General features: G+C 45.6%; 1 protein-coding gene and 1 pseudogene across 1 annotated transcript; one reads left to right on the forward strand and one right to left on the reverse strand.

Annotated features, from left to right (window-relative positions):
- Positions 1-5808: 5808 nt before the first annotated feature.
- Positions 5809-100244, reverse strand: SLC22A17 (solute carrier family 22 member 17). The gene is made up of 10 exons (XM_086923708.1): positions 99734-100244; positions 83655-84185; positions 73682-73785; positions 72115-72269; positions 70673-70838; positions 69208-69353; positions 64742-64847; positions 32640-32863; positions 31601-31712; positions 5809-8621 (listed from the first exon to the last, which is right to left on the reverse strand). The coding sequence occupies exons 2-10, from the start codon at positions 84108-84110 to the stop codon at positions 8333-8335; spliced, it is 1758 nt and encodes a 585-aa protein (XP_086779834.1). The 5' UTR covers positions 84111-84185; positions 99734-100244; the 3' UTR covers positions 5809-8332.
- A 31634-nt stretch (positions 100245-131878) lies between these two features.
- On the forward strand, positions 131879-131964 carry LOC147716759 (small nucleolar RNA U13; annotated as a pseudogene).
- Positions 131965-144179: the final 12215 nt, after the last annotated feature.

Raw genomic sequence — 144179 nt, forward strand, 5'->3', positions numbered from 1 at the left:
ATAGGTGTAGACCACCCCTAACAGCTTTATTTATTATCCTTTGAGTATGAGAACACTTTTCATACCTATGCACGCACCCAATAAGTTTGAAGCATTTTACACTACTTTCATTGATGGGCATGATTAAGTTAAGAAACGACAAATTGTTCAAGGGCAAGAGTTACAATACAGTGCTCTTTTTATCTCACTAGCCTCTATAATGTCCACCAAGCAACAGAACTCCTGGAAAGACAAATAAAGATCATTCGCCTTTACAATCGCAGGAGAACCGGTAGGTGCTCGGAAAGTTACTCTTAAAGCTCTGACTGAACACAGCAAGTAGTCATATAACTGAGATGTTATCTTAATTTTATTTAACAGGTAGAAAAGCCACAGCAATCTACCTCTGCACCAGAAGATGATAAGTAAGGTTTTAAAATACATGAATATTTATGACTCTTAACACTTATGAGCACACACTAAAAATAGCTATATTGTCATCCCATACAGATTAAAGATGTCCTACCTCAACCAAATTCAGCCCTGATGAAGATCTCTGTATAAATAAAGTGTCTTGGTCACACATTCACAAGGTCGAAATGCGTCGGCTTACTTAGCGGGCTTAGAGCTAGCCAGGATACCAAAAGGTGCTGCTTCATTTAGCCAGTAGAGTTGGAGTAGTCTGGCTCACACTAAAAAGCTGTCAAGTAGTCTCTGGCCCCTAACAGGACCCTATTAATAGACAGTGCAGATAACTAAGTTGAACTCGATTCCAGCATCCCAGCTAAAAGTAGGACACAGAGATCTAGGAACTCATAAAGTGTTGATATTACCCGCTAGACGAGTGTAAAATGTATCCTAGTGTATGAAGTAAATGAATCACTATATGATATGCAAGAATACTAGAATGTATTTATGTGTACTTATGTGTAACAAGTAGAAGTCTGTCTAGTGAATAATGTATTGTGTATATGTGCTTTTTATAAATGCCATGTCTATTTTGAAACATTGAAGAGATTTTGTTATGTATAAGGTGAAGGGATCCTTAAATGATATAAAAAGTTTTTGAAGAAAAAATAAGAATGCAAGCACAGCGTCAATAAAAGGGAGTTTTGTAGCAGAAACTCTATTGTGATCCATGCTGTCAGAAGTATTGTCTTTGTTGAAATATTAGATTATTGATTCCGGCCTCTGTTCTCCTTAATCAAATCATTCCCCTTAGATATCCACTGTTAAAGAAGTGTAGCACTAATAATAGAAAGGTCATCAAAGTCCCTGTAATTCACAGATCTCAAGCCACAGTATATTTCAACAGCTATGTGCCATGACAGCCAGGATGATGAGTTTTCTTTGATAATAGCAGAGCTAGGAAATGGGCTAGATTAGACTAAGAGGACACAATCTAAACAAGGACAACGCCCAGTAAGCCGAACTAGTAACACTCACTATATATTTTCTGTGTACGGACATGGTCTGAAAACGTGCTGCCAAACTTCATCATTCCGAATCCTACTCTTTCTTTCCCCGGTCCTAATCAATGGTGACCCATCTCCAAAGACATGTCCCTCAAATCCCTAAATCCCCCATTGCTTTCAACTCTTCCCATCCATCCCCTGTTGAAAATACCCTCAGAAACTATGGGCAGTTATTTTTCAAAAGGGTTAAGACCAGCAGCACTGCAGATGAACGTGGGTAAACAACTTCATCAAGGACCTCCCTCTTAATATATTGGCTTTAGATTCAATTGAAAGATTCTGGTTATACTTGAGTAAACCATTGATCATCCATATCTCTGAAGGGATCCTTCTCAGTAGCACAGGGAGGAGAAATTGTGGATATAGGAGCCGGAAAACGCTTTTCAAACACTGAGTCTACTGTTTCCTTAATAAGATGTGATAAAGCAGCAGGAAGTAATGCAGTTGTGCAGCAGGAGGAGGAGGCAAAGAGAAAGGAGGCGGTGGAGTCCCAGGACCTGGAACAGAAGGAGAGCACTCATAATTTAGTTTGTCTCTTATAGGAGCATGAATGGCTCTTAAACTTTGAATCCATCTGTTTCCCATGCAGGAGCGCTTGTGTGAAGAACTTCTATCACTCATAATATCAGTCTACCCAGCCACCATCTAGCACAATATCTAAGTCTATAAGCAGGATGAAAGAAAACCACTCATGTAGTTAGGAAAAACAATAAGCAAACACTTATCCTATCTCTGTGGTGCCATTTTTTTGTAGACTTAGCAAGATGTCTTCCTCCGCCTTCCACTTTCAGTTGGCACGCAGAATTGGATCCCGAAAAGTATTAACACACATACAGAAGAGTCATCTGCACTTCCCAAAAAGGAGCTCCTACTAAAAACCTTCATGCACCTTGACCCACAAAGTGAGTCATAAAATTGAAATGTAGCACTACTGGCGATAAATGAACTGAAAGATGCCTCCACACAGCAAATGTCTTATTCTATAAAAAACATTGTTGCCATGGAGTGACTACATAGCAGTGTCCTAAAGTGCAGATGTAGATTAGAAGACTCAGAACCCTGTACAGTAGAATTCTCTGGGAAATTATAAGAGAACATTAGTGCCTTGCCTAAGAGGCGACAGCACCCAGGAGCTTGCCTTGCGAAAAACAGAACATTTTCCAGGAGGATGACTTTCTTAGTCCTCCCAAGAGAGGAGCTTGAAAATAAGGGACTTGGGGCTTTGAGGGCCAGGTCACCTCAGTGATTAGGACAGGGTTGAGGTGAGGGTATTATGGTTTACAAACAAATCAGCTCACAAGATTATTCTCTTGGGCACACCCAGACTACAACAGTTTGACCGCTCCTATACCCAATCAGGAATTCTGTACTTCCCAGCTCTATCTCCCTGTCCACACTACATCCTCTGCTCACTACAGGCACTCATGATTCAGGGCAATCATTAAGGGGATAGGTACTTTAACTGATTCATCAGGGGGGGGGGCAGACTGGCTGTTGGACTGTTTATCTGACAGCCTTCTGGTGTGGTCATCCCTAAATTATCTGCCTACTCAACTTCCGCTGCTGAAAAATCAATTTTGTTGGCTTTAGGGCTTCTAAACAGTGCTAAAGTGTTTGTGGTCACTCCTTAAACATGGGAAAATTGGCCTCCACTTGACTGACAGTATATTTTCTTATAATTCCCTAGTAAAGTGGTACAACATGTTCCCAGGGAATTTACATTAAATGTTACTAGTGGCCCAGTAGCACTTATTGTGCCACCGACTTACGTAACACTTTAAAACATGTCTGAGGCCTGCCATTGCAGTTTGTGTGCAGTTTTAAACTGCCACTTTGACCTGTCAAAATAAAAATTTTGCCAAGCATAAACCTCCTTTTTTTTAATACATAGAAGTTACCCCTAAGGTAGGCACTAAATTACCCACAATGCAGGGTGCATTGCATTTAAAATGTTGGACATGTTCTTTTAAGTTTTATGGTAGTGAAAAAACTCCTTAATTAGTTTTTCACTAATTTGAGTCCACTCTCTTCCATAGAATAACATTGGGTTACCTTATTACATCTAATAGGTGTTAACTTTTGAAGGGGAACAGGTAGAAAAGTCATATTTAGGTCTCAAAAGAATTGTAATTTATCTTCTGATTTTAAATCACAATTCTATAAAATGCCACTTAAAGGAAGCTGGCATTTTCTTGTACTAACCATTTTGTGCCTGTGTCCTAGGTCACGTGACTGCGAATAATTGGTGGTTGGCCTTTGTGTATTCCTTCAAGACAAGGAGACTAGATGTCAGGAGGATGGGAGGGGCAGAGATGTTCCCTGCCCCAATTACATTAAAAAGGAACTGCCTCAATCCCACTCACAAAAAACATCACACCAGTCCTTTGTCACCCTAGACTTCTGGGCAGAGTAGGAAGAAAACTCCAGAACCAGAAGTGAGGGGTGGGTTTAGGGGAGTCTAGAAGTTTCTCCCACTTCAAAGGCTGGCACAAGGTATAAATACTGGAACCTCAGACAAATTCTTCATTTCACTTCCAGATCTGCGGAGGACCCCAGAAGGACTACTTTGTACTTCAGAAGACTGTCCTGCTGCTTGAGGTCTGCTTTATACCTCAGAGGACTACCCTGCTGCTTGAGGTCTGACGTGCTTTCTTGAGGCCTGCCTTGCTGCTTAATCCCAGGACTAGCAGAGTGACTTCAAGGGCTAGCTGGCTGCCTTCCTGCTCTGAGCTACAAGGACACAACAAGCTCCAACAACCTTGCACCTGCACCTTGTCTGAAGTGAGTCTTCTCCTCCACGTGGTGCCCACCCAGGCCTGGGTCCTTGGAAGTTGTGCTAAAGGTGCTCAAATGGCCCAAAAACTAAACTCAGGACTTTGAAAACTCTTCTACTAAAAAGCAACCTGAGAACCATCAGGAGACCGGGACCTACTTGCTCGTCGATCAGCCCAAGGAGCATCACCGGTCAGCCTGACTTCTGCGCAGCTCCAACTATGTTCTTTCCGCAGCAGCAAATTCTGTTTAGCTGCTCCTCTTCAAAATTAAATCTGGCTTCATGGAAACCTCATCAGCTACAGCCTGTAGATTTTTGACTTTCAAAAAAGTGCAAAAGTCTGAATGTAGAAATCTTCACTGCGCCTTTGTCCAGCAACTCCTCGATGACGACACCTAATCCTCAGACACCGCCGACTGCCTCGCACCACTGAACTTTACCTTCACAGACATTTTTCTTCAACAATTCTAAGTTTGAAGGTAAGCTGAGATCGGGCCCAATCTACTTCTTGTATCGAGATCGGGCCCAATCTACTTCTTGTATCTCGGATCTGACCATCGTTTATTAAAATTGTTCTAAAGTGGTGAGGGATTTTTCTTGTGTAGTGTTTTCACTTTATTACTGGCTGTGTGCTCTACAAATACCTTACACAGTGCCTCCAAGTTAACCCTGACTGTTTATGTGCCAAGGTACCAGAGTTAACCACAGGTAAATGTAGTGACGTTTGTGGTTCACCCTGACAAGGATTGTGTTTGTTGCTTGGGAAATGGTTTTCACCCCACTTCAATCAAAAACCCCATTTCTAACAGGGACGAAGCACTATTTATCTACAGATCAGACAACACTAGAGGAAGGACCATTTTGAGCCTTCTGTGAATTTGAAATAGGTCTCAAATGTGTGAGTGGCTCTCGGGGGGAAAAAACACAGATGGATTATAAAGATACAGCACTGCCTTTGATGGTAATACCACATAGATTAGAAATTGACTGTATAAGGGTTGAAACTTGCTTTTGATGGATAACCAAAGGTGAAGACTACAGAGGAGTTGAAATATGGCAGGTGTGTAGGATGATGGGTAAGACTGTAATGGCTAGAAACGGTATGGACTGCAGTTCCCTTGGTTAAATCATTGTTGGAGAAACATGCAAAAGAAAAGCAAGTTGTCTGCGGGAACCACAGGAGTTAGAATAGGAGTATGGGGATCGCATGATCAGTCAATGTATCAATTTGAAGAGGCTGGTGTATAGGGTCCTAATGAGAACAGAGCGGGTTAAGAATAGAATGGTGGGCATGGCCTTTGGTGAAATAATAGAGGGGGTAAGAATTACAGGAATCTAGAACAGGGGCAAGATCATAGGGAGGGAGTGGAATGTGACTTGTGAAATCAGAGAGGGGTTAGAAGTGCAGAACAACTTTCAGTCACCGGTTAAAAACACAGGGATATGCAAGACTCCGTAAAACCACAAACTGTTGAAATGATAAGGATTAAAAAATGAGTGTATAGCAAGGTGCTGCAAGAGACCTCAGAGAAGGTTAAATTGCAAAGGACTTTCGAAAAATGAATTTAAAAAATACAAAGATTTCTTGTTCCCAGTTTTTGTTTACACTTTATTTGGTGTTCAATCAGCACTTCAGTGTAAACAGAAGCTCTTCCAGCATACCCCAGGCATGCAGCTCATACCAGCATTCTGGCCTTTACTGACTCAAGCGTTCGTAAATTGTCAAAGGCTTCTAGATGATGGTGAAAGATGCAGATGGGCTCCATATTATTTCCAGGCACTGTGGATAAAGTGTAACATGGATCCTTGATCCCGCGTCTCTGAAGGCGATTGAACAGACAAGTCTTGACGTAGCTATCCACGGTCCTTAACCGTCATTAACAATTAATGTTGCACATGAACTGTTGCTCACCTCCACAGGAGTCCAGGATACTCACACTCACTATTTAATTGCTAACACATCTTTCTTATATGGTGTGTTATAAGGGTGGGAGTACCAATGTGATTATCCTAACGTGGGTCCGGTAGCCCATATCTGATCAGAAAGCTTTACTTGGCTTTTACTGGGGTCTGCACATCAGATGGCAGTTTCAGCAACAAAGAATGAGACGGAAAGGGTTTTGGGGAACGTTCATGGTACTTCTCCGCTTCTGCACGAATGCCCTGCTCATCTCGAACCCTTAACGACTCTCTTCTCCCTGGTAAGACAGTGATATAACAAACTGCCTCTCCAATCCCACACACTGGCTCTAAGTGGGAGAGGAAAAAGTGCTGGAGTCCAACCAAATAAGTGATCCAGTCATCCAAGAAAGGTTCAGTGGACCTAGAGTGCAAGGCTCTTTCCGCATTACTTAACAAGGTATGAGTGGAGTTCTTGGTTAGACCATTATTGGGATTTCAGGACCCGAAAACGGAATTGGTGATGGATGCCAAGATATTTTCTCTTTAGTACTTTCCTTTCTTTGCAAGCACTTGGAGCAGAGTCACACGTGTCTACATGCAACCTGACCTAGTTTGTAGACAGCCTGCTAATATTTCATTGTTTACATGTACCTTCATCAGGACCAGTGTATTCACACATGGAACCGGTACTGCACCCTCATTATCTGTATCTGAAGATGCCTGCGCTGTTCGACTGGCCCTAACTGACAGCTCATGATACTGTTACTGGCCCTTCACTCATTCCCTTTTGCAAAAGATGCCAATGTTGTCCACTGTTGCTGATGTTTAGCCGGGATGCCAACATTCTTATTTTAGCAGTTGGTCATCTATGAAAATGCATAATTTGAGGTCGGCACTATTAGAAGTGTGGGGACATTTAACATGCGAGAGGCCCAGAATGTCTGTGTTAAAGCAGGTCTCAATGAGCCTGATACCGGATTCATTGCTGTGTGATGAGACTAGAAGGACACTAAGGCAAAGTTATTTTGGCACAATAGGATGCTTCGATGTGATGTACATGTGGGCTGAATCTCACTCACCATTAACACTACACTTGGGATGTATGAGTGACTTGCTGAACCCAGACCTCAAACCCAAGCAGAGATCAAAAAGCAGACTTGCCAGTGCCCCAAAGTGACATCCTCAATATGTACCTTTTACCAAACTTGTTAAGACTAAGGGTAGAGGAGTTAGTTCAACAAATGTCACCAGCTTTCTTAAAGGTCAGGGAAACCCAAATGGGTTTCACAGGCCTGGTGTTGTGAACAGGAGACTTAAGGCATATTATCCTGGAGTAACAATTATTATTGTAATTCAACATTTCTGTAGTAGACAATGTTTCTTGTAGTGAGTTCCAGGACACACCCATCTAATGTAGACTAACACTAAAATGCAGAGCCCATGAACATGGATCGGGGCATTTGATCTCCTTGAAAGATAGGGATGCAGATGCATCAACTGGCCTAAATGCACACAGACATATAATCCACTCAATTTCCTAAGGACTAGACATTGTATTAGTCTGTGTAAATATTTCTCTCTGTAGTGTGTATTGTGTCTACAGCCTTCTGTGCCGCAACCCTAACTGTGTGATTCCCTAAGCGGAGACCTGAAGCGTTAAGTAATAACCCATCCCTGAGATATCCCTAAAGACTGCTTTGTAAGTAATGCAAGGTAAGTTTTTGCTCACAACATTTCTCAGCCTATGCTCCAACTCTGGCGTCTAGCAAGCGATTGCTTGATCATCAGATGTTCCCAGTAGAAGAGTAACACCACCCCTTGCGTAGATGGGTGCCATTTGCAACCAAACCTCAGATTTCAGGATTAGGTCAATCTCATCGCTTGGTAGTCGAGTGGCTCCATCTTCCAGCCTAGCAAAGTTGATTGCTACCTATTAAAGTGTCTCACATGGTAGAGTGTCATGAGCCACAATTTCCCAGATGTTGTGTGGGATACATCTTACCATCACTGCGATTCACATATTTGCATGGTTGCCAATTCCCTTTCAGTGACCTTAACATGGTGAATATGGGTCCATCTCACCGTACTTGATAATTGAGAGCCATCCATCACCATAAACACATGCATACATGTGTGCCCCACACAAAGGGACTGCTTCCTCTGAATTTGCATGGTAGTTGAGTACTCCACCCATCACCAAAATTCACATAGCTGGGTTTGGTGTTGACAGCAGTGGCACATTGTCTTGCATGCGGCGGTTATGGCCTCTAAGCAGGGAAGGTCGGCGGTAACCCTCGCCGTCCAGCAAAGTCTCAGGTAAGGGCTTGCGCTTGCTCTCTGGAAGCAGCATGATACTGAGGATACAGAGGATGGCTAGCGAGGCCAAGATGACATGTTGTAGGAAGTAGCCATGCTGATTGTGCAGGTCCAGAAGTGGGGAGCTCAGCTTCCCCAGCCAGGCAAGGGCAAGCGTAAGGCCCAGGCAGCGCCCCCTAGGAGATGAAAGAATGTTGACAACATCAGCGAGGGCAGAAGTCAGATAAGGTATAAATTGAAGCATGCAAGAATAAAGATGCATCTGAATCATGGTGCCCAGGAAACGGGATATTAAGAATGGACAATAGTAGAGATAGGGAACATCAAAAACAGCCCAGCAATCAGGGGAAAAAAAACCCAGAAAAAACCCAGAGTTCACTGGACTAACAACATGAAGGACATAAATCGACTGAAGTACAAAATCAGACTGTGGTTAAATACGGTAATCAGAGGCCTTGAAGTATGAAACAACCATCAAGTAGATGAAAGAACTCTAAGGATTTAGCAAGCACAGGAATGAAAACAGGGTGTACAAGAATCAGGCAGTTAAGGAATATGGGACCACAGGAAGCGTAGTAACCAGGAGATGGGCCCGGATCATACAAAATGAAGGGCTTAATTTTGAACACAAAATTACAACATGCAGGGATTAGAGACAAGATTCAGTGTGGCCAGACATCATGATGAGCATTACTATCCCTATTTTAATCCACTTTTGGTCACCATTCTACACACATAACATAACCCACACCTCATCATACGGCACAGAAAAGATCTCCGGCAAAGAATCCCCCTAGTGGGTGCCTGTCGGGCATTGCAGCGCCAGCCCAACGAGGAGAATGCCCAATGATGAAGCATGACACCTCTCGGGTGTGTGGGGGCACATGCACCTATTGGAGCCTATTCCTTTAACCCAGAACACTACAATTCCACCCCACCCCCCCTTTTTCTACAGGAACTGCACACCCTGTCTATGATTAGATTATTGTTACAGGAGCAAGTGTGCTGGACCTTCTCAAGCTCCTGTTTCCTCTTTTTTAGGTTATATATATGTGCGCACACACACACACACACACGTGTGTGTGTGTGTGTATATATATATATATATATATATATATATATATATACATATATACACACACATATGGGTATATATACCCATATGAGTTTGTGTTTACAGAAATACATATTTATTTATTGTATTAAATATTAGCAGAATGTTTGATTTACATTATATTAAAATCATTTTTTTTTTTATCTGTTTTATTGGTACACGTGGTAAACAATTACATTTCTCGTGTGCATAATTCAAAGGGGAAACAACAATTGGAGTAGATCGTACATCATCAATGCGAACGTTGGCGACGGTGGAAAGTCAATAAATGCACTCACTGTTAAAAAGTACCATCCGTTATCTTGGGGTGGTCCCTGCATTCACCAAATCATTCGCTTCATTGTTTCTGTACAGTGTAATGCGCTTTGCCTGCCTTACTATGGTGCCAGACCTCACCCGTCGGGGCGGGTAGCCTACTGGCCAGCCGCGCCCCCGGTATTCGCGACCCACTGGTTAGTGATGTAGCAGGTTGACCCTCAGTAGTGTGAATAACCAGCAGGGGCCAGTTCCAGGCAACCTGCATATGTGCTGTGGTCGGCTAGGAGATTCAGTAGTACGCCTCCGTGAGGCAGAAAGTTGCGGCAGTGGCTTTCATGTGTGCTGCACTCCTGTGTTACTTCGCCGTGTGTCGAAAGTGAAAGGCGTGGGTGGGAAAGGCAGGTCCAGCGTGGACAACTGGGGGGTGTCCTGTGCCGTAAACGCCACCAATTCAAACTGGGGAAAACAGTAGAGTAGGTGAGGGTGCGTAGAATCCGATCTCGGAGTGGGGGGGTGGGGGGGGGGGGGGGGGTGCTGCTGTGTTGGTTCTGCCTAGGCAGTTTCAGGTGTGGTAGTCTCGCGGGGTGCTGGCCTTGAGTGTGTTCGGGGAGGGGGTACTAGTGGTGCGTGGTAGCTCTAGGTCTCGGGTGGGGGCGCCTCGGCGGGGTCGACTGTGTATGTGGGCTCCGCTGACCAGTGGGGGGGGGGGGGGCGGGACGGGCTGAGGAACTGGGGGGGGGGGGATGGAGAGGGAAAAGAGGGGGGGGGGGGAGGCCATGGGGGCGAGCGGTGGATCGCTGGGATGGTATTTCGTGTCCATACATGTGTGGCTTCCGGTACTCCCCTTTCTCACTACTCAGTCTGTGGTTCGGACCTGTCCCCCCCTATCCACTGGGGAGGAGCCTTCTCCTCACAATATCCCTTTCTCGTGGCAGGCCCTGGTGAATGCTCTCAGGAAGCCCTCCCATGTCTGGGCTATCGGTATGGCCCTCCGCCCCGCCGTCTCCTCCCTGCGTAGTACCGTGCCCTCTGCGGTCGCCCAATAGATGAGGGAGGCGCTCCAATGTTTCGTCAGGGGCGGTTCCGCGGCTTTCCAGTGGCGGGTTATGAGTCTCTTGGCGGTTATCAGCCCCAGATCCCAGAACCTCATGTGTGCTTTGTTATGCTTGGTCCTGGTTAGGAGGCCCAGCACACAGGTGTCCCAGTCGTGACGTATGCCCAGTGCAGTCCCTTTTGTCAACAGCGTATTGACATCATGCCAGTACGTCCGGAGCTTGGGACATGCCCACAGCATATGCAGGAGATCCGCATCTAGGAGCGCGCATCGCGGGCATTTGGAGGTATTCAAACCAAAGTAGCGGTTAATCTTGTCCGGGGATAGGTATGCCCTATGCATGATATAGAACTGTATGATTTTGAATCTCGAATTGCGGGGAACGTGCTGCGGCCCCTCTAGGATCCTCTCCCACTCCTTATCCGACCAGTCCCTCCCCCTGTCCGCGGTCCACCTGTCCCTGAGCGACTGAAGGGAGGCCGTTGTATGGGACCTCAGCGCCTGCGTTAGCCAGTGCACAACGTGCGACCCTGCCCCCATTACGTGCAGGTATTGCACTAAGAGGTGGGTCTCAGGTTCCACGGACACATCGCCCCAGTGTTCCGTTAGGACCCGCATCATTGAGGCATGCGTCAGGAATTGTCCCGCCGGCAGTCCTGGATTCTCCACTAGCCCCTCGAATCGTATCATGGCCCCGTCGTCGTACAGGTCCGCCAGTGTCTCAAGCCCCACCGGCGCCCAGTCTCGTAGGTGTGCTGCGGTCACCACTCCCCCAGGCCTTGGCAGTCCTTCTAGCGGCAGGGCTGGTGCGTAGGGGGCAGTTTCCTTGGTCAATCGCAGTGCACGCCTGTAGCATCTCAGTGCCACTGCTAGGTGTAGCTGTGTCTCGCGTGTCGCGCCTCTGAGGGGGTGGAACAGTGCGAGAGCTTCCGCATGGGTCAGGGCCGGGACTGTCGAGGCCGTGTCATTTAGGTTCCTACCCGCTAGCCAGGCCACCACCCATTGGAGCTGCGCGGCAAGGTAGTAGTGCTCTTGATTCGGGACCGCGAGTCCCCCCGAGGTCGTCGGGGCATACAATTTCTTCAGGGCCACCCTTGGTCTCCCAGCGTTCCAGATCAGCGTTCGTGTTAGGGTCTCCAAGTCTCTAAAGACACGAGCTGGGACATACACCGGTATGTTCGAAAAATAGTACAGGAGTCTAGGTAGGACTATCATTTTGGTTAGGGTGATTCTGGCTGGGACATTGAGCGGGAGTGTGCCCCAGAATTGGATCTTGGCCCGCAGGGAGTTTATGGCTCGAATCAGGTTGCCATCTAGTATATCTGCTGCATTCCTATATATGTGGATGCCCAGATACTTGAAAGTGCCGGCATGCCATGTCAGTGTTGTGTCCCCTAGCTGCACTGCGCATTCCTGCATATCCGGGTGAAAGGGGAAGACCCCAGATTTACCCCAGTTGACCCTCAGTCCCGAGTGTGTTGTGAATTCGCGGAGGGCGTCAGTAAGCCCCGGTGGTATCCGTGTTAGGTCCCTGACGTAGAGGAGTAGGTCGTCAGCATACAGGGAAACCGCGTGTACCCCATCTATCAACGGGATGCCCCACTCGGCGCCCTGTATCCTCAGTATCTCCGCCAGCGGTTCCATGGCCAACGAGAAGAGTAGAGGTGATAACGGGCAGCCTTGCCGTGTGCCCCGCCTCACCTGTATGGCCTCCGATAGCAGGCCCCCTATCCGGACCCGAACAGTTGGCGTTTGGTATAGGAGTCCCACCATGTCCAGATATGCGTCTCCCAGGCCAAACTTTTGCATAACCGCCCTAAGAAACGGCCACTCCACCGAGTCAAATAACATTATATTAAAATCATATATTAAAATATTTAACATTTACTACTTTAAACTCTATATTAGAAAACTCCCATATTTTTGTATTCTTTTGAATGAGATTAGTGTCAACGATATCCCCCAATATTTTTGTACTTACCATTATAAGTATAGGATCACGATATTGTGGTAAACAATATTTGTGACACCCTATTTTTGTCAAAGTTATTGTATACCAGTATATTGTGCAAGTGATCCAATAAAACGCTGCCCCTCCATTTGCAGCTAAACAACACTTATGCAACCAGGCACTCCAAAAGTGGGATGTTAGGCTTTTGCTTTACTTCCTAGGTAATCTGCTTGAGCCTTTAAATGGATGGATAGTGTATAGCAGCAGTCCTCAAAATCTTACCCTCTCTGGGCTCTTTATTTTCTCATAGAACATCCAGCTATCATGCTATTGCTCTTATCTATTTGGCCCTTCAATACTTTCAGTTGACGTTTCATCCGCAATCTACTGTGCGGCCTTCAACAGATCTTTCACCATCATTAGGATGCCTCCCTCAGTCTGGGGCATTCCACCAGCATCTCCTCCACTGACGTTTCATCTTGTGAGTCTCTTGAGCTGAGTGGGGTTATCATAGTGTGAAAAGACAAGACATTCACCAGTGCACTGTTTGCTTTCCTGGGAAGGCATTGTTGCAAAAAATAGGGGATTGCTCAGCACAAGTGTATTTCCCACAAGGAATACAGCCATGCTATTGCATCATCCTGGCTTCTGGAAATAACCTCTTTATGTGTCTGAGAGCTCTATTGTTTGTTAAAATCCTGGAAGCTCTCTTTGGTGCTAATGTTGTGAGGGCTGCTGAGACTCTCCTGCGTATTCAGTTATGCTTAAGAACCAGAGTACCCTAATGGGTGTATTGAACATTCCTCTGGGCAAGAGCTGCCGTTAGGAGAACAGAATCTTGGGAAAACAGCATCCCAATGGGTGCCATAATCTTGATTTAAATTACAGCCCATAAGTGGCAGATGATTTTGGTTATGTTCCAAGAGTCGAAGAAGCCCTTGATGTTGGAACCCTAGCCTTTCCATCAAGGACCAGTCCTTTTTCAAGCCTGCCATGTTGCTCATCCTTTGGAACATAGTAACAAAAAGAGAGACTCACCAGAGGCCTCATGGATAGAAGGTAACACAAATCCCATCAAGCCCCACCGTAGAAATAATTTCAAGTAAGGCTGCCACATTTTTAATGGAGGTACACTATTGGTGCAGTACGCAAATATCGGTCGGATGATGTAATACATTGTTGTGGTGTTGAATATTTATAAACTTTGGTCGAACGTCAACCACTAATTATCTTTCTCATGTTCATCATTGCTCAGCTTCTTCAACCCAAAAGAGCGAGCTTTTAAAGGCACTCCTTTCAGCCAAGGTTTCTACACCCACCAACAAATATAATTAACAATGACAAAAGCAACATTTTGCAAGAAAGTGTCATCAATTAAGAACTGATGGCATCCCTCGAGGCACACTGATGTGTGGTGAAATCCTCCTCTATTAATAAAAAAGATTTACACAGGTAGTTTTTCACATGAAGTAATCAAGTTTTATTTTCCTCATGATCATTAGTTCATTTTTGTCTGTATTTTCAGCATTGTCAATAAAGTTTTATTGATGCGCATTATTTAATCCAGCTCCAATGCATTTCGGGCAACCGCCCTTCATCAGAGAGCATCTACAAAAAACGACATACAGTGGAAAATATATCATATCACATCTATGCTGCCAAATGTCATAATACAACTATGGTGTAGACACATTGGGTAGAACTGTGATTGTGCTTAAAGATGAAGGTTGTGAACGTCGCGCTGGAACGTGCAGTTACCGAATGAGAAAGTGAATTGAGGTTGCTGTCTCATGCTTTTACAAATATCGGGTGAGTGTGAGTAAAAATGACCAGAGTCGTGCATCTCGGTTAGCGGTTCTCAAATAAAGACTTACACTGTGGTTTAAAGTATGTTAAGACGGAGTGCTGCTAATGACAAACTCGGGTGAAAATAAATAAAGTGAAATGGAACATAACGGAAAAAATGACGGCGCTTTACATGCTGCAGTGCCTAATAGGAACGCTTATGCTTACTTACAGAGTTTGTCAATGCGATGTGGCATACGTTCTGCTGTTTAGAGTGGTGTGATACACACTCGCTGTAGTTCGAACGGGTACTGGCGCGAAAGAACGGGCTCAATTAGTGAAGCTGTAAAAGCCTACCAGTCATGTGATCGTGAAAACGTGAGAGTAAAAAGGGGATTGACGGGGTGCTGGAAACTTCGGTTGTAATGTGATAATGACATATGGCGTATGTATGAGATGTCTATTATCTAATAAACGGAGAAACTAAACACATAAATCAGTAACATTTTATTGTTGTCTCTTCCCTCAATTTTGTTAATCACTTCTAACACCATGAACTTGAGTTGAGAGATGTTATGGTTCATTTCCATAAAATGACTAGCCACTGATGATTTCAAATTCTTTGTCCTGATGTTGGACTTGTGTTCATTTAAACAAATCTTAAGTTTTCGCTCGGTCTTCCCTATATATACCTCACCGCATGGGCATTTTAACAGGTATATTAAATTGTTGGTGTCACAGGTGGCCGTGACGTTCAAGGCTATCTCATATCCTTTCATAGGGTGCGTCACCTTGTTGCCTGTGATTGTTATTGCAGTTATTGCAATTAGTGCATGGTCTGGTGCCTCGTGAGGGTAAGTTAATGGCTTTGGGTTGTTTTAAAATTTCTCCCAGGTTTCTTCCTCTCGTGTATGCAAAGAGAGGTCTTGGCTTGAACATATCTTTAAAGTCTGACTCTAGCTGCAACATTGGCCAATCTTTCAGTATGATGTTTTTGAACATAGAGCTCACATTTGAATATTTCGATACTATGACCATTCTGTCACTTTGTGGTTGCACCCTGGATTGTTTTAGAAGATCCAAACGGTTTAGATCTTTCACCTGTTTTTTGGCTGTGTCTAGTATCTGTTCTGGGTATCCTCTTTCTCGAAATCTGTTGGTCATTTCTTCTATTCTGATATTGGCCACGTTGGGATCAGAAGTGATTCGTTTGACCCTTAGTAGCTGAGATTTGGGTAAGTGTTTTTTCAAAGATGCCTGGTGAAAACGTGTATAGTGTAAAACATCATTCCGGTCAGTAGCTTTGCGGAATATGTCTGTTGTGATATGGTTGTCTTTTAAAGTGATGAGAACATCAAGAAATGTTATGGTTTGAGAATCTATTGTCCATGTAAACTGAATTCGTTGGTTAGCTGAATTCAAGGTGCGTAAAGCTTGCTCAAGGTTATTTCTTGTATCTTTCCAAAGAATAAATAAATCATCAATAAAACGAACATACATCTTGGTATGTTTGTTCCAGATGGGGTTGGACCAGATATTGGTACTCTCAATTTCACCCATGTATATGTTCGCGTAGACTGGAGCTGCGCAATTTCCTATGCTAGTGCCTACTAATTGCAAAAACCAGTCTTCATTATGTTTGAAATAACTCTTATATAGAGTAAACATAACGAGTTCCATCAGAAATACTTTCATGGTTTCTTCCATATCTAGTTTAAGGATAGCCTGTTCCATGGCCTCAATTCCCTCCAGGTGTGGAATTGAGGTGTATAAGGAGCTGACGTCAGCTGTGCATAGCCATAACTGTTCATTGGGTTCGATTTTGATGTTTTGTAGTTTGCACAAAAAGTCTGTGGTGCCTCGAATGTAGCTGGCTAAAGAATCACTTCTGATCCCAACGTGGCCAATATCAGAATAGAAGAAATGACCAACAGATTTCGAGAAAGAGGATACCCAGAACAGATACTAGACACAGCCAAAAACCAGGTGAAAGATCTAAGCCGTTTAAAACCATTAACTTACCCTCACGAGGCACCAGACCCTGCACTAATTGCAATAACTGCAATAACAATCACAGGCAACAAGGTGACGCACCCTATGAAAGGATATGATATAGCCTTGAACGTCACGGCCACCTGTGACACCAACAATTTAATATACCTGTTAAAATGCCCATGCGGAAGGTATATATAGGGAAGACCGAGCGAAAACTTAAGATTCGTTTAAATGAACACAAGTCCAACATCAGGACAAAGAATTTGAAATAATCAGTGGCCAGTCATTTTATGGAAATGAACCATAACATCTCTCAACTCAAGTTCATGGTGTCAGAAGTGATTAACAAAATTGAGGGACGAGACAACAATAAAATGTTACTCCAACGAGAAAATTACTGGATTCACAGACTTTATTCCATCAAGCCATACGGGCTCAATGAACGTATTGAATTTTCATGTTACCTATATGATACCTATGTATTGACAATCAAGCCCACCACGATGGGCCCACTTGTCCTGGACCATCCCCTGACCGTGTATTTACTTAATTTGTTCTACCTTATGGTTTTACATTTATTATCTAGTGGCCACTTGATTTATGTGTTTAGTTTCTCAGTTTATTAGATAATAGACATCTCATACACACGCCATATGTCATTATCACATTACAACCGAAGTTTCCAGCACCCCGTCAGTCCCCTTTTTACTCTCACGTTTTCACCATCACATGACCTGTAGACTTTTTCAGCTTCACTAATTGAGCCCGTTTTTTCGCGCCAGTACCCGTTCGAACTACAGCGAGTGTGTATCACACTACTCTAAACAGCAGAACGTATGCCACATCGCATTGACAAACTCTGTAAGTAAGCATAAGCGTTCCTATTAGGCACTGCAGCATGTAAAGCGCCGCCATTTTTTCCGTTATGTTCCATTTCACTTTATTTATTTTCACCCGAGTTTGTCATTAGCAGCACTCCGTCTTAACATACTTTAAACAACCGTGTAAGTCTTTATTTGAGCACCGCTAACCGAGATGCTAGACTCTGGTCATTTTTACTCACACTCACCCGATATTTGCAAAAGCATGAGACAGCAACCTCAATTCACTTTCTCATTCGGTAACTGCACGTTCCGGCGCGATGTTCACAACCTTCATCTTTAAGCACAATCACAGTTCTACCCAATGTGTCTACACCATAGTTGTATTATGACATTTGGCAGCATAGATGTGATATGATATATTTTCCACTGTATGTCGTTTTTTGTAGATGCTCCCTGATGAAGGGCAGTTGCCCGAAATGCATTGGAGCTGGATTAAATAATGCTCATCAATAAAACTTTATTGACAATGATGAAAATACAGACAAAAATAAACTAATGATCAAGAGGAAAATAAAACATGATTACTTCATGTGAAAAAATACATGTGTAAATCTTTTTTATTAATAGAGGATTTCACCACACATCAGTGTGCCTCGAGGGATGCCATCAGTTCTTAATTGATGACACTTTCTTACATTTAACTGTACTCGTCTTTGGGTGGAAGACGGTACCTCAGGAGCACCTATTCAATCCTAATACCTTCACCAAAAAAACGTAACCAAATTTAAGGCTGTGCACCGGTCGACCAAATCTAAAAGCAACATTTTGACACATAAAACAATGAAGCACAGGTTGATTTCAGAAATCCTAATGCCTCCATTTAGTTTGGGATTACTGACAACATCAGGATTGCCTTATTGCAGAGGCTCCCCCTGTTGACACTCGTTTTGAACGACTTGTAAGTAGCCAAACACTAGCAGTAGGAGCATTGGTTAGCCCTTCAACGAGAGAATCATGCTCCAGAAATAGTTAATTTATCTCAATGAATTGAGTGAGTAACAGTATGAAACCACAAGATTGCAGATGTCTTTTAATGACTACACATATGACATCAAATTCTGCATCAAAAATGCATTCTATCGAGTTTTTGGAGGTCACTGGACAAGTATATCAGGGCCAATAAAACGATATATAGGTGAAACTGGTTTCCTTTATTAGGTGTGATAAAAGGCTTGTATCAAGTACAATTGCTTGCATTTTTTACGTGCTTCCTTAAACAGGAGATATTGAATTCATTTATACCACTTGGTGCTTCAAGAATTTGATATTTTAGTTGGATAATGAAGACAGCCGATAAAAGCATGCACTTTTGTTTCAAGATAAAATGGAAACCAGAGGTCTCGGTGCCAGACCTCCTTTTTCCCCAAATGATGTCTAAAAAGAGATTCTATAGACAACAGAAGCACAAATTACAGGAATTATCTTCTTCGAATTTCCTGCAAGTCTATGTCATCCTGCAAATTTCATGACTTGTGTGTAAAATGAGGGAACTTGGTAGATTTCTCAATACTGTAAGAATGCCTCCAGCACCATATTGAAAGATTCCCTACATACCTTTCTCACAGATGGATGGCAGAAGCAAAGGACTTCCCCAACCAAGCAGGTCCTTTGCAAAGGTCTAATGTATTCCATTATTCTTTTAGAGAGAAGTTGAAACTCTACAGCAGGGCAAGGCAGGCAACACCGCCACAAGGCCGAAATCTGTAGATTCGGAGGTTGCTTTGCATCCAGAATTAATTGGCTGCTGTTTCCTATTGTTTGTTTGCATATAGCGAACCGTGGTCCCAGCTCTTGTCACCTCAAGACTGGACTACGGGAATATTCTGTAACTAGGAGTCAACAAGGACGTGTTACGTAAATTACAGTTGGTGCAGAATGCGGCGGCTAGGTTACTCTGCAAGGTTCCTAAAACAGTTTCCATCTAAGGCTCTCTTCGAGATCTTCATTGGCTCAGGGTTGAGAATCGTATTAAATTGAAATCCCGAGCTATATGTTTAAAATCAAATTTAGTAAGGCACCCGATACTTGAATGCCTTAGTTCACCCCAATCTTCCTTCACGTACTTTACGTTCTGCCACTCAGGCTAAATTTACGGTCCCTAGGACCAGACTGTCACAAATGGGCGGGCGGTCGGTCCTTCTCCTGTCTAGGTCCCTCTTTGTGGAACTCCCTCCCTATGTCACTTCGGATCGAAACTATATATGAGAATTTTCACAAGTGTTTAAAAACCTGGTTGTTAAATATGTAGAATACTTTGTTTTTCTTCTTCTGTTACTGATAGGCGGTGTCCGGAAACCCATGGGTAGCTGTGCGCCTTATAAGATTAAAATAACATAAGATAGCATTTTTTTCTAAATGCCAAAGACTTTCAACTGGAGCAAGCCAGGGTATAGTGCCTGAGGAGGCCTCGCTTAGGCTGGATACAATCCACTGTCAGAACTGAGTTTTGTCAAACCCTTGGATTCTGGTGCCAAAAACTTAGAGCATACCAAACTTGCAACTTGTAGCAGCTGAAGTCTTTCCATCACTGGCATCGCCTTGCTGCTGTCGCCAGCTCTCTTTCTCTTCATTTGCAATCTATGGAGCTCAAAATCCTGCAGAAGCACAACGCTGGCTCGGTCCCAGTCCTAATCTTAAGTCCAAACTTCTCAGGTTACTTTGCATCTTTCTGGAAGTCACTGAACAGAGTACAGCCTCCACAGAAGCACATTTAGTAAAATTCTATCAACAGGTTACTTCAGTAGGCGAAGAGCACCAACTTATCTCAGGAAGGGTCCTTTCCCTTTTGCAATCTCACCACAAAATCGAAACTCAAAGAGACATAGTTTAGGGACACTTCTGAGAATTAAAAACTAAGCAAATTTAACTGGAGGAAAAGTGACCACACAATCAAAGTTCTGAAAGAACTCTGTTGACACCGTATGGAAGTCTTTAGCAGTCTCCTGATAAGGTAGTAATTCTCTGTCTTCTTTAAAGTAAAAGGGAGGACGTTCCAAACAGCCGACATCAACACCAAAACCGTTCTTAGACAAACCCAGTTTGGGCAGTTCATATAGAACAAATCCCACTAGACGTTCGACTGTATTGCTAGCTTCCTCAATGTAATTTCACCAGAGTAATGTCCCATACCTAGAATATTATGGGAAGCGCAGGAAGGTACTCCCTATAGTAACTGTGACAACCTTCTTCCCCTTCGATCAGATGACCCATCCTCTAAACTAAACGCATGCTGAATATAACATGCTTCCACTCATAGACCGAAGCATAAACGTTAGAGTGGAAATGTTTGGAACAGAGAATTGGCTGGGTGGCAGTACCCCCTCAAAGCATGCCTTAAACCTATTCTAGTCTTGTGCAATGACTTGGCATCTCATGCATATGAACAATGGGCTAAAGGACTAATAGTAACAGTTACTTACGGGGGGCGTGGCTAGCGCCCGAGGATGATGGCGGCTCTCCCGTGACTCGCCTGGGGAAGCGAGGCAGTCTGAGGGATTTCTTGCGCCACCTGGACCATAAATCGCCCTCAAAATGAAGGACTAAACACCGGAATATCAGTGCTACATGATGATGGGACTTTCAACTCGGTTCCGACATGAATGGCATGTTTACTATTCACTGAGCCTTCAGCTTCTGTTCCGGCAATCACCACAGCTCTTTTCGCGCGCTGAGTGAGGTAACCAGCTTTCACATTGCAGCGTGTCTTTGCCTTCGTGTCTGCTTTCATTCACTGGCTACGTGGAAGGTGTGGTGCCGAAGGTTGTCATCTTGATTACTGAAGTGAGTTATGGCCATCTTTTAAAACTTAGCGCTCCGTTTCTCCTCTTCATTAAGCCCCTGCAATGAGAGAACCGGTTTTCACAGTGCACGTCTTCATTTTAATGGCTGCATTCTTTCACCGTCATCGTGAAGATATACTGCTGTAGGCCGTCATTTGAAGAATAATTAAGGAAATGAGCTATGGCCATGTTATCTTACTTAGCACTCCCTTTCTGCTCTTCATCACACTGTGAACAAGCTAAATAGGAGCAGTTAATTTAAGTATGTCAGCAAGGGTTTTAACTTTTACAAAATGTTGAGGTTTCTTCATAGCATGCAATGATGCTTTCAGGTCAGGAAACTACCAGAGTAAAGGGCAGCAACTAAGAACTAAAGGCTTAAAGGGCATTTTGGGGGGGCGTGGCTTGCGCCCGGCGTGGATGGCAGCTCGTCCGTAGCTCTCCGGAGACAGCGGGAGCGGAAACGGACTGACGAGGCCCTTTTACCCCATAACCCGAGCCCAATTTGGAGGACTGCACATCGGAACCTGCAGGGAACACACTCCCAGCCTTTTGGGCTGAAGGTACTTTGCCGTTTTCGAGTTTTTACTCAAACGCGGCTCCGAACTTCATCCGGCCGCCATTTTGTGAATCTCGGAACGGCTTCCTACGCGGTTTCCTTCATACCAGCTCAAATGGTCTCCTCCTTCCTCAGTTTGTTTTGCTTCTCAGATTGCTTCAATATTTCATTGGCTATACTGTTGAACTTTCCTCTGAAGCACTTTTTGAGGTACACTGCTTGATCTCTGATGGTGTTTACAGTGTCTTCAACTCCCGGCCGCCATTTTGATTTGCGGCTTTTCAGCCTCCTCACAGTCAACACCTTTCCCTTAATTTCTTCACGCATATGCTGCGTTTATTCTTCATAATGCCTGGAAGTGGATTTACTGTTTCTCTGGTTGCTGCATTTGGGAGAGACTGTTCACTGGCTTGATGATATTCTTTTAACGCTGCATTAATAATCCCTCACAGGACTGTTTTCCATGTTTCCACTCAGGAGCCTTTCACCTCGCTGACGGGAATAGTTTTTTCTGGTCATTGATGCTCTTTATGCTTCTGTCTTCACATCGTCTGTGCCTCTTTCACCTAAGGGTGACTCATTAAGTTGACCCACACTTGCACAGTCTCCTGACGAGATTTCAAGCATCTGTTTTTGCCCTATGTCTATCAGCGCTGCTAACTTCATTGCCATGCTGATTGTTGCCTGCTTTGGACTTACTCCCTATAAAGAGCCTAATTTCATTGTTGACCTGGTACCTTTTCTCTCCACATTTTTTCCTTACGGCTGATACCTTATATACGGCACTGGCTTCTTATTATTATTCTTTATAGTGCCTTACATATGGGTAAACTGATCAAGGAGGTTCCCCATACTAAAGCCACTTCTCGTAAGTTCTTGATCCACACTAGCTCACGGTATCAGTGTTTAACCATGGAAGATTCAAATACCTCTTCACCTCAATCTGCCTCACCAAAGAAGACCTCTCCACCGGCAAGTACTTCGACTACTCTTAGCAGTAAAGCTTCCTCCAAGAGATTAAAGAAGGACCCACCTTCTCCTCCTGCGTCAGCCTCTTCAGTCACTATGGACTTGCTCCTTGAGGAAATTAGGGCCCTGTGCCCCTTTGTTGAGGAAACTACTGCCACTCTCCAGGGAACCACTTCTACTCTTCAAGAAATCTCTAACAAATGGTTAACTGTGGAAATTTGTGTCACAACGTTGGAACAAAATGTTGATTCCTTAAATTCCTCTGCTTCCAAGGTGGATTCCCTTTGTTCCCAAGTCTCCAGTCTACACAAACAAATTGAAAATTTGGAAAATAGGAATCGTCGTAACAGCCTTCCCATTTACGGCTTGGTGGAAAATTCAGAGGGATCGGATCCAATCTCTTTCTTGAAGTCCTTCTTGCCCAAACTTTTGAAACTTCCAGAAAGTCCTCCACTAAACATCCAGAGAGCGCAACGACTGGGCTCTTTGCCACATCATGCTTCTGCTCCTTCACTGAGTAAGCCCAGAGGAATAATTCTTTACTTTCTTGAATATACTGACCTATTAAGAGTTTTGGCCGCAGCCAGGGCTTTGAAGAAAATTATCTGGTCTGGAAATGCTCTGTTTTTTGTTCAAGACTATGCTAAATCAACAGCGGATGGTCGTAAAGAGTTTTTGGCGTTGAGACCTCAGTTACGTTCTATTGGTGCAGATATGGTCTCTATCACCCATGTCTCTTTAGGGTTACTGTCAACAGTAAGACTACTTCATACGAAGACCCACTGAAACTTAAGAGTTTTCTTTACTCCTTCAGTGCTGAATCCATGAATACTGCATCTTCATCTACTGCTCAATAATGTATTTTGGTTTTTGTTGCATTTTTGCCATCTGCGTACGTTTTGCTTTGTTTAGAATGTGCTTATCACTTCCTTCACTCTTCATTGTGATTTTCACAGTTTGATATTCTTGGTTATACCTTCCTCTCCTGTTTTATATTTCTGGATTTCCTCTCTCTGAGATCTTCCTTCTCTCTCTGCAATCCAGCTATATTTTTTCAAGCTACCTGTTTTCTTTTATATGATTAACATGTTTCTTCTTTTTCACAGGTTGTCTACCCAATCCTCCTCCGTCTCCTAATTTTCATTAGTGGCTCGTTGGTGCTGTTTCCCTCCCCGCTTCTCCTCCGTGAGTTCGGATAGCGTCATTCCCTCGTATGGCCTCCCACCCTCCCTCCCTCCCTCCGTTTGATCTACAGTCTATGTAAGTTTTTGCTTTCTTCTTTATCTTTCCTCTTAATGTTCTATTATGTTCTCTTCTATGGACCTTACTCTCTTCATTTTTCTTTTCTTGTTTTTCCTTCCTTTTTCTCCTTACTCTTTCTCTTTTTCCTCTATTTTTTCCTCTACCTCTTCGTTTTATTGCTTCATATTCTTTTACTTTATCTATAGTTTGGTTTTACAGATGTTATGTTGTATTGTATGTTTTATGTATTATCATAATACCTTTATCTTGTTACATTCAGAGTTACTTTGTGGAATGTTAAAGGATTAAATAATCCTATTAAAAGACAGCGAGTGTTATTCCACTTGTCTAGACTAAAAACAGATATTGCTATGTTGCAAGAGACTCATCTTTCTGATGTTGAAGCTTCTAAACTGACGAGACTATGGGTTGGTAATGTTTTCTTCTCCCCAGCTCTAGGGAAAAAGAATGGGGTGGTCATCCTAGTTCACAAAAAGTTCACAGTTTCTGTTATTCATCAAGAATCAGACTCGGGTGGTCGTTGGGTGCTTATTAAATTACTAATTGACAATGTACCTTTGGTTATTTTTAATGTTTATGCCCCGGTAACAGTTGACAATGCTTTTTGGCCACTTATTTCTGACAAGTTAGTTTCCCTTGATGATGATTATATCATTTTTGGTGGTGATTGTAATCAAATCCATGATCCCATTCTTGATAGAAGATCCCCTGTTAAGTTTGTTCATTCTAAAATGCATACTCAATTTACCTCCGCCACCCGTCGTAAACCCTTAGTTGATATATGGAGACTTTGTCACCCCGACCTCCAAGAATGTAGCTATTTCTCCCCTCCCCACAAGACACAATCCCGCATTGATTATCTTTTTTTTTTTTTTTTTTTTTTGGTGAACCTTTATTTGTAGCACATGTGATTACAGGTATGGGCCTACAACCATCACGGCCGGCCGCTAGACAAACCCAAAACTTTGCAAGCAATATGCATAGTTGTAACAGTTCGGAGCCCAGGATAATAAAATAACAGTACATAATCAGTAAGCGGACACAACAGCTTGAATCAGGATTTAAAAGGTTCATTTTCAAATAAAGAACTAAGAAGAAGTGCCGCACAGTCGCACCCAGTCCCACGATAGTGTGCGAATCAGGATATCTGGTACAGTAGCAATGCAAGGGGGGCATCGGGGGATAAAATATACACAGCAGGAGAAGTGGAAGGACAACCCCGCTGTGTAACAAGTCTAAACCCCGCCCCTCAACTCCAAACACACCGCAAGGAACAAGGGCGACGACGACACTAAAAGAGAAGAAAGACTAAAGGGCCATAGAAACAAATACTAATCTAACACCCATCCCGCAACCCCCCACCCTGCACACCCGCAGAAGGCCATGGCCTACCCCCCAGCCGCGTGCCTGTCGCCCTAATAGAACCCGAAATATAGAAGATAGGGAAAAGGAAGATAGGAAGAGAAAATAAGCGGAGGAGGGCCCTCATCGCGCCGCCCGGCCCCGCCCTTCACCCCTACACTTCGGAAATCCCAGAGAGGAAACAATACCATAGGGAAGAATAATAAATCCCGAGCACAAGAACAATGAAATATCGATCAAAGATACCCACTGCACCGTCTGTCAGTAATAAAGCAAATAAATTGTAAGCCACCTCATCCCTGACCCTGTCTGGCAGTAGTACCGCCGAAAGTCCTCTCGTTAATCAATATAAAGCACAGTCTTGAAGGTCCAAACAGTATGGTTGAGCCCGGACGGGGCGAAGCCATAAAAGAGCATAGTAATTCAAATCTGTCCAAATGTAGATAGCAAAGATCAGGCAACAACAACGCCGGTCCCATGAACCTCCCAAAGCTGGCAAATAATAACATCATCCAGGAGAGGAGAGTCAAACAGTCTGGCCACCACCGTGACACAACCCGGCCAGTCCAAGGAGGAAAACAGCGCTCCACCCCCAGCCGGACACGTGTTCCAAGGATACATCCATACAAGCAATCAAGACGGTCCGCGCGGGTATGGGGGCCCGGTCTTCAAGCGTCCCAGGGTGCCCCCGAGGATCCGTAACCTTCTCCGTGGACACAGCAGCAGGTTCATCGGCCGACCCCTGGAATAGGGCCGTGGCCGCCATAAATGACGAAACAGCAATGGCGTTCATCCTTGCACCCAGGTCTCGAACATGGCAATCAATAGTCTCGTGCAAAACTGTTAGGGCAGCCAACACGTCCCAGGGTGTGAACTGGGCCGTGCGCTGCGAGCATCTCGGCCCCAGCGTTGCAACAGCCGCCCAACCCGGACGCGAGCCATCTTAATCCAGTCGGCCCCGTCCCTCTTCACCATATTCAGGGACCGGGCCTTACTGTGAGGGCACCGCGGGATGTGTCCCCAGGGCAAACGAACTGTGGGGCAGGGTCCAGAAAGGAGTACCACCAAAAGGCTAGAGTCCCGCCGGGCCCCGGGAGTCGCCCGCCTATGTCGGGGGCAATCCTTGGCTATGCCCGGGCAACAAAATTTGGGGAGGGGGCAGGAGTCAAGCGCCCCCTCCGATCCAGCATCACCACACTGCCCCACAAGGGTCTCCGACAAGCGGATCGGGTCTTCACTGCTGGCAGCGGTCTTTCATGTCATCGGCACCCACCGGCAGGCTCCCCGACGCCATCAACGGCCGTTGGTGCTGCAGCCGTGGCCGGAGGCCCCGCCTAATCAAAGCCCCGGACTCACCATCACGTGGGCCGCAGAGCAGTCGGGGATATTTCCAAAGATCGGCGGCATGCCGGAGCTCCGGAAGCAAACGGTAGGTGCTCGTTTTCTTTCCTTTATCAAAGTAAGCCTCCGTGGGTCAGGATATTCGACAGGATAGATGTGTGGGGCGAAAGGGCTCGCGGAGCCGAGCGACTATGCGGCCATTACGGATGCCTGCTTGGCTCCTCCCCCCGATTATCTTTTTCTTAGTAAGTCCTTAGCTCAATGCACCCTTGCTTTAGAAATAGGCTCTATCCTTATTTCTGACCATGCCCCAGTCTTTGTTGATTTTGATCTAATCCCTCCCCCCCCCCCCCCCCCCCCCCCCCTCTGGCAGATGGCGTTTTAATAATTCCCTCCTTGCAGATGCTAAATTCGCTGGCCAATTCAGCTCATTTGTTGAAGACTTTTTTGCTGTAAACTCCACCCCGGATTCTTCTCCGACCATGATATAGGACTCTTTTAAAGCAACCGCTAGAGGTTTTATCATTAATTACGTCTCCCAGAAAAAGAAGAGATTTGAGAAACAATCTTCCCAACTTTTGGCCCAAATTAAACAGTTAGAACATGCCTATTTTCATTCCTTCTCAGACACCTCTTTAAAAGATCTCATCACTGCTAAGGTCGCTTTCAACAAATTGTCTACTGACGCTGCTGCTTCTTATCTTTTAAAAAGCAGTGCTCGTTATTATGGAGGCCAAAATAAAATGGGCAAACTCTTAGCTAATTATTTGAAAACTCGTCGAGATAGAACTCGGATTTCCTCCATAATTGATTCCCTTGGTACTTCTCATTTTAAAGACGACAACATTTTTTCAGGAATTTGTCACTTTCTACAAGGGTCTCTACACTCCCGAATCTTCTCCGCTTCCCTCCTAATATATCCTCCTACTTTCAATCCATTACTTCTCCTCTTTCTTCCCATGTTGATTTTGCTTCACTTGAAGCGGATATAACCCTTAAAGAAATATCCCATGCAGTTTCAGTTTTAAGACGCGGTAAAGCCCCCGGTCCTGATGGCTTTTCTATTGAGTTCTATGATCATTTTTCGAAACTTCTTCTTCCACGCATGCTCGTTTTATTTAATTCGTTCATTGCAAATGGCTCTTCTCAAGCTACTTTCCAAGATGCTATGATTTGCCTCATCCCCAAAGATAACAAAGACCCTTCTTTTTGTAAGAATTACCGCCCCATTTCCCTTGTTAATACGGATTATAAGATATTTGCCAAATTACTTGCCTTGCGTATTGATCCCATTTTACCCGAACTTATAGGTCCTGAGCAATAGGGTTTTGTTAAAGGACGTTTGTCCTCTGACAATTCCAGAGTTTTCTTTAATGTTCTTAGTAAGGCTTCTTTCCTAACCTACCCACTTGCGGCCATCACATTAGATGCCGAAAAGGCATTTGACAGGATCAGTTGGGACTTTGTTTCATGCCCTCACTTGGATTGGCTTTCCCCCTAAATTAATCTCCCTCATCTCCTTTTTGTATTCCGGCCCTAGAGCTTCTATCTTTGCTAATGGGAATATTTCTGATTATTTCTCCCTTTCCAGGGGTGTCCGGCAAGGTTGCCCCTTATCTCCCTTATTGTTTATTGTAGCATTGGAACCTTTTCTCACCAAACTACGACTGGATGCCCAAATCACTGGCTTTAACCCCGGCCCTAATCAAGTTAAAATATCTGTTTATGAAGATGACATCCTTTTCTATTGCTCTAATCCGGAGTCCACTCTTCCTGCCTTTTTACTCCAAGTTGACGCCTTCTCACAGGTTTCGGGATATCGTCTCAATCGTGACAAATGTGAAGTTTTACCCCTTAATGTCTTATGTCAGCGTCATTACTTTGACCATGCTGGTTTCTCTTGGCAGTCGACTAAGGTAAAATATTTAGGATTGTGGTTTTCCCCTTCTATACCAGACACTTTGAAGGCTAATTTTGAATACATTACAAAGAAATTAACTGACTTTATTACTAGATGGCACCCCCTCTTTCTTTCATGGTGAGGTCGCTTGGACTCCATCAAAATGATGTTAGCTCCTATCGTCCTATACCCACTATCCATGATTCCTGTTCGCATACCCTGTTATTATTTTAAACGGTTAGACTCACTCTTGGTGAAATTTCTTTGGAGAAATAAGCCTCCACGTATCGCCTGGTCTTCCCTTAAAAAAGATAAACAGTCCGGAGGTCTTAAAATTTCCAGACTTTAAATCATACCATTATTCTTTTATCCTCAAACAAGCTTCTCGTTGGCTTTCCATAGAAACTCCCACTTATACTCCTGTTTGGCTGTCTCTGGAGAAATTTCTAATTTCACTGTTTGATTTTTCGGAGACCCTTGCCTTTTCGGCCAACGTTTCTTTCTTGAAATCTCCTGTCATTGCTCATACCCGTCACCTCTTAATCCCTCTTTTACCTTCTTCTTACCCATCCCTTACTTCTTTGTCCCACCAATCCATTTGGCATAATAAACTACTCCGCATTAAGAACCGTTCTTTTTATTGGAAATCTTTGAAATCCAAAGGTCTATCTTGGATTTCCCAACTTCTATTTCATAATGTTCCTCTTTCTTTTACAGATCTTCAAACTCAATTTCTTCTCCCTGCTTCCTTTAGAAAACAATACGACCTGTTACTACCTGCTCTTCTTCAATACCTTCAATCTCTTCCTTCTTCCTCTGAGATACCCCCCTCTTACTCTATTATTAGACCGCTTTTGGACACCTCTCCGTCCGCTTCTCACATTTACAAATGTCTTATAACTTCGCCTGAACGACTCAAATCGAAGACTGAATTGGCCTGGGAACGGGATTTGTCAATATCCTGGCCTGTCTCTCTATTGGACAAGCTGTGGTTAAAAATACACAAAACGTCCAGAGCTGCTAATACTACCCAAACTCTTTACTTTTTATATCACCGTTTACTATTAACGCCACAGAAACTGGCTACATTTTCCCAGGATCTTTCGCCTAAGTGTTGGTCCTGTCCTTGCCAACCTGCAGATTTACTATGTTGTTCCACTGCCCCAACATTGCTTCCTTTTGGCAATTGGTTTGGTCCCGCTTGCACAATATTTTTGGCTTCACACTCCCTTTCCAACGTCCTTTTGGGTTCTTTGTCTCCTGATTTATCACTCTCCCCGTCTCACTATAAGTTGCTTGACTTATTTTTGGCCATAGCCTTTCATCTGATTACTTTCAATTGGAAAGATTCCGCCAAAGTCAGTTATTCAGCTTGGTGGAATGCTATTTGTTTTCACCATAGACTTGATACCAACTATGTTACCCCCGTTTCCTTAGCTGTTAAACAAGACCTATTATGGATTCCTCTTACTACCTACCTCTCCAAGACCTCTCCCTCTCCTCAAAATGCTATTGTTACCCACCAAAATCCATCTGATGATGTTCATAAGCCGCCATGATTTTGCTTATTTATCTTTTTCCTTCGATTTACAAAGTTTTACGCTTATTTATTATTCGCTGTCAATTGTATACTTTTTTATTTACGTTCAATATCTGCATACAATGTTATATTTTATGAATTGCTATGTAAATATGTAGCTAGCACACCTGAATAGTCCTATTCAACGTGTCTTTGTGAGTTTAAATCTAGTATTTGGAGCTTCCCAGTATGAGTGGTTGTGCCCACAACCCTTAATGATACTGCGCTGTAGAGGCCTAGTGCACACTAGGTCTGCCCGGGAGCTCACTGTGTGTCCCTAGGGTTTCACATTTTTAGCTAGTTAATCAATAGTACAAAAATTATTCAACATGAAATAGTGCACAAAGTTTTTGTAGGTATAACTTGCTTTAGTAATATTCAATTCATATATATGCACTCAAAACAAACAATATCATAAACAAAAATGCCGTTAGACAGTTATCATGGAATGAACCAAGTGAACCTTTAGCATAATGTTGCTAAAACAAATGATACTTGTGAAACAAAAATTTTAACATATCCCAATGCATTTCGGGTCAATAGTGACCCTTCTTCAGGGGAATACAGTAATAAGTAACTCATCCAGTTATGATTCTGTATGAACACAAGATGGGGGGTCGCGTAACTACACGCAGATTAACACCATAAAGTCAACATCAGGTAGATGTCTTCCTTACACGTTAGATTTATTTTTTGTTTCTGGTTATGGTTTAGCGGTACTTACATGTACTATCACTCCTTTTTTTCGGGTTTCTCTTCACGCTAGATTAACTTTTGCTTCTGGTCATGGTTTAAACGGTACTTACATGTACTATCACTCCTTCTTTTCGGGTTTCTCTGCACATTTGGTGAAGTTTGCAGAAACTTCTACGCCATTACGCTTGGCCATCACCCAGGTATCGTTTCTTGCTCTCACTAGTCAACACAAGGCTTGGACTCACACCTATGGACTATCATATTTTATGAATTGCCATACCTCACCTCCCTTTTGTTTTGTTCTTTTCCCCCCCTTTTGTTTTCCTTTTCCATGACTTAGATATAGGTGTTTATTGATTCCGTCTTATTATACCTTCTCAAATTTTATTTTTGTATCTCAAATACCTTTCATTGATTGAGTGTATTACATTCTGTATGTTATGCTATGTTTTGGTTTCAATAAACTTGAACTTAAAAAAAAAAGTTACTTACATGTAGAGTAAATTGCACTTTTGTGGTGGTACAGCTCCTGGTCTGTTCTGCATATGCACACTCTTTATCATCCTCCTTTTTCAAGATCTCTTTCCTTTTCCTAGGAATTAAAACACCAGTTCCCCATTGCCACCCAGATCACCAGCAATTGACCTTCCGGCCAAACACACTCACCTGACAACAGTTGGGGTGATTTCCGCGGCAAACAAAATGCTCAGCGAGGCGGCAGCATAGGAGGCGAAAAGACCCAAAATTGAGAATGTCATGATGACGGCTTCATTCAGATCTGCAGCAGACAGGAAAGGGAGAATGGTGTTGGAAGAGGAGGGAACTCAGAGGAGATGTGGCAGGATAAGAAAGGGAGAAAATAGCAGAATAGAGATGATAGCAGACAAGGAGGAGGAAATATAGAAGTGAATAACGAAACAGAAGAAGGTGGAAGAGAAGAGGTGCCGAGAGATGTGAGGTGACAGCAAAGAATAGGAAGATAAGGGCAACATACAAAACAAAAACAAAAACAGGAGAGGATTTGTCGAGAAAGGATATTAGTTACAAAGAGGCAGAGGAAGGGACAGTGGAGGAAAGAAATGCGGGAGGAGAGAGAGACACAGAAAGAGGAGCGAGAGATAGCAGCAGGAGGTGAAAAAAATGGGGGCAAAATTAGGTTAGGAGAGGTAACAGCATGAGGTGGGAGAGAAAATAAGCAGATTAGCAACGAAACAGGAGAAAAAGATAAAAGAAGTAGAAAGGACAGAAGAGGGAACATAAGGTACGGGAGAGGGAGGAGGAAAAAACACGAGATTAGTTTAACAGACAAGATGCAAGAAACAGAGAAGATAAGAGGAGTGGAAAAGCAAAGGAATAAAGCAGGAGAAGGACAAGTGTACTCATGCCAGGAAAGAAACAGACGAGGGTGAAAGAACAGGGAGGAGATGGGAGTATATCAATATTTGTAAAAGAAAGTGTGAATCTACGGTTCTTTGCGTGTTGCCCACATACTCAAACATTCCAAATGTACTCGAGTAGACACCAGACAGCCAAGGAGACACAAACAAATACACAGGTCACACTGTCATGGACTAAGAAACATGCATTTAGGTACCACTCACAAACAAAAGCACCCTGGTAATACTGCCGTGGACACACAAGCTGAGGTAAAATGTCCTGCTGGCAAATGCCCATTGGGGTGTGTGTGCACTCCACCATTTCTTACACTCGATGAGCCCCAGAAGGGTGAGAGAAGCGATGCCAGTGAGGGTCATGGACAGCAGCAACATTGCTCGGCGCCCAAAGCGGTCAACCGTTGCCCACAGGAAGATGCAGGCGAGGAGCCCAGCACCCGCAGACAGCAAGTAGGAGAGGTAGAGTCCAGATCGTGCTCCCTGGATGTCTTTCCGGAAAGTCCCATAGCAGTGATGAATCCCATGGGCAATACACCTGTGTGAAGAGATAGAGGGCCCTGCTGGTTAGTAACTAGACAATGCCTGGCCCTTTAAACACTGATTTTCCAGGTTACTATTGAAGCTCTTGTCCTATATAGTGGGCACTCCTCTTCGTGCCCCCTATTTTGCTTCCTACCCTCTCCCCTACTTTAGCAGTTCTATGTCTGCTGACCAAGTGAAAATCAGTTCAAATGACACTATTTTAATGGGTTTTTCAAAAACCAAAAACTGGAACGCCTCACCCAACTCCAATTAATCGATATCCGTTTATCATGAGAGAAAAAAAGAGTGTTACATGGGAAAAAGATTCTAGACTCTAGCTCTTGTACTCTCTCCTTCACAACAGTTCAGAGATTTCCAGCAACCCACATCCAGGACCAGACATTTTCTCTAAAGGACCTAGTTCATTAAAAATATCCGACTCCTAAGATACGCCTCCAATCTGACCACCACGTTCTGTGTGCTGTTTCTGCACGTTGCAAAGCATTGCATATGCTCTGGCAGGATGGCTGAGTTCAGTATTGTGAAGAAAGAATATTAAAAGGCGACTAAAAGTACCATAATCAACAGGACGCTCGTTGTTCTACACCCTGTTGTCTTGCTATACCATTTTCCAGAATGGGTGAACATTTTACTCAACACCACACTAGTCAGAGGATTGAGAGACAGGGTGTAGGGGCATATGTACAGCATTTCAAATACGCTATTCAGAGGTTTCTGGATGGAACCTATAGTGCCAAAGGCAGTTATGAGCATGTGCAGTAGTCCTGCATTGTTTTTTGTGAACTAGCCCCAAAATATATAAAACTGGAACATTGAAGGGGTATTCATATACAGGAATACAGTTGAAAAACGGTGTCTTTGCGCACTTTTACTAATAGGGTGCTCGATATTTCGAGACCAGTTCACAAAGGCATTTATGAGTATGTGAAGTAGTACTTCAGTACTATTAAATGCATTTGTTAACTGGCCCTAGTATCTTTGCTGGATGGAGTGCTCCACAAGTAATGCTTGCAAAAGAGCATTCAAAGGGACGATGGAGAGTAGTTAGAAAAGTGTTAAATAGTTTGGCCTAGCACTAGAATCCTCTGGAATTTATGTTGGTTGATTCGAACATCAGATTGCAGATGGAAACCTGACAAAGGTCATTCTGAAAGCTCTCTTGACATGGAGCTTGTACTAGCTCGTTGTGCAGTTTAGAGAATAGTTGTATACCTCGAAGGCAAGAATAGCCATTACATCCGCGAGAGCCTTTCGTAACAATGAAGGTGCAGAGTTTAGGCATTAAGTTTCACATCTTCCCTAGTGGTGATGAGTTCCAATGGCAACTTTTAGGGACCTGCCGTGCTTTCCAATGTTCTGCTTAAGGAAGTAGCAATTTGCACTCCCTTCGTGGGATGTGTCCCCCTGGGGCACCACCAGTATCCTATTTTCATAGGCTCTTGAGTTTATAGTAAAGGTAAACACACTTCGTCAATATCAGTAAGTGTATTTTATTCTTCATACATTAGATCTTCATTTTAGGTTGGTTTTGCCATTCTTAGTATGCAGACTGTTTTTCCATCCAATGCATTTCGGGTTGTCAATCACCCTTCATCAGGGATTAGTCCTAGGACAAACGTAAAGAACATGAGGGACTGTATTACACCTGTATCGAGGTATAACATGCTAGGCAAGCGGGCTGTTGGTGATGTTAATAACTTCGTATCTGTGCAAGTGGTCGAGATTACCATGATTTATATCAATCTCATGCAGATTATTATCAGATACGACGATCGGACTGTTCATGCCGTTTTAAATAAAGTTTTGTGCATTTAAAAATAAGGCAAGGTGTCTTATAAAGTGATGGTGTCGGTTAATGAACCCAAGCTAGTTCAGGCTGTTATTATTATTACAAGCTTGAGTGGTTTATGTGTTCACCAAACTTCAACAGTCTGATGGACTGCTGGATTTAACCTAAAGTTACATAGTGGAATGCAGTCCCAAAGAGGAAATGGTTCAGGTCTTAAACATTTATTTTAAGAATGTATAAAGTGTGCTTATAACCCAAGAAAAGGGTGTCCTCACGTTGATAGAAGGAACAATACTAAGTAAGGCCAACTCTAAGGGGTTCTGATATATTAGTTTATTTTTTTTTGCAATTTCTGGAATTAAGGCACCTTTCGGATCAAATTAAAAAAGGAATGGTGTACCAAGCCTTTTCAGTCACCACAGCATGTGGTAAAGCATCTGAACCATGGCACAGAGTAAAAAAAGAAACGAGCTTGAACATAAAGTCCCAGATGGGATATATGTCGAAAAGAGAGACAACATATAGTAGTCAGAAAGATCACTATAAACACCCCTATGACATAAGCTAAGAGCTTTGAAAAGGCGCTATTTGTATTAAGTCAACCAATGTAGTTGAGAAAGGACCAAAGAAATATGTGAACGCTTGTTTAGGCCACGCATAAACCGTGTTGCTGTGTTCTGACCCAGCTGAAGTCGCTTCGTGAGGTAATATGGAAGCTTAACAAAGAAAGAATCCAAGAGTAGTCGTATACCAGTCTTTCTTGCATAAAGAAGTATCTGGAATAAAATCCTCAAGCTTGATAACTCAAAGAAGAGGATTTGCATTTTTTTACATTTTGTCCAGGATTTCTGAAATCCCAGTCGGCATGTGACTGAAACAAAGGCTTATTTCACAGTCCTATATGATCGTGTATGGGGAAAAGGGTCCTTTGACTGTGAAAACAGAACACCCCCACCCCCCTCTATTCTCTATCATGCTCATGGGTTCAAGCTTCTGGATCCTTGGAGTACCTAACTGTATCCACAAAAGAAACCAGTCTGAATTTTTAAATGTAAATGTCTTATTGAATCTTGACAAACATATAACCCTCTTTCGCTCTCACCTATCCTGTTAACTCTTCTAAACTACACAACAACAAAGGGTCAATAATCAGCCCGATCTTTAAGGGAGGTGATAGTTCTGATCCAGCAAAGTACAGGCTAATTTCACTCATTGACATTGAAGCCAAATATTAGGTCTCATTAATCCTGGAGGACCTGGTAGAATGGTCCAATACAAACAGGCTGAACCCATTCAACCAAACACGATTTCGGAAGGGGTTTGGTACGACAACAAACATTTTAGCCCTGGCCATAGTAGCGGATAAGTGCAAACGCTTGCAAAGAAAATTACAACTATCTTTTATAGATTTTAAAGCAGCGTTTGATTGTTTAAACCGTGGCTTGTTGTGGAGTTAATTAAAGAAACTGGGCCTCCCTGAAACAATACTACGAGCCAGAATACAACTGTATACGTGCATGTGGGTCCATGTGAACATAGCAAATAGCACAAGACGGTCAAGGAAAATACAAACGGAGATAGGATTAAAGCAAGGCTGTGTATTAGCCCCCCACGTATTCAATCTATTCATGGACGATCTCTCACCCCAATTGGATCAGGTTGATTCACATCGCCATGTCTGGATCCACTGCCCATAACGCATCTCTCATATGCAGACAACATAGTCTTGCTCAGTTTCCGTAGAGTGAGTCTTCAAAGAGGACTCAACGAATTATAATGTTTGCTAAGGCTAATGCTCTGGAAATGAATGTCACAAAAACTATGTTAATTACGAATCGACCGGAACATCAGCATCCAATCAAGCTGGGAGAAACAAGCTTAGGAGAAGTCAGTACATACATAGACAATCGATTACATTTTCAATTTCACAAACAATATCTTGAAAAAAAAGGAAATGACGGTATTTAAGCTTTCTATGCCCTTGCAAGAAAAAATACAAGGCCCATCTTTTAACCCACTAGTAGCAGTGATGGCCGCTAAAGCATTGCCAACAGTAATTTACGCAAGCATAGCTTTAAAGGGCAAAGATGCAAAACGTCTAGACTCTATAAAAAATGAAAATGTATTAAAAAGTTTTTAGTCTACCTCGGAATGCATCCCCAGTGCAGGTACGATTGGACTTTAGTCTCATTCAACAGGAGATTGGGAGAAAATACGCTGCAATTAAACCTTGGTACACAATTTGGTTGAATCAATCCAATGCCCAGGCAGAAGAACCAAGTCCAAATGACGGTAAATTTTTGAAAACTGCATTGAAGGAAATCAACACAACAGAACTCTGGGCGCAGAACACCCCCTTTCAAGCCTTTTGCAGAGTGATAAACAAAGCAACCAAACTTCATTCATTATTAGAAGATAAAAGCATACTAGCTAAGCGGTCCCATGCCTGGATGGTCCTCCAATCTTAAACATCAATATGCCCGACAGAATACCGAAGCTCCACATATTCATCTTATCTGAAACGAAAGCTTATGGCTATCAGATTCGGGGCGTTACCAAGTTTGGCCGACCAACCAACATGGAGGTATGATGCCCCCAAAACATGTAGCTTATGTGGTGCAGTAAGGCAAGATTTTTTTCATCTCATCTGTGTTTGCCCCTTCTTAAAATGTATCTGAGTTTCGCTACTAAAAAAAGCTTTTAACGACAGGGGCATTCAAACTTGCAGATCTGCCATTTTTAAAGGTCTGTGCACAACAGATCCTCAACTGACCTGTAAGATTATGACATTTTTGACACTTTACGAAAAGATAACACGGACCAAGTATATACATACCACCAGTCCAGTCCAGTCTAATGATCCATTGACTGTGTCTAAACCCTAAGCCGCTGCAGAAATGCACCTTAGATTAACACTGATGTGATACCAATTTTGTTGATAATTTTATGACACAGCAACTTGCTTCATTTTGTCTTTTTTATATGATATGAAAACTGTCTTTTAAAAAAAATAACTTTTAAATGCCTTTTAAACATTTTAAATGACTGTAAATCGACAGACCTATCCTTTTACGACATGGTTATGGTTTGTATTAACTTAAACAATAAAGTATTGATTGATTGATTGATATACAACCATAAAATGACCTATGCCACTGCTGGAAACGTTTAAATTGAACCCCCGTTCAAATGGTAGTCAATACAGACCTCAGCTGGCTTCAGAGAAGTGATCAAATTTATGGACATGTTCGCAGTTCGTACCTCGAAATACTGATAACCACTGCAGGACTGAAAAAATAAGCTCGCAGTTCAAGGTAGAGACCATTGCAGCATTCTGGACCCAAGAGAATACATAAAGCCGCAACAGGGGAAATGGGAATAGAAGGGGATAGGAACGATGAAAAGAGGCGCTAGACACTGCACTGACCTTCCCTTTGAGGGAGACATGATAATCCAGGATAACCCCTCCAAACAATTTCATTGGAGGGGCTGGGTTAAGGAGATCCAATGCAACGGGACCACAAGGCATTGTCTCAAAGCACAGGAGAATTTCTGATAACCAGCTGCTCAGTCCTGTCATCTATATGTTTCAGGAAATGGCTTGATCCCTGCATTACTGAACACATTCCAAAAAATCCTTCAGTCTCAAAGTCAACAGGTTCTTTTTAACCCTTTCGCTGCTGATGACGAGCTCAGCTCGTCATCACCCACGGGTGTCGTGTGCTGATGACGAGCTGAGCTAGTCATGAACAATGGGAAATAAGCAGGACCAGCACAGGGCAAAAATCCCCGCAGCAGCCATGTGGTTAATCAAGACAAATAATCAGATGTGTGTCACCTCATAAGAGTATGCCATGCAATCAAATGATCTGATCCACTTCAAAAAGGGACGCCCGTTGGTATAAAACAATATGTGAGACGAGAAGGAGCTCTACAGCCCCTACATTGTAAGAGATGGCATCTCCGAGGGCCTTGCCAAGAAGGATTTATGCATTATAAGCAGTAACCCTATGTCGTATTTCCAGGAGTCTCTGGGTCATAACTTTATGATGCATGGTGTTGAAAGCAGAGGAGAGGGCAACCGAGAGGACTTCTGCCAGGGTCACAGCACTGTCTCTCAGGAAGCACAAGATTACATCAATGACCATGGCCAGGACAATCTCCATCCCCTGATCTGGTTGAAAACCCAACTGATGACGGGGATCAAGAATGTTCGAAATCTCCAAAAATAGGACAATGCTTTGCCACTAGGTTTTCTTTTAGCTTACATTAGGCAGGCGGAAAAGAGATGGGTCAGAGGGTATTTACATTGCTTGTGTCCAGTTTTATGTTTTTCAACACTGGGCGTATCCCGGTAACCAAAGAGGAACAAAGTAGGTCTGTGGCAGTGCTTGAGAGGTCATTGGCTACGGGGCTGGGATCATAGGGACAGCCTGATCCAGAGATCGGAAAGTGGGTCTTTACTTTTTCCTCTGGAATTTCTTTGCATGTTTTCCAGTAAGAGGTAATCACTTTGCTACAAAGAGATTAAAGAGTATTCAAACAAGGGTTCTAATTGATTTTACTACCCTTATATTACATGGAAGCCAGCAATCCTTGTATCAAGGACCACATTTCTAGTCACTTGTAATAATGAAATGAAGTATCTGCTGAAACGTAACAATGTAGTTTAGTCGAGTTGTGATTTTACAATGCCTCCCACCAGAACCAGAAGCCGACGTGACAGGCAAGGCATGGAGCATCATTGTTTGACCAACGCAACAAAATTAAAAACTTACTTTTCATTCTTATGAACTGTTTTCCTAAAACAATCTGTGATGAGCCGAAAGAAGATATCTATGGCAACATGTTTATTTTTTCACCCTTCAGATCATTACAGCAAAAGTAGAATCTCTCTACATTTTCCCACACATTATGACCCTCAGCAGTTTAATCTGGCTTATATTAAACGGATTATAAAATGTTTTTGCAATAAATTACAAACAACTTTTTGATGTGTTCTGTTTCGCACTAGAGTCCACTTTTATTCTTCAAGTCTGTAATCATCCTATTGCTTTCATATGAAAGGGCAAGTCACCAACCATTTAAGTGGTTTGCAGAAAGGGTGATGATGTGAACATGTATTATAAGGAATTAGAGACCCCCTGCCATACATTTTAGGCATACTTGAAGTCACCTTCGAGTTTCATCACCTTATAAAAGGAACTCATTCTATGCCTCATTCCTATATATGATCACATAACTCCTCTGTGACTTTCAATATCCTTGTAATGTACGGCAGGGGTACTTTGACCCATATATAATCTACTTTCACCTTGCATTTACAATGTATAGCAATTTTGTCACAAATGGATATCTGAGCCCACTCATGTGTGTGTTGGTCTCCGTTTTGCAACCATTACTCAAACTGTTAGTGGTCTACTGCACCCAGAGTTGGAATGCCATAGAAAACAGGACCAGGCATCAAAATTAAAGTGGTTCACAACTAGCGAAATACATAGCTAAAAGAAAGTGGTCCAAATTTGCAAATATGGCAGTTTTGAACTTGTAAAGACTAGCTGTATAGGCCTTTTGCGAGCTATGTGAGAATGCATTCATTTGTTCTTGCTATAGGCAATGTGTGTGGCAAAATCAGATATCAACAGTAAAAACCGCCACAGGTATAGCGATGAACAAGCATGACAGTAGTAGGGTAAGGAACAAATTCAGAGTAGATACAAGTGAGCGGGGACATTCTAAGCCTCAGCAACTCTAGCAGAGCAATAACTGGCTTCAGCAGGGGGAAATAACTTATAGCTGTCTAATCAATAAACCAATATCAGAAAATCTAGAAACAAGTCTTTCTTGGGTTTAGCTTCATTCAGTTCACCCCATCCCCCACTATTCCCTCTAGTCTATCTCGTTCAAAGGCTACATCCTTCCGTCATTGCACCCCTCCCCAGTTGACATAAAGCAGAGTTTTACCATGTGGAATTCGTTTGAAAGCTCGTGTTAACTTAAGAAAGTAATTTAGCTAAATTCCTTGATTAAACTATTAGATTACTGCTGCTAAATGAAGTCAAAGTAGCTCAGTAGCATGTGATTCTAGTTTTATCCCTTGTTCTTTTCCCCAGTATTTAGCAACTCCAAGTTTGGCTGTCGATCATATCTGTTCTTATGTTTCCTAATCTTTGAGTGACGAATGTTGTATAGTATTCCAAATAAACAAAACAAAACTCTTCAAAATGTAGAACATTTCCAGAAAGCATTGAGCACTGTCCCCTCTTCTCCCAGCCCAACCTATGTTTATCCAATTTCACACCACTTTGTTCAATCAATATGACTGGAGTGGGATGCTACCGGTGTCATCATTTAAACATGAATGAATTCCCAAAAACATATTGGGTTGTACAGTTTTGTCTCTCTACGACGTTCCCACAATACTCTTTTGGTATCACCTTTGCATGTTCTTTTGCCCAAGCAATTTGATAAATCTAGTTACTGGACTTTGTCACTTGAGTAACAAACTTGCATATATCTGAGCCCAGTCATGTGTGTGTTGGTCTCCGTTTTGCAGCCATTACTCAAACGGTTAGTGGTCTAATGCACCCAAAGTTGGAGTGCAATAGAAAACAGGACCAGGCATCAAAATTAAAGTGGTTCACAACCAGCGAATCACATAGCTAAAAGAAAGTGGTCCAAATTTGCAAAATGGCAGTTTTGAACTTGTAAAGATTAGCAGTATAGGCCTTTTGAAAGCTATGTGAGAATGCATTCATTTGTTCTTGCTATAGGCAATGTTTGTGGCAAAATCATATATCAACAGTAAAAACCGATCCATTAGACCATAAAACAAGCACACAATCCTAAACATAACGGCTCACACACTGACCAATGTGACCAACCCCTCGGGCATTGCCTGATTACCCTGTAGGCCAGTCCAACTTTGAATGTCCCCTTCTAAAGTGCAAGATGGGTAACACAGAGATGTAATTAATTGTATCCAAGTATTTCAGTTTCCTGAGAAACAAATACGTTTTTTATTTGGCCAAAGCATTTAATGAACCCGCTATATTATATATAACACAAATTTCCACACACATTTTTCTTTCCATAGGCTAGGTCCCTCCTACGTTCGATAAGGCGTAAATTCAGGATTTTTATATAACATGGTGGAAAGGAAAGTGTTGAACCAATTGATCAAGAAAGCACCATTACTTTTCAAATTTCCTCCTGCACCATTCAGCCAGGAAAGGGAGCTGCGATGAATGGCACTCCTAAATCACCCCAGTTCTGATGCGAGAGCATCCCTTTATGGGGAGCACTCATGTTTGCCCTTGCTAAATAGAATTGTTAACTGTTTTTTGGAAGTTCATTAAAAAGCTGCTTGGATGCGTCAATCTTATGTATTGTCCGGAAACAATCTAGTTTCGGATGCACAGTAGTTTTAACCACTGCGATCCTTCCAAACCAACAGCAGGGCCTGGAATGCCGTGACTGTACAAAATCACCGTTCACCAGAGCAACACTAGAGATCTGGGATAGGCTGGCCACGACGAAAGGGCTCACATCCTTTCCCTCGCCTGTCACCCCCCTCTGGGGAACAGAGTTCCCACCAGGGTTGAACAGAGAGACATACCAAAACTAACTGGATGGAGGATCCAAATCCCTTTGGGATATTATCGAGGAGGAAAACAACAAATACTTTGAACACCCCAAGGAGTAGTTTGGGTACCCCGAAGCAAAGGTTTTGTTACTGCAGCAGCCGTAAAGCATCCAACAATGAGACCATTAACACAGTTTGAGAAGTACGTCCTGTCATGCCTTAGTGACTGCCATGCGGTATCCAGAATATACTGTAAGGTCCACATGCAATACTGTTTAGATACATTCCTATCCCTTTCAGAAGTATGGGAAGAAATACTTTATAGAGAGATTGCTTTCCACGTAGATGGGAGGGAGACAACACTGAAAATACTATATAGTTGGCATTACACTTCAGTGCGGCTGGTGGTTCATATTAATATAGATAGAAAACTCAACTGATGGAGGGGAGGTGTGGTCGTTGACACAAATTCTCTGGTCCTGCACGAAAATTCACATTCTACATCGGGATGTTGACATCTATACATCAGATTCCAGGGGCAGACTTGGCCCAATGTCCAAAGGTCACACTATTGGGCCGCCCAGATGATGCTACCCATTAGCGGGCAAGAAAGAACATCTCTCACAACTCTTGTTGGCAATCAAACAGTTGATTTTGGCTCTTTGGGGACAAGAGTGGTGCCCACGAAGGTCATAGAGGGCTGCAAAGCCGTAGACACTTCTGGGGAGGGAAAACCTCTCCATAGGGGCCAGAGGAGAAACTCAAAACGCTACCAAACAATCGGGTTCCCTACTGCAGTTGTTTCAAACAGACTATAAGGAGCTCTGCTGCCCAAACTTAAGAGTTTTTGAACTCAAACTTGATGACGACTATAAAGAAGCCAAATCAAATGGGATGGGGTTCTGACCCAAGGGGACAAACCAGGGAGAGAGACTACTGTGAATGCATTGTAAAGAGAAATTATGGACGAAATGGATCAACAACAGAGGAGAGGGGGAATTTGTGTTTAGTGTTCAAGGAGATTTTGGTGATTAAAGGTGGTAATTCAGTTCTGTTGTTGATGTTCTGAGAACATGTGTCAAAATGGCAATACAAATGTCATTAACGCTACCTCCGAATCCCCCCCCCCCCAAAAAGGGCTATCCAGAAAGAGGGGAAGTAGAGGCTGAGAGGAAGAAACAGGAGACACAATAGCATCATCCAACCTACTTCCTAAGGCTTCAATTGTGCAGATCCTAATATAAATACGGAAAAGCAAACTGTGGGTTAAGGAGTACGATGTCCAACATCGCCCCGAGAAGCTCTTGTACTGTCTGAAAAGTCCAGCACAGGATACAATTGTATGGAAATATGTGTTTGGCCTTCGTTGACAAGCCCGAGTTGGGCAGAGAATCAGATCGGGGTTTACGTAGTTTATGGCTAGAAATTCCGTCTTTATGGCCAGGAGCCATTTCCTCCATTCCTGAGTGGTTTGACGCAGGTATAGACAAATCAGCGCTGAGAATCTTGTTCCTGCAGGTCTTTCTGGGCAGCCAGCCACGTATTTAGCTTGTGCTATGAGGAGTTGCTCAACTTAATTAAAACAGTTTGTGCGCATGAGGAACCAATGCCACTGCCGTGTGTTGGAAGACAGAAAGCATTACAGATTTTCACTGTATCGGTACAATATCTCTGATCATGAGAAGTGCAGTATGCACTTATTGTCTTAGTCTGATTGACTGCTCAATAGAATCACAAAAATCCTATGCTTGGTGGCTCTAGGTGTGTTCACCAGATGTTCAAACTGCTCGGCGTAAAGCGTGAAGGATACCACACAATTCTTAACTGGGGCAAGGTTATGGAAATTCTGTCACATGTTCTTGAGTCAGTGCCTTCAGGTTCATATCTCTTATCCATACTAATGACCTTCTTTTCAGTTGGTTTTTGCATTGTGCTCTGCCAAGTTATCTTCAGCAATCAAAACCTTTCGGTCTATACCCCAAATAATTGGTCATAGGTCATTCAAAAGAACAAATGCAGAGATGTCTTCCGTCAAATCCATTGTGCTTCTAGTCTTTTGAGATGTTTCATAAACAAGTGTGTCACCATGAGAACTCAATTTAGTTGCAAGCTCCTCTACCCATTTTTCTCTGTTTTGGAGACATGCTAGTGTAATACTGCAATCAGTTCTCTCTGCTGCTCAAGTTCAAGAAACTCACAGAGCCCTTGAGTTGTGCCGAGAGCTCATTCCTGAAGAGATCTGCTGTATGACAAACACAGCCAAGCAGCCCCTTCCCCGATACCCTTGCAGCTCTACCAGCAAACATTGCTGCCTTACCACCAGAGTAGAAGGGGTGAATCCTCTACGGTCCAAGTGCACCATGGAGCTCTCCTCGCTCTTTGGTCTGAAAGAGAGCTTCACAAAGAGCATCCACAGATTGGTGCGTCCAGGCTCCGCCGGGAGTACTTCTCTGGGCTGCTGCATTTCTGCAATCTCTTAAGTGTTCTGCAGGAGGGACTAGTGGTCACCCCTGCATCTTAGGGCCTCAAGACTGCTGTATTGTTTGAAACGCCCCAGGATTCTGCCACAAGTGTCTCCAGTTTCTAGATCTCACTCATGCCCTACGTTGCCAGTGCCAGGCCTGAAATGGGTCTGGGAGTGGCAAAATGCACTTCTCATGTCCACAGGGACAGGTCTCCCCAAGCTCCCCTTACTTGAGCATAAATTGGTCGGTGGCAATATGCAGTGCATCTGCAATACCATTGTGTAATCAGTGTGCAGGAAGTCCTTCGATACATTATGTGCTAGCCCTGTATTTGAAGGATATGCTGCGCTAGTACTTCCAGGGTTACAGCAAAAAAGAAGTAGGGAAATGGCATAGTACTCGTTCGCCTGGTCTTCTGAAGGGTTTTGAAACTATCTTGGTCACCCTTGTCCTAGTCAAGGGAGCATATCTTCTCACAATCTGCCTTTCTAAAGTCCTCCTCAGCTATCAAGTTGTCCTTCATAAATCTCCAGTTCATATGGTCACCAGGACCACCTTCTTCCTACATTCTCCACAAAGTGCTCATCAGGACACACCCAAATTTGCAGCAGCAGGTATAAATGTGAAGAAAGAACTGCAAATAGTTTGCCATCTAAGTTGGGCAATGTGATTGGTATATAGAAGTTACATTGTTTAGGTTCTTGTATTGAAATGGCAGCCTCTGACATGGAGGTGTCATCTTCCAGGGTCAAATTAAACCAGGTGTGTTAGTGTCTGTCTTAGGGATGCCACACATAATTTTAGAACACACAATTGATCAGCTATATCGTGGCTGTCCCCCACTCATGAAGAAAGCGGGTGGCCCCGTTGTTGGCGTTTTCTCGATGTCAGGTGGCACCGTGTGTGGATGAAGGGCCTGGCTCCCAAGTTAAAAGCAAGCTCAGTGGTGTTGTATATTATAACAAGAGAGCTGGAAATTATGTATTACTGCAAGGGCAAACGGCAAGACTTAAAGACATGTGGGGCCCGTTTTGTGAATACATGGCCCAGAAACTGAAGATAAATGACGATCTGACTCCTTCAGAGATGGACTCTTATGAATCCATAGAGCGGGAGCCAACAAATTGATCTGCTGTTCTTTGCAGTGCAGGTTATAGGACCTATCAGGAAAAGTACACTGTGCAACGTGAGTGCAAATTTATAATAATGGAGTTATAGGATACATGTATATAGTTTGTGTACTCACATCACTTGTGTGAGAAATCCTTGAGGTATGGGACAACCTCATAGTTTGTTAAATTAAAGTATTTTGTTAAATTTTGAAAACCTAAATAAAATGATTTTAAAATGAAGAAATTATAGAACATGTGAGAAACAGTCAGCATATAGTTTGGGTTTTTAATAGCCCTAACTAAATCCTCTCTAGAACTGGTGATGTTAAATCCAGTGCTTGGTCACTTCTCAATTTAGGGATGTTAGACCCATTTAAGTGCTCCATCTGGGTATCTTGGTCCAAATTTCCACCTGCGTTTAAGGTTTGGTAAAATCTTCTGAATAATGCATCATTTCTAGGGTCCCTTTGCACCTTTTTTCCATCTCATGATATCAGTTCCTTAACTTTAGATTTGATGACTTTGATCTTTGTTGGATAGCTAAAATTATTTCCACTTTGTTTCCACACACAGAACTGTGTTGAGAGAAAGTTCCAGTTTTTCTATTGTTAGCACTTGTGTTTTTCTCAAATTACGTGGGAATAAGATGATTTTCTAGGGGGAACAACCGGAGATCCAGTTTCTCTTTCAATTGGATTCCTATCCTACTGAGATGCACCTAAAATACGATGAATTTGCCTCGGTGAACTGCTGTTAACACTTCATGTTTCCTATTTTTGTATCATCACTACTACATTCTTTATAACAGTGAGATGCTGGTTCCTATCTACTCTTTTACTACAAAGTACTTTAAGAGTCCCTAATACCACCCATTCTTAAGAGTATGTGCAAATACTTTAAAGGTCAAATCAACATCTTTCTTGTATCTCAAAACTCCAGAGGTCAACACAGCCTACGAAGTTTTACAATTAATTCTGGCCTCTAGCCATAGCTCTGTGAAGAGTGCAGTCTCTGAATCTCTCTCCATCACCACCAATGATCTAGTTCAACTCAGGGAAGAGTGATTTAAACTATTGTATTTCAACAAAGTTTATACCCTTCACTGGCAACCTAGATGATGGTCTTTGTTAATATGTTTGAAACTATATTTTAGTATTAAAAAACAGTATTTCTCGTGTTTGTGTGCATGAACCATAACTTTTTTTATCCTGAAAAGCCAATATCTAGTACTAATGTAATGCCCTTCGTTTGGTATGATTGCAAGTGCGAAATTGTCTAGTGTACACCGTCAATTTGATTCTTTCTGATTTCACTAATAACAATGGAGTATCCGGTAATAATCATCAGTCTCTCTTCATATTAGTTAGTAAATGTAGTCCCCACAATACTTTGCTAGGGGTACTGCCCACCCCGTACATTCAAGCTCACAATTTTAAACCTAATCACCAAGTTGGAGCTCAAAGCCCATTTAGACGTTTCTTTGATGTCATTTAGTGCAAATCGCTTTCCTCTTTTATGTTCTACCCTCCAATGAGACAGTAGCAGGTCCCTCACACCCGTTTTCCCATCCTACTGACACCTTCAATAACGAAAATTAAATTCCTCATTCCTAACATGAAAAATAATGATAGCCCCTTACTCCTACAACACACTCTCTCAACGCTAAGAGTGCACTTGCAAGAAATGAATGTAGAAATACACTCTTCAATGCGCCCTGGGTGCTTGGAACTTGTATCTTGTCCCATTTATTTAGGCAGAGTCCCCCGCCCAAACTTTCCCCATCCCATGATCCAGCACTGAGCTCATTAGTCACTGAACAGGTCAAAATAAAAGCTCAGCTGCCTTCTGAATCTTGGCTCCCCGTCTCGGCTCAAAGGCTGCAGGGTATCTTTTCTTGGTTGTGCATGGTCTACAGACGTTGGTCCTTTCCTGTGTTTCCAAGATTGTGCCTTTTTGCCTGATGGACATCTGGTCTTGATGGTCACCAAATTCTATTTCTCTTGTGTTTAAAATTGTTTTTAGTTTTCGCAGTCCATCAACCGGAGAGTTACTGTTCCTCCCCGTCTCCTAAAAGATAAACGTAAGTGGCTATCTACAAAGACAGGGAATCCATATTTTCTTTAATTAGTCATTAAGAGGTTTACAGTTTTGGGAGAGTTATGGATGATCCGGGTAGAGCCAAATCCTCCCTTTCCGCTTCAAAGAAATGGGCTCTAGTCAGAATGTTGGACAGAGCCTCAGTGTGCGTCATTCCTGATGCGGAGTTTTTTTTCAGCAGAGGAACAGAAGCATGGACTTCCTCCTTGAAGCCTCTACATATTAACAATACTTCTGAGCCCCAGGCCATGGGACACCAGCGGTTTTATAGCTGCCGTATGCCTTCCACCTGAGATGTGCGTCTGTCTAAATCTCTGCCATTTGAGATACAACTTGTGTGCCCAGTGACTTGAATGATTCTGTCAACAGCCTCCAGCAGTGCCACTGTGAGTTTCAATGGGCTGTAGGTGGCATTGGATCGGTTTTTGTTGATGCGATTTACGATTCCTTGGATCAGACCCTACATTAAGCTGGTGGGATCTTTCCCTCTTATTTAAGGTTCTGTTTCTGATTTGTACTTTTCCTCTACAAACCATACTTTGAAACTTGGAAATCAGAGCCTGAAGATTGTGAATTCTGGCTGGATTGGGATAGGCTAGAGCTTTTTGTGCATCTAGAGTGGCTCCCAAGAACGTTTGCGTATTTGAGGGTTGGAAAAGGGATTTAGACAGATTTACTGTGATACGAGGTTGTGAAGTAAGTGTACTGTTCTTTGAGTGTGCTTTAGACACTTTGTGCGAGTGCTGGCTTTCATAAGCCAGTCTTCTAAGTATTGGAAGACATGAATATGATGTCTTCGCAGATGTGCAGCGACGTCTGCCAGGCATTTGGTGCATACTCTGGGAGGCACTTTGAACTGGTAATGTTTTCCCTCTACCATGAACCTGAGGAATTTGCGGTGAGCGGGATGTATTGGAATATGGCAATATACATCCTTTAAGTCTAAAGTAGACAGAAAGTCAACTTGCTGAAGAAGTGGGAGCACTTGTTGGAGTGTTACCATATGAAAGTGATTCTATTTAATGGAGAGATTTAGATATCTGAGGTCTAATATAGGCCTGAGAGATCCGTCCTTTTTGGGTATGAGAAAGTATAGGGAGTATACCCAGAGCCCTTGATATTGTAATGGGACGGGCTTGATGGCATTTTTTTGCAGTAGAGAGTGAACCTCTTGTTTGACGAGCTCCAAATGCTTTGTTGACATTTTGTGGAGGAATGTTTGGGGGGAATTGTCACTAAACTCCAGGCAATAACCAGATTGGATAATTTCTAGGACCCATCTGTCTGAAGTGATTGTATTCCAGATGGGAAGAAATTGAGACCATTCCCAGACGGGTGTGGAATGATTGTTGGGAAGCGGAGGCAAGTCACTGTTTGTTTGCTGCAAGGGAAGTACGGGGTGTGTTACCTTCACCCCTTCCCTTGCCATTATTGCCTTGATATCCTCTTCTAAAGTAACCTCTGGAAGAGGGTGACTGATTGTCACCTTTGTAGGAAAAAGAGGTGTCTGTGGAAATACTTTTTAGAGGCCCCTCTGTAAAAAGAGCGGCAAAAGGAACCCTGACCAGCTGGGGTCTGCAAATCCCCCATGGATTTTGCGACCTCCGTGTTTTTTTAAAATCTTTTCTAATATAAGTATCCACCACAGGACCAAAGAGGTGTTGCTTATTAACGGGTAAGTTTAAAATGGAAGTTTGGACTTCGGGTTTAAACCCAGAAATACATAGAAAGACATGTTGTCTTAAAAGGACACTGGTATTCATAGCGCGAGCTGCTGTGCCAGCTGCGCCTTCAGCACATCTAATGGAAGCTGCAAGGGAACTTCATCAGCCCGCTTGCCCTCACCTCCTCAGACTACATCTTCCTAGGGGACCTCAACTTCCACCTGGAAAACAACAATGACAACACCACCACCACCCTACTGGACAACCTCGCCAACCTCTGACTCAAGCAACTGGTGAACACCCCCACCCACTACGCCGGCCAAACACTTGACCCAGTCTTCTCCTCCAGCAACCACATCTCCTTCAGCCACACAACCAGACTGCACTGGACAGACCACAACTGCGTCCACTTCAGCTTCAGGAAAACCATAACCAACCACCACCCGCATCAGGCCCCCCGAAGATGCTGGGGCAAGATCACCACCGACCAGCTCACCACCTCCCTGAGCCAGAACTCCCCAACATCACAACGGACTCCAACGAAGGAGCCTGCAACCTCACACAGTGGCTCACCAACTGCACCAATGCCCTTGCACCAATGAAGAATGCCCCCAGCAGACCAGGCAGCAACAAAGCCTTGTGGTTCACCAACGACCTCAAAATCTCCAAGAAATCCTGCCGTACCCTCGAGAAAACCTGGTGCAACAACCAATCAGCAGAAAACATGACAGCCCTCAAGAACGCCACCCGCAAACACCACCAGCTGATCCGCAGCACCAAAAAGACGGCATTCAAGGAACGGCTGGATAACAACACCCACAACAGCAAGGAACTCTTCCGCATTGTTAAAGAACTCTCCAACCCAAGAGCCAGCAACAACGACATCACGTCCTCGCAAGACCTCTGCGACTCACTCGCCTCATTCTTCCACCGCAAGATCGCCGACATACACAACAGCTTCGGCGCCCACACCACGCTCCCATCCACCGAACCAACACCCCCTACCACCACCCTCCGCACCTGGACCCCCGTCAGTACTGAAGACACCCCCCACGTGATGAACACCATCCACTCTGGCTCCCCAGACGACCCCTGTCCACACCACATCTACAACAAAGCCGACTCCATCATCGCACCCCAACTCCGGAACATCATTAACTCCTTCGCATCCGCCACCTTCCCAGAAAGCTGGAAACATGCGGAGATCAGCGCCCTCTTGAAGAAGCCCACCGCGGACCCCACGGACCTCAAAACTTCCGCCCCATCTCGCTCTTCCCATTCCCCGCCAAAGTCATCGAGAAGATCGTCAACAAACAACTAACCGCCTTCCTTGAGACAAACGACTCCCTTGACCCATCACAGTCATGTTTCCAAGCAAACCACAGCACCGAGACCGCCCTCATCGCAGCTACCGACGACATCAGGTCCATGCTCGACAACGGGGAATCAGCTGCCCTCATCCTCCTCGACCTCTCGGCCGCCTTCGACACTGTTTGCCACCGCACCCTAACTACACGCCTCCACCACGCCGGCATCCAGGGAAAAGCCCTGGAATGGATCACCTACTTCCTCGCCGACAGATCCCAGCGAGTCCGCCTTCCTCCCTTCCACTCAGCAGCCACCAAGATCATCTGCGGCGTTCCTCAAGGTTCCTCGCTCAGCCCCACCCTCTTCAACGTCTACATGAGCCCCCTCGCACGCCAAGACAACCTCAACATCATCTCCTATGCTGACGACACCCAGCTGATTCTCTCCCTCACCAACGACCCCGCCACCGCCAGAGCCAGCCTCCAGGAAGGAATGAAAGACGTAGCGGAATGGATGAAGCTCAGCCGTCTGAAGCTGAACTCAGACATGACGGAAGTCCTCATCTTCGGACCATACCCCTCCGCCTGGGACGACTCCTGGTGGCCCCCTGCTCTGGGCAAAGCCCCCCAAACCCACGGACCACGCACGCAACCTGAGCTTCATCCTGGACTCCTCCCTCACTATGACCAAGCAAGTTAACGCCGTCTCATCATCCAGCTTCAACACCCTGCGCATGCTCCGAAAAATCTTCCGGTGGATCCCCACTGAAACCAGAAAAACGGTCACCCAGGCCCTCGTCACCAGCCGACTGGACTACGGGAACGCCCTCTACGCAGGAACCACAGCCAAACTACAGAAAAGACTCCAGGGCATACAGAACGGCTCTGCACGACTCATCCTAGACGTCCCCTGCCACAGCCACATCTCCGCCCATCTAAGAGACCTGCACACGCTCCCCGTCAGCACGAGGATCACGTTCAGGCTCCTCACCCACGCACACAAAGCCCTCCACGACATGGGCCCCAAATACCTCAACAACCGCTTCACGATCTACACACCCACCTGTCAGCTCCGATCCGCCAGCCTCGCCCTCGCCACTGTCCCACGGATTCGCAGAACCACCACCGGGGGAAGATACTTCTCCTACCTAGCGGCCAAGACATGGAACTCCCTCCCCACCCACCTACGGCTAACCCAGGACCATCTCTCCTTCAGGAAGCAACTCAAGACCCGGCTCTTCGAGCAGTAGCAGCACCCCCCTCCCAGTGCCTTGAGACCCTAGCGGATGAGCAGCGTGCTCTACGAATTCATTGATTGATTGATTGATTGATTGAAGTGTTGGAAATTAGTTTCTGTTCCTGAATCAAATCATGAAATGAAATGAAATGAAAAGTAGATTTATAGAGCGCGATTGCTGCCCGGGGGCGTCCAAGTGCTAGGAACCAACAGAGGTGGCCTGGCAGAAATGCTAGCGGAGAATTACTGAGGGAGGTTGAATAGGAATGTCTTTAACTGTTTGCAGAATGAAGAAAGGTTGGGGTTGGCTCTAAGATGTAGGGGGAGTGTATTCCAGGTCTTGGAGGCATTGTAGGTCAACGTCCTGCCGCCCGACCTAGTCTTTATTATTCTTGGAGCAGTAGCCATGAAGGCCTTGCTCGAGCGAAGACTTCTGCTGGGTTGATAGTGGATGACTAGGTCACGGGTGATCATAGGACCTGTGTCCCAAAAGGCCTGGTGGGCAATGCACATGGCCTTGAAGAGGATTCTCTGATGCACTGGCAGCCATTGTAGGCTGATCAGACCAGCTTTGGCTGATTGTCTGCGTGGAAGCTGTAGCAGTGTGCGAGCTGCACAGTTCTGCACTGTCTGAAGTCTACGCAAGGTGTATTCTGGAGCACCGAGGTAGAGGACGTTGTTAAAGTCTAGGCGGGACTGTATCAAAACCTGAATGGCTACTTGCTTGGCCTCCATGGGTAGAAGGGGGATAATTTTCTTTAGCATCCTTGGAAGGCCAAAGCAGGTAGCCGAGAGTTTTGTGGCCTGGATGTTAAATGAAAGGGATCTGTCCAGCCACACCCTGAGGCTCTTGATGTTATCCTTGGGTGCTGGAGGGGTGCCTAGACAGGGGAGCCACAGAGAGTTGAAGAAACTGGGGTTAGAGGGGCCCAGGAGCATCAGCTCCGTTTTGTCCCCATTTACTTTGAGGGATGATGAGGACATCCAGCTCTTTACCTCCTCTAAACACTTTCTAAGCTCGCCTGACATTGGCATGTCGGCCTCCTGCGCCAATGAGACCACCAGCTGGGTGTCGTCCGCGTAAGAAATGATCTTAACCCCAAATGGACGGACAACCTCAGCCAGTGGCCTCATATAGATGTTGAAAAGCGCAGGGCTTAAAGAGGAGCCTTGTGGGACCCCACACCTCAATGGTCTGCTAGTGGACACTGACTCGCCATAGAATACTTGAAAGGATCTGTCCTTCAGGAAGGACTTGAACCAAAGCCAGGCTTTATCCTTGATTCCGACACTAGACAGACAGTTCAGCAGGATGTCGTGGCTGACCGTGTCGAATGCCGCGCTAAGGTCGAGAAGGATCACTGCCACTGATCCTCCTTGATCGAGGATTTTTCTGGATTCCTCCGTGACTATAAGGAGGGCGGTCTCAGATCCGTGTTTGGGTCTAAAACCCGTCTGGGTGGGGTCTAACAGTTGGTTGTTTTCCAAGAAATTCACCAGTTGGATGTTGATGTATCTTTCCAGGATTTTACTCAGCCAGGGGAGCAGGGAGATAGGCCGGTAATTGCTAAAATCTGAGGGATCCAGATTGGGTTTCTTTAACAGGGCTCGGACCATGGCCCGTTTCCAGACAGGAGGGACAGTGCCGGAGGTGATGGATACGTTCAGGAGGTCCATTATGGTTGGCAATGTGATCTGGGATGCTGACATTATGATATCTGGCGGGCCGGATCGTCAGGGGATCCAGATTTTACTTTCCGAGCCACGGACTCTAGGGATACAAGATCTAGAAGGGGGAAGTAGTCCAGTATGGGTGGAGGCTCTAGTGGGGGGTGTACCATACTTGTTTTGGCCCAAGCTAAAGGGGCGGTAGCTAGGGGGGGAAAGGATGAGTAGATTTTATTGACTTTTTGGTGGAAAAATTCTGCTACGTCATTACAGTGGACTGTTGATTTTGTCTTGTGCAGGCTAGATGGAGGTTTGGTAAGTTTTTTCACGATTTGGAAAATTTTGGGCAGCTTTGACTTCTGCTTTGTAGTCATTGATTGAGTCTCGGTATCGAATTTTTTTCTACGGAGAATAATCTAGACACCATTTCCTTTCTGTTTTTCTGCATTGGCGTTTCTTTTCCCTGAGAGCCTCTGAGTACCAGGGGGCGGTTTTATGGGAGCGTTTCAGCGTGATTTTATTTTTAGGGAGGGTGGCTTTAAGGGTTTGTATAATCCAATCTTCATAAGCCTGATTGGCTAGACAAGGATCCTCATTGTAGAGGGGTTGGTTGCTGGCGAGCTTAATGGTCCATTCATCGACTGGGAGGCGTGACCAGGCTCTGGCGTGTCTTATTGTGGGTCTAGTGGGTGGAGGCTTAAGTGTGGTCCAGGTGAAGGGTACCAGTAAATGATCCGTCCACGGGAGGGGAATTGGTAGTCCTGCTACAAGGTCGACACAGTTGCTGAACACGGGGTCCAGCAGATGGCCCTTGACGTGAGTTGGGGTCCTGACATGTTGGATTAGTTGCAAGGCAGCTGGGTCATCTACGAGCGTAGTGACTGTATGATCCAGTGCAGAATCGAAATGAAGGTTGAGATCACCTAACAGAGTGAAGTTAGATGTAGTGCTAACGCGTTCAGCCACAATCGAAGAAAGATGTGCCTTTGATTTATTTTCATCTGGCAAGAATTGGAGCAATTGTTCTAATTCCTCATAATGAGCCCTGTCATACCTCGCTAAGAGCGCCTGTGTGTTGGCAATACGCCAGGGATTGGCTGCCTATGCAGCTACTCTTGCCTGAGGCATCTAATAGTTTGGACTCCTTGTCAGGAGGAGGGGTATCTCCTGATGTTTGAGAGTTTGCTCTTTTGCGTGCGTTAGAAACCACTAGGGAGTCTAAATGGGAAGTTAGCCTTTGATGTAGACAGGCTGTAGGTGCAGGTTTATATTTTTTGTCTACCCGTGGTGTTAGTACTTTGCATGCACCGGCTCTTTAAATATATTGTCTACGTGCTTAAGCATGCCCTGAAGCATGGGTAGCGTGGGAGTTGAACTTTGAGAAGAACTTCGGGTCGCAAAGAGAAAATACTCCTCCATAGTTTCTTTGTGAAGTTGAACCCTGTGATACTGAGCAGCCCTATTAATTAATTCTATAAACCCTACAGTGTCGTGAGGAGGAGATGGCTTTGTAGGGTATAGATCTGGGTCGTTGTCAGTGTTAGGATCTGTATTATAATCATCCCATGCATCGGGATCATGGTCATCTGGTGCATCGTCATCCCCATCCCCATCCCCTTGGTGGTCAAGTGACTGTGATGAATCTGTAGGAGTAATGAGCAAGTTAGGTTCAAGTGGGGAAGGGGGGGGGGGGAGGGGGAGAAGGAGGAGAAGGATTAGTGGCCACATCTTTCTTTTTAAGGGGAATGTGGTAAGCTTCCTCCATATCTGGTTTCCATTTAGCTGGCACTTTTACATGAATATGACCAGTCTTAGGATTAATGAAAAGTTCTTTCTGTTTCGGGTCCGTGTGGTAAGGCTGAACATCGAAAAAAGGCTCCTTGGATGGGGGAGGAGTCGTTTTGTCTTTCGGCGCCAATATTTTTGGAGCGGAATGTTTCAATGTCGAAGTGCTTGGATCCGAAGATTTTTTCGGTTGAGTGCCAGAATGGGAATGAGTCGGTCCCGGGCCGGAAGGCTATGGTTGGTGTTTCGGTGCCGAGCCCGAAAGCGAAGTGTTGGAAACATGTTCTCGGTGCCAACCTTGGCCCAAAGGCACAGAGGGGCCCGGAGCCTTTTTCTTGGGCATGGTTTGGGGCAGTGGAGTATTAGTACTCACAGTACGTTGACCATGCAGAACGTCTTCTTCCATGTCCGATTCGGCATCTGACAAGGAAATGTGTTCCTCTGCTTCTTCGGCTCCTTGGGCGTCAAAGATTTATTTGGAATCTTCTCCAAAAAGATCCGGAGTTGAGCCGCATTGTTGTCACATTTCGTGACGTCGAGCCAGACGATCACAAGGCGTCTTCTTTGATCAAAAAGATAGGCACGTGTCGTAGTCCGGGGAGAGTCACAAGTTGCACACCTCGTGCAAATTGGTGCGTAGATATTTAGCGCGACACCTGGGACAGAATTTAAATGGAGTCCGTTCCATTGATTGTTAGCTGGCACGACTCGGGTAGGCCCACCGGCCGACCACAAATTTTCCGATTGAATATTTTTTTAACTATATGATACGCGGAGAATGGGAAACGCGATAGAGAAACAATACCATGGAGGGTAGTGGATTGCGCACCGAGGGGAACTCGAGAAACTGTGTCAAACCGGAGCGCAGCAATTCACGCTCGAACCTGATGGCAGAAAAAAACAATCTAACAATGGAGTCGATGCCCATGCGCACGGTCACCGAAAGGAGGAGTCACCTACCTCGTGACTGGAAAAGACTTCTTAGAAGAAAAACAAAGTGAAAACATCTGGACCCAACACTAGATGGCAGACTTATGCAAAGCATGTGATCTACAGTTCCATGCCTTGAACATAAGTTTGCCCTCATTTACCAAATCGTGTGCTCTTATTTTATGCTCATCTGGGAGCTATTGGATAAAATGTTCCATTTCATCCCAGTGTACCATATGATACCTGGCTAAAAGTTCCGGCGTATTTGCAATGCGCCACTAATTGGCAGCTTGAGCAGCTATTCGCTTGCCCGAAGCGTCTATTAACTTGAACTCTTTATCTGGTGGCGGAGCGTCCCCTGATGTTTGGAAATTAGCTTGCTTATGAGCATTAGACACTACGGGTGTATCTAACGGCCCCAACAGCGGTGGGATGCCTGGCTTTACCTTGGGGGTACCCAAGAGTGGACATTTCACAGGGAAAAGCCAGGAAGGGTTCCACAGCAGTACAGCGCTAGGAAACCCTGGTTGGGGTATAAGTGCGCTTTACAAGTACACATTTATTTCATTTCATTTCAATGGCAACTGGCCCTTGATAAATACTGGATCTGTTGCAGAGGCCTTATACTTTTTGTCAACTCTAGGAGTCAAGATGAGTGCACGCACGGGGTCTTTAAAAACTTTGTTGGAGTGTCTCATCATGCCCTTGAGTATAGAAAGTGCTTTTGATGACCTATGTGTGCATCCAAAAGTCTCGAACAAAAAATCCTCTTCTACTGATTCTTTGTGCAGTGCCACTCCATGATATTGTGCTGCTCTGGCAAGGAGTTCTTGATAGGACACATTGTCATATGGAGGAGATGGCTTGGCAAGGTAAAAGTCTGGGTCATTATCTGCTGGAGGATCAATTGTGTAATCCGTCCATGGATCTACTGGTAAATATGTACCCCCAATCATCAATATCATTACCATCATCATGGTGATATTGTGGAGAATCCTGAGGCGTGATTTGCAAAGGATTTGAAGACGGAGAGGGGGTGTGGAGGGAATGGTGGTGGTGGATGAAAATGACTGGTAGCAACATACTTCTTTTTTAAAGGAATCTTATAATGAGGAAGCTTGTGTTTGAGGTAGTTTTGTATGAATACGACCTGTTTCAGGGTTAATATACAGTCTCTTTTGTTTGGGATCTTTTTTCGGTGGAACAATGTCTAGATCCGGATCTGAAGGGGCCTCTTTCCGTTTGATCGCCGGCATGGGCTGGCCATCCGGTACAGAAGATTTTGGCTAAGAAGGCTATTTCATGTTTCAGCTCTGAGCCATATTTGTGCTTGGAACTGGAGGGCTTTGGTTCCGACAAGAATATTTGCTGACTCAGTACCGAGCCCGAAGGCTTATCTGGGTGTTTCGGAGCCTGGCCTTGAGGCGGGCGTCGGATAAGTCTCCTCAGTGCTGACCTTGGCCAGAAGGCAGAGGTGGTTTTTGTGGGCGAGTTGGTGGGGCAAGGGGTCCTCTGTACTCACGTCACCTTGTCCCTGCAGAAGTTCTTCTGTGTCAAGGTCTATCTTGTACTCCATGTCGGAGTCCTACATGGAGAAGGCCTCTTCCTCCCCTGCCACTGATGTACCAACATCTTCTTGACCAGACTCTTTACCGAAAGTGTCTGGTGTGTCTACGATGCGATAATGCTGCATCTATCAACGTCGACCCTGACTATAACGAAGATTTTTCTTCAATCGAAATGATCTGCAGGCATCTTAGTCTTCTTTGTGCTCTGGAGACAAGTGCAAGTTACACACTGTGTGACTAAGTGCGCGGATACTTCGTGTGGCACTGAGGGCAGAACGGTGTCCGTTCTATCGACGGAGAACTGACCCAACCCAGCCAGCCCCGAAGGCAGCCCACGAGTATATTCCGTTGACTGCGACAATACGCATAGAAGTGGGAATTGTGTATGAAAAAAGACCTCAAGAGTAGAGAGGATTGCGCGTCGAGGTGAACCGAAGAACGATTTCAAACCGGAGCACAGCAATACACGTCCGTACCCGATGGCAGAAAAAAACAATCTAACAATGGAGCCGATGACCATGTGCACAATCACCGAAAGGAGGAGTCACCTTACCTTGTGAGTAGGAAAAACTTCTTCCAAGAAAAACATCTTGCAAACATCCCGACCCAACACTCGATGGCAGGAGTATGCAAAGCATGTGTATCTACAGCACACATGCCTCGAACATGAAGTCTTTTTTCATAAAAGATAAAAACACTGGCTAGGCATTGATATATTTTTTGAGACATGCAAACTGAAACTAATTTTCTAGCTCAGTTCTGAAATTCATCAGAGGTGTACTCCATGCCCCATGGCAGAGGCTCAACAATTATTCATATTTGGCCCAATTTAGGAATTGTTTTATACATATTTGGCCAGTATAGCCCCTCTGACATCATTGCATCTCTTTCAAGGGTTTAAGCTTAAGGCCGTACACGCCATGTTTTATACATACATAGATTGTTGAGCCTTTTTTGGGGCTTCCCTCACGATGTCTGAAGTTCAAACCTTTGACCTGGAGGAATACCAAGAATACTAGGAATATAACCAGATAACTATTTTGACAAGGATTGGGTTGAGGCACTGGACAACTCAGTCCATCAATCAGTAGGCAAAGCTTTGGCTAAAGCCTTTCACCCTATCACCGGCCAACTAAAACGCTTTGTGGCTCTATAAGATCAGGAGAAGAGTACGTCATTTTGCAGAAATCCTAAGGTATCTACTAGAAGACAGGTGGCTGGTGCCTCTCTTATGGGTACTAAGTGGGCGCATACGGATGCTACAGAGAAACTGTCCCAAGCCTACTTGAATGACCACGGTCGAAAGACCTTCCAGGAACTAATTCTCCAGATAAAAGTATGGACTCCTATTCTGAGTCATCCCAATTAAACTCCTCACATGAACTAGTAGTTTCCAGTAAAGGGGAGGAGAATGTGGTTTGCACATAGAAGGGTCACCTCCTAGCAACCTAACATCTGTACTTACATTTGACTCGGATGACATTGTTCATCGCAATCGTTGGAATGAATGCCAACTTCAGAAGTGGCAGAATATGTATAGACATGACTGTGTAAAGGAAATGAGAAGAAAGTGTGCAAATGCCTTACAGCGGAATGTCCTAGGTCTGCCTTGGTAAGAGAAGCCGGAGGTGGACAGGGGTGACGTCCCAGGTTGTTACCCTACAGGGGTCTCTGGATGCCAAATGGATTTTATTAGCGGTGCAAGGTCGGGAGGATTGGCCTGGTTATCAAAAGATTTGGCTGATGATGGCAGCCAGAATGGCAAAACGTAATGTCTCAAGAAGATGGGGTACAAATCTTCCCCCAAGGGTAGAAGAATGGAAGGTGGACCTAGACTGGTTACAGACGGTGGAAGAGGTGATCTATGGGAGATGGGGCTGTCCCAGAAAGTGTGGAAAGGTTTGGGGAGCCTGGAAAGAGTTTCAGGGCACTGATGTGGTGACAGACTGAGGGGAAAAAAATATAAGCTGTGCGATTTCTTTGATTATGTGTATTGTCCATCCTTGTATTTCACAAGGCCGTAAAAGCACCAGAGGGGTTTTAAGTTCAGGGGCATGTTACCCGCATTGTGATCCTAATCAGTGCACTACTACACTTTATTGACTACTATTTCGCTTTGACCTACATTGCATGACGAACATTTGTTTAATAAAAAGATTAGACGTCAGGATCGCAGACTAAAATACTGGAATTGCCTTAACAAGCTAAGAACTCTGGCTCCATTTACAACTGGACACAATCGCAGAATGGACCCAGCATGCTATATAACAGTTGAGTAACGCCTACTGAGGTATTTCAACTAAGGCACTTTATTTTCAAGAGAACTGACCCAAAATTTGTAGAAATAGATGTGGCTGAGGCAGGTCCAGTAGCGGAGGGTCTACTCTTTGGTGATAATTTGTAAGAGATCTGGAGGAAGTTTGTTAAGACAATCACACGGCATTGGATAAGGCTCAACTTTTATTGAAAAAAGTGTTTCCGACTGCCTTTTTTGTGTGGGCCAAGCAGTATCGGGTCAGCTCGCCAAGCCACTACTCGTTTCAAGGTCCCAGAGGGTATATCAATACCCCTGACGTAGATCCTGGTCAGATAGTTCTAGTGTGGAATCTTCTTCCCAAAGAGGTAAACACTAGGACGGACCAGGCGAATACAGAGGCATTTATAGAGGTGCTGAAGTCGGCGGCACAAGAGCCAGACATACTGGTACAAATTATACTTTTATGTCATGTAATTTTAAGGGGCTGACCACGTTTGTTCATTCACAATTGGCAAGTTTAACACAAGATGTAGGGTATTGGAAACAGTACTGGGCTGCAATTTATTTTATAGTGTCCTGGTTCAGGAGAGCAGCCCCTGTCCTCTGACTTCCCTATCCAGAGCAGTGTTTAATTGACACAGAAATTCAGGTTCTTTAGGACAAAAGGCAATATGCCAGAAAGAGCCTCACTCCAGAGGATTTAGCAGCAATATCGAATCGGTACTAAAGAAAGGAGGAGGTTCGAGACTGGTCCTGAACCTTCGGGACCTCAATCAGTGGATTATGTGCAAGATGGAGAGAACCCACCTTTTACTAGCTTTTCTCCAATGTTGGCACTGAATGGTTAAGCTGGGCCTCAAGCACGCATATCCAGGGGCGTAACACAGGCCCCCGCAGCCCACACGGTGCGGGGGGGCCCCCAAGCTTCAGGCGCCCCTCTCAGCACCGCACTTCTAGCACGGCTCGCACAAATTCACTTTGGTGAACCCAGTGAAGGGCCAAGCATGTATCTATTTGTCTGCCTTTATGTCGGGCAGGATTTGAAATATGGAAGATGCCTGGAATTTGCAGAACTACAGAATTTATGTTTTTGCTACTGAACTTTTTTCTGCAAGCCACCTCGACTTCCCCCAACCAACCAGTCCTCTGAGCTGTGAACCCGGTAGGCTCTGCAGTTTGGCCTAACATTTCAAAGCTGTTTGACCTTTGTATGTCAGGTCAGTAATGCAAGAAAACAAGTGTCATGCGATAAACATTACATGTGGAAGAATAGAAGGTGTAATTTTTTATTTTTTACACTGTACTAGCTCTGCGAGGACATTCGTTTGTGACTGGCTATAGTGTTTGTGTGGAATTGTGAATTTTTTCATGCATTGTTGGTTTATGATCTGCGATATGTGTTAGCATGTCATTAGTGTTCTATATTGTTTTTTCGGTTCTAGGAGTTTAGCGGGTGCCTGCACATTTTAGCATATTGTAGTTGCAATATATCAGTAATTTTTCGGTTGTAGTCCGTTTGGGATCAGTCATGTGTTTCAGTGGTTCATTGTACCTTGTTGCCAGCTATGCGATTTAGCACTTCCTTGTTCTCTGTAAGCAATTGTTCAGTTCCAGCAGGTTAATTATATGCAGGTTTATTCATCATCTAATCGTGATATGTTGGCAGTTCAGCTCTAGTCAGTTTGTGGTTAACTTTGTGTTAGCTTTAATGGAACACTGTCTCTATTCCTTATTGTAGTATAAGGGCTTATGTGTGAATTGACCAGGGCATTTGGAAGACAGCGCAGTGGGCTAATGCATTCATTGTTGAGACCTGTGTATTATATTGTAGCCAGACAGCCACAGCGATGGACGTCGACGACTCCTAGAGCTAGTGAGTTAGGAAATAATTGAGAGAATATGGAATAAAAGTCAGAACTGCCGACTTTGGAGTTGGGGAGCCAGGTTCGAGTCTTGGCATCGGCTCAAAATCATGGGCAAATCACTTAATCTCCCCGTACCTACCAACAATGGACGTCTCCTTGTGTAATGTAACTGGTGCTCGGATAAAGCGCTCCAATACATTGGAGTCGAGTTCGCGTTATATAAAACTGCAAAAAATAAAAAGATTAACACCTACTCTCCACACCTATTGATGAGGCAAATCTAGCGACGCTATGGGTCTACATGCAAGAAAAGACAACGGGGTCCCACGCCGCAGCCGGTACTAAAGCACTGCCATAACTGGGGTGTAGAGTGCCCACATCACTTCTGGGTCCATTGCCTCTGTACCACGGCTGTGAGTGGGATGAAAAAACGGAAGTGGGGATATCAGAGGGGTGTGGCCAATGAAATTAAGAGTGTGACATAAAAACATGTAAACTAAAAAAAATTGTTTAGCATAGTGTGCCTCCCCACTGGTATTTTGCTGCTTCTGTCATTACATCACAATTGTATCATATAACAAGTAACAGTTCACCCACAAGCCAGCACTATCAGCTTTATCAATGGTTGTTAGTGCATAAGATAAATAAGCAACAACTATGGCTTTGTTGCATACAATATGAAAATGCCTCAGTTCTGAAATGACGAGATTGTTAAAGAAGTTTAACTAGTCACTTTGAAGTTACATCAAAGGCAGTGAAGGGTGGGGTTGCTGCAGAGTTCAGATTTTTTTTCTCACCAGAAGGTGAGGGTAAAAATGGTGAGTTCGATAGGGACCCATCACAGCACCTGCTTTTTAGAACTGCCAGTGCTGAGCACTGGCAGGACCCGGCCCACTTAAAGCCCTGCACAGGACCTACTGAAGCCACGCCCCTGGGCATATCTCAAGTTAACCAATTACTAGGTTTATGAGCTAAATAAATTAAGTACGTAATGTCATAAGAAACAGTAGTATTTTTATACCCAGAAGGAAATTCAATTTGGAGCTTCAAACTAGTTTTTAATGTCATTATATTTTTACTGGTGTCTAACAGTATTGTGTGTTTCAGTTGATATTTAAGTTAAACCGGTAGAAATTCCTGCTTTACTTTCACTGATATGTCACACAGTGTTTATAAACCGACGTGCTGCATTGGACCTAGCGAAAGCCGCGTGCAGTCTGTGAACAGCGATTTGTAGATCGGTCACAAGCGAGAGCTGCACACTGATTCTAGGGCACCACACAGAGGACACATATTGTACTGTTGGGATGTGTTTGTGGACGTTTCTAGGGGCCGAGGGGTGTAACACAGGCCTCCGCAGTCCTGCGGTGTGGGGGAGAGGGGGCCATTATCCAGGGGCCCCCCTCAGCACTGCACTTCGGCTGGAGAGCTCCAGATTGAGTCCGGAGGGGGGCCCCTCCACATACCCTGCAGGGGGGCCCCTCAAGTTTCGTTACGCCACTGCGCATATCTAACCATCCCAATACTTGCCCCACACAGGAGGTTTCTCCAATTTCAGTGAAAAGGACTTTGGGTGCGAGTTCCAAGATATCCCATTTGGGTTGCCATCAGCCCCATGGTGCTTCATGAAGCTTATGAAACCAGTGCTGGAAGCACTGCCTTCAGAAGGCTTTCGCCAGATTGTTTACTTGGACACTATTATCATTATGGCCCAGGATCGGAGTATGGTGAGGATGCATCTTACCCGGTCAACCCACTTACTTCAGGAGTTGGGATTTGTGATAAGCTTTGAAAAGGTTATGTTGGTTCAATCACAATCCACAGAATTCTTATGGTTTCAGGTGGACTCACTCCAGTCAAGAAGGATTAGAGGTCAGCATTGTTCAAATGGACTGTGTCCTTTAAACTGCTGGCCAGGATTGTGGGTGTATTCGCCTTAGGGTCCCCTGCATTACAGGGCTTTACATGCTAAATAAATAAACCAGTTTGGAAGGAGGGACAGTTTTAGATAAACAATGCATGAACGGGGGAGGTGGTTAACTAATCAATTAAAAGCAATCACTGTCATGGGTTTCCCCTTCACCTTTCTGAACTTCCCAGTACCTAGGAGTGTGTTCACGTCTTTTTCTCTTTTTTAGTTAATACAATTCTCTCAAAATCGTTTGTAAAATGTATTCTGTTGACAAGCTTAAACATTTGCCTATTGCCGAGTGATATTCATCTGTGAAATCCTCTAAGAAATATGCGCAAGTAGCAATGATTGTGCAGAGTTCTTGCAAAATTATAGCATATTTGCATTCTAACAGCTCAGAGTGGGTGCAAATCAATAGAACTTCCTGAGCTTACAGTTAGGTTGCCTGTCAACACGTCACCTGCTACAAAAACATTGAGTTCATCGCCCTTTATCGAAGATTCCCCTCATCCTTAACAGCTTTCTCAGGGAGGCCTCCACTCCTCCTTCTAAATGAGACCTTACTTTACCCCTTCTCATTAAAGTGGGACCCCTACTGAACACCCTCTCACCAGATTCAGTGCTCTTACGTGGTAAATCCCAATATGACCAGGTTCTTCCAGATGTTTCCGCAGTTCAGTAGCATGGTGATGGATGGCTGACTGTTGACGTGGGGCTGCAGGGAATTCTCCATCTCTGTAAAGAGAAACATCAAATCAGTTTCAAGCACATTATCTGCGCAAGTACTGTTGGGCTGTTACCGGTATGAAGCTGCTAGGGATTTACTGTTTTACCACAGATTTTATAATTTTTGTTAACCTTGATTATAGTTCGAGAACTGTGTTTACACCCCATACTTCTCAGCCAATAGTGCCATTCAGAGGTGCATTTCCGGATTTGCCTTGAATTTAGCAAAATGTATTCATTCTTGCATGCATTAATTCCACTCCACCGGATTATAAATCATTACGTTTTTTCACATCCGGATTTACCAGGTGTAGAAGAACCTGACCTGATTTTTCTGACCAGATCGCATGGCATTTTGGCTGCAGCAGCAGCAGTCAAGTCTCATGCGGTCTTATTTTTTCAGTGAAGACTGGTTATGTGCGTGCTCATCACGGTGTGGTGACTGGTTTCTATGTACATGAAATTTGTAATTAAGATGACAGTCTCAGACAAATATGGCACGTATATTTCAATTGCATAATTGTATTGATTGAGTTTTAAATATGTTTGGTGGTTTCATATATATGTTTTTAACTTTTGTATAATCAAAGTAAGTATTAGACAACGTTTTTTCTTATTGACAAAAAGTAGCCTAAAGTAAAAGGACAAAGGTCGGGTGGGAGTTTTTTGCAGTGTCAGTATTGGTTTGTTTCCCCCTTGCTCCCAGACCTAAAACTACTCACAGGGGGATGCCTCTCTTTGTACAATATTCAATGTAGCCAGAAGCTGATGAAGTAGTGTTACAAGCTTAAAGTTTTGCTAGTTTGCTAACAGGAGGGTAACAATGTTTGGGTTCTCATGCTCTGGAGGATAAGTAGAGTGGCACTTACAATGAAGGGTATTGCATGTTAAAAAGCAGAAACTCAGGGCGCTATATAGTAGACCCGTTCGCAACAGATATGTCGGTCCAATGCGCCAGACGACGGCCTTATGGCACCGAGCTACCAGGAGCTTGGGCTGGTCCAATAGGCTCACTAGGGCCACTCCCCTGTGGTCCTCTCAGGCCCTGGGCTCCCTGTGTTTCCACTTGGGCTTTGACAAATGGGACACCATTGGCATATCCACCTTGGGAGATCTAATACACAAGGGGAAGCTCCTATCCTTTTCTGGCCTCCAAAAGAAACACGCACTTGCACAAGGGGAGGCCTTTCGATATCTCCAAATTAAACATGCCATACTCACGACTGTGCCGGACCTCCCCTCCCTTCCCGAGGCCTAGCCCCTTGAGGACAGACTACTCTCCGAACCCTTTCTAACAAAGGCCATCTCCTGCACATATCGCAAGCTCTGTAATAATCTGCCAGACTCCTTTCAGGCCTTAAGATACAGGTGGGAGTGGGACCTGACACGGAGGATGAAGATTGGCAAACGGTGCTCATGTCCCCACAGGAATCGGCAAGTAGTCACTGCTTCCGTCTGATACAACTCAAAATCCTACACAGGACTTATATGTCCGGTCCCCTGTTGGCTAAACTTGGTAGGTGCCCGGACGACTTAAGCCTGCGGGGTTGTGGCTTGACTGGTACTTTCTATCACACCCTGTGGGGATGCCCCATAATCCAAATCCTTTGGACCACAGCAACCAAGAAAATGGCGGAGGCACTGGGGAAACAGATCCCATTGACACCTAAGAGAGGGCTCCTCAATATCTGGGGGGCAACGGATCTGACAGAGATAGAACATCAATGGCTGGCCCTCAGCTGTCTCCTCATAAAACGTTTGATAGCTATGAAATGGGGTTCTCCTGACCGTCCAGTGGTGGTAGAATGGACTGCAGAAATGGATAGGGCTATGGTAGCTGAAAAAAACGTTTACAAACTCAGAGGGTGCCCCAAGAAATGGGATAAGAAGTGGGGAAAGTGGAATGCATATAGGGGTGAACTCTGTAGCTCTCCCACTACGGACATGGCAATGGACAGGTCGATGATTGTACGTTGAGACCCGAATTGATATGAATTGACTTTTATTTTATTGTATATTGTGTCCCTTTTTATTATCGTCAATTTTTTGTATGGCTGAGTGTATTTTGATTTTCATTTTTGATCCACATGTCGCAGCCCTCAGTGGGTAACATTCCGAACGCCCTTATGACTGTAATTATTGTCACAATTTTATGTTTTTGTTCTTTCTATTGCTTCAAGTGCTCTGATTCTGTTGTCTTTCTAATAAAATTTTAATTTAAAAAAAGAATATAAATAAATAAATAAATTCCTCATATGGCTGATGGCAATTAAAGATGAAAACCTCAAGTTGCTCTTGAGCTTCATGTCCCTAAAGGTACTGGACTCTACTGTGGAGCGTAAATGAGGATTGTCACATGAAAATGCACTAATCTGTGTGTCAGAGCGCCTACAACTGGGGACTAGGTTCAAGCCGTTCTGTTTTGAGAGGGGCGTCTGTTGGAAAGGGAATTTCCCTACTTGGTTCCTGAGAACATGCTATCATTTTCTAACTCACTTTCTCGCTGAAATCTCTTATTGTTTTATGATTTTTCATAGTGAGTACAACAATCATGTGAGCTCACTGCAGGGCCTTCAGATAACATGAACGGAGACACCAGAGGAGTGCTTTGAAGTAAAGGTAGGCACCCAAAGTCTACCCTCTTCCGGAGAGTGATACTGTCCTCTGTTTCCACGGTTTGTGGTACTGGTGGAGGTAGCCCTATGTTAATGACCGGACAAGACATTTTACTGGTCTCCTTTATAAAACGTTCTACCACTCGTCATACGTTGGACTTTCACTTACATAGGGTTGGGATTTGTGTGCATGTGAAAAGGCTGTGTGACCGCTGCCGCAAAGCGGTCCTAATCCAATAGTGCAGTTGTGGAAATGCTGAATGAAAATGCCGATTTGAACCCCTGATCCTGGTCACTAGTACTGTCCTTGCTGAAGGTGTTGCAGTGTCTTGAGTCTATGATCCCAGACACCCAAAAAGCCATCAATCTCCAACCGCAAAACGCAGTTTCAGAAATATAGTGAATCGTGCAGGGAAACTGGTAATTTTCAGCTGCAGTCCTCTACTGAAGCCCCCTCAGGTTTTTGACTCACTGGAGTGTGTCCCTGACATCTGCTCGGAGTGCTGCCTTCCTCACTTCACAGCCCCCCTTACCCCCAATTAGTAACAACTTGTTTGCCAGGCTTTGTGTAGGAACACTGTTGCATATTTGGGTGGTCTGCTGTGCCAACATTACACACTGGCGAGGTTATGTAGCATGTTCTGTGCGGCCGCATCAAACACTTATCACTTTGAACTGCAGAAAGGAATTTGCAGCAAGTTAACACAACTTACAAACTACCTTTCAAGTGCATCAGTCTGACTGGCGGTGGCATATGTATGTTTTTTTCGGTGCATCACTGAGATTGTGCAGTTTGTCATAAACAGCCAGGATCTTGCTTGCAAGCCCACTTTAAATAGTCCCAACTGAATTCAACTGCGACCATTGCGTCACACAGTTAGCACACTAAATGGGGACAGCACTCACTATCCTTTAAAGGGCATTGGTTATAGGCCTTCACAGTAATGTAGCACTTATGGAGTATAGTAGTTCTTGGAATCCTAAATCAGGTCAGAAAAGAGTCAGACAGCTCTGATTTTCCTTGTTCATTGCTCTTTTTTTTATAGTACGGAGTTCTATGTGTACAACTTCAGTTTTCTCTTTATAAAGTTACCACTGATGGGATACTCAGTTATTAAAGGTAGTTATGTTTTTCTGATTTAGGAGTATCTAACCCTCACCACCTCCTTGTGTAAGCCTTAGGGAGTTTGTTCAGAAGTACTTAACCAGTTGTCATAGTCAGAACCAAATAACTCAACAGCCCTGGTGCCAGGTCTCACACAAAGCTGCTTTGTTGCATTTGCGACTGAGAATACTTCAGTGGAACATTTCATTTTCAAGACTACGGTATAGAGAGATGGGTGTTAAGTAAGTCAATCATATCATCACCTTCAAAAACACCTAAAAGATCCTGGACACAGCGCTGTAAAGCTAGGTGTCAGAAAACTGAGATCAGACCACTGGAGTTGGACATTTTAAAACTAAACCTGAGACACACACGGTAGAAACAGGTCAAAAAAGAAGCATGGACACCAGAGCACTGAGGCAAAGTCATTGGGAATTGAACAGATCCCAGTCAAGTAAGTTGGATCTCTCTGAACCTTGCCCAGATCATTGGGCTGCAACACCTCAGACCCGACCAAGCCCAAGATAGAGAGATAAAGTGATATAGATAAGAGTATTAACCTTTGGTTTCCGGCTTTTCCATGACACCAGTAGGAGAATCTCCACTCTATCGCTATTTGGGGAAGGGCGAGGGAAACATTCATCCTTACCCAAGAACACATCCTCTGCGTCTGCCCTCACACCCTCAAATCCCCGTCCATTTCGCTCCACCAGCACTTTCAGGACGGCCTTGGCTTTAGGGATCTTCTGGGTAGCCAGCAGCCAACGGGGAGACTCCAAGAAGAGATGAGGGAATCTATGAAAAAGGTGGAGAAGAAAGAAAAGATGTGTGACAGATTGGAAAGAGAGAAAAGAAGAGAGAAGATAGTCATGTTAAAAGATAATGTGCACCTAGGGGAGAACCCATCCAGGAATGGATAGAACAGAGGGGTTCACTTAGGAATGTGCAAACAGAGAGGCTACGCCTTATCCATTCTATTTTGAGACAGAAGAACAGGCACATTTATAAGTGAATGAGAGGGCCTCTTTGAGTCACGGGGTAATTGGGGCTACCTCATTTGGGCAGCAGGGAGAGGGGCTCATCCAGACATGGCAAGAGGCCAAACAATCTTCCAGTGATGGACAAGAAGAGATCTCACCTAATATAGCCTTGTAGCCTGCCTTAGCGGGCTATACCGGCTATTAAAGGCCCGCTGCAGCATTAAAGGGCCGAGCCGAAGGCAAGAGACTTTAACAAGGCAGTGGGACTTTAATAGCGGGTATAGCCCTGCTACGAAGGGCTATAAGGCTATTAGAACATTCTGCCACTAGAGGGCAGAATGTTCCAAGAAATGAAAGAAAGCCATTCAGGGAGCGTGAGGGGATTGAAATCCCCTCAGGCTCCCTGAAGCCTTTGTTCACAGCCAGAGCTGTGAACAAAAACATTGGGATGTTGGAGCTCCGGGCTTATACCAGCCATTATAAGCCCGGAGCACTCAATTGTTTTCAATGGAGCTCCCAACATTCCAATGTTCTAATAATGGTTGAGGGAGAGGGATTTACATAGTAAATGGAGGAGGAAAGCAAACACTCCAGACATTACAAATGACTTAATCCAAGGTAGGACAGAGAGGCTCAGCAAATCACAGGTGAAATGACCAAGAGAGGCTTAGTCAGTCATGAATGTTTCATACCCTCACCAGCTTACTCAGTGATTGGCAATGACTAAAAAGATGGTGATTCCAGTCCTGAGCGATGTGGCTCTTCTTGTTTTCGTAGGAGGGTAGAGGGGCTTGAAGGAGAGAGTAGCTCATGTAGTCACTGGAAGAGCAGGAGGTTCGGTCAGCGATAGTCGAGAGAGGAAGACACATGAAGTCATCATAAGGAAGACTGGTTCCTGCAGTAATAGATTTAGACAGGGAATTATCCAGTCCTAGACCTGAAGTGTGTCCTAATCCAGATATGGAGTGTTGGAGGGTGTGATCAGTGTTGGGCTGATGACATTAGCTCATCCAGAAATGTTGGGAAGACAGTTAATTAGCCACTGAGGGGGCAATACGTGCTCACCCAGTCACAGGAGGGACTCATAGTGCCATGGTTGGTTCATCCAGAAATTGAAATGTAAGATAGTCTTACCCATACAGTAAAAAGACTGCCAGCGGTGCAGTGATCGCAGCCTGCAACACCCTCCAGTCCTTGCAACCTACAGCCAGTCCAAGCAACAGGAACTGCCCAGCAATCATGACCAAAGCAGCCCCCACGGTGACAGTGAGGCGTTGGCTTGGGCGGCAGAGTTCCAGCCCTAAGAACAGAGAGAAAACAATGGGTCTGAAGGAGTTGTAGAAAACAAAGGGCATAACTAGGGAGGCTTAAGGGAAGCAAAACAAACTCACACAAGAAACTTCTCTGAGGGGCGTTACTAACCAAGAAATAGGTGCCAAGAAGTGCATCCTGGCTGCAATTAGGACTCTTATCACAGCGTCTTAATTACAGCCAGGAAGTAAACCTTACAATGGCCATAAACTGGTGGGGAGGTTCTACTCAAGCCTGCTTTAAAGCACCAGGAAAAGGCCCTCCAACTGGGTGTTAAATTACACTTTTTAGCCTCTTGTTGAGACATTACGGCAAAAAAAACTCTTCAAGATGTGATGTTTATATTAGGCATTTATTTCCAGAAACTACCCATTGCATAGCGTATGGACTGGCAGGGTCTAACCAGAGTGCTAGTATCAGATAGAAACTTGAAGGTATTTAAGGGAAGATCTTGCATATATATACACAAGTGGCTTTAAAAGTCTGAAACAATCCTTTATGAAATCCATTAACTGTGAGAAAATAACTGACATGTTCCAGAAACCATGAAATGCTCTTTGTAAGAAAACATTGGTGCATGAAATGCTGTCTTTAAAGGTCATTAACAGCCAAGCAATTCTACCTATGAAAGATATTAATAGACAGAAACAACCTCTGATTGGACCTGGCAGCAAGGAAATAACCTTGCTATGGGAAAGGGATGAACACAATGAGTTTACCTATTTTTGGGGGGTCTTTTTGGCATTTCTCTTAAGCTCAGAGCAGGAAGCATTTCCTGCAGAATACATTCTATATGATAAAAGGATAATGTCCTTATGAAGGTTTGGCTGAAATGTAGGCAACAAACCTTATTAAATAGTTTTACTACATCTGGAAAGTGGAGGGAAAACAGGTAGTGAAGGATAATTATAATTCAAATGAGGAAGTGTGGGTTTGATGGCAGTTCCAGGCCCCCGAAAAAGGGTACGTGCAGAGAGTGGCTTCAGAGTGGGAATTAGGAGCATCAAAGACAGGGAATAGGTAGGTTGGAACATAAGGAACTGGCAAGAAGGACCATTTGTGTGAGTCAGGGTCAGCCAAGTAATAACTTGATTTGTCTGTGAAGGATAATATGGAGCAATAACTTCCCTCCGGTGTTATTATTGAGGAGAAACTCCATCTGGATCGAGGTCAAATCGGAGTATGCTTTTCCCCCAGATAGCACTGTCCATAACTGGAGTGCTCTCAGTCTACAAACAGTAAGGTACCTATTGGCTCCAACTTACGGATGACGTAGAGCGAGAGGTAGATTCCAGCCAGCATGGTGCCAAGGAAGAACCTCGTCAGGATGAACATGGCAGGCGAGGTAGCAAGTGCACACAGCGTCCCGCACAGCACCGCCAGCACAAGCGAAAGGAAGAAGGTTTGACGCCTCCCAAACCTAGATAGTGCAAAAGGAGTGGGAAGTGGAGGGAGAAAGGAAGAAATCTAATGAAAACAGAGGATAAGGGAGAGGAATGTCCAACATTCTCATATCCGAACACAGCAGCACTCAAGACATGGTCCCTTCTACAAACATGACCATACTGGAACAATTTCTGCCTAGCACCTCAGATATCAGGGCCAAGATGGTTTGATGGATATCATCCACAGAAAGAGCCAGTGGTTACCTCTACCACAAAACACAGGAGCAGCCCAAACAAGAGCAAGGAAAGGAGTAACACTAGAACCAAAACAGATGAATTTGCAATATAAAACAACTATTGTTACTGATATTTGAATATCTGCGTCCTGGATTCAAGAGACCTTTTACTATTGTCAGAGAAGATTTTGAGAGTCAAAAGCAGAAACTACCCAAGAAAGTTGACTGAAGAACTAAACTATGGTTAAAACATATTCCAGAACACTTTTTCTACAGTAATCAAACATAGAAGTGCTGTGTATTATAGCGATGCCACTGTTAAGAGTATCATGCTTATGAAAAACGAGGTAAAAGGAAAGAGGCAAAGGGGGGACCACTAACTTAATTCCCTGCTTCCAAGGTCAAGAGGAACAGCGTCCTCCAGGTCTGCTGAGGCAACATTTGGAAAATGGTGTCGTAGGTAACTAAAAGATTTGATCACTTTCTGATCACTAACGACTGGAGCCTTTTGGGAAACTACTGCTATCTTATTGAGCGTGTGCTGTTTTGGCTAGGGCCTGTGAAGGGTCAAAATGTTCTATCTGCTGGTAGTACCCAGGGAAATTAAGTGATCAGTTGCTTAAAGTAACCTTAGTCAGGCATGTGGTTGGAACAAGGAGGATAAAACAGTAAGGCAAGATATTTACACAACTGCAAATGTCTGTTTAAGCTGCTTGATTGCAACCTTCTAGCAATCCAGACAAGGTGCATCCCTTAGCATTTCTAGTACTAGGATACCCTTTACATAATGACGGGATTGACACAGCCAATACCCACGATGTGAGAAGATCCCAAAAGAAAGTGGAGTGTCATTTTTGCGTTCTGATGGATATCTAGAAGATTTTGATTCAAGCTTCGCATTATGTCTATGTAAATGATTTATAGAGCGCAACTGTTACTCCGAGGAGTGTCCTGGCGCTGTAGCATAGGAGCCGTCAGCAGGCAAAGAGAAGAGAGTGCATCTAGGTGCAAGAAAAGAGCCAGGTCAGAGGCAATCTCCATTTTTACCACTTTATAGACCACATTCCTGTTCATGAGTGAAGCAAGCACCAATCGAAGTGTTCTTTTTCTAGAGCAATGAGCAGCATAAATATTATACCTATACAGCAGGCACTCTCTCTCTCATTGTTACACAGTCTTTCTTATCCAACAGCGGCCTCCCCCTCTCTTACCGGTCAGCAGAGAATCCCAAGATGAGGAATCCGGCCAGAAACCCAATGATAAAGCACACCTCCTCTAAAGGCGCCTTCCAGTACTGGCTGCATACCAGATTCCACTGTTGCAAAAACACATAAGGGTGTTAATATGAGTTAGTGTTACATGTCAACATTTCACCAGCTCTATAGTAGCAGCCAGAGCAATTGTAAGGTACAGTCAAAATAATACAACACAATAAGCGGTTGTGGTCAGTTATTGGAGGAGAGGATAGTCTGTTTGCAATGTGTCAGTCACAATAATTTAAAGTCTGTAAGCCTCACCTACCCTGGGGTGGCATGCCTCTTCATCAGGCCCCTCCTTATACCAACTTAAGTGTGGTGTTGGTGAATTCTACAACCTTTAAGGGAGGGGAACTCATGAGGTGTTCAAAGCTTTGTAAAAGTTAAAACCATCATAAGGAGAAACACAATTTTTTGTTCATTCTGTGTGGTCATCATTAAGGAGTAGTAGTATGCATCCTATGGCAAAAAGTAAAGGTGGACTCACAAGATTTGAATTACTGAGTCCTCTGCATTGTTACGAGTTCAGAAAGACGTCCTAACTGCTGGATGGTCTGTTGCCAAATAGAACAACGGAAGCCCAAGAGGGTCTTTTATGGTCTCTAAACTGATGGCGGAGGACCTACCTTCTATTTTTTATACCGCTGGGCCACAGGGCTGTCCGAGAACCAGAGGAAATACTTGCCTCAAGCCCGATCAGGCTATAAGGAAGAGTATGCAGCCTGTGCAGTAGCAGTGGCGTCATTCAAGTCCCAATGTAAACGGGGTTGAAGGATATCTAGTCCCATTGCATGCCTGATGCCGTAATGTTCATAGAAGCCTTGGTGAAGGAAGGTTTTAATCGTAGTCTGTAGACCTTGCTATATCTCCTAATAGAGCAGTGAGTGGGTTTATCTGTTAGAGACATCTAGCTGCAGATTCCTTAACTTAGAATATCCCCAGGCGTCAGACTGGATCCAGAAAAAATGTTGCAGCAGCAACTCTGCGCGCTGGGGGACAGAGCCACACGACCCCACCCTGATGTCGTCCACGTACCTGACGTCAGCGAGGTCATATAAGTCTCTCCCGGCGCGCTGACGTCTGTTTTCCTTCTTTTCCGTGTGCAACGCGGATCCGGAGTGAGTGGTTCCTCTGGCCTGTTTTCAGGCCTCCTTTTTGACGCTTCGCGTAGAGAACAGTGTGTGATGCCTTCTGGCTTTAAAACTTGCAATTCCTGTTCGCAGCAGATGTCCGCGACAGACCCGCATCTTATTTGTATGTGGTGTCTGGGCGAGCACCATGACTCCACAGACTGCGAAGCCTGCCAACGTCTGAAACTGAAGTCTCGGCGGGAGCGCCGTATGAAGCTTCAATCGACACGGTTGTCCCGGTCGGAGTCATCTCGTCACCTGGCCTCTTCGTCCACAGCAGGTCCCTCTACTGTCCAGTTCAGCCATCGATCGCCCTCTGGGGTTCGGGCCTTAGTTCACCACCTGGTAAGTCGAGGCGCTTGTCGCCAAGGTCTTCGACCTCTCCTTCATCTGCTGTCAGGGGCACTGGTTCCCGGAACGTTACGGACGTGCGCTCCCGACAGTTGCCCTCCCTTTATCCGCCCTTTCCAGGTGAGGGGGCAACTTGGGCCCAGATGGAGGCATATGCTAAGGCTTTGAAGGCCTCTCTGGGGTCCTCTCCCGTTCCTGGGGCATCCTCGGGGCCTCCGCTTCTTGTGGGGTCCCCGACGGACTCGCCGGTGGGTTCACCCCCGGCGCCTATTGAGCATTTGCTCCAAGGGAACATCGGAGATGTGGTATCGTTAGGGTGCGGTGCGGCCGGGTCCCCCTCTTAGGTCCACGTGGAGTCGTCAGGGTGCGGCCCAACCCGATCCCCCTATACGACACAAGGCAGCTCTGCCGTGCCGCATAGCCCCGCTGGGCTCCCTGTGGCACCGCAGGTGGTTGCCGGTGCTCATAGCCCTGGCTTGGGCACACCCGGGCTTCCGGGCAGGGGGCCGCCTGTCCAGAGCCGGGGTCGGTGCCGTTCCAGCGCTGGAGGCTCGCCTCCTCAGCTCCGCCTCCGCTCCTTTCTCCTGAATCGGAGCCTGTCTTGGATGAGGTGGAGTCAGTGCCGGAATGGCGCCGTAAGCTGGCCTCGCCGGCACCGGCGCCTTCTCCTTCTTCCGAAGGGGAACTTGTCCTGGTTTCGTTCCAGACGCAACGCCAGATGCAGCTGAGTCGACGTCTGACGAGGCACGATGGGCGCCAACACCTGTTGTTTTGGTGCCGTGTCGACGCAGAGTCTGGACTCTTCTATGGTGAGAGTTCAACGCCGCCCTCACTTCCGGCGTCGCCGGAGGTACTGTTACCAGTGCCCCCCTTGGAATTTATGGAGCCTCCTCAGGAACTCCCAGAGCCGGGATGCTCGTCCCCTGCCCAGGAGCCCCGGCAGGATCCTCATTTTTCAATGGGGCTCCCTTACGTGGGGCATTGGTCACACCCTCAATGTTTGAGGATGGTCAGCTTACAACCCTCCCCCACTGATGAGCTGTTGGCCCCTCCGAGGAGGGCTACCGAGGCTGGTGCAGCCTTTTTAAGACTAGTCTCATTGCCCTCGCGCATTTTAAATATGCAACCCCCTTCTGCCCCTCTGTCCACTTGCTTGAGGTCCTTCACCGTGGGTCCGGCAACGTGGAGCCGCTTCTGTTCTTTGAGGCTTCCCTTTATGATGCCCTCTTGGGTGCCTCGTGCGGCCTGCTTCAGGTGACCCGGTGGCTCGTTCACTTTTGCACCGCCACGGCCCAGCTCCACGCGACCCTGTGTGCCTCTTTGTACATCCTGATGTGCAGGGGTTTCTGTTGCAGACTGATTTCCCCTCCCTGCCACCTCTAACGCTTCCTCCCTCTCGGGAGTCAAGTTGGCTTGAGTCATGGGGTAGGAACATCTTTGCATCCACTAGTGCAGCCCTGCGGTCTTAAAATACAGTGTGTGTTTTGGCTCGGGTTACCTCTGCCCTGTGGGACTCTGCGGAGTCTTTGCTTCCTACCACATCTGAAGGCGCTCGCGTTGATCTCCTTCACCTCCTCGGGGATGGCCGCGATGTTGCCGAATTCACAATACGTTCAGCCCCATATGCAGCGGATTATTTAGTCCGAGCTATGGCGGGTTCTGTTGCCTTAAGGCGCCACGCTTGGTTGAGAGATAGCGTCTTCCCTCAAAATATCAGGGAACAACTGGTTGACTTACCCTTTGATCGGGTTTTGTTATTTGATGTTCACGCCGAGTCGGCGGTTCAACGGCTCCTTGTGGGCTTTCGTCCTCCCACTTAGGTCCTCCTGGACCTGTTTTCCCTGGTGGTACTTTTTCATTTCGCATCCCTTCAATGAGCTCTACGTTTAGCATGGGCTGTGAGCCTTTACGTCTTCTTTTCTACAAGGGAAATTACCCTTTTATTGACATCCCCTGGATGCGTTTTGCTGTCTGCTAACTGTTGACCTGCTGTGGCAGTGTTCTACGGGTTACTAGGTCTGGTCCTCTGACTGTGGTATTGAGTCAGTGGCTAAGCTCGGTAATGTCGTGGGGCTCGGGACTCATCTTTCCCGGGTTCAGTTTGTTACTGCGCTCTTTGGCTTGGCTTTATTGCCCTAAGAGGTGTTCCCCAATATTTGGGATGTGCATACTCCATGTGGGGTACTTGTATGCTATTATATAGCTTTGCTTGCCTCAAAAGGGCCTGGGGAACCTGTATGCTCCAATGCGCTGTTTTTCCATGATCCCCTCTTCTGATTGGCTCATGCCTGCCCTTACTGTGCTGGGTATGATCTAGTATAGACATGTTCCATGCTTCTGGCTAGTTCGGTCTATACAGATTTCGATGTTATGCATGTATGTATACATGCCAGCTGCCATGGCTTTCCATTTCTCGGGTCGCCACCTCTTTGCGAAGTTGCGAGGTCTGGACCTATGTCCCCATGTGTGTTGTGGGGGGGGAGGCATTTCTGAGTCGTTGCAACTTACCTATAAGGTTCCTCCTTGCTTCTACTTCCTGGGGTGGTTTCCCAGTTTTGCGACTGCTCTTTGTCTTAGTGCTCGGATACTGTACTTATCTTACCTTCCTCTAGTTGGAGGGTTTGGTCTTGGATTCTGAGACTCTTCCCACATTTCTATGTGGTGCTTTTTATACCTCTACTGCCCTTTCTTTCAGATGTGCCTCTTTACTAGGTATCATCCTACTGTTATATCAGCTATGCCTGAGGGCAGCTCTTCTGATGGCAGTTGTCCTTGGTCTACTCCCTACATGTCTGTATTCGTTCGTTCATTCTTCTGTTGGCATTCATGTTTCCCGGTCGGGCAGTCTTATGCTTTCTTTAGCTATGCCACTTTAAGTTCTCTGTGACCGGTTGCCTGCTGCATGTGTCGTTAGTGGCCTGCTTCAGGGGTTTTACATTGCTGTTGTTCACCCTTGTTTCCCCCTTTGGGACTGTGTGTGCACTTGGCGTGTTTCTTGTACCTGCCTGTTGTACTCAAAGTATTACTCAAGTTTCTACCTCTTACCCATTGGTTCTTGGCAGAAGCTCTTCGTTCTTTCCATAGGCTGTTCTAGTAGGTTCTGGTTTCATCTCTCATGTTCTCTCGTCCTTTGGCCGGGGTCCATATAGTGCATCATTAAGCTGAGAGTGGTCCCTTTTTCCTCTCTCTCTCTCTTCCTTTGTTCTGGTATGGGTAGTGTCGTTTCTGCTGGTCATCCTTATACGGGTATGGTGTGGTGTCATTCTGGCATTTTTGGGATGTCTTGAATCCTGTTATCTCTGCTCTTCCGAGCTGCTTGGGGTGCTGTCTGGCTGTTCCGCCACAGCTTTACCCATTGTCCGTCACTAGGTTTCTGGCTCAGATGCTTGAAGCGTTCTATTGTCCTGTCGCAGACCCACCTCCCTCCTGGGGTATGTCTGTGGGATCTATTCTAAGTTAAGGAATCTGCAGCTGGATGTCTATCAGATGTACGAGTTACTTACCTTCGGTAACGATGTATTTGGTAGAGACGTTGTCTAGCCGCATATCCCTAACGCCCAACCAGCCTCCTCGTTCTGCGAGGACCTTGCCGAGTGGTGTTCTCCACTGGCCTCTTTCAGGTGACATTGGTATTTCTCTTAGGGGAGTTCACATAGTTGCATCCCTTTCAGAATTTCCATGTACAGTTAATTTCCTCTAGGGGCTTCTTCATGTAATATGGTGCCTATTGATTCACCTTTGCTACAAGGTTCATTTTCCTCTCCTATTACCTTCCCCTTCTTCCGCCTTCTCTGTTGACTCAGGGTCCTGGGTTCCTCTTTAGTCGTCCTCTTTGGGGATCGGTTGTGAAGTTTCACACCTCCATTACTGTAGGGGAAGTGCCAGTCTTTCCTACTTTTCTGCAGTAGACTGTTGTTCTTTCTGTGCTCTGTTCTTGCTGGACGGCATAGTTCTACATGATAATGACAGTCTATTTCTGTCGAGATATTCTTCCTTGTTACACTTTGGGAGGAGCTTTGCTTCGCTTGCGGGGTTCTTTCTCATGGCTTTCACTTCTATGTAGACAGTCTAGTTCTGTCTTCTATAATGGTGCCTTGCACCATCCATTTTTCTTTATTTAATGATTTTTCATCCATTGCACACTGTTCTCATACTTTCACTGTTTTTGTTGGTGGCTTCACGTTGTGCCGCGGAAACGTTTTTCCGAAGAAAACTGAAGTCAGCGCGCTGGGAGGGACTTATATGACCTAGCTGACATCACGTACGTGGACGACGTCAGGGCAGGGTCGTGTGGCTCCATCCCCTGGCACGCAGAGGTGCTGCTGCAAAATAAATTTTGGATCCAGTCTGACGCCTGGGGATATTCTAAGTTAAGGAATGTGCAGCTAGACAACGTCTCTACCAGATACATTGTTACCGAAGGTAAGTAACTCATACTGTAGCATGTTTCGCAAAATAGGTATGATCATGTTATCAGCAGAACGTGGACGTATAACCAGAAGCCTGCCAACGACAGTCAAGGATGAAAAGATAAAAAAAGAGGATATTTTAATTGATTTAAATAGGGATGTTAATGAAATGTCCTTGTTGAGGCCTATGTGCATTAGGAGCCTGAACACCCAACTCTGTTCTTTCAAGAACAGGGAATGACTGGAATCATCTGCATGACATGGAGGTCTGGGTTTTTCGATGGCCATCCAGCTAATGTCATTTACATTATGACCCAACTGTAAGAAATGTATTTCTATTTTGATTGTGGAACGTCTACATCCGATATTGCTCCTGTGTTTTGTTATCCGGGTCTTGATCTTTCTAGCAGTCTTCCCTACGCATTGTAAACCACAGAGGCAGGTGAACAGATCAACACCCTCACTGTTGCAGTTAGTGAACCTATGCAGTTCCCAAAATGGGTGTAACCCAACTCATGATTAGTTTGTTGCTCTGTAAAGGTTCAAACTCCACAGTTGCCACGGTTACTTTGGAGTTAAAAGAAGCCTGCCTTGATATGATGTGTATTAAAAAGTCTTTCAAGTTGTGACTATGTTTGGACACAAAAAGTGGTCTATCTAGGGTCATCCGTACTGTATTGAGAATGTGCCTGTTTTTATGGATGGCTTTCTTGAGATCATTAGATAAACCGAAAAAAATATTAATACAGACTAGTCGCTCTGAGGCAAGTTTATTGTGGGTCTCATGAAGTGCAATTCTATCGTCGTTGCAGACTCTTTTTATAACTCAGTCAACTAGTTATTGGGTATTTGATCTCAGCAGTAGTTGTTCTCTCAATAGATAAGCATGAGCCTCAAAGGTATGCAGGTTGGAAAACATTCTTCTGAGTCGGAGGAACGGTCTTACCAGAAAGTTGTCTGAGGGCTCTAGGATGGTAACTCTTAAAGAGTAGGAACATATATGTCCAAGTTCTGTAGGTAACATGATCACACCTATTCCTCTGCAACACATGCAGCCCCACACCCTCTCAATATGCTGTAATAGGATACATTAAAGGGTCTACACAATAGGATTAAAAAACGTCCCTCACAAAGCTTATTTAAACATTATGGCATGTGACATGATATATGTGAATGACGTCACCGCTACTGTATGGGCGGCACACGCTTCTTTCTAAATTAGTGACCACGCATGTGGCAACTCTCTCTTCTGCGTCTCATTAAGCACCGTGGCCTGGTGGCATGAAAAATACAAGATAGACCCTCCACCTCCTTGACTCCAGAGATCATGACTGTCGCTATCGGGCCTTCGTTGTCTTTTTGCACTTCTAACATTGCCAAGCACTCTGTAATTCAAATTTTGTGAGTCCAACATTACTTTCTGCCATATTACCAGTCATTATTGAATGAACAAAATGTTGATGTTTAATAGTACGCTCTGATTATGATGGTTTTGACTTTTTGTACATGGATCTTCCCTTGCCCCTTCCTGGGTGCCCAACTTAGATTCATCATTGCCCTGTCTGCCAAGCACAGTTGAGGCGCAATCCCAACTGGAAGTGGTGATCCACTCACCAGCCTGCTTTGGAGGTGGGAGGGGGTGTTGATGAGGGAGAGCTACAGAGAATATTGTGTGCACTTGTCACGTTAATCTGTGGTACACATGTGACTGCGGTATCCACAACTGAAGAATCGTACATGTTATCATCTAACACAGGCTTATTTTGTGTCATCTAAACTGCTGGTTTTCTAGCTTCAAATTAATACAGGTTCAGAAACACAGTGAAATCCAGAGTTTAATTAGCCTTCGCTGGTTGTACAATTTTCCTTTTACTAATCTTCTTTTGATTATTCATATTAGTAGAGAGGTTTTTGGTCCTGGTGAATGCATCCACACCTCTGGTATAATTTAGGCAGAAACATGTTGATTTTATGAATTGGGACGAATTATACCATGTTTTTGCCAATACTCACTGGGATAGGGTGACCAGACGCCCTGGATTTACCCGGACAGTCCAGATTTATTGTGGACTGTCCTGGCGTCACGACAGTTTTAATTAAAACTGGCATAACCCAGTTTTTGGGAGGGGGGGGTGGGTAGTTTGCACATTTGATGTAAACTGATTTCCTTTCGTTTTAAAGACTATCCAACTGTGCTGTAGTGTCAATGAAGCAGCACTGCAGGATGTAAAGAGGGGCATATCAGAATCTAAAAAACGTCAGTTGTCCCCTTAGGTTCATCACAATATATAGGAAGGAAGAAGAGGAGTGATGAAAGCACTGTTTGCACTATTTTAGTTTGGATTGTGGAACGTGGGCAAAACGTAATGCTATCTCACCTTAAAAAAGAAACCCGGTATGTTTTATTTTTGGTTCCATATTGTAGAAATGACAGATATCTATATTTATGGATCCTTGTACATCTCTCCATGTTATATGTTGTAGGCACGTCTGTACTTTTATGAAGTGTTGGTTTAATCATTTGCTTTTTGCACCTTTAGCTCTGTGGGTACCTTTTATAGGTGAAGCCAAGGCTACAAGTCCCAGAATGCCAACAGGCTCAATGATCTACTCATAAGGCAACTTGAGACCTTTGGAATGTCTTTCTTTAGCTAGGTGAAGCTTAACAAAATGGTTTATGGGGTGTGCCAGTGTTAGCATTTCATGCCAATGAGTGAAGTCATTATAGTCAGCATGACCTGGTGTCCTGGATTTGCTGAGGCAGTCTGAATTCTCATAAAATGTCTCTGCAAGTTTCAGCGCATGTCCTGGTTTTCGAAGAGGATAGATTGTACAAAGGGAAGAAAGTTTTCATGTATTTTGGTGCAGAAATATTAGCCCTTATCAGAAAGCAATTTAGTTAGCACAGATAAAACTGAGTAAAAGATGTTTTTAATTCCCTGTAGTACCTATTGTCTGCCTATCCTATTTTTGCCTGTTCTGTTAATTAAGACTTTCGGTACCCATAAGTCGTTGTAAAAGTATAGTCCAACTTCTATATTTGTGGACTTTACCGGTTTTCGGTTTACAAAATCTGGTCACACTACACTGGAAACAAGTATAAGACGTTACCAGGTCCACCAACATGTATTTTTAACATTTTTTGACCCTCTACACACATCTTTTTTTTTTCAATTCGCCTTATTGAGGACTTCCTCCATACCTTTAAACACCCCATATGTTCTGTTCCTTGGCGACTGTAGCCTATAACAACATCATACTTGGAGTTGGTGTAAAAAGGGACCCTTTGATGAAGCCTACCACCGCAGGGTGGGTGAGTACTGTAGTCTTTTAAATTAATGTGACTGACACATTACAGATAGACTGTCCTTTTCTCCATTAACTGGCCAGCAGCGCTCATTGTGTTGTACTGATTAAATTAGGTGTTCATATTCTGCGATCTTTGAGCCCTTCTTATTCCCCTGATGTGTTTTTCCAAGTCAAAATAAGACAAACAAGTATATAGTTATTTACCCATTCAATATAACACTGGACAATCTTGTATAATTTCTAATCCCAAAGTCAACCTTAAAACTGAGTGTTAGATTTTCAGAATTCTTAGGTCACATAAAGCATCCTACTGTCATGCATACGAACAGGCCCCCCAAAAAATATCTACATCCCCATGTGGAACCACAACAAGAATAGTCCAATCTTAACATCCCCTAACTAAACAGCACTTAGGTTTAAATCTACATCACCTATTCAAACTGCAACATCCCTAAACCCAGCTTCATCCAATTAAACCGTACCAAGCCTAGTTCGATTCTAGCATTCTCAGCATAATATATGATTATCCAGTAAATTGCAACCTCCTGTAAACCAATCCCAACTGTCATCTGAGCAGCCCCAGCATCCCCAGTCAAACTGAAGACATCTTCAATCAATGTCCCTTCTCAACTCCCAAAGCCAGACATTCCAACACACCCTGCAAAACCACCTTCTCCCTCCTATCTAGTCCCAACACTCAGCTACAATAGCTCCAGTTTAATTGGTCACCTGGGTCACCATGTTGTTTGCCAGTGCCGGTTGGTTGCTGTACTCCCAGCCTCTATCACAAGGCCCCTCTTGCCTCTGAGAACTGCTATTGTAGAAATAGCGGCTGCATTGGCTGTGTACCAAGACGCCCTCATCATCGAGACTGAATGGAATGGTGGCGTTGAGCAGCTCTTCGCCCGTGGCATTGCGCAGCGGCAAAGGAAGGCTACTCAGGTCCACAAGACACTGGTGATCAGGAGTCAAAGTGATAAAGATATCAGAGAAGATTCCAAATGCCACTAGAAGGTTTGGCAGCCAGCTGAGGATCAGCTGAAGGCGTTGGTGCTGCCCAAAGCCGTCCAATCTCGCCATGCTAACCTCAAAGGATGGTGGCTCAAGAGCAGGCTCCAATGTGCTATGTCCCGAGTAATCCCTTGGCAGAGAGGGAGCTTCGGGCTCTGTCACCGGTCCATCCATCTCTAGAATGTTTGGTTCCACGGAGTCCCCACAAAGTCGGAAGCTGGGAGCAAGTGAGGGATGCGGAGTGGCTCCCTGCAAGAAACAAGCACAAAACCTGGGATAAGCATAAAAAGTCACACTGGAAGACAGACAGTGCGGAAGAAAGGAAGGGAAGCAATAAGCAGAGTGAAAAGCCATGTGCTTTGTAGGGCCTGCTGAATTAATAGTAATTGTTTAATAGCTGTTTGAGGGAAAGTGATACAAGATACTCAAACTGACAACTGTGCATTAGGGGCACCTAGACGTTTTTACTTGTCAGAGAGAGAGCTAGCAGGAGACACGGAGGAATAGAGACAGGAAGAACATGAGAGAAGAGGCTGTGGGTGTGTGTGAATGTATAAGGCCTTTTCGGGTACCTAGCAGGGTGTAACACTAGACAGTGCTGACCTCTCGTATTTTACACATTGCTTAGCCATAATTAAGTGTGAGCTAAAATGACCTGAGAATCTAAGCTGTCAAGACATCTCACCAAAACAATTCCATTCCCCGTGTACATAAAGCAATTAAAAAATGTACTAGTGGCATCATTACCTAATTCTGGCAGACACAGATTTGGTTCCCAAATAAAATAGCGCAGAAAAAAACTCATGGAACTTTTTACAGAAGAGCTGAAGGAAGTAGCGGAGAACAGATTATTGGAAATCCGCTGAAAGCTCTGACAGATCTCCTCAAGACTATTCTTGTCCCAATTCTACTACAAGTAGAAATACTAACAACTAGAAACCTACTCTAAAAACCAAAATATGCTGCCAATAAGCAGAGAACACACAATATTAATGAAATTAATAGATCTGGAACAGAGTGGCTTTAACTTTAGATGGATGGCTACACTTGTATAATACTCTACTGGAATAAACCATCTCTGGAGTAGAATGTATCTAGTCTACATCATCCTGTGGAAGGGGAAGGCTTCCAGACAAAAAGAAATGTATTTAGGTCGACTCTGAATTTTATGCAAATAGATTATTATTTATCAGCTATTTTGAAATATTGATCATTTCACAAATCAAAATAAAGATCATGTAGATGGAGCCCGGATGAAAATGGTAACCTCCTTAGGCTGATGAGTACAAAATGAGGCCTGGAGAAGAAAAATAAAAAAAAGTTGGAAAACTAACCATGGAATTTTTAGGGGGACATTTTAGGATTACAACACTAAGAAACATGTGGTGGTCAGGTCAAAAAGGGATTTAGGTACAAATGGGAGGACTTAAGTTGTGTCCTCGCTTGTACATGAAGCATAACAAGATATTCCAGGTCCTTGAAATTTGTTTAATCTCTTGGGCCTGAAAATTGTGAGTTCTGCGGCAGAAACAGTTGTTGCTCGGATAGTCGTAAATCAATGGAGCTAATATGGTCGAGCTTGGATTTCATTGAAGATGAACCGAGACCCATACAGCAACTTTCTTATGATGAGAGTGATTAAAGCCCTGTTATAACAGAAATCATTGACGCACAAGAGCTGGCACACATGAGCTAACAAGGTATTGAAGCTGAAGTTATTGGTTGTTGAACAGTTGTTAAAAATGTTAAAGTTAATTGTGAAAACGAGTTACCTCCATATGTAAAAGTCAAACTGACCTGAACTCTTGCCACGCCACGGACCTTTGCCGCTGAATCCTGCTAAGCCGCTGCTGCTCGCCGGACCCGCTGCGCGGGTCCCGCTTCGCGGTCTTAGCAGTTGTGAGGAATCTCGCCTGGGGCTTGTGGGACACCGGCAGGGCTGCGAGGGTAGAGCGGGTGGACTCTAAGTTCCAGGAGTCCCCGCGCGCCCGTGTCAGCTGGGCTCCTCTCCCTGCCGGCCGCGCCCCCATCACAGCTGCATAAAATCATCTTCAGCCCCCACACCAGCGGGAAACTGACCTGAACTCTTGCCACGCCACGGACCTTTGCCGCTGAATCCTGCTAAGCCGCTGCTGCTCGCCGGACCCGCTGCGCGGGTCCCGCTTCGCGGTCTTAGCAGTTGTGAGGAATCTCGCCTGGGGCTTGTGGGACACCGGCAGGGCTGCGAGGGTAGAGCGGGTGGACTCTACGTTCCAGGAGTCCCCGCGCGCCCGTGTCAGCTGGGCTCCTCTCCCTGCCGGCCGCGCCCCCATCACAGCTGCATAAAATCATCTTCAGCCCCCACACCAGCGGGAAACTGACCTGAACTCTTGCCACGCCACGGACCTTTGCCGCTGAATCCTGCTAAGCCGCTGCTGCTCGCCGGACCCGCTGCGCGGGTCCCGCTTCGCGGTCTTAGCAGTTGTGAGGAATCTCGCCTGGGGCTTGTGGGACACCGGCAGGGCTGCGAGGGTAGAGCGGGTGGACTCTACGTTCCAGGAGTCCCCGCGCGCCCGTGTCAGCTGGGCTCCTCTCCCTGCCGGCCGCGCCCCCATCACAGCTGCATAAAATCATCTTCAGCCCCCACACCAGCGGGAAACTGACCTGAACTCTTGCCACGCCACGGACCTTTGCCGCTGAATCCTGCTAAGCCGCTGCTGCTCGCCGGACCCGCTGCGCGGGTCCCGCTTCGCGGTCTTAGCAGTTGTGAGGAATCTCGCCTGGGGCTTGTGGGACACCGGCAGGGCTGCGAGGGTAGAGCGGGTGGACTCTAAGTTCCAGGAGTCCCCGCGCGCCCGTGTCAGCTGGGCTCCTCTCCCTGCCGGCCGCGCCCCCATCACAGCTGCATAAAATCATCTTCAGCCCCCACACCAGCGGGAAACTGACCTGAACTCTTGCCACGCCACGGACCTTTGCCGCTGAATCCTGCTAAGCCGCTGCTGCTCGCCGGACCCGCTGCGCGGGTCCCGCTTCGCGGTCTTAGCAGTTGTGAGGAATCTCGCCTGGGGCTTGTGGGACACCGGCAGGGCTGCGAGGGTAGAGCGGGTGGACTCTAAGTTCCAGGAGTCCCCGCGCGCCCGTGTCAGCTGGGCTCCTCTCCCTCCCGGCCACGCCCCCTAGAACACCTTGTACATCTTTAAAAAGAGCAGTCACTCCCGCAGCGCGGGAGCGCGCGGGAGGGCGCCGGGAGAAGCCCGGGACAAGGGCGGGACCGTCTGTGGCCGTCCGGGGCCGGAAGAGGCCGGGCTGGGCCTGACCTCCTTCTTTGCAGTCCGGAGGACATTGTTCATTACACAATGGATATGGCAACAGAAGAAGAAACAACGGGTAAAAAATCCAGATTACGTAATGGATCCCTGGAGAATTATTTTCCCAAGAGGAACGAGGGAGAAAAGGATTCCATCCTAGCGGAGCGTAGGGCAGAGCGGCGTCGCTCTGTTGAGAATATGAAACACAGACCCCTCACTGATAGCCTACTTGAACTAAACCGGGAAGGTGATTTGAATGGCCTAAGTGAGGATAATGTAAGTCAAGATGGAGTCCCCCTATTGTTTCGTGACTTTGTAGCCACTCCTTGTTTGCCCTCGGATAATATTATAATTGTTTCACCCACCCCTAGTGGTAGTCGTGTGGCTGACAAATCTAAATCTAGGAAGCAGAAAGTTAATATTGTTCCTGTAGCCCAGACCCACCGCCCGCCCCCTAGTAAAAAAAGGAGGAAACAAAGGGTGGTATCAGGTAAAACGAAAACATCGCACGCTGATTTTGGTAAAGGGGTAAAAACTCCGATTACAACTGAGACTCCTTTAGTAGCAGAGCAGGATCACACACCACAGGTAGTTGCTCCACTGGTTCATTGTCCATCTTTAGCAACCACACAAGATGAGGCTCCTGATAACAACATTAGAGGCACCCCACCTATTACTTCACCACCACTTCCCCCCTCAGTGTCAGGGAACCTGGAATTTTTGTTGAGATCTCTCCTTCTTCCCATTAATGAGTCTATTAAAAAGGTGGAAATTAGATTAACCATATTGGAAGCCGCCATAACTAGTATGTCTACCCATACCAAAAATAAAGGAAGTGTGGCGGTACATCCCACACCCCCTCCTACCACACCACAAAGGAAATCTAGAATTCCTCCTACCCCTGCTCTGACTAAGCAAACCCGCCAGCCTCATGGTGGAGCTGTGCCCCCAACTCATAACACACCGCCACCTAAACAACCTAAAGCACCAGCCACTGAGTTGGGAGCGGGCCCCTCCAATCCATCCCCAAAGGCCTCGACGAGTAATAATCAGAGTGCACACGGGGATGATGGAAAAAGCAGAATACCTCATAAAAGGGTCCCACAAGTAGAGATTCCCCCAGAAGCTGTGCCCTACGTGGTGATTCTAACGGGGGTCCCGCAGCTAACTGAAAATAAGAAGGAGGGATTTGCCGACCTCAAAAACAAAATTATCCATTGGTTGCGGTTGCATAGGCCGATAGCACCTAACATAGATGGGGACATAGTTCATGTCAGACGGATCAATTGGCTGGGGAGTAGAACTAAAGATATCGAGGGGGACCTAGTGGTGGTCAATTTTAGAGACCCTCGGGCAGTTGATTACATCCTAAATTGGCCACCTGGGAATGGGGAAACCTGTGTTATCCCACGGGCATTAACATACTTTTATCCCAGGTCAAAAGTTACCAACTCTAAATATTCAAATAGACCACAATCTTATAGGCCGCCCTTTATACCACCCTACATTAATAATCAACTTCAGTATGCACATCAGCTGACTAGGGTGCCTGATCTACACTCCGCCTGGTCCATGGTCCCCCACAGACATATGCTGAACCAGGGTCCCAGTATGAACCACCTGAGACCCTTTACCCCGTTGGATACCTACAATCGGTTTTCCCAGCTGTCAGGGCTGGAAGAATGCGATTGAAGTTGGGGGCAAGGGGGGGGGGGAAATGAAAATGATAATGAACTTCCCGGGGATGTGGATTCTCGCCCACCTGGGGGTAGCATTGGTATTGAAGAAGTTAGTCTATCTATAGACCACATGGCGACCACCATTGACATAACTGAGGATTCTAGGTCAGTTGGGCCCGAGATGAGTATGGTTGGTTGCTTTGCAACCCCCACTTCTCTGGCCCAGGAGGGGGGGTGCCCTTTGTCTAGGGTGGTTAATGAGAGGTTGCCCAAGGTGGGTTACACTTTTATGCCTAGAGGAAGGCGGGTAATAAACCTCCTTTCTTGGAATATTGCTGGGCTAAAGCGGAAGTTAGAAATCCCGGAGTGGCACACACTAATTGAGCAGTTCGATGTCTGCCTGTTCCAGGAGACATGGAGTTTTGTTCCGCTACATAAATCGGGGTATACTACCCACTGTGTGCCCGCAGTAAGCAAGGGAAAGGGCAGACCATCGGGCGGTCTCGTAGTTTGGATAAAAATAGATCTGAACTGGGTGGTCACAAGCCATATTGTGGAGGGTAACGATATACTCCACCTCTCGGCAAAAGGAGGGGAGGATGTCGTCAGGCTCGACCTTTTTAATGTTTATGCAAGAGGGACACAGGGTGACTCTCCCTCTTTGACCCTAACATCCCTGGATTCGGCCTTAGCCAATTGCCCCTGTTCAGCTAAAATTCTTGTGGGGGGTGACTTTAATTGTACATTTGAACCCCTTCTCGGAGACGACCCCTTAGGAATCGAAGAGGAGGATTCAAAATGGTCTATTCCAACTCTTTCCCTGTCCCCTGTTAGGAAGTGGTCACCTAGGGCCTTACAAATTACTGCACTGACAAGGGACCATAAATTAAGAGCCCTCAATGGTAGGACTATATCTGACCAGTCAGGGGCATTGACCTTTAATAGACTTTCGGGTCCGTCCCGAATCGATTACATCCTAATGGATGTTGGATTCTGGCCGGACCTGATTGATATGGAGGTCGTCCCAAGCCAGGATAGTGACCACAATCCCCTGTGTTGCAAATTTAATTGGGGTGTTCTGAATGACAGGCGAGCGATTGTCACCTTAAAAACAACTAAAGAAGTTATCCCATTTAATAATAACCGTAGACTGAAATGGGATAAGGCTAAGCTTAATGAGGGCGATATAGGAAGCATCAAAGCAATGGTTGAGGGTTTGTCTTCCACCTTAGAAATCTGGGTTGATGAAAACCGGACCGTCAACCACCAACACCCCTCCCTTGACTCTGCCTATAAAACCACAATTGATCAAGTTGGCCAATTTTTTATCTCGAAGGGGAAAAGTAATAGGGCTCCTGCTATACCCTCTACTCTTAACAAAGCATGGTATAATGATCATTGTAAGAGCAAAAGGAAAATCTTGACAAAAGCTCTGCTTTCAGGGGACCCTACACTGGTTAGAGCGGCCAGGAAGGATTACCAGAAAGCATTATCATTGGCCAAACGGGAGTGGGAGGAACAGCACTGGCAGGATCTTTCCAATGCTGTGAGTAGTAGGAACCCAAACCTTTTTTGGGAACTGGTCAATAGAACAAGGCAGCGAAAATCGCAACCATTGGCTGATCATATAACTTGCCAGCAATGGTTTACACATTTCTCATCCCTATATGGAGACTCGGAAGAATTAACTAGTCCTGGGGTGAATAGCCTGGGTGAAGGGGATCCCGTAGATGATAATGTTCTTTTATTTTCAACGGGAGAAGTAGTGTTGGCGATTAGACATCTTACCCCTAAAAAAGCCGCTGGGCAGGATGGGATCCCTGGGGATCTGTTGATGGCGGAGCCGGAGGCCTGGGCTAAACTAATTGCGATTATAATGAATCTGATTTCGAGGGGGCACCAGGTTCCAGACTCCTGGAAAGGGGCTGAGGTAGTTACTGTGTACAAGAAGGGGGCTAGAGATGACCCTGCGAACTACAGACCCATCAGTCTGATAGACATAATCCAGAAAGTGGTCGGCAGGGTCATCATTTCAAGAGTAGGCGACTGGATAGAGGAGGCTAGTATCCTCTCCCACTTACAAGCGGGGTTCAGAAGGAAGGTAGGTACGATGGACCAGGTCTTTCGTCTCTTTGCCATTTATTGGAAGGCGGTTACTATCATGAAGGGCAGTTTGTATATGGCCTTCATTGATCTTAAAACTGCATTCGACCTGGTCCCTCGTACAAAACTTTGGGGTATTCTAGGAGAGATGGGTATTCCCAGAGGTCTTCTGAGCCTAATCGTAAAGCTGCACGAGGGGAACTATGCGAGGGTTAGATGGGGATCCCAGGGGCAACTTACAGACAGGATCCCAGTGCGAAGAGGAGTACGCCAGGGCTGTGTCATGGCTCCGACCCTCTTCTCCCTATTCGTAAACGGAGTGGTTGACCATCTAAAGGGGGAGGAGTCGGATGCCCCATCCCTGGCGGGGGAGAGAATCCCCACACTTCTCTTCGCTGATGACACCCTATTAATTTCCAAATCCCCGGTGGGCTTGCAAAAACTCTTGAATCGGTTTAGCTCCTTCTGCACTACCCGAGGCTTAACAATCAATACATCGAAAACCAAATTGATGGCTTTTGCACCCTCAAAAAGATTTAAAAATAATTTTGTGCTTAACAACGCCCCCCTTGAGCTGGTCGAGTCTTTTGACTATCTTGGTGTCCGGATCAACAGCCGCATGACCTGGAAGGATCATCTGTCTAAAATGTTATTAAACCATCAAAGAGTATCCGGGGTGACGCTGAAGGAGATCCGTGAATCAACTAGCAAACCGGTCTCCCCAGCTATGACCATCTATGAGGGTCAGATCCTTCCTGCAGCACTTTATGGCTCCGAACTGTGGGGGTTTGAAGGGGTTCCTGACTTGATGAGAGCGGAAAACAATTTTTTTAGGAAAGTAGTAGCTCTTCCCACTTCCACCCCAATGATCCCTCTAAGACTAGATCTGGGCAGAAAAACAGTAAAGGACTTGGTGAGGCTACGCCCGTTGTTATTCTGGTCCCGACTAAGAAGAACTGAGGAGCTCGTAAAGTATGCAGAAGGGCTGGATGAACTACTACTACTGGACACATGTAAAAAAATAGGATGGCTAAATAATCTGAAAGAATTGGCTACCAGCTTGGGTCTAAGAGAGGCATGGGAGTTCCAGTCACCACCACCGAAAGATGTTATAAAAAAACTATACTGGGACTGGGTACAGAGTAACGCTACGAGGTCTACGAATTTGGGCTCACTTACTGACCAATTTTTGTCAATTAAGTGTGTGCGTAAATTGGAACCCTTTCTAGACTTAATAACCAAACCATTGGATCGAGCGCTGTACCTAAAATTGCGATATGGGACGCTCCCGGTGCATGACTTTACGGTGAGATGGTTGAATACAGATGCCCGCTCGCGTGCATGCCCGGGCTGTGCGGCCCCTAAGGAATCGGTGGCTCACTTATTTTTTGCCTGCCCAGCTTATAAAGGGGCGCGGAAATACTGGTTGAAACCTGTCTGTAGGGAATTAGGGCTGAGGTGCCATAGCCAGGCACTACGTGTCCTCTCTACAGATTCTTCATCTGCCAGTATGATCTGTGGGGTGGCTAAGTTCTTGGGAAGTGCGTGGATGACACGTTCCCGTTTACTGAAGCTACAATTTGGAGGACCCACTAGCTGAGGATGATTTTACTGCCAGTAAATTGATGAATGAGGTGTCCATGCTTCTACTGTATTTTATAATCTTTTATTGGTATTTTATAATTTTTATTGGTATTGAAATGTTTATGTATCTGTATTCTTTTATGGTGAAAAATTGCCGAATAAAGATATTCAAACATAAAAATAAAAAAAGTCAAAAGATGTACAGCGGGCATTGTTTCTTGTTGGTAGCAGAGCGAGAATAAATCAATAACAGTCCTTATCTAGCCAAAATGCTAATATCAAGACTTTTATACATAGCCATACGTCATCTTGACACTTGGTGGCCCACTATCACAGAGTATAACATTCCTGCACTTTCCACAGTTTGTCAATTATTATATAGAATTGAATAAAGGTGTTAACAATTATGACACATTGAAAGCACATTTAGCATATGAGCTCTCTGCTGACGGAATAAGTGCGCACAGTCTGTCTCGTGTCATTTTCTGAAATGTGTAACATTACTGTATCTGACATTAACTGTCTATATAATGATCTGCTGAAAGTTACCCACAGGATATATAGGCTTAGATTTATATCTGGGGAGGCAGGCTGTGGATCCACTATGGGTACAGAGCAAATTACTCCATCCCCCTGGCGGAGAGGCTGCCCACCGGGGGTCATTCATAAAGACATGAGCAGGAATCCAGCATTTACAGTTTGGTACAGGGCGGTGTCGAAAGCACGCAGCTCTGTAGCAAACAGTATTCTTTTTTTCTTTTCAAAAGTGGGATTTTCTTTTCGAAAAGAAAAACCAGTACCGCTTCCCTTGCCATATGAAGCTTCTCCCATGGTGGGGGAGCATTATAATGTTATTACTGTTTCTTACTGCCAGTTAAAAAAAAAAAACTGTAAAAGATGGACACATGTCCGCTCATCTTAATTGGGCGAGCAAATATGTTGCCAGAGTTGTCTCTGCTGCGGCCAAACTAAAGTTAAATTTGAAGGGCAGACAGACCACTATATTGGCAGGGAGGGAACTCTGTCGCAATTTTGACAGACTACCCCTCTGCCAATGTATAAATCTGACCTATAGTTCCTTTAACAGTTGTATTGCTCCAGTCTCCTGCTAATTTGCCTGGGTTAAACCTTTATTTACAGAACACAAATAGCTCTAAAACCAACAGGAACGAACAAAACTCAAAAATAAATAACAAAAAAAGTTGGAAGGTCCTTCAAAGCTGAACAAAGTGCAAGCAGCAGACAATAATAGATTTTTTTTTAAAAAAGCAAGGTGCTAAGTTTCCTTCAAAACTGACCGACCTTGTCACTAATCGTGATTTAAGCAATAATTCAACAGAAGGTCCAGGGTAATCTTTTTTGTATTTTTTCCCCAGAAAAAAAATGCAAAATGGTTCCTTGTGACAGAAGTTAATATGCAACTCAATGCAAACAAGCAATGATAGTTCAGAAGAAAGATTGAAGCCTTAGCTTTGAGGGGCTGCAATACTGGCTTTGAAGAAGGTGGGCCAGGATACGAAGAAGCCTTAAGTTGTGGGTTTTTTTTTCCATTGAGTTAGCCGCAAGGTTCAAAGAGCTAATGTAAATAAATAAAATGTGTATTGGCTGGTTAATCAAATAACCTTTACAATAACCACAAGCAATACACCGTTGGATTTAAAAAAAAAGCCTCCACACTAAATAGTTCCCCGTAGGAATATTTAAAAAACTAAAAAACAGCAAATAAAAGGGCCACTTAGCAAGCATTATAAAAATGAGTTTATTACATAATAAACGCAAGATCTGATAATCAGTAAAACAAAAGTCCTGATGAGTACTGTCCCTCTTACACCACGTTTTAAAAACAGTCAGACAGAGCCACTGGAGGACAGTTATAGACTACATTACCAGCATTTGATCCAACTGCGTGATCATGATATTGCAAAACTTGGTGAGCTTCCCAACTATTTTTTTATTTGAACATTTTTTATAAGGACTCAAACAACTTTTTGCCATCATAGAGCGCTGTAAAGATAGGGAGTCATTAAAATGTTGCAAAAGTGGGTACCACAATAGGAAGAAAACGAGAACGAAAAAACATAAATTGTATCATTAGTCTACCACCGGCAAAGTCTCTGAGCGATGGTAGAGTGTTAAGTGTGAAGCCTGAACAGTTCTTTCCTTGACCAATACAAAATCAGAAATCACAGGAGTGACTCTAAACTCGGAACATACAGTGAGGTCAAAAAGGACAGAGAAACCAAAAGCCACAATAGGGGCCAAACTCACAGGAAATTCACAGAAACTAAAACCTCTAGAGGTAGAAGGATCACAGACTTTAAAAAAAATCTACTCGCCCACTAGCTTTGGCGAGTCTGATTCTATCAGGTCGAGCTATTTTTAAGACCTACTGGTCCATTGAGTAAATCTAATCTGCAAAGGAACATGTGTTCTGAACATTCAGGAAGTGAATGAGCAATAAAGATGCCTTTAAATCTTGTTTTGATCTTGACACATCTGCTGTCTGTGTAAGGACAGAAGTCAAATGTCAGTTTGTCTTTTTACTAATTGATGGTTATTTTATCCTGGAAAATGGCATTTACTTTTCTTACTCATAGAGAACTTTGTAAAGAGAGCTGCCCCACAATCATTGTGAAACATAAGGCTGTAGGATGTCAGTTTTCTTTCTAACAAAACATGTAAATAGCTTGTTAATGAATAATATATCAGGAACTAAAAAAACAAATAGAAGTGTGATGCAAACAAAGATTTAAACAGGAGCAAAACAAATCGGAACACTTTACTTGGTGATGTGCAAATGACAGCTATATATAGAAACTCGATTTCCAAACTTTATTTTATGTAGTTTTAGCAATAAAACCACAAGTCAGTGGGAAATGAAATGTTGTGGCCATTTCAATGGAAAATGTGCTGATAGCAAACAGCATTGTTCTACCACTTCATTCTTTAGTTCTATATTTATTTTAAAACATGATTTGAGAAACATTCCTGCCCCCGTCCTGATGACAAAGCTGTCAATGAACTAAGAGGCAAGTCAGGGGCAATGTGTGTCCAACATGTGGCTAGATTTGTATTATATATGTAGAGAAAAGGTATCTAGAGAAAAGGTTTTATCTATTAACTCAAAGTTTTTTATACAGCAGAAATGATGAACTCACATATTTGAAGGTGCTCTCATATGTGTTAACGAAAAAATAGGCGGCTCAGTGAATTAAAATACTTGCCCAGGATCACATAATCAGAAACCAGTTCAACCTGCAGGTCTGGTAATATTTTTATGATTGTTCGAGACCTGGATTAGGACCCATTTACAAAGCACAGTCTTAGAAAATAGAACTAGATGAACAGAGGGATGTTACGGAACCCAGAGGCAGAGGGTATGTAAACTGGAGGCTACAACAAAGCCCAGGAAACGGAACGTACAGACACCAAAGGCGCAGAGACCCAACACCGGACAACATGACTGCCCTCAAGCTCGCCACCCGAAAACACCACCAACTCATCCGCGCCACCAAGAAAACTGCATTCAAGGAACGACTGGACAACAACGCACACAACAGCAAAGAACTCTTCAACATCGTCAAAGAGCTCTCCAACCCCAACGCCGGAAACAACAACATCACCCCTTCGCAAGACCTATGCAACTCCTCGCCTCCTACTTCCACAACAAGATCGCGGACATACACAACAGCTTCAGCACTCAACCAACGAACACCGCGACCGAACCACCGCCCCCCACAACCACCCTCCGCGCCTGGACTCCGATCAGCACTGAAGACACCGTCCGCACGATGAACTCCATCCACTCCGGATCTCCGACCGACCCCTGCCCTCACCACGTCTTCAACAAGGCCGATGCTGTCATCGCACCCCACCTGCGGGACATCATCAACACATCCTTCGACACTGCTTCCTTCCCGGAGAGCTGGAAGCACGCCGAACTCAGCGCTCTACTCAAGAAGCCATTGGCTGACCCCACCGACCTCAAAAACTACCGCCCCATCTCGCTGCTCCCGTTTCCTGCAAAAGTCATCGAGAAGACCGTCAACAAGCAGCTGGCCGCCTACCTCAAGACGAACGGATCCCTCGACCCCTCACAGTCTGGCTTCCGGGCCAACCACAGCACCGAGACCGCCCTGATCGCAGTCACCGATGACATCCGAGCGCTGCTCGACAACGGAGAAACAGCGGCCCTCATCCTCCTCGACCTCTCCGCGGCCTTCGACACTGTCTGCCATCGTACCCTAGTACAACGCCTCAGCAACGTCAGAGTCCAGGAGAAGGCACTGGAGTGGATCATCTCCTTCCTCGCCGGAAGGACACAGAGAGTCCGCCTCCCTCTGTTCAGATCTGAAGCCACCGAAGTCATCTGCGGCTTCCCTCAAGGCTCCTCGCTCAGTCCAACCCTCTTCAACATCTACATGAGCCCCCTCGCAGACATCGCACGCCAGCACAACCTCAACATCATCTCCTACGCCGACGACACCCAGCTGATCATCTTCCTTACCAACGACCCCGCCACCGCCAGAGCCAACCTTCACGAAGGGATGAAAGAGGTAGCCGAATGGATGAAGAACAGCCGCCTGAAACTGAACTCAGATGAGACGGAAGTCCTCATCCTGAGATCCTCACCCGCCGCTTGGGACGACTCCTGGTGGCCCACCGCCCTAGGCAGCGCACCCAAACCAACAGACCACGCACGCAACCTGGGCTTCATCCTGGACTCCTCCCTCTCCATGACCAGACAAGTCAACGCCGTCTCCTCGTCGTGCTTCAACATCCTGCGCATGCTACGTAAGATCTTCCGGTGGATCCCCACCGAGACCAGGAAGACGGTCACCCAGGCCCTCGTCACCAGCCGTCTGGACTACGGCAACACCCTCTACGCCGGAACCACCGCCAAACTCCAGATGAGACTCCAGCGGATCCAGAACGCCTCAGCACGACTCATCCTGGACATCCCCCGCCGCAGCCACATCTCCGGACACCTGAGAGACCTGCACTGGCTCCCGGTCAACAAGAGAATCACCTTCCGTCTCCTCACCCACGCACACAAAGCCCTACACAGCCAAGGCCCAGGATACCTCAACAGCCGCCTCAACTTCTACGCTCCCAAACGCCAGCTTCGATCGACCAGCCACGCCCTCGCCGCCGTCCCCCGCATCCGTAGAGCCACCACAGGGGGACGGTCCTTCTCCTACCTCGCCGCCAAGACATGGAACTCCCTCCCCACCCACCTCCGCCTGACCCAGGACCACCTCGCCTTCAGGAAGCAACTCAAGACCTGGCTGCTCGAGCAGTAGCAGATCCCCCTCCCCCAGCGCCTTGAGACCCACTGGGTAAGTAGTGCGCTATATAAATGCGATGATTGATTGATTGATTGATTGAACGTTCATACAACCTATAGAGGACAAATGATTTACAAGGAAATGACTGGAGCAGCTAGTGCAGCACCTATCACTATTATGTAACCACTTATTTGTACAGGAGGTTCAAGAGAAAGAAGGGTGCACAAGTATGGGGGATCAGCTACCACAAACCACCTGCTGGGACATTACTCTTAATACAAAAAGAAAGACCTGTTGGTACCAACGATACATTTTTTTGGAAACCTATATTTCATTAGGTTATCTAAAGAGCATAATTCAATTACTTTTCAAACAAACAAAAACAAATAATTAAGACACATAACCTGGATGAAATTACCTCAGTCACTTTCCTTTTTTCACAAGTCACCCTGTATGAACACTCATGTCACAACTTTGCACATACTGGAGTAACCAATCAATGAATTGTACACAGATTGTTCCATGAACTTTGAACTTAATACATGCTGGGTGCAGTACCGTTCATGCAGGTTATGTGTCTTATTTATTTGAAAAGATATTGAATTATGCTCTTTGGGTACCTTAAAGAAATAAAGATCCCTCCAAAACATTCTGGCTGGTACCGACTGGGCTTTCTTTTTGTATCAATGGCTACCCAGGCCATGAGGTTCACTGGGTTACCCCATTAGTCTGTAAAGGGCAATTACCCTAGTCAATAAGAAGTAGTGTTACTCAGCACTCCAAAGAAATATCCTGAGAATAGTACAGCTCCACAGTTAGCAAAGATAAAATGTCCATGCTTCCATAAAATTAATGCAATACTCAAATCCCATTATTATTCACTACTTTATTATTGATCTTCTTATAAAAACATTTTTGATTGTAGCCATAGCCAACGCGTTTCATCCCCCATGGGACTTCTTCAGGGCTTAATCAAATACCATTTGCAAATACAAGTTTTCACATGTGGCCCTCCGATAGTATATGGAAATTGGCCTTTACGGTCCGGTAAATCATTTCTGTTTGGCGTCCTATGCAGCATGCGTATAGCGTGTAAAAGCCTATAGGGATGGGGTCCAGAGAAGCCAAACCCCACTTTGGCAACATGAAGCCTGAATGCACAGGTAGGGGGCACAGAAACTCTACCCCACTAGTAAAGTGTTTGGAACAACTTGACTCAAAAAAGGGGTTGCCACAGAACTCACTGAAATGGAAAACAAAGGAAAGTACTCTGGGTGTGGGCACAGCAATCAGAATCCACAAGGAAGGTGCCACAGAACCCACAAAAACGATAGACCCCCCAGTCTACAAGCGAGAAGGCCATAACTCGGCTAGGTGGTACAAAACCTAGAACTAACTTGAGGTGCACAGAAATGATGCCCAGTGTACTGCAAAGAACAATGAAGCACTGTCGTTGCTTCAAGAAACCTTTATTATAATTTTGAAAAGTTGGGACGTCAGCGAGGGGGTGAGGAGCAGGAACTATTTCGAACTCACTGGGTTTTAGACACATAAACTAGAACCCAAAAGAAAGACAGAAACCAAAGCTGAGATGACGTGACAGAAACCAAAACATAAGCACGAGCCTGGTACAGGACACCTCCCTGCCAGGTGATCTGCCTTGTCATCATAAGTTATTACTAATGCATACATAACAAGCAGAGCAGGTCACCTTCTTGGGAGGGAGTCCTCATTTCTCGGGCCAGTGACCCCGCCACGGCGCCACCACAAAGTGCTCAGTCCCGACTACAGACATCTGCGCGCTGACAACGGGGTGCGCGCGCCTAGCGACTGCTCTCCCAAAGGCACTCACTCACCTGGCCGACCTCTCAGCCTCCGGGTGCGAGGCCCGGTGCCCCCATCCAAGCGCCGGCACTGGGTGGGGGACGGGGGCTCGCGGCTGAGGTGACGGGACGGGACTGCGCCCTCTTACTGCCTGCTGAGGGGCGACCGGCAGCACCAGCCCGACAGGTGACAGTGCGGCACGACAAGGCCTGCAGCACGGCAACGGCAGGGAGGGAGGGGGAGGTGGGGAGGGTAAAGACAGGCCAGAGGGAGGAGAGACGCGAGGAGGAGGAGCTAGGGCGGAGAAAGGGGTAGGAGCGGGAAGACAGACAGTGGAGAGACAGGAAGGCCGCGGAGAGACGAGACAATACATAACAAGCAGGCGGTGAAGGAAGGCAGAAGTAAATAAGGATGTGCGGGAGAAGAAAATGCGGGGAGATGTATGAGAGGAGACGCTATGGGAGTCCAGAAGGAGCAATGGGTGAATTAGGCGGGTAAACGAGAGAGTGAGAGGTTTGAGTGGGAAGGGCAAAGAACAAGAGAAGTGAACTGGGGGCGGGCCATAAAAGGAGGAGCCTGGGATGAAGGCGGGGATACATTGCATCTACTTGATCCAACCACCACAGAGCCCAAGGCAAAAGGCCCAGTGTGTGCCTCAACCCTAGGGGACGAACAAAGGGAATGTCTCCGGAAGGTGCCAACACGCAGAGGGCCTCCAGGGCCTCGGGCCAATGAGGGCGGGGGTGGAGGGGTACCCCATGATCAGGAGCCGGCATATGCCTCCTGAGAGGCTGTCATGGTGGGGTGCACTTGAAGTTTAAGAGGAGTCTGAGGAAATAAAACTGATAGGGACAAGAGGAGTAAGACATGAAGAGTCAGAAGAAGTCTTGGAGATGGCAAAACATTTTTTGGTGGGGGGAGTGTTGTCACAAGGGTACAGTGAAATTAAGGGGGGGGGGGAAGGGGGTGAAATGAAACAGTATAAAACGAAACTGCTGGTGTTGTTCAAGGCTATAATAAGTATGGTTACACAGCGGTACTGGAACATTTATTAAAGTGTGGGTGCAGCCATCAATGTTACATCACTGAACTCATAGGGATTCTGAAAAAATCCAAGCGTCACACAAAGAGTAAGTGTAGCAAATGAACCACGCCGATGCAGTGGGAGTGTGGTATGGGTGCAGTATGTAGCCAATCGTGCATTGCTAATACAGCATTCTAGGGTAGCACACATTGACAAGAATCTTTTTCACGACACACTCACCAAAAGAGCCCCGCCCAATCAATCATCCAGTAATCTCAGCGAGGAAAATCTAACAGTTTGGCTATTAGCAGCTAGTAATAAACATGCACCCCTGAGGAAACTAAATCTGGGCTGGCGCACGAAGCACAGAGATGGTTCTCCACTGACCTAAAAGCTCAAAAACTAGACCTTCGCCAATCTGTAAGGAAGTGGAGACATGGTTACTCGCCTGAGGAGAAACGGATTTACTTTGATGCTTTGAGAGATTACAAAAAAGCTATTTTGACCTACAAAGCTGTTTAGTTCTCTTAAAAAATTCTGACTTCTAATAACAGATCTAAGGAAATCTTCTCTATCGTTAACGAACTGTCCAACCCCGACAGAGTCACAAGAAAACCTAGGTCCTCTCAAACACTATGCAACTGCTTTAATACCTTTTTTATTGATAAAATCACCACAATCAAAGCTAGCATTCCCATAGGCTCCACCCCTGAGGTATTTCCTATAACGCCGGAAAACCTTTGCTCTCTCAATCAATTCCCGGCAATAAGTAAACAGGGCTTCCTGGACTTATTGTCCAAGATAAAATCTGGATAACCTGTGGACTGCTGTCCGCCTCATATTTTAAAGGAAGCTTTTACCGCTCTCCCTGGGTCAGCCCTCTCCCTCTTGAATGAGTCACTATCTCATGGTTGTGTCCCCGGGGCCATTGAAGAGGCAATTGTTGTCCCCCTCTTGAAGAAACCAGGGGCAACCCCCAGATTCTGATGAACTATCGTCCGATCTCCTTGCTCCCATACTTGGCCAAGGTATTGGAAGCTCATGTGCTAAATGCCTCTCTACTTTCATCGAACAATCAGAATATCTTGACCCCCCATCAAGCAGGATTCCGCCATGCACACTCAACAGAGGCTGTGATATTGACGGTATTAGACTCTCTCCGGGAGAAAGCCAACAGAGGCTCCCCACAGGCTCTGGTACTGCTAAATCTCTCTGCGGCCTTTTACACGGCTGATCATGGCATCCTGGTCGACAGTGTTAGGGATGCAAGTATCCGAAGATCTGCACTAAGCTGGATCAGTTCGTTCCTGGAAGACTGCTCCCATTCGGTCTGCATAGCGCAGTTCACTGCACCTTAGATAAGGACCACATGTGGAGTCCTGCAGGGCTCTTCACTATCCTCTCATTTGTTTAATCTCTACCTCCTCCCTCTGATCCGATCCCTAAAAGAGAGAAAGGTGTGCACCTTCAACTATGCCGATGACCTCCAACTAATGTTCACCATTAGCAACTCTTCTGAATCAGTTCTCGAATTTCAGTCCACTATGCTGTACATCCGCCACTGGATTGGACAGCAACCATTTAAAACTCAGACAGACAGACCTGGTCCTAACGGGAGCAGCCATAATCCCTGGAGTTCACATTTTTGGCCAACAGAACTGGGGTCCTCCCCCACCCAGTCCCCCTCTGCTAAGAGCCTTGATGTAGCAATTAATAGTGAGCTCTCAATGAAGACTCAAATTGGTTCAGTAATCTCAACCTGCTTCTTCCAGTTAAGGAAGATAAGAAAAATCAGCAGATTTGTCATTCAGGAAGCACTGATACCGGTTGTTCTAGCCACGGTAATTTCTCATATAGACAATGCCAACGCTCTATACTTTGGCATCCCAATTTATTTAACCAAACAAGTACAACTGGTGCAGATCCAGGCGACTAGACTGATTTTTCAGCAACCTAGGTGGCAACATGTCACCCCTCTCATGAGGAAGTTGCACTGGCTCCCCATCCTACAGCAAGGTTGATGTACCGAAAAAACTAAATAATCTATGGAGCTATACTTACCAATAGCCCCCCAATACCAATTACTAATAATCAGTCAGTTGGCAGTGAAGAAAGTTCAATCGTTTATTATACAATACACTCCGAAGTGGAGCCTCTCCCCACCTCACACCTCGAGGCTCGCAGAGAAGACTGCCGGCACATAATCAAGAGCTAACATATATACTGTTACATTCTGAAACCATTACCCAAGAAAGGAAAAATACAAGTTGGTACAGGTGGTTCATAGGAAAGACCATATATGGCACACAAAGCAGATTCAGAATAGCTCTGTTCATTATAGCAAGGTCAAAGAAGTTGACTCCCTTCTGCCTAACACTCAGGAGGGCTCGCATGGCGCCTCCAGGAATGTGCTTATCAGGCTCACACCCACTTGCAACCTTGAAGGTTCTAACGCAGAGAAAAAGCTACTGATCCTCAGCTGACTTTCTATAACTCAAAGACGGGGATTTTGCTTACTGGACGGAAAGTCACGTGTTCCTGGCCTAGAGTTGAGCTAAAGCCACAAAATGGCGTTGACTCGTTTCTACTGATTAACTGACATGGACTACAAGCGGATAAGTGTATTTTACCATACAAAGCTAAATACTCGATATACTTATCATACAATTAGGCTAATTATATAGATACTTCATGCTAACAAAAATATATATTAATACGGGTCCATAATGAGGGGGAAATTCGAACATTCATCCTTCAAGGTAGGCTGCCTTATATTTAAATCCTTGAACAGCAAGAGTCCCGAATTCATCAATAGCCTCATTCAAAGGCACATACCCTCGGGCAACCTGCGCTCTGCTCATATGCACCTTCTGACAATACCCTCCTTCAAACTGAAGCGTCAGGGCGGCTGTAGGTTAGCATATTGGCACCCAGATTCTGGAACTAGCTTCCCTCTGGAATCAGATCATGCACCGATCTTCATGAGCTTCAGAAAACTCCTCAAGACTTGGCTGTTTAGACAAGCATACGAGTAATTCAGCAGGGCTCCAACACCTCCTAGAGCCGCACCATGAAACCAATCGGTGTACGTGCGCTTTATAAGAATTTTTTAGCATAACATAGTGCGAAAATGATAATGTGTGGACAATCGTTTTCAGCAAATATTTATCATTTGCACAGCACCAAGTAAAGTGTCATGATTTGACTTGATCCTGTTTAAATCTTTGTTGCCATCGCAATTCAGAATAACAAAAAATTTGCTTCATCTGCCCTTTTCTAACTGCTAATATATTTTGAAATAGTTCTACCCTGAAAACAGCCTTTACAATGAAGGCTGAGCAACGAGATGCCTTTACAACGAAGGCAGAACAATGACAAAGTCTTTACCACAAATGTTTTTACAACAATTTTTTCACAATAAGTTTGCCATTACAATGAATGCTTTAACAATTAATTTCATTGTAAATGCATTAAAGGTAAAGTCCTACTCGTAGTAAAAAAAATTATATTTAAATGTAAGTATTTTGGTAAGTATTAAAGGGAAGTATTATGTGTAATATATATATCTATATGTATATATATATATATATATATATATATTGCCGCTCTCCACACACCAGTGCGCGGCACTCCCAGGCGGGTGCTGACAAGCGAGAGTGCACTCGCTAATCAATTGCCGCTCCCAACACCAAAGTAGACAGTTATCCACAGGAATAAAGCACTCGCGGGGGCCGTTTGAATCAGTTTATTGAGACAAACACAGCAACCAGCAAACAGGCGCGTTTCAGTCGTAACCTTCTTCTATGTTTACCGAAACGTCACACACCTGCACCTGCTTCGCCCCCAGCTATGCGAACTTGTTCGTTGGCTGGTGGGAGGAGCAGGTGGCCTGGGGGGCGATCAATGCCTCCTGGTCTGAGAGAGTGATAAGCTGGCATCGCTTTATCGATGACTTATTCATCATTTGGAATGGCACCCCTGAATCAGCCAGGGAATACATCAGGGTATTGAATCTGAATGAGGTAAACCTTGAATTCTCAGGTGAAGTGAGTGAGACATCTGTTAATTATCTTGATGTCAACATCTACATTGAATCTGGAGAATTGAAAAGCAGGTTATCCCGCAAGGCAACGGCTGGCAATTCTGTATTGGTAGCGACCAGCAGTCATCCCATCAATCTTGTACGAAGCATCCCCTATGGGGAGCTCTTTAGAATCAAGCGAAATTGTACTGATGATGAGGAATTTCAACGTGCGGCCAAACAGAGGATGGAACGCTTTAAGGTCAGGGGATACAGCTCCGACATCCTTGCCAATGCTTATGAAAGAGCCAATGCCATAAAGCGCGAGAACCTGTTTAAAAAGAAAGACAGGACAACCAATAAGAGCTCCAATAACAGATTTCGATTCATTACCACCTATTCCAGAAATGCCTCCTTTCTTAAGAAAACTTTGAGGAAAAGTTGGCATATCCTACAGACACATGAGTGTTTGGCTGTCGACCTTCCTTCCAACCCCCTGATAACGTTCAGAAAAGCAAGGTCCATAAAAAATGAGTTGGTCCAGAGTCATTTGACAGACATCCCTAAATCCCCTTTTGGCACGTGTTGGACAGGCCTCGTGGAAGGCCCGCTCCCTCCCTGCATGACGAGGCCCGGACCCCTGCTCTCCCTGTATCCAAGACAAGAACCATTCCGGCAACCCACCGGGGCAACCCACGACCCATCCTCAACGGAACTCCAGCTCCCGAACACCCCAGTATCGGCTGGCCCGGGCCCCCGTCAGCACCACTGCCCCGGCCCAGCCGCCATCTTTGGACACTACATAACAAGGCCGCGCGGCCTCGGCTCGACCCCAACCCTGGGCCTGGCCAGGCCCCAACATCGAGGCACCACCATCCACCCAGGAGGTGAAGAGACCACTTGGCAGGTCAATGGGAGAAGGAGTGTTAATGGCTCCCCTCCGCCAGGTGTCGATCGCCCCGGCCTCCCCGGGCGCTGGCTCCACCCCCCTGCTGGGTGTCTGGACTCCCTCATCCCGGACCTCCCGACCTCCAAGTGCGAGGGTCCGGACATCAAAGGAGACCAGACCTATAACTGGGGCAGCTCCAGAGCAGGAAGGCAGTTGTATCTTGGAGTCGAGAGACGCCGTGAGGAACTCATCCTTGAAGGCCTGCTGGTGCTGCCGCGGCCCTTTCTTGTGAACCATCTCCGAAGCCTGCTGGCGCTGCCGCGGCCCTCTTCAACGTGAACCATCGTCTTGGCCTGATGGCGCTGCCGCGGCCTTTCTCGTCGTGCACCATCTTCGTAGCCTGCTGGCGCTGCCGCGGCCCTCCTCATTGTGAACCATCGTCCTAGCCTGCTGGCGCTGCCGCGGCTCTCATAGTTGTGAACCATCGTCCTAGCCTGCTGGCGCTGCCGCGGCTCTCATCGCTGTGAACCATCGTCCTAGCCTGCTGGCGCTGCCGCGGCCCTCCTCGCTGTGAACCATCGTCCTAGCCTGCTGGCGCTGCCGCGGCTCATCTTTGCGGACCCCCAAGCTCGAGGATTGTGAGCTTCCCTCTTGCCGCACCTGTACCGGACCGGTACTAAGACTGTCCCGCTACCCCTCTTCCCTACAGAGACTAGAATTGGCAGGATCCTCGTATCCTGGTTTCACTGTATCGTTACCACTTTGCCTCAAGATCCGTATATAAAGTGTGTTGAACTCATCCTTGTGTGGTGTCCATCTGTGGGGGGGAAGTTACTTGTCTGTACGATCGCCGGAGACGGCCCTCACCGGAGGCCTCTCCCCCTGTACTCGGCCGACCCTCCGGGTCCCCGTCTAACATTGGTGGCCAGCGGCGCGATCCGAGCCAACGCATAATCGTACAGAGAGTAACTCACCCCACGACACACAACCACCATGACAACAAAAGAGAGCGGAACAACAGAAAAATTCCAGATGGAAAAACTAGAAGAATACAGCCACAGTGAACTAAAACAATTCTGCATAGAACTGGGCATTGCTACCACAGGACTGAGCACGAAAGAGGACTTCAAACACGCCCTGGAAGCTTGGGCAGAAACGGGTATGGCCGTACCCCAAAACCAAAGCCTCGAGACAACCGAAACAAGCACCGCGCCGACAGAAGAAAGAAGACCTGGTCTCTCGCCAGAGGAGGCCCGAGAACGAGAAAAGAGCAGGCTCCACGAATTGGAACTAGCTCGCCTTCGATTAGATGGAGAACTCAAATTGGCGGAACAAAAAATAACTTTGGAACACTTACGGCTCCGAGAGGAGCGAGAAGAAAAACAAAGGCAGAGAGAGTTAGAAGAGAAAAAGCTAGCCTACGAGCATGAGCGCAACTTGAAGGAACTAGAGATTCGGAGGCAGAACAAAGATCTTGGGGTCCCAGGGCACCCGAGCCCCCCTGTCACTACGGACCCCAAGGTCCACATCCTCAAGGATGTCGTCAGAGAATATTACCGGAACGATGATATCCAGCAATGGTTCAAAGCCTACGAGGTAGCCGTGACCTCCCACCTGATTCCCCGGAGCGACTGGGGAGCTGGGTTATGGGGGAGGTTTGTCAACGAAGGGCGAGATGCCCTGCTGCAACTCCCGGACCATCAGATGACGTCCTACGACCACATGAAAGCCGCCCTCCTCACTCGATACGGACTCACGCCCGAGATGTACCGCCAGAGGTTCCGCGACTGCAAACGGATCCCGGGTACGACTTGGGTGGAGTATGTGAACTTCTTTAGCCGAGCCTTCGAGGGGTGGATCAAGGGCAGCAAGGTGACCACTTACGAGCAGCTCTTTGACCTTATTGTATCTGAGCACCTTTCTAATAACTGCTTCGTCGAGCTCAGGCAGCACCTCCTTGACAGCAAGCTGACTGAACCTCGGCAACTCGCCGCCGAGGCTGACCGATGGGAAAGCACCCGAGTTTCCAGAAACGGGCCCAGCGAACAGAACAGAGCCGCCCAAGGGTTCCATCGCCCCCGAGGGGGAGGAGGAGGCCAGGGTCGGGGCAGAGACACCGTCCCAGTGACTCCCACCAGCAACACCCCGCCCCCGGCCGGCAGGGGGAACCCCCCGATGCGACCAGGTTTCCGCGCCAACGTTACCTGCCACGATGCCAGCGACCCGGCCACTACGCCAATGATCCCAACTGCCCGAAGAACCAGAGCCCTATGCCCCGCCAGGTCGCTGCCGCCGCCCTAGGAGAAGAGCAAACCCAAGAAGACACTGAAGAATACGAGCCAGACCAGCCCGAATGGGAACCAGCCGCCATGTCCCTGGTCTGCCTAGGGGAAAGAGACTTGATTCCGCGGGCACCCCTTCCCGCCAACACGCAGAAGTACAGCCAGTGGGTCAACATTAATGGGCACCGGGCTGAGGCCCTCCGCGACACCGGGGCCAGTGTGACCGCAGTCCGCTGCCATCTGGTGACCCCGGACCAGATCTTGCCAAATATCCTTTGCCCCGTACGGTCGGCCGACAACTCAGAAAGCCTATGTCGGATGGCCTGCATCCCCTTCGAGTGGGGAGGAGTATCCGGAATGCTGAAAGTAACTGTCCGCGATGATGCCCCCGTGGACTGCCTCCTGGGGAACAACCTCGAAAGTTCCCCCTGGTCCGCCGTCGATAGAAGAGAGCACCTGGGGATGCTGGGCCTCCCTGAATGGGTCTGCGTAACGACCGGGTCCATGGCCGCCCGCGCCATCCCCAGTCCCGAAGAACCCGAATGGCCCGAGCCTCCTCCCCCGATCGTCCAAGAGGGAGCCACCCTGGAAACCAGTTCGCCGGAACCCAGCGAGGAAGGACCCGATCGGCTCCAGGGCCTTCCCGAACTGGCCCAGTGGCGTCAAGAGGGTGGCCCCACCCAGGAACAATTCTGACAGGAGCAGAGAACCTGTCCTTCCCTCGAGGGACTCCGGCAGCAAGCCCTCGCCCAGAGCGCAGGAGACGCCTCGGGGGCCCACTGGATTTATTGGGACAATGACCTGCTCTACAGTGAGCAAAAGATTGCTGAGCTGGGGGCCAGCCGGGTGCTGGTGGTCCCCCTCCGCTTCAGAGACTTCCTCTTGAACCTAGCACACGATGTGCCCCTTGCCGGACACCTGGGGCAAGACAAAACGTACAGCCGCCTGGTGACCCACTTCTACTGGCCCAAAATGCGGAATGATGTATCCAACCACTGCCGGGCCTGCTCAACCTGCCAGGCCAGCGGGAAGAGCGGCCGAAAGATCAAAGCACCCTTGCAGCCTTTCCCCATCGTCACCACCCCGTTTGAACGGGTGGGAATAGACATTGTGGGGCCCCTGGACCCCGGAACAGCAGAAGGGCGCCGGTTCATCCTAGTCCTGGTGGACCACGCCACCCGCTATCCCGAGGCCATCCCTCTTCGGACCGTGACGGCGCCCGTGGTAGGCCGAGCCTTGATGGGGATCTTCTCTCGGGTGGGCTTCCCCCGGGAAGTTGTCAGCGACAGGGGCACAAACTTTATCTCTAAATACATGAAGTCTCTCTGGCAACAGTGCGGGTTCACCTACAAATTCACGACCCCATATCACCCGCAAGGAAATGGACTGGTCGAGCGGTTTAACCGCACCCTCAAGGGGATGATCATGGGCCTAGAAGAACCCCTACGTCGCCAATGGGATGTGCTGCTCCCGTGCCTCTTGTTCGCCTACCGAGAAGTCCCCCAGAAATCCCTGGGCTTCAGCCCATTCGAACTCCTGTATGGACACCCCGTCCGGGGTCCCCTCAGCCTGGTCAAAGAAGGATGGGAGGTGGCCCCCCAGAAGACTCCTCCGGATGTATACAAGTACCTCCTGACCCTCCGCAACCAGACCCGGCGATTCAGGGAACTCGCCAAGGCCAACCTTGAAGCCAGTCAGGAGGACATGAAGAAATGGTATGATAAGCATGCCTCCTCCATCGAGTTCGAGCCGGGACAACAAGTCTGGGTGAAGTCCCCGGTTGTACCCTGCGCCCTACAGGACAAATGGACAGGGCCCTTCAAGGTGGTAGAGCGCAAGGGTCCCGTCACCTACCTGATCGACATGGAGTCCCCCCGGAACCCCCTACGGGTCCTCCACGCCAACAGACTCAAACCCCACTTCGTACGCTCAGAACTCAGCCTCCTGATGGCTACCGATAGTGGGACGGAAGAAGACTCCGAGCCCCTTCCTGACCTACTGAGGACACTCGAGCAGGACGGCTCGGTGGAAGGGGTCAGACTCTCCGATGCCTTATCCCCAGAGCAACGGCAAGACTGTCGAGATCTCCTGCTACCTGTTTTCTCTCATCCCCGAAGTCACCCCCTGGTGCCTTCACGACGTGGACACCGGGGATAGCCCCCCTATTCGACACAGGGCGTATCGAGTGCCAGATCGAGTGCGCGCCTGCATCCAGAACGAAGTCTCCAAAATGCTGGCCCTAGGGGTGATCGAGCCGTCTGACAGCCCCTGGGCCAGCCCAGTCATACTGGTCCCCAAGGCTGCCATCCCGGGCGTGGCCCCGAGCTCCGGTTCTGTGTGGACTATCGAGGCCTGAACGCCGTTACCAGAACCGACGCTCACCCCATCTCCCGGGCGGATGAGCTGATTGACCGCATGGGGGCCGCCCGCTACCTGAGCATCTTCGATCTAACAGCGGGCTACTGGCAGATCGGCCTTACCCCCGGGGCCCAAGAGCGATCCGCCTTCTCTACCCCGCATGGCCACTACCACTTCAAGGTGATGCCATTCGGCATGAAAACGCCCCAGCTACCTTCCAGAGACTAGTGAACCAAGTACTGGCGGGCCTCGAAGAATTCAGCGCCGCCTATGTAGACGACATTGCTGTATACAGTCGCCACTGGGCAGACCACCTCCACCACCTCCGGGAGGTCCTGCACGCCCTCCGGCAGGCCGGGCTCACCATCAAAGCCAGCAAATGCCAGATTGGCCAAGGGTCCGTGACCTACCTGGGACACCAAGTGGGGAGCGGTCTGGTGGCCCCCCTCCAGCTCAAGATCGCTGCCATCCAGGCCTGGCAACCACCTGTCACCCAAACCGAGGTCCGAGCCTTCCTGGGGCTCACCGGGTACTACCGGCGGTTTGTAAAGGACTATGGCAGCATTGTGAGGCCCCTCACAGATCTCACATCCAAGAAAAACCCCAAAACCGTCAACTGGACTCCGGACTGTCAAGCGGCCTTTGAGAAACTGAAGGCCGCCATGTGCACCGCCCCCGTGCTCCAGGCCCCCGACTACAGCCGGGAGTTCATAGTGCAGACGGACGCCTCAGATCACGGCATTGGGGCCGTCCTCTCTCAACTCAACACTGAGGGCGTCGATCAGCCAGTGGCCTTCATCAGCCGACGCCTGCTGGCCCGAGAACAGCGCTGGAGCACCATCGAGCGCGAGGCCTTCGCCGTGGTGTGGGCCCTCAAGAAGCTCCGGCCCTATCTCTTCGGTACCCACTTCCAGGTGCAGACAGATCACCGACCCCTGCAATGGCTGATGCAGATGCAGGGAGAGAACCCAAAACTGTTGCGCTGGTCCATCTCCCTGCAGGGGATGGACTTCACTGTGGAGCATCGTCCAGGCCAGGAAGACCGCCAACGCAGACGGCCTGTCACGCTTCTTCCGCCTCGGCGAGGAGAGTACCCAAGAGGATGGGTGACTCTCCCTGCCTTCAGCTGGGGGGACGCATGTTGGACAGGCCTCGTGGAACGCCCCGAACACCCCAGTATCGGCTGGCCCGGGCCCCCGTAAGCACCACTGCCCCGGCCCAGCCGCCATCTTTGGACACTACATAACAAGGCCGCGTGGCCTCGGCTCGACCCCAACCCTGGGCCTGGCCAGGCCCCGACATCGAGGCACCACCATCCACCCAGGAGGTGAAGAGACCACTTGGCAGGTCAATGGGAGAAGGAGTGTCAATGGCTCCCCTCCACCAGGTGTCGATCGCCCCCGGCCTCCCCGGGCGCTGGCTCCACCCCCCTGCTGGGTGTCTGGACTCCCTCATCCCGGACCTCCCGACCTCCAAGTGCGAGGGTCCAGACATCAAAGGAGACCAGACCTATAACTGGGGCAGCTCCAGAGCAGGAAGGCAGTTGTATCTTGGAGTCGAGAGACACCGTGAGGAACTCATCCTTGAAGGCCTGCTGGCGCTGCCGCGGCCCTTTCTTGTGAACCATCTCCGAAGCCTGCTGGCGCTGCCGCGGCCCTCTTCAACGTGAACCATCGTCTTGGCCTGCTGGCGCTGCCGCTGCCTTTCTCGTCGTGCACCATCTTCGTAGCCTGCTGGCGCTGCCGCGGCCCTCCTCGTTGTGAACCATCGTCCTAGCCTGCTGGCGCTGCCGCGGCTCCCATCGTTGTGAACCATCGTCCTAGCCTGCTGGCGCTGCCGCGGCTCATCTTTGCGGACCCCCAAGCTCGAGGATTGTGAGCTTCCCTCTTGCCCCACCTGTACCGGACCGGTACTAAGACTGTCCCGCTACCCCTCTTCCCTACAGAGACTAGAATTGGCAGGATCCTCGTATCCTGGTTCCACTGTATCGTTACCACTTTGCCTCAAGATTCGTATATAAAGTGTGTTGAACTCATCCTTGTGTGGTGTCCATCTGTGGGGGGGAAGTTACTTGTCTGTACGATCGCCGGAGACGGCCCTCACCGGAGGCCTCTCCCCCTGTACTCGGCCGACCCTCCGGGTCTCCGTCTAACAGCGCGATGCAAGGCTTCTTCCCATGCGGGAAATGTAAGGCCTGCAAATCAAGTAAGAGGGTCTGACTTATGACATCCCAGGGGTGGGTCTCCGGAGAAAAATCAACAGGTTCCTCACGTGCACCACACACTACAGTGTCTATTGTCTCTACTGCCCCTGCAGTCTTCGATATGTAGGGAGTACTGTTCACCCCATGAAAATAAGGATATTGGAACACATGAGAGCCATCGCTAAATTTGATGAGACATACCCTGTTGCACGTCATTTTGACGAAGTACATCATCGCAACAGGGATCTTCTGTGTTATTTTGGCCTGGATCATGATCCCAACAATCCTAGAGGGGGGGACAGACTCACAAGGCTCGGTAGACTAGAGTCAAGGTACATTATTGACTTGCAGACAAAGGTGTCGGGGGGATTAAATATGCATGAAGAACTTGCAGTCCATTTAGGTGAATAATGTCTGTCTGCATAGAATGCCCTGGATTTCGAGATTCCCTTTGCTCATCTGCTGTGCCCTTTCCACTAGTTTTAATGCCACTCTAAACTGCATATGAACTGAACTATGAGTACTATAATATTGGATTTACAGTACCCTATTTGATTATTTCCTTCCCTAGGAATATGAACAATGTATTATGAATATGGACTATTGAATAATGAATTATGTCAATTGATTATATACATCATGTATAACGTGAACTGCTTCTATGAATGTTGTTTCATTGCCAGGTTCGTGCATTTGGAATTTTGGAACATTTGGTTCTTGTGGTTATACCCTTCTGTGGGCTCAATCAGTTGTTTTACGTGTTGTGATTGATACCGTTTGACTTGTGTTGCTTTTTATTTATTTAGCACACGAGTATTACCCACATCTATTTACTTTCATTTAGTATTGTGATGGATCAGGCATGTTAAGATGGCGCTCATGCTTTGCATTCTATTTGAGTCTTTAATTGTCCTTTGTTTATTTCCATGCACACTGGTTATAATGATGTTCTGTGTGACGTTTCGGTAAACATAGAAGAAGGTTACGACCGAAACACGTCTGTTTGCTGGTTGCTGTGTTTGTTTCAATAAACTGATTCAAACGGCCCCCGCAAGTGCTTTATTCCTGTGGATAACTGTCTACTTTGGAGTTGGGAGCGGCAATATATATATATATATATATATATATATATATATATATATATATATATATATATATATATATATATATATATATATCAAACTCAAATCCACACTCCAATTCCTTGTGTCACAAGGTAAGTATGAAAAGCACGAACTCCAAATTTGCATCAAATACGTTTATTTGATGGACTTCAAGGCAACAAAGTAATAACTCAATGTGTTTCGGGAAACACCCTTGGTCACGAGTCACCAAGGGTGTTTCCCGAAACGCGTCGAGTTATTACTTTGTTGCCTTGAAGTCCGTCAAATAAACTTATTTGATGCAAATTTGGAGTTCGTGCTTTTCATACTTACCTTGTGACACAAGGAATTGGAGTGTGGATTTGAGTTTGATTAAAGGATTCGCCATCCAGCACGATCCGCTGTCGATCAGTGGAGGAGTCATGGCGCTGTTTGGCGTTTGCTGAACTCTGCAATTTTTATATATATATAATAATATGGTGGCAAGTGTATTTTTAAGGGATTAGGGTGAGGTATGGGTTTTTGGGTGGCAAGGGTATTTTTAGGGTTTATGATTGGTGTGGTTTTTGGGTGACAAGGGTAATTTTAGGGTTTAGGGTGGGTATGGGTTTTTGGTTGGTAAGGGTATTTTAAAGTTTTGGGTGGGTATGGGTTTTTGGGTGGCAAGGGTCATTTTAGGATTTAGGGTGGGTATGGGTTTTTGGGACTGCAAGGGTATTATTAGGGTGGGTTTGGGCTTTTGTTTTGCAAGGGTAATTTTATGGTTTAGGGTGGGTATGGGTTTTTGGGTGGCAAGGGTATTTTTAAAGTTTTGGGTGGGAATGGGTGTTTGGGTGGCAATGGTAATTTTAGGGCTGGTTTGGGTTTTTGGGTGGCAAGTGTATTTTTAGGGTTAACGGTGGGTATGGGTTTTTGGGTGGCAAGGGTAATTTAAGGGTGGATGTGGTTTTTTGGGTGGCAAGGGTAATTTTAGGGTCTAGGGTAGGTATGGGTTTTTGGGATTGCTAGGCTATTTTTATGGTTTAGGGTGGGTATGGATTTTTGGGCGGAAAGGGAATTTTTAGTGTTCAGGGTTGGTGTGGGTTTTTGGGTGGCAAGGGTATTTTTAGGGTTTATGATTGGTGTGGTTTTTGGGTGACAAGGGTAATTTTAGGGTTTAGGGTGGGTATGGGTTTTTGGTTGGTAAGGGTATTTTTAGGGTTTATGATTGGTGTGGTTTTTGGGTGACAAGGGTAATTTTAGGGTTTAGGGTGGGTATGGGTTTTTGGTTGGTAAGGGTATTTTAAAGTTTTGGGTGGGTATGGGTTTTTGGGTGGCAAGGGTCATTTTAGGATTTAGGGTGGGTATGGGTTTTTGGGACTGCAAGGGTATTATTAGGGTGGGTTTGGGCTTTTGTTTTGCAAGGGTAATTTTATGGTTTAGGGTGGGTATGGGTTTTTGGGTGGCAAGGGTATTTTTAAAGTTTTGGGTGGGAATGGGTGTTTGGGTGGCAATGGTAATTTTAGGGCTGGTTTGGGTTTTTGGGTGGCAAGTGTATTTTTAGGGTTAACGGTGGGTATGGGTTTTTGGGTGGCAAGGGTAATTTAAGGGTGGATGTGGTTTTTTGGGTGGCAAGGGTAATTTTAGGGTCTAGGGTAGGTATGGGTTTTTGGGATTGCTAGGCTATTTTTATGGTTTAGGGTGGGTATGGATTTTTGGGCGGAAAGGGAATTTTTAGTGTTCAGGGTTGGTGTGGGTTTTTGGGTGGCAAGGGTAAGTTTAGGGTTTTGGGTGGGTATGGGTTTTTGAGTGGCAAGGCTAATTTTAGGGTCGGTATGGGTTTTTGGGTGGCAAGTGTATTTTTAGGGTTAAGCGTGGGTATGGGTTTTTGGTTGGCAAGGGTAATTTTAGGATGGAGTGATCAAACAGATACACACAGGGTATGGGGCAATAACCGACTGCACTAATCCCCTAAATTGGGTGTTTGTAGTTAAATCGGGTGCCAAGGACCTGAGACACAATACCCCTCCGTCTCCTATGGAACACTCCACAAAACAACAACTTAACAAATAGTGATCCGGCACTCCATTTAGTCATAAGAACATTGTGTGCATAAACAAATTTTCAGAAGCGCAAAGAGCAGGTCATGAAATAACTTCTTTATTCAAAATTCTTCTTTTTTTGTTGTAAAAACATGAGGTAGCCAACGCGTTTCGTCCTTGCGGACTTCTTCAGGGCTACAAACAAATACATATGGACAAATTTAGATACTATATACATCACATCATATATACAAAATATATACAATAATACAAATATATACATTTAAAAAACCATATCGAAACAAATATTTTTTAAAAATATTTTCTGTCAAATTCATCAGTTTATTTCATTAGTTTGACCACATGAGGTGGCAAAGTACATAAGCCACTAGAAGCCTGGTCTGTTCTTACTCACTGCTACATTTATAACAAATTCAAATTCAGACCTGCTGATTCAAAACCTATACATTACATTTCAAATTTAAAGAGAAAGGTAAGAAAAAAGGAAAATAGGAGAGAGTCAAGGGCCAAATATAAACATTTTACAGTTTCATTCATATTAAATACAAGTAAGTTCACTACAAAACACAATGAAGAGGACATTTTCCTAACAATATGGTTAGCAAACAAACCTGAAGTACCTTGGGAGACATCACTATTGGTACCAAGTGAAAAATACCCAACTACAGATCTCTATACTTATTTAGGCTATAGATAAGCGCTTACCAAATTTATTTGAAATGCGTTCATTTCATCACTAAATCAGTTAGTTATCATGCGGTGTGAGCGTACTCGTTTCCGATAGTTTCCTAAGGGACAAATAACAATTATTTAACGTTTGGCGGAGTTTTCAATCTATTTAAGACAGAAGAGAGTATGCCAATTTATCCATGGATGCACATACCTCAATAAAGTAGATTAGAAATGTTGCAAACAATGCTGAAGACTTCATCAATCCTTTCCATTAACGTTAGTCCTTCTGTGGTTAAGTCTTTCAAACCCTAAAAGGTCAGAAATATGGGTTTTACTCAACATGAACTATCTTAAAGGAGTTTTTTCACAGACATTATCTTTTAAGCTTAAACTCGTGCTCTAATACGAAGTGGAATTTTATGATTTAATACAACTCCACAGACAGCCCCAATTTTTTCGGGCAACCAGTTGGCCAGATAGCCATGTTTAAGTCCATAATAACGAAACCTATTCAAGTGAGCACAGAGTTAAAAGTATCCTGTGGACATATATTCGCATATTTGGATTTAATATAATGATATGCGAACAAACCCGCAACCCGTAATTTGGCTTATGCTAGCTGTTTGGATCAAACTTTGCGCCCGTAGAAAAAGTATTATTACACAGAATAAGCCAATGGCATACTGATAACAGCCCTTATTCAGGCAGTAAATACATGCAAATTCTATCTAGACAATGGGAAACGCAAAAAGTGATTTTTAAATCAGATGACTCTATATGCTAAAACTAGCGCCATCTTTAAACATTGACCTGTACCTCAATAAGAGGGGCCCCATACAGAGAGTCAGACAAGGACAAAACTTTAGGAGTATGTTAAATTACGAGGACATATTAAAATGTATTTAATGTTGTATTTTTTTTTAAACGAAAAAATGGAGTACACATAGCACTGGGCATGGGGACCCCCAAGTACTACTAAAGGTAATAATTATACTAGGTCCTACTCGAGTCCCCAGAACTTTCCCGTAATCCAGAATCGTTGTCGAACAGTGGTTTAGACCAAGTAATGTTAAGGAGTCGTTGTTTAGATTGTAGTTGTTCAACTGGTAGTTGTTCCATCATACACCCATTCTCCCCCATCATTTAAAGGTATTTACTTATTGTTGTGTGATAGGGAAAAGGCACCCTACTGCCTTTCCTTTCACCCTTTCTGTACACCAGCAAGATTGTCAGATAGTTAAATTTACAAAAGCAAAACCGCCCCATACAGCAGGAGGCCACAACTAGAAATATGCCATGGGGACATGGTTGGCTCACTGTGGCAGCCTAGCCTGCTCTGAAAGCAGCTCCTATTCTGCAGCCTACCCAGGAATTGCCAGTGGGAGAATGGCCACTATGGCCCTGTCTTTGACCAGTTCAAGTCGGGTTTTAGGCATGCACAAGACCGCTTTTGTGGGCGTCTTTGATGATCTGCCTGCACTTCAGATGAAATGGAGTCTGAATGTCTGTAATGTTGCATCTCACAGTGGCTTTCAACATGGTTAATCTGTTTTTTTCTACTTGAGTTGTTGAGCAATCCCTCCCTTTGATTACCTTCTTTCTTCAGAGTAGGGGCCTGTGTATTACTCAACATATCTTGCAGGGCGATCCAGTAATATTTAGGTTTGGCATATTGGTTCATGAGCCATTTACAACAGCATATTGCATGTGGCATACAACAAGAAAGAAGTGTGGGGCTAATCTTAGAAGTTGATTTGCAATTGGTTAAACAAGAGGTTTGCCATCAGTTTGGCTCAGCAAGGGAACTTGCATATCTTGCATATTAATCCATATATCTGCTGTTTTCATTGGTGTCCTAATTGAACTTGTAAAAACCCAATACTTTTGTTAAGACGCTGCTTTTATTCAGGCATTTCCTCTGATCCATATCCAAGTGTTTGCATGTCTTCGTTTTTAAACCAGGACTGCCTAGTTGCCATTGGTGATTAACTGCTTTGAAATCAGCGTAAGCAAGTAAAACAGATGCAGAAGAGTGTGCTTTGTAAAACAATTATAAAGAACTCATGAATAGGTTGCAAATGCAAATATTTTGCTCTCGTGAATGAAGGACTCCAAATGAAAAAAATCATAAATCCCAGTTCTATGTTTAACACAGTAAAAGAACAAATTCATTATTGAGCATTTTTTGCACTTTTTTCAATTTTCTAAAATGCTGCAACATTTTTATTTTAAAATTGGGAATATGGAAATACACAATTTTGTTAGATTTCGTGCTCATGTACTCTGGGCGCCAAGTTCTCCGTTTTTCATGTAATCATTTCAAGTAACCTTTATCCAAACAGCTGTCCTTCGTTCTGTCCTTTTGTCCCTCTTGGTGTGCTTTCTGACCATATGCATTGCGTGCGACTGGAATGTGGCCTGTATGTTTGTTTTCTGTGTGTCAGAAGGTACCTTGCTGTCTTTAGTTTGCACTGTCAAATCCTTAATAGCCTACCATTCCTAATTCTCCATCAAGCCTGATTCCTCACACTTTTTGTCATGTCGTGATTTATACGCCCTACCCTCACCTTCCTCCTTTCTCCTACAGCCTGTTTTCCTCACCTGCTTCTTCCGTGACTACCAGACGCCGATAGTTGGCTACTGACTACTCTTAGATTATACCCTCTCTGTTTCCTGCTTTCCACTTTCCTTTGACATCTAGCACTTTTACATTGTCTTAGAATAGCATAAAGTGCCAGATATGCAACCAGTGTGACATAAGAAAGACCTATTAGTCCGTCAACATGGGTGACCCTATGCCAGGTAGTCTTTGTTTCAGCGTGGGTGGCTTGAGGTATGTTCAATCAATCATAGACATTTATAGAGCGCGCTACATACCCGTGGGGTCTCAAGGCGCTGGGGGGGGGGGGGGGCCGCTACTGCTCGAACAGCCAGGTCTTCAGCTTCTTCCTGAAGGAGAGGTGGTCTTGGGTCAGGCGCAGGTCGGTCGGGAGGGAGTTCCAGGTCTTGGCGGCCAGGTAGGAGAAGGACCTTCCTCCTGTAGTCGCTTTTCGGATGCGGGGGACGTCGGCGAGGGCATGGTTGGCTGATCGGAGGAGGCGTTTGGGAGCGTAGAAGTTGACTCGGCTGTTGAGGTAGCTCGGGCCTTGGTCGTGTAGGGCTTTGTGTGCGTGGGTGAGGAGGCGGAAGGTGATTCTTTTGTTGACGGGGAGCCAGTGGAGGTCTCTCAGATGTCCGGAGATGTGGCTGGTTCGTGGGATGTCGAAGATGAGTCTGGCTGAGGCGTTCTGGATCCGCTGGAGTCTCTTTTGGAGCTTGGCGGTGGTACCGGCGTAGAGGGCGTTGCCGTAGTCCAGTCGGCTGGTGACGAGGGCCTGGGTGACGGTCTTCCTGGTCTCGGTGGGGATCCACCAGAAGATCTTCCGTAGCATGCGGAGGATGTTGAAGCATGCCGATGAGACGTTGTTGACTTGCCTGGTCATGGAGAGGGAGGAGTCCAGGATGAAGCCCAGGTTGCGTGCATGGTCTGTCGGTTTGGGTGCGGTGCCCAGGGCGGGAGGCCACCAGGAGTCGTCCCAGGCGGAGGGTGAGGCGCCCAGGATGAGGACCTCCGTCTTGTCCGAGTTCAATTTCAGGCGGCTGGTCGTCATCCACTCGGCTACCTCTTTCATCCCTTCGTGCAGGTTGGCTCTGGCGGCGGCGGGGTCGTTGGTCAGGGAAAGGATCAGCTGGGTGTCGTCGGCGTAGGAGATTATGTTGAGGTTGTGCTGGCGTGCGATGGCCGCGAGGGGGCTCATGTAGACGTTGAAGAGGGTGGGGCTCAGCGAGGATCCTTGAGGGACGCCGCAGATGACTTCGGTGGCCTCTGACTTGTACGGTGATAGACGGACTCTCTGTGTTCTTCCGTCGAGGAAGGAGATGATCCATTCCAGTGCCTTGTCCTGGATTCCGATATTGCTGAGGCGCTGTACAAGGGTGCGGTGGCAGACAGTGTCGAAAGCCGCGGAGAGGTCTAGGAGGATGAGGGCCGCTGTTTCTCCGTTGTCCATCAGGGCTCGGATGTCATCGGTGGCGGCGATGAGGGCGGTCTCGGTGCTGTGATTGGCTCGGAAGCCGGACTGTGAGGGGTCGAGGGATCCATTCGTCTCGAGGAAGGCGGCCATCTGCTTGTTGACGGTCTTCTCGATGACTTTGGCAGGAAACGGGAGGAGCGAGATGGGGCGGTAGTTCTTGAGTTCGGTGGGGTCCGCTGTGGGTTTCTTGAGAAGAGCGCTGAGTTCGGCGTGCTTCCAGCTCTCAGGGAAGGTGGCGGTGTTGAAGGATGTGTTGATGATGTCTCTCAGGTGGGGTGCGATGATGGCGTCGGCCTTGTTGGCTTGTGAGTTTATTGATGTCTGTATATATGTTACTGAGTCTGCTTATTTGCATGTTTGTGTCGTCTCTGTCAATGTACTGTGGATGGTGTGTGATAGTGAACATGCACATATACAAAATTCAGACTTATTGACTGAGTTGGTGCTTTTTCCATTATTCACCAGCCAGAGCCTTGCTGGTTTGAAAGCTTGAGGAGGATCCTTTCAGAATAAGGACCTGGACTAACATGAAGTGTGTTTCAAATTTATGAACACACAATGGCCGCGTGCCTTTGTGGCGCCAGATGTAAAAAACAAACAAATGATGAGATAAAAGGACAGCCAATAAACACTAGGATAAATAAAGGTTTTTCTAGGGATTAAAATGAGTGCCCCCTCATGGAGAGGGGCAAAAAAGTGGAGTTGTAATGAGCTCAATTTTCAAATGTCTGTTCCCAATAAGCCCCCATCCACAGCAGGTAGAGGGACTAATTTGGTGGTATTTAGTTACAGCATCTTAACTTAAGTATTTTAGAAATGGACAGTTTGCAAGGATACAAAAAAATATTGGACAGTGGATCCTAAACTTTATCTTCTGTGAATCAATACTGATGTCCAGGTACCCACACAATCAATTTTAGGTCTCGGCCTGATGTGAGCAGCGCATGCGCTGCTCTCGTCCTACGAGGGCTTCTTGGAATCAATATAATTTCCGGAGCTCTCGGAGGCGGAGTTGAAGCTCTGCCCATCTTTTTCATTTGCTGCCGTCATTCTACATGCAAAACGCAGGCTCACGATTGAAAAGGAGGTTTCTTAGTCCCTCCTTGTTGCCGCCTTGTCTCCTTTTGGTCCCGGCCACCGGGATTGGATCTTTTACCAGCGGCAGTACACACACGCCTTCATTAGTTGGTGTGCACTTTTTTCTTCACATTCAGATGCCCGAAAGAGTGCCGGCACCGCCTGCACTCCTTGCAGTCAGTCTCCTCTCTGGCTGCCACAGCAGGTCTCCCTTACCCCCTCTCCGTCCCTCCCTCCTCCTTGTACTGCAATAATCCCCGCAATAATCCTCAAGCAAGAAGGGGTGGCGGCAGTGGTTCATTCCTGTGGACAGGCTTCTTCATCTGGCACGTACGCCAATGGCATACAACATGTAAACCTGCATCGTTAATTCCCAACTAGAGGCTGACGCGTGGAAGCACGAAGCACTTTACAGGCGAACTGTACTATTTGGTCCGGCCCAAGTGGAAGTGAGGTGTCTCATTTGCTGATGTACCTCCGATAGTGTAGTTGGTGAATTTTACAGAGTAGGGAAGGAGTCGAGGCGTGTGGTGGGACCTAGGTAAGTGTAGCCGAGTAGAAAAGGTGCTAATCGTATGCGCTTATAAAAGTTAAGACTTAGAAAGAGCACAGAGTCTTGTGTAAAACAAACAGCAACCCTTGAGTGTTACAGAATGATATATATTGGAGGCATAAGGGAGTTTGCAGTCTGGTACAAGGGAGGGAGTGTCACAGGATCCGTGGGTTTGCCTTTCGTTCGGTTTTGACCGGAATTACTATATTTGTTTTCCTTGTTAAAATTTTATAGAGTTTATAACTAGGGATTCGAAGATGCAAAACAAAGTAGCTTGTAATTAAAGTCTTGCTAGCAGGTTCTACAATTGCTTCACTTCAGTAGTACGTTTGTTGTTGGTTGTGTTCCGGTTGGATGCTAAGAGTCAGCTGACCTGTATATTCTGCCACACCTAAAAGGATTTCTAAAGAAAATGTGTTTAATGACATCAGAAGAGCAAGGAGAGACAGCAGCAGTTACTTGTTGAAAGATGCATTGCATCTTGCTTCCAGTATAGGCACGTAAAAGAATATACATATTAGCCGCAGTGTAACAGGCATATTTTTTCAGTTAAATGTATGCGTTTATGTATATTTGTATAAAATGCCATGTTACAACACAAAAGGCAGATAGCAATATGTATGGATCTTGAAAGTTGTTTTATAAAATGCTAGAAATGTAATGCCACAAATTTTTATCAGCCGTAAAAGAGTTAATGTTTGAATTACAACTTCAAGGGCTCAAATATATCCACACTTTTTACATGTAGATATTTTCATTATGCACATTACTGTATATCAGGTTGAAAAGTTTGACGTACATGTTAGAAAGGGGCCTCTGAAACAAGCTGGGAAACCTGCTCTGCTCTACGGTGCAAACTCACCCGCCGCTGCCCAGGGGAAGAAGAGCGTCCGGGGCTCTGCCTGTCCGCCTCCCGCCGCCTCACTCCTTTCAACAACTGCAGAGTCAGGCTGCCGAGCGGAGCGTTGGAGGGGCACGAGGACTACAGCCCCCAGCAGCCCTAGCGGCACCCAGCCACACATTTCCGCGCCAGGAGGCGCATAAATCCTGCGTCACGCCGGTCAAGCGGGGGAATCCTGCTCTGCTCTACGGTGCAAACTCACCCGCCGCTGCCCAGGGGAAGAAGAGCGTCCGGGGCTCTGCCTGTCCGCCTCCCGCCGCCTCACTCCTTTCAACAACTGCAGAGTCAGGCTGCCGAGCGGAGCGTTGGAGGGGCACGAGGACTCCAGCCCCCAGCAGCCCTAGCGGCACCCAGCCACACATTTCCGCGCCAGGAGGCGCATAAACCCTGCGTCACTCCCGTCTCGCGGGACGTCGAGGGGGACGCCGGGCGGAGCCCGGGCAGAGGGCGGGCCGTCTGTGGCCGTCCTGGGACGACCAGGGACGGGACGGGCCACCCCCCTTGGTATTGCTTCCTGAGACTGTCGTAGTACCTGTTGCTCGAAAAGACATTCTGATTGAGGTATTGTTTGTATTGGTAGTGAAGCGACCTTGATTGGGGGCCTACAGTCTTGGCTTGTTTAGAAACACACCCCATAAACCACAGGGGAGGGACGGATATGGCCACCAAACCGAAAACTCGCTCCAACAAAGGCAATCCAAGAACCCCTTTGTCAACAAAACAGGGAGGTCCTGAGATAAGCAATGTTGTGATACATAAAAATACCCCGACTGTCCTTGATTTAATGTTACGGAAAGTAGCAGGGGAGATAGAACGAACAGAGAAGCGTATCTCAACTACGTTAATAAATTTGCCTTTGACTCCTATTCAAATTGGAGATTTAAATCTTAGTGACACCCCAGACATTGGTCACCTAGAAAAGTCAATTGAAACGATACCCTGTGCTCAGTTAGAAGTAGAGAAAAATGATCAGCGAAGAAATGGGGGAAATGAAACTTCCAGGAAGAGAGGAAGGAAAGGTGGGAGTAAGAGTACACGAGCAAACAAGAGTAAAAGAGGTAATAGAGGTAATGAGTGTAGATCGGTGGAGGATGAAGAACTGATAATAGAACCTAGATTCCCTTCGAACCCGCCAGCATGGCTTGATTCCGTAATTCTAGACTTGCAAAAACACCTGGAGGGATTCATAACTAATCAAATTAAACCTTTAGTAAGCAAGTTAGATAAAATTAGCAGTGAACTCTACAAACAGGGTAAGGCTACCGATACTATACTTGCTAAAGTGATGCCAGTAACAACCATACCAACCCCAGTAACCAACAACTGTGTTAGCAATGAGCATAGCATTTCTGTGCAGGTGCATGCAGAGCCTAGAACAGCTACAGAGATGGGGGAGGGTAGGGTACAAGATAATGAAAATGTAGGTGGGAATACAGCCCAGGGACCAATAACACAAAAGCAACCACATATAACTCCCACAAGTAATCAAATATATACCTCGCATCCGAATAGGGAGTTGAGTGATATATTACAGGATCCCTTACCCCGTGTAAATTTACCACCAGAAGCAAGCCCTTATGTTGTTATCTTCGCGGGGGTACCAGAACTTAGAAAGGGGCAGAGGGAAACTTACATAGAACTTAAAAGCAAAGTTACCACCTGGTTAAACATACATAGACCATTACAGGGGGGGGGGACCAGGAGAAATTTTACACTTACGGAGGGCAAGCTGGGTTGGCCCCAGAAGAAAAGATATAGAAGGTAATTGCATTATTGCAAACTTCAGAAACCCCAAACTAGTGGAGTACATTGTAGATAATTACAATAGAAACAAAACCAGCACAATAAGGACAATGCCACTATGGTACTTCTATCCCAGAAAACCAGTTTTACAGCAGCCACAATTCAGACAGGTGGGAAGGGGAAGACCAATAGAGGAGCACTGGGCAACCCGTAGGGACAAAAATGCCCAACCACTTTTAAATCAGGGTGGCCCTCAGTGGCTAAATAGATATAGTCCCCTACAATATCTGAATGAGAATGACTGACTACAAGGGGGGGTACAAAGCGAGGGAAATGATCGGAGGGGAGCAACTGTTGAAGGTGGAATGGAAGTACCTGTGGGGGAACAAGTAAATGTAGTATTAAAATATACTCCAATTGGGAAGGTGAGAAATGACAGGGATGGGCAAATAAATAGGGCTAACCCCAGGCTAACTGAGCCGGATGTGAAAAGAGTGATGGGCTCGGGAGGAAAATTGAACATCGTGTCCTGGAATATAGCGGGCATAGCAGGCAAATTTGAAAACATAGATTGGCGGAACCAATTAGAAGGGTTCCATATAATAGCCCTGCAGGAGACATGGGCAGTTGATCCCTCACAGTATCAAATAGAAGGCTACAAAGGTTTTTTTGTGCCAGCTAAGGAAAGCAGAATGGGAAGAGCAAAAGGGGGGCTAGCCCTCTATGTCAGCCTAACCTTAGAAGGTAGATGGTCAGCACCAGCATGGACGTCACAAACACTACAGGCAGTAAGGTTCCAAGGTAGAGGGTTGAGGTTATTTGTGCTTAACGTCTATAACTCAAGACCTGCAGAAGGAGAGCATGTTGTCCTGCGGGAGATAGACGAAAGACTGATTCAAGAATCAGAACAAAAGATAGGAGGGGGAGGACCAATAGTAATACTAATGGGAGACTTTAACTGTCACCTATGCCAAACCTTGCCACCTGCCGGCACAGGATGGGACTCCTGCCCTTTAAAAAATGGTCCGCACTTTGAGCATAGCAGTGAGGGCTCATTATTAACTGCACTAACGGAAACCCACCTATTGGCTCATACTATTGATCTGATTGTCCAAGAGGTGGAGGGTGCGTACGTCCCAACATTTAAGGGGAGAGGTTGTTCCACCATTATAGATTACATTATGATATCTTCCTTCGCCAAAGCAAGGATCACTAAGGTGAGCACGGAATGGAGCACCTTTAGTGACCATAACCCCCTAACCATGGAAATATCATGTAATATTGGGGGTGGTAAAGCTAACCGAGGGGACACTAGCCTGCAGCCATCAGATCAGGGGAGAAGACTCAGATGGGCAAAAATAAATCCCCAGGAATTCTATAAGACCTTAATCCAAAAGGGTAGTAAACAAGTTGAGGAGTGTCTGGACCTCCAAGTTGAAGGACCGGCTTTAGTGGCAGCGTTCAAGACCCTGACAGAACTGACCGACAAACTATTGAAAACTAGGGGGTCAAGAAAAGGAAATGTTCAACCAAGATGGTTTGATGCTAGTTGTTCAAAAGCACTGAGGAACCTTAAATTGTCTCTAAAAACTAAACCGAGGGACAAGGCTGAAGTGGCCAAATGTAGGCAAGCCTATAAATTGAAGGTGAAAGCAAGAAAGATCACCCTACAAACAGAAGTTTGGGCAGATCTGCGAGAGGCAGGTGAAAATAGGGATTTCACTGAGTTCTGGAGGATAGTAAATAGACCATGCTTTCAAGATCATACTGCTCCGGTGATAAGCACAAACATCCTCCTGGAACAATGGGTTGCTCATTTTAAGGGCCTCTATAGTGACCCCAATCCTGAAACAAACGAAGGGGCCTGGGAGGGTACCCGGAATTCTGAATCATACCTTTTATTAGAAGAGATAGTATCAGCAATTAATGGGCTGAGACCAAATAAAGCACCAGGGCCTGATGGTACTCCACCAGATCTATATAGGAGTAATACAGATTTCTGGGCACCGATTCTAACAAGGGTTCTAAATGCAGCTATTAGTTCTGGTCTTCCACGCTCTTGGTCCACCGCATTGATCGTCCCGATATTTAAAAAAGGGAGCAAGGACGATCCAAAATGCTACAGACCGATTTCACTAATTGACGTGTCTGCTAAAATACTGGGCCGCGTAATTTTGAATCGGCTGATGGATTGGACAGAAGAGCATCGTACCCTGGTGGATGTTCAGTACGGGTTTAGAGCTGGTAAGTCGACCAGTGATCAGTGCCTAAACCTATACCTGTTAACTGCTAAGTATACTAAAGCTAGCAATGGTACGATCTACATGGGTTTTATGGATTTAGCAGCGGCCTTCGACAATGTAAATAGATCAAAATTGTGGAGGATGATGTTTAATATGGGCATTGAGGTGGGGCTAATAAATATTTTAAAGGAGTTACATTGGAATACGACGGCCGCGGTCCGTTACAACCAGGAGGGGGGATGTACAGAACAATTTCCATGTACAAAAGGGGTAAGGCAAGGATGTATTCTTGCCCCCTTTTTGTTTTCACTTTATATTAATGCCCTAGAAAGTGCACTAACTGCCCTAGCTGTAGATTGTCCAAGAATAGGATCGCGCCAAATCCCTGTACTACTGTACGCGGACGACGCGGTCCTGCTCGCCCGGACACCAATGAGCCTACAAAAACTGGTAGACGGATTTGTTCAGTTTATGGGCAGTCTAGATCTGTGCGTAAATCTGAAGAAATCATTCGTCATGATAGCCGGGAAAAATCCCTCAAAAAAGTTTGTATACAAAATAGGGACACACACGTTGGAGTCAGTGGACACCTTTTCGTATCTGGGCCTTTTGATGGATGGCAAACTTGAATTTAATCCTTTAGTGACTGAGCATTGTACAAAGCTAGCTTCCTCGAGTGGTGCAATTTTAAGTTTTGCAAGTAGGCTAGGACGATGGTGCCCTGAACAAACTATGTCCCTATATTCCTCAATTAGTGTAGCAAAAGTCCTATATGGAGCAGAAGTGTGGGGTTTCAAGGACCCTAAAAAACTACAAGTAGCAGAAGACAAATTCTTTCGCAGAGTATTGAAAGTCCCACACTCCATCCCTGCGGAAATAGTGCACACGGAACTAGGGATTCAATACATCTCAGATCATGTCAAGATGAGGCCTATTATGGCATGGATAAGAATATGGTCCAACCCAGAGGCAGCTCTGACTAGGGAGATCATTTTGGACTGCTTGCACAGAGAAAATGGACTAAAAATCCCGTGGCTTAAATATGTTAAGAATACTCTAGAAAGTATAGATGAGCACCCCCTCTTTAATGACCCTGTATCGAACTCTACTAGATGTAAAGCAGGTGTCAAAATGCTGCTTAAAGAGAAATTTAAAACTGTTAGACGTGATGCTGATATGTTGAAAGGATCGATTGCATCTCATTCCCGAGTTAGCAATGGGGAGGGTATGGAAGCCTATCTGTTCCTGATGTACAACCAACATGATAGATTTTTATAATGTCGTTTTAGGCTCAATCTGTTACCTAACATTTTAGCGTATCCCTCAGGTTTTACTGTAACGATTGAGCAGAAGGGTGCCTGCGGCTGCGACAATAGGTCTCCGCAGGACACCCTTCATTTTGTACTTTTATGTTCTTTCTATCGGAATCCAAGGCGTAGATTTTTGGTTGAGATCCTTAGGAAACAGAAATTCCGCCAGGCTAAAGCTGCATTATTTTTTTTGCAGAAAGCTAGCGACAAGCACACTCTATGTTGTATCACTAGTTTTTTAAAAGTGGCAGTAAGATTGAGGAACACGAGGGACTAGCAAACATTTGTACAGGAATATTACCCCCCTACATGAAATGTATTATTTATTTGTTCCGTCCTTTCATTTTTAAAAGTTATAATGTTCAGTAATGTAATTTAATGAATTTTTAAATGATTTTTTTTTTTTTTCTATTGAGTGTATAAATTGTACTTTTATGATGGTTTTTTACTGTCGAAATAAAGATTTACTGAACTGAGCTGGAGTTACTATGCTGTCCTTCAGATTCAGACGTGACCGGGTGGTTACACAGAGTGCTTTGTTGTGGACACTTTATCCTTGGAAAGTATTTGATGATGATTTAAGCGAATGTTTGCACAAAGACCTGTGTTGCTACTCTTATAGCATAACAGTTGCTGAATAAATATACATTTCTGGAGCAGCTACCTTAATTCTAAGTCAAGGTGCAAAACGCACGTCTATGACATCCATGTAGAATTTTCAGTCTTTGCAAGACAAACTGACTTTTAGGGATCTAAATGAAATTAATTTACATAGTGCTAATTCTGAGAGACTGCCATGGATCCGAACCTCTCTGTCTTCCAATGGGCATCCCGAATCTAAACCATCGTGCAACCTATGTATGCACATGACCAGCAGATATACCTGGTAAGGCAGCTTAGCAGTTAATGCTTCTGCTCCGGTAAAGTTGCAGGTTCAAGTCTTTAATGTAGCCAACTCAGACTTTTTTTCTAGAGTGAATACTAAAACACTGCAAATTGATTAAGTATACATCCTGTTACAATTGTTACTAATCTTCAAGACTGTAGCAATAAGTGGTCTGGAAAACTAGTGTATGTTTGTACCTGCAAGAAGTTGGTGCAGTGGGGGCATGCTGATTTGACTTTAGTTTGACTTAAACTCTGGGTGGACATTCCTGCTGTATATTGTGTATACTGCTGCTTGTAGTTTGAGTGTAGAGTAAAAGGCAATCTAATGTTTGTGGCTTGAAGTTAGGAGCATTTTCCTGTTTTTCTAATACTTAGCTTGCATATATTTGCAAAATCTCCTAGAGGTGCAATCGTACACCCATTTCTCGGTAATGTGCGTTCAGCAGTCTGTCATGCAGTTGGCAGAGCAGACACAAATTCGGACCTTCCAACCTTGAAAATTTGCTTACCGTACAATGCGTCTTCAGATTTGCAGGGTGTTGAAATATATGCTAAAGGCACCATAGCCAGTGAACCCAAACCACTAAGGAAAGCTCAGAACTTACTTGGAAATTATATATTAAAGTTATTAATACATCGAGTCATATTAATGCATTTCGGGTAGATTGAGCAAAGACAGTTCTGAAATAGCTTTTGGCAATACATTCTGTAACTGTGCCAGCCTGTTTTCACCCCAGGCATCACAAAGCTCGTCAGCTCAGGCATGCATTAATAACATAATTAATGAGCATTAAGTTCTTCCTGGCACTTTACCTTACTACTGGCTGATATCTACTTTCTCCCATTCCTAACACATTTTGAGTAGCTCAAACTTCTCTGTGGCTTTTGTCAAGCCTCTGTCCTTAGTTGATCCAAGATCATCCTCTTGGACATCAGAAGAATTGTTCAATATGTTGGACTAAGGCTCCTCCAATGATCTGGTCCTCCGTCATATCTCTGAACTATTCTACACTGTTGGCCAAAAATCCTACTGAATCAGCTCTCATGGTGAGGTGAAGGTGGAATCACAGTAATGTTCCTCGTTTGGAGCTATCTTACATACATATTGAAAAGCAGTATGTTAAATTGGGATCCTGTCTCTACGCTCACCGATAACAGCTGCAGAGTTCCTAATGGGTCTGCAGCATCAACGCTTTTTAGGTCTCGCCTGAAATCAGCATCGCATGCGCTGCACTTGTACTAGGAGGGCTTCTTGAAATCAATACAGATTCCGAAGCTCTTGGAGGCGGCGTTGAAGCCCCGCCCATCTTCTTCATTGGCTGCTGTCATTCTCCATGAAAAATGCAGGCTCACGATTGAAAAGGAGTCTTCTTAGTCCTTCATTGTTGCCGCCTTGTCTCCTTTTGGCCCCACTCACCAGGATTGGATCTCTTACCGGCGGCAGTACACACACTCCTTCATTAGTCGGTGTACACTTTTTTCTTCACATTCGAATCCCAGTAAGAGTGCCGGCGGAGCCTGCGCTCCTTGCAGTTAGCCTGCACTCTGCAGCGGCTCTCCCTCACCCCCTCTCCGTCCCTCCCTCCTCCTTTTGCTCCAATAATCCCCGCACAGCCGTATTACAGCTCCGAGTTACACCTCCAATGTGGAAGCCATCAGCCCGGCTCTGCATCATCCACTCCTTAACCCCTTTCCCTCCTCCTGCCAGGTCCCAGAGAATAAATCCATCTCACCTTCTCCGAATGCTCCGTGCACCCACTCTTCCAAGCAGGAAGCGCCTTGCAGCGATTTAAGTCCCGGAGCGGCGCCATGTCATTCATTTGCTGCCAGGAGCTGAAGGAATTTCTCTAGAAGGCGGATGCGGGCCCCGGGGCCCTCCGCTGACAGCAGCAATGCCACCTAGGGTCAGGTGGAGGGGAGGGGACAGGCACGCCTTCCTGTGAGATCCCACAGCAGAACAATGTGCACAAGTCACCGGCAAAGTTACTGTTTCGAGAGTGTCCCTTGAATGCAGCCAGCAGCGCCGCCCACTCACCTGCGTGCAGCCAAGATCACTGCAGCGTCTGCGCAGGGCTGCGGGCAGCTGTGCCAAGGCGGGCATTCCAAGGCGCTGAGGGCACCGGCGGCCACACAACTGCTCCAGTGTGTGCGGGTCACCAACCACAGCCAGTGAGTGCACTACCAGCATTCTGGCATACTCAAAGATGACGCAAAAACAATGTCTGTTTTATTAAATGTTTAAAGTCAAGTGTTCATTTATATTCAAAGTTCATCTCATAAATGCACCTTCTTCCCCTGCAACCCTTGCTTTTTATTTATAAATGCTGCCATTTCATAATGTCCGCAAGAGGATACAATGTAGTCCGTTCTCTATGTTGTAACTAAATAGAACATGTGGTGGGCGGTCCTTTTAACCCCTTCCATGCTGATGACGACCCCCGTCCGTCATGCAACAGGGTGGGCGTGCGCTGAAGACGGCTGGGGGCCGTCATGATCCCGCCCACTCTTCGGAAGTGCCGCACAGGTGCAGAATCCCGGCCGCGCCCAAGGGGTTAAGGGATGAAACTACAAACCGGGACACGTATTGGCTACACTGCTGCATATAAATTAGTATAATAATACTACTTTTGCTGTACTGGACTCTCTTTTCTTAAAAAAACATCATAGGTAACTCGTGATTAGCTTCGAATGTGACCCGGGCAAATGTAGACAGACACCACCGCCACAAAATTCTCAACCTCACATTCATGAGAGAATCTCATTCTCTGGTGTTCTTCCATTAACCTTGACTTCTGATCCCTCTGTTTCATGCAAGTGATGAGTGGGTTTTCACGCTAGTCGTCCCATCCTTGTTACAACAGGGCACATTACCTCTCTGAGTTAGAACTAGTGGTCCTTTGAAACAGTTCCGTTAAAATTGTTAAAGATAGAATAAACGATTTTAAATAGTTTACTCTGGTTTTTAGAAAAGTTTTAACAACAAAAATCAAATGAAATTGCATATGTGATCACACAATTGGGTGAAGATTAACACATTTTGCATAAGCCATGCACGTTGTCCCAGAAGGTATGTCATATAGGAGCTGACAATGGCATCAAGTGCATTATTTGTAATGTGGGCTAAATGCATATTTATGCTCCACTGAAGGTGAAGATGTAGAGACACATAAACAAACTCCTGTTGGTGTTAGAACAATATGTTTGTGTGGTACATAATTTTCCTGGTATAATCATAGGCTGGATATGAAACTAGCATTAAAAATGCAATAGGTCTCGCCTTTCATTAAGTTAAAGCCATTTGCTGTGCTATACAATACCATTAGCAAAGCAAATGGCTTTAACCCCTTGCATGCTTGTGACGGATGCGTCACGGTGGGCGTGTGCAGAGGACGGCCCCTGGCCGTCCGAATCCCGCCCACTAATAAACACTCTCGCACAGCGCAAAAATTTCACACGCATGGAAGGGGTTAACTTAATCAAAGGCGAGACCTATTGCATTTTCAATGCCTGTTGGATTTGGGGCCCCACAATGAGTCATTACTGGAAGCCGAAGTCATTGGCCTAAGCAATTTTTATGATTTAGTCCGCAAAACAGTACACAAAAATACAGAAACAAACATTCATCAAACAAATAAATGAATAATTAAAGATTGTATTTAATCCACAAAAATACACTTGCACTGCTCTCAGGAATCGATATGAGGATGGCAACTTAAATTTTACATTCCAATTTAACATTCCTTGTCATTTACAGAACGTTTTAAAATTTCAAATTGTGCTTGCTTATTTATATACAATTTATTAGTCTGCTAATATTATTTATTTTTCTATGCAGTTGTGGATTCGCTATGTAGGTGTCGCAGGCCCATAAGGTGCCCATTGCATAGGTTAACAACCACTGCCTTAGCATGTCTGACAAGTTCCTCACTCTGCAGCCAATGACAAAGCAGTCGCTTACTGGGTACACTCCTGTCTATACATTCCTTCCATGTTTTGAGGTTGTACCGGGCTGCCACCAGGGCACATGATTTTGGGCATATTGGTGATAATATTTCTTTAATTTTTTGCGGATCTGAAATCATTTCCCCTGAACCAATGGCATTGCTCTTTTGAACCTTACAATCTGTTCGGTGTTGAATCGGTATAATCAGCGGGTGCTGCAACATTCAGTGACTTACTGCATACCATTGTTGTTCTTTCGCTCTGTAACAATGTATCTAGTTATTTTGCCTCTTTAGCTTGTTATTGTAGCTGTGCAATTACTTCTAGGGTTCTCATCTGTAAATGTATGTAGGGTGTTCTCTTCAGCAATGGTGACTCTGTTATAGTATGTCGGTTGTAACATTCTTTTATGGTACAAGGTGTAAGGACAAGTGTCTCTCTGACACTAGCCACTTTGGATTCCTGACAGGTATCTTTCTGACACTGGCTGACATGGCATTTTTTGACTTCTACAAATTATATGATCAAAGCTTGTGCCTGTTTCTCTGGTAGGGGTCTGCATATTATTCATGAGCTCTGGATCTATGATGTAGATGTCTAACCAATGTCTTAGACAAGAATTCTGGTGGAGAAACACCAGTATACTGGATGCACAGCGTGAATTAATGTATTTAAACGTCACTTATTTAACAAAAGAATCACCAATTATTATCATCAGATAATAATTCGTGATTCTTTTGTTGAAAAATAATGTGAAGTTTAAATACATTAATTCACGATATGCACCCAGTATACTGGTCTAGTTACTAGGTTGGCTACCTCGTCACTGGGTCGCACGCATTATTCTGTTAATCTGATTATTTTGATTACTCAGACAATTATTTGGTGTGCGCAGACTTTGTACTATTTCATTAACCAATGTCTTACACATCTTGTAAAACTTGACTTGCCTGTTGCCTGGCAGATACATGTCTGCATGTGTGTATTTGTGTGATTCCTATGAAATTAAATCTATTCCTTTCTCTGCCTCTTGACTTTAGTATCCAGTACCTCTAACATGTTGAATCTATGCTCACTATGTTAACCAGAAGTGCTTCCCTCCGAGTTGAGTTATCGAGCACCTTTGGCATCCGAGGGGAGGATTTTTAGGTGTTGCTTGTTCAGTCAAAACTGTGCACTAATTTTGATACCTATAGAATGACTTCTGCATCCGCTCCCATGATCTAATCACTGCACCTCCTTGTATTTTAGTAAATACTAGCAGCCCGCCCCGGCGTTGCCCGGGGCAGAAGGGGGCTGGGGGCTGCATCGCAGCAGGAGAGGCGCAGCAGAGCAGCCAGGAGCAGCAGAGCGTACTTACAGTGTTTCCTTGCTCCGGTTTTGTTGCTCCTGGCCGCTTCTGCCCACGCTCGGTCCGCTGTTTCCCCCGACGTCCCCACTTTGAGGAAAAGGCTTCCGAGCACTTATGGCCCCTGCCCGTCCCTCCGCCCGTCCCTTGGTGTGCACCCACGGCTCTTGTCCGCTGGTTCTCCCAACGTCCCGACTGTGAGTAAAAGGCTTGCGAGCACTCATGGCCCCCACCCGTCCCTCCGCCCGTCCCTCGGTGCGCACCCGCGGCTGCTTCACTTACCTCAGCCGCCGCACCTCCCCACGCTGCTCCTCTGCTTCTTACCGCTTGTCCGCCGCTCGCCGCTCCTCACCGCCTGTCCGCAGCTCCTCCCCGCGCTCATGTCCGCCGCTCTTCCTCTTGCTCCTAAACGCCGCTCCTCCCCGCGCTCCCGATGTCATCACGCACGTCGCGGCCGGCGCTACTTGCAAGGGACTACTTTTTTTTTGTTCCAAAATTTTTTAAAGAACGTATATTTTTTATTTTTATATAGCCTATGTCCTTCTGCTTGCCCTGAGGTTTTCAAAGATGTCTTGGGTGTTTGGATTGGTGGTGTACTTTTCGAGTTTCCCTGGCTCAAAGGACACAGTTCTCTCTTTATAATAGTAGTATAGATTCTATGGACTTGTAACTGATTCTATTATCCTCTATATTAGGGTATAAATGTGTGTGCTGGCACGCTGTGGGAAGCTTGACGCTACTGCGAATGAGATAAAGCGTCAGGGAGTGTCTGATTGATGATTAAAGAGGTATGAAGTGAATGTAAGACTACGCAGCCTTAGTATTCGGTGCACTGACATTTAATATCACTGGCTGTAGGCTTCTGAGCAGAGCTTTGGGCACCAGCACCCATTCTCATACAAATTAAGCACTGGGGAATCCCCTTGGTCTTGTAGCCAGAGGCCCTCAAGTCTCTATGTGTCCACGCTGTCATGAGTGTAGCCATGGTTTGTGCAGCACACATAGTGGCACCAGAGCCCAGGAGTGTAAAGGTCCATTCCACTCCTGTTATGGCTGTCTTTCACCACCCAACCACAGGTACTAGGGCCATTTTCCTTGCTTGTGTTGTGCACCATTGCTGAGCATCATTAATGGGTGAGTCTTTTGGAGTTCTTCCTCTTGTCTCCCTATGAATTCATATGTCCCAAGATGTAAGGGTTTACATTTTAATCTGTACCTCGGGGCATTCTCTGTGAATACAAATGTAAATGGAATTGTCACGGAGGCCTCTCCTAACTCCAGGGGCATGGCATTGATCCTCCACCTTTAAGAACAGAGGATCAGTTGTAGATGTGAGCAATATATAGCTGTGAATTTACCTTCCTTTCATCTTCTGGTCTACATTTCTCAGAAAAGCTTTGGCTGCAGCAACATGTTCATATACTAAGACCGTGCTTACAGACTACAGCTTGTGAGCAATCAGTGAGACCTTACTTTCACAATCTAGAGAACGAGACGTGCCCTGGCTCAGTATAATAGCATTCGCTTGGAATACACACACTGGAAACTAAATCTCATCTGGTCACTCTTAAAAGGAAGTAAGGCAGAGATATAAATTAATATTCTCAAAATCATACAATTTGATGAAAAAGGAATCTGAGATTTTAACCCTGGTCTCCTGGTTTGAAAGTCTGGTACTTACCAGCAAGACATTTTCATTTCAAATCAGCTATTCAAAGGAATTACTCATGCCAACCCATAATCTCGAATATTCAATGTACAAATTGGGGACCTTTTGGAAATTCACATTTCCTTAGACTACAAAGCGGTGACTGCTTTTGTCATTTGAGGAATATATCTGTTTTTTCCAAGTTCTATAAAAGGCTAGCAACTCCAAAATGGTAAAGGTCAACATTTTTCTTAGGAAGTGTCTTTGTATTTCATTGTTAACATTTTCCTGATGTAAGAAATCAAATTATTATTTGAGGGGGGTGAATATCCACCTCATGGGATAATCACACCTCTTGTCAGGGTGAACCAGTAGCAGCTGGTGTCACGGCAGAGTGGTGAGGCGGGGGGCAGTGGGTATGGGAATCAACAACGAAAATACATTTTTTTAAAAGCCGCTCTTCTGCTCCCCTCTGACTCTAAGTGGCAAATGCAAAAAGAACAATTGATGGCTGCAATGCAGAACAATGTCATACATTCCCCCCAGTACAGAGATCTGGGCCTAAATCCATCGTTTTTTTTATCACCATGCCATTCCAGTTTGGACCCAGCCATATGCAAATCAGTTTTGACCCTGCGCCCAATGGGAACACTCCAGCCTGAATTGCCAGGCCAGGTCCTCCCTAGACTGAAAACAAGCATCCTAGGACCGGTTTCAGGCTTTCAGCCCTCATCAGCCACGACAGCTTGACTCCTTGTGTTTGCCTCTCGGACTCCACACAGGCTCCCGGACTCCCCTGTGGCCAATCCTGACGCTGCTCTCATGCTGCTGGCACCATGAGAGTGATACAAAAAACAATTGGTCCTAATGGCTAGGATAAATCAATACTCAATATTGTAATAACACACCTTTAACTTTTTGCCAACTGAACCCTATGTATCATCAGATGTGCAGAAGTGTGAGTTTGTATCATGTTTTTATGCACACGTTTTTTAATATTACTGCCCTGAAATCTTGTGACTTTGTTTCATAACAGTATACATGACTTGACCTATCATTCCTTTTACGTCTGTCCAAAAAGACAGGAAACCCCTTTGTTCCTTTTTCCGTCCCCGTCAGGCTTTCTTCTATGCAAATCAGTTTTCTGCTGAATGAGGCTTCTTGACGGCCACGTTCAGGGCACTGATTCCACAGCATGCACGCAGAGGAGGCTCTATTTTCTCCAAGCACTTAGTCAGCATACTCGCGGCTGACTGTCATCAAGCCACGGAGCCAGGGAAGAGAGCTTAACTTTTCATGGGAGGTGAGTGGCTCTCTCATTTTTTGAGCACATATCTTTTTCCAATGTATGAAGATTTGTTTTTTTCGACAGGCTTTTTCAACGATAGGCTATTTCCACAGTTTTTTCAGTGACCTCACATTTCCATAAAATTCGGGGCTCCTTCCTCACGAACAATTATTTCGAAGCCAGTAACCCATTTTTTGATTAATTCTCATATGGATTTTTATCTGTTTTCTCCGCTTAAAAGGTGAGTGATGTTTCAATTATTTATACAATTGGCGCATTAATTTGTTTGATAGTGTTTTATCGTCTCTCAATTGTCAGTGGTATCCCACAGCTTTACTTACAGCCCCATAAAAGACTAGATAAGGCACCCATCGGCACACTTACACAATAAGAGCGTGTGGTGTTTTCCACACCACTGAAGGCCAGTGGCTCTTCTTAGGTTCTTAGAGAGAGAGAGAGAGACAGTTTCTTATTTTCACTGATTAATTTGTACATTCACCTCCCTTACTTCCAGGTTGCTAATTTTACGTCCTGATGAAGACCTGCTTGCTAGGACCTTCATTGCCACGCTTTATATCTGGGTCGACGACTTAACCATAAGAGCCTGGATCAATTTGTGTTGCATTATCCTAAAGACGGATGTGCCTTGATTAAATCTGCCTCTTTATATGGATATTGTGTTCAACATGTGTGACCCTTCTCTGGACAGGGTTTTCAAAAATCTACTGTAGTGTGACATGATTCCTTTACATTGTTAAAAGTGTTTTGTCTATAACCCTTTTGATTCATCCTCTCTACCAATTTCACATCCCTGGAGCACTTCTGCGAGCACTTTCTATTCGCCTATCTGAGCAAAGTTTAACTATTGATTGTATACTAATGAACTTTTTCAATATAATATTATAAATATAAAGAATTTAATTGAATTTCATAGAAGCATGTTCAATTGTGTTTTTCTTCTCTCTCTCTCTAACATTTGGATTATGTTTAATGGTATTACAATATTGAGTATTGTTTTATCCTAGCCATTAGGACCAATTTTTTTTTTCTGATTATACCCAGGTCCTAATGACAATTGGGTTACCTCATTAATTTATAATGGCAGGATGAGAGCTGTGTCAGGGTTGGACTGAGCGGCCTGGATGTACGCTCCCAGAGAGAATGGGAGCCTGTGCCTGCTGTCTCCAACCCAGCAGAGCAGCTCGGGTTGGAGAGAGCTCAGTGAGCATGTCGCTTTGGCAATCCTAAGACAGCCGGCCAAACACATATGCATACTGAAACAGTGCAACCACTCCCGCTGTGTGACTGTCATCCACATGGCCCTATCCCGAAGTCTCAGCCCTTAGAACTTGAAAAATAAAACGGTAATAAACCTTTTTTATTATCTTTTTATTTTTCAACTTTTAAGGCTGCTGGTGGCGGGGTGGGGGGGGCGATGCTCCTCCGACACAGCGGAGGAGCCGCTGCTGGGATGAGCCCTCGGAGTCACTAAATGAACCTGAGCTCAATCGCCTGCAGCTATGGCACAGAGCAGAGAGGTTTAATTAAAGCAATTTGCAAAGTATATATGCAATAACCAAACTATAATAAAGTCAAAATGATGACAATAAAAATCTAGAGTAAATTGGATTAGAAAACTAGAGTAATAAACAAAATGTATTTTACATTTTTAAGTAAAAATAGCACTGGAAAGCACAAAGGTCCACTGATAATCAGTGGTCACAGTAGATCGTTACCTATGCGCAATTTGAGGATGACCGTAAGGCAGCAATCAACCAGGATTGTCCTGGTCAAAGATTTTACATTATCACTTAATCTTTTTAATCCCAATCAACCTCAGGAGTACATGTTTAAAACCCCAGAACCTCCTGTGGGCCACTTAGAGGCTAACAAGGTGTCAGGCAGGTGCCAGCAGCAGGGCCCAGTAAATGTCCATATGCCACTAGTTAGCTAAGTACTTCTAGGAAAAGGCTTCTCGCAGTTTGTTGCTCCCTGTAGCCGCACAGGAGGTCAGCCAACTGACCATTGGAGTCCTCTTTGTCCAGGGTACAAGATGGGGCAGGTCCAGTCCTTCAGGCCTGTCCTTCAGGCGCACCCCTAGACCAACCCTACCCACTTTAGACATTTTAAAGATTGTGATAGTCTTCCGCCATACCAAATGTGGGCTCTCAGGCATGGGGTTGTGTGAGGGGATTGTACGGTGGTAATTCAAGTGTCCTCCCACATCTAACACTGAAATCTAGTTTGAGGCAGATATTGTACCCACAATAAACCCAAAGACAGGAGTCTGTTTGACAAAAGCAGAGTGCTTCAGCAGCCAGACAGTGAATACACACAAATTGTCTTGGCATTTTGTTTTCACCCTTTCAAGTATGCACCAAGTATTATGTGTGGCTCAACAGACCTTTCTAGAAAGATTTAACACTGTAGTGTCCAAAAGGATTCACACCCTGCATTTTCTGTTGAGTTCCCATTGAGGACAGCTTATTGTTTACTCCTGGGAGGCATTTGACCCTCATTTAAAGGTGAACACTGGCTGAGAACTGGCAGAGACGTGTGCTTCATTAGCTTTCTGAGCTTTCAGGCAGGTAAAGGGTAACTTCATTAAAGTTGTTTTTCTTTTAATATAAAAATCAAATTTCACCATTAAATTGTTTGCACTGCCAAAATAGTGGATGGGACAATATGTGCTGCAAGTCACCAGTGGCATTTAAATTCTAGGCCCTGTTACATTTTGTTCCATATTCTAGGGACTCACAGGCAAGTTAAATATACCAACTAGTAGTGTGTCACTTCAACCATGTTTAAAGGGGGCACGCAGGCACTGTACTACTAGTTAGCAAGGGTAACATGCACAGAGTTCTCAAGCCTGCAAAAATATAGGGTCCTGCAACTGGTGAAAAAAGCAGGTGACCACTCAGAAAAGCCAAGATTTCCTACAGCCTATTATTATGTGTATCTGTCAGTCTGATGGTAAGTGCTCCCCAGCTAGGTAGAAATAATGTATTATGCCATACTGATATGGCAAAGTGTAGGACATTTTGTGAAAGTGGTTTAATTCAGATTTGGGTTTCCATTTTTTTTTACTTGGTGCTAAGCAAGCAAAGTACATTATTATTCTGTGGACATTATCATACGCTACGGCCCTGATTAAGGACTACGGGCCAGATGTAGGTGGGCAAATACCAGTCAGTAATGGTGAAATTGGTTAAATTTCACCGTTACCGACTGGTATTTAGCCATGTGGGATGTAGGGAAGGAATCGGTAATAAGGAATCGGTAAATACAGATTCCTTAATACCGATTCCTTATTGGCCTTGCATTGAAGGAATCAGTAATACCGATTCCTTAAATGCACTGTAGGTAGCACTTAAAACAGTGCACCTCTGCCTTAACGAATCGCTATTTACCACCAACTTCAAGTTGGCGATAAGTAGTGATTTCCTTTCAAAAAAAACTTTTTTGCTTTTTGAAATGTGCCATGTGGCACACATCCATGCCCTTAGGGCATGCATGTGTGCTACATGTGCACACATGCACATTTCAGGGGTGCAACAGGGTGTCCTTTGGACACCCTGGCACCCTTGAAATACGTCCAAGTATTACCAATTTGGTAATACCGAATCGGTAGTAGCGAATGTTTTCACAATCACTCCTATGGGCCTCCAAGCCCATAGGAATGAATGGGTAGGTATTCGTTATTACCGAATCTCAATTACCGATTTGGTAATAACGAACATTAAGAATTCGGTATTTTTGACTGAATTCTTACCTACATCTTAAATACCGATTTCTAAATACCGAATCTGTAAAATTTGGTATTTAGGGATCGATTTTTCCCTATTACCTACGTCGGGCCCTAAATTCTGATCCCTGTGCAAACATAGGGAGCGCAATTACGAGTTGTGTGATAACTATCACACCTTCTCAGTTTTCCTCTGATAAATTCTGGTAGATCAAACCTAAATGGGGTGAAATATGGGTGTTGCTCATTGCGAAAAGGAGGGTTGCAGTACAATACAATGTAAATGTAAATTGATACTTGTATAGCGCACTACTCACCCGCAAGGGTCTCAAGGCGCTTGTACGAATACAGCTGTGGAACCCATCCTGCCTTTCCCTGTGAGGCGTCCACTCCTGGGCACCCCCAAGGTGGAGGCCAGGCATCCTTAGCGTTGTGGGGGCCGTTGTGGAGATTAAGCAAGCTATTGCCCAGACTAAGAAAGGTGAACATATATACTCTAAACACAACTTATTAGCTCTTAATCGTGTGCAAGACGACTGTATTAAACTCAACCTTTCACACAGTGACACCTTTCCTGCGTGTCCCTGTGGCTTTCCCCCGCCAACACCTTCATTACTACCGTCCTGCATTAAAGCCCCTTTGCGTCACCTTAGGCTAGGCCAACTGAATGTCAGGTCTTTGTCAAAGCACCACCTGGAAATCCACGACCTACTGTCCAATTATACCTTAGACATCTTATTTTTAACAGAAACATGGCTGAAGGATGATATGGACTCAGTTGTAAACCTAGCTACCCCGAAGGGTTACACGACGCATACCCTAAATAGACACACTAGGGGTGGCGGGATAGCGATGATAGCTAAATCCCACCTTACTTGTACCTTCACTAGGCTAGAGATTGAGGACTGTGAATGCGCCCGATATAATATCAAGATTAACCCCCAACTTACCCTCATGGGTCTTCTGATCTATAGACCTCCAGGCGCTGACGCAAACTTCATAAGATCTCTCCTAGAGAATGCATGCTCCCTGGTTATCAAAACCGCGAATTTCTCTATCATTGGGGACCTAAATATTCATTTTGATACCACCACAGATAATAAGATTCATTCCTTGATAGCTGATTTAGCCTCCTTACAGCTCAGCCAACTTGTGAGTGGGCTCACGCACTGTGGCATGCACCTCTTAGACCCGATCTTTTCCAACCTGACCAACATGAAGGTTAAACCGCCCATCCCCATGACTTGGACAGATCACTGTTTAGTGACTATGGAACTACCCACTGGGAGCGACTCATGCCATAATCCTGCTCAGCAGGTTAGGAAAAGACCATGGAAAAAACTTTGTCTTGAGGAATTCCACACTCTTCTTACAGCAGATCCCCCCATGCCTAACGAAGATTCTAACTTAGGGTATGACAGTCTTTGCGACCGGATCAACAAAGCTTTAGATTCGCTAATTCCAGCGAAATGGACAAAACCACAATCCCATGAATCCAGCCCCTGGTTCAACAACGAGCTCACTCTGTTAAGGAAAGAGTTAACAGTAGCAGAACGTAGATGGAGAAGGAACTATGACCCCACGTCAAAGACCCTATATGTCCAGCTACAAAAAAACTACCACCGCAATATTTGTAGAATTAGAGCTGCATATTATGCCACTGAAATTCACAACAGCCAGAATGCTTCTAAAACTATTTTTAGAATCCTGAAAGAGCTCAGTGCTAAAAAAAACTGTAAATAACCTTAACATCTCTCCTGCTCTATGTGATAACTTGGCCACCTTTTTCATGGATAAAATCAAGAAAATCTACAACTCCTTTCCGGCTACGTGCCAACCCACACCCATAATAGACTCGAACAGACCCAAACTTTCCATCATTACGGCAATCAGTCATGAAAATTATCTGATACTATGTGACAAAATTAAATCTGGCTCCCCCGCAGATCCCCTGAAACCTATTTTGTTTAGAGAAGCCGGTGAAATAATACTAGGCCCACTCAGAGACATTACTAACTCCTCTTTTCTCACGGCCAACATTCCCGCGACCTGGAAGCAAGCTTGGGTCTCTCCTATCATAAAGAAACCCTCACTTGACCCTAACTTACCTGAGAATTTCAGGCCAATTTCTCTGCTTCCTTGGCCAGCCAAAGTGGCGGAAGCTCATGTTAATTCCACCTTGACCAACTTTTTGGTGTCTAATTCCATTCTAGACAGGTCTCAACATGGCTTCCGGGCCGGGCACAGCACCGAAACTGCCCTCCTGAGTGTCATTGAACATCTTCGGACCATACTATACTCAGGAGGAACGGCAGCACTGATTCTTTTAGACCTCAGTGCTGCCTTTGATACGGTTTCCCACAAGGTGCTGTTTTCCAGACTTGAGGAAGTAGGGGTCCTTGACCAGGCTCTTAGCTGGTTCAAGGCTTTCCTGTCAGACGGATCTTTTAGGGTCTCTATTCCACCGTATCTCTCCAAGGAATGTCCCGTTGAACAGGGAGTACCCCGGGGGTCTGCCCTCAGCCCCACCCTGTTCAATGTTTATGTCCTTCCGTTGGCAGAGGTAGCCAGGAAGCGCGGGCTCTCACTGGTGTCCTACGCCGATGATACCCAGCTGGTGGTAGCATTAAAAGACAAGAGTGGCCTGAGTGCACAGAATTTTAAACAAACTCTCGCATATATCACCAGCTGGATGTCATCTAACTACCTCCAACTTAATGCCGGCAAGACGGAGGTCCTGCTGCTAGGTAAAGACACAACGGCCTGGGGAAGTAACTGGTGGCCTGAAACTATGGATCAACCACCTGTACCCAAAAATGTGGTAAAAAACCTCGGAGTATGGGTGGACTCTGCCTTGAACTTTACCCACCACACTAAAAAAGTGGCTGCCACATGTTTTGGAATTTTACGAAACCTACGGCTTATTTTAAAATATTTTGACCTTCAGACCCGCCAAGTGGTGGTACAATCATCAATTCTCTCACGGTTGGACTACGCTAGCTCCTTGCTGCTGGGAACTAACGTGGAAGAGAAAGCCAGACTACAGCGAGTTCAAAATGCTGCCACAAGAGCTCTGACGGGTCTTCCCCGGCACAAATCCATTTCCTCTACTCTCAAGAGCCTAC

Source organism: Lissotriton vulgaris, chromosome 5, assembly GCF_964263255.1.
Source record: "Lissotriton vulgaris chromosome 5, aLisVul1.2, whole genome shotgun sequence".
Lineage (NCBI taxonomy): Eukaryota > Metazoa > Chordata > Amphibia > Caudata > Salamandridae > Lissotriton > Lissotriton vulgaris.

Excerpts from the sequence above, each read along its gene's own strand:
- SLC22A17 (XM_086923708.1), bottom strand. The coding sequence starts at position 84,110 with ATGGATGGACCGGTGACAGAGCCCGAAGCTCCCTCTCTGCCAAGGGAT. Across the intron at positions 72,270-73,681 it reads TTGGGATTCTCTGCTGACCG|GTTTGGGAGGCGTCAAACCT; the intron begins GTAAGAGAGGGG and ends TGCACTATCTAG. Across the intron at positions 32,864-64,741 it reads GTCATATTGGGATTTACCAC|GTGTATTGCCCATGGGATTC; the intron begins GTAAGAGCACTG and ends CTCTTCACACAG.